Below are 144,179 nucleotides of genomic sequence, written 5' to 3' on the forward strand. Positions count from 1 at the left end.
GAGCTAAAATAGGAATCACTTTCTCACTATGAGTCATTGTTTTTAATCCTGCATGCATGCCCCAAGTAAAGTCATCCAAGGCATCAGAAGTGATCTGTGTTACTTTTTGGGAAACACTGCTGTGGAGGCTTAAATCATGTATTCTATAATCAAACAGACCGTATTCTCATAATAGCTCCTGCATTTATAGCTGTGTGCCTCTGGACAATCTATTTACCTCTCTGGCCTCTTATTTCCAATTTAAATATGGGAAAAGTAATAATATTTACTCATGAGTCACTGAATACATTAAATAGCCTAATAAAGGTAAAGCATATCATACCTACCATGTTGTAAGTACTAAATACATATTAGCTGATGTATTATATTATGTGTAAATAGAGATGATAATGATATGTATTATTGCCTTGTACATATAATTCTTATTGCCTCCAGAGATGAGAAGCATTCCCCAAAGCAATGAGTTGAAGATATGATGTAAAACAGTGGTCCTTAAAGAGTGATACAGACCAACAGCATCAGCATTACCTGGGAACTTTTAAAAATACAAATTCTCAGGTAGGTCCATCCTCAGACCTGAATTGGAAACTCTAACTGTGGAGTCCAGCAATCTGTAGCTTAGTGAGTCTTCCAGACGATTCTGATGTATGTAAAATTTGGTGACCACAGATATCATAGAAAGAGGACTGACTAGTCAAGGAGTGGGAGGGCCTGACTTTTAATTATAGTCTTAAAGTGACATCAGCCAAATGGAGGCATAAGGACCTCTGAAAATTCTTTTCTCCACAAAAGCAGTGAGAAAACTGGCAATTTTGTCAGAGTCAACTTTTTCCAAATTCTAGATATTAACCAAAGGCTTGCAGCAATCCAGGAAGCATTTATGCAGGAAAACAGCTGAATTTCTCAGTAAGAACAGTAAGCTTTGTGATGTTTTGACTTATTCTAACCCAATCCCTCTAGCTCCAGTTCTGCTTTTGCATTGAAAAACAATAGCCCACAATCATGGGGAAAACCAGCAGCCTGGCAGCCACCTGATGAGGCAGAGTGAGACTGGAGAGCCTTCAAAACCTAATTCTAAGAGAATAATTTCACCTACCTGTGCTTCCCTAGAAGATCTCACTTGCAAGGCTGTCTTCATTCAATTTGATTCAGAGCCAAACCAGTGCAAAAAGCCTTCTCCCCAGAAGCATTTGTCAAAAACAATGAGAGGGAATCGATTAACTTTCCTGTCACCTTAGGTAGTAGAAACAGCTGGGACAAAAAACAGATTAACCAAAAAGCTTAAAAGGAAAAGTTGGAGAAGGTCCTATAGGACTTTGAAAAACTCCAACATATTCATAGGAATCTAGAAACCCAAACACATTAGAAACCCACACACATGCCCCGGGGCTGCAGTAAACTGTGCATAAGATCAGGCAAGACCTGAGGGGGCCCAAAGCATTTACCATAGGCTGACTTTGAGGCTCTGTAAAAGTCAGAAACGAAGGCTAAGAGAAAATTGGCAATCCCTGGCTTAGTGTTGAAGCCATGACTCAGCACACACAGACTCTCAATAAACACTGGGAGATATATTGGTTCCAGACATTTAAGGAAATCTATCTAATTATTAGCTGAGCCCTAAGCTAACCAAGCAGAATCTTCCCTGGCCACACATGACAAAGAATACAGACTGTGCAGGTAGTTCAGCAATGTCACTGAACAAACAAAAAGCATCTATAACAAATAGCAACAACAAAAAACCCCAGGGGAGGAAGAAGAATCTGATTTCCAGAGTTTCCACATTATGTTTTTTAAATGTCTAGTTTTCAACAAAACCAAAAGTTGGTTCTTCAAAAAGATCAACAAGATTGACAAACCTTTAGCTATACTGAATAAGAATAAAAAGAGAGATGACTCAAATTACTAAAACCAGGAAAGAGGACATTACTACTAATGTTACAGAAATAAAAAAAAAATTATAAGGGCAAACCAAATATTTGTATGCTAACAGTTTAGAAAACCTAGGCAAAAATGGACAATTTTCTAGAAAGACACAAACCATAAAAACTGACTCAAGAAGAAACAGAAAATCTAATCTTAGCCTTGTCATTTATGAACTGAATGACCTTAGTTTAGGTTGGTCATTCAATTATCTTGAGTCTTAGTTTCTTCAACTAGAAAACAGATATAATAATCCCTATGCCATATATTTAAATGAGGTGATAGAGAGGCTTTATTAGGTATATATTAGGTATATTAAGACACTTTAGCCACTCTGTGCTGACAGCGTCGAGCCTGCTTGAGAGTCTCTGTCTCCCTCTCTCTCTTTGCCCCTCCCTTCTCCTGGTCTCTCTCTCTCTGTCTCAAAAATAAATAAGCATTAAAAAAAAAATAAGATACCCTAGCCACTGAAACAACTCTTAAAATCCTTAAGCCTCAGTAGCATCTACACAAGATTATTTATTATTAAAAGTTCATTCAGTAGGATTGGTGGGAAGCTCTGCTTCACATTTTGGGACCTGAGCTCTATCATCTTTAATACATGGATTTCATTAAAAGTCTGAGTACCAACAACCAGCCAATAGAATAAAGGAAGCATGGAAGGGAAAATGTGAAGGATATCAGAGATTTTTATTAGCCTACCGTAGATATAGTCTAGCCATTAGTGATCATGATCTTCCAGGAGATCACCTTAAACCTTTGGAGGCTTGGTTTTAGGCTCTGTTAGACTATATTTTGGTTTTGTCCTTACTATTAGTATGTAGTCCTTATGCCTAGGGTGTGGTTCTGACTCTTAGAATATCACCCTTCAGGGTCTCAACTGGAAGCCTGGGATATTTACTGAGATCTCTCACTCTTGACAGGACTTAAATTCTTGTTTTTGACTCCCAGACTGTACAACTACTGAAACCTCTGCTTAGTTCTTTAAAATCAAAGTCACTGTTTCCTGCTGGGTTTCTTGGAGTTTTGCTCTTTGCCTGAACCATTTACTAGTCAGCCAACAACTTAAAGGGAATTTATTGGGAGGTTTTGAGGTTCCTTATTTGCAGTTCCTTCCTCTTGGGAAAGTTTCCACTATAGTTCAGCCATTTTGGCAACTTTTTACTCTGACCCCTTTCTCCTCTGTGTACTAAGAATACCACATTCCGCTTGAACTCTAGTCCCTGGTTCCACAATTTGGTACATATTCTCAGGGGAAAAGCCACAATAATGTGAAACTCGCCTTGTGTTTAACTTCTCTCAAGAATAATAGGCTCTCAAGTCCTACCTGCACTGCTAACTATTCAATACCTTCAAATATTTGTTTTACATATTTCCCCAGTTTTTATAATTGCTTTCAGTGGGAAGGTTAGTCTGATGGATGTTAATTCATTGTGGTTATAACCAGAAGTCCACTAAACGGTTGTTTTAAAGTTTGACAGGGAAATGTATTTCTAGTCTAGACTCATAGTTCTTTATCAATATAATTTCTTTAAAATCTTAAAAGTTCTGATATTGTTTTCTTTCAATAAGTTTTATGATTTATTAGCCATATCCAAATCCCAAATTTAATTCTTAAGTCTGCTTTAATTCTTTGCATTTAACCTCCATGCCTCTCTTTCAATTTAATGGTGACTACCATCAAGCTTGGTGGAGAAATCTATAGTCTTTTTTTAAACATTTTTTTAAAGCTTATTTGTATTTATTTTGGGAGAAATAGCAAGCAGGGGAGGGGAAGAGAGTGACAGAATACCAAGCAGGATCCACGCCGTCAGCACAGAGCCCAATGTGGGGTTCGAACCCACGAACTGCAAGATCATGACCTGAGCCAAAGTCAAGAGTCAGATGCTTAACTGACTGAGCCACCCAGATGCCCCAAGAAAGCTATAATCTTAAACTGAATTTTTTTCATAAATATTAGTCATAATTGGCCTGTGTTGATCAAAATCTTTCTTAGTCTTTTATCTATAGTATTAGGTCTGGTGGAAGTCCACTGTTCCAGTCATTTGCAGCCCCGAAGTTTTTTAGAATTTCTCTATTTCATTTCTATTTGCATACAACCCTTTCTTGTCTGAGTTCATATCTTTAATCTTATATTTTGCTAAACAGTGAGTGGCAACAATATACACCTCCAACATTCTGTTTTCAAAACTTTTTCCCTGGAGTTACAGACTGCAGGCACTTTATCTGCTCCCTAATACCCTCAGTGATGGAGGTGTTTTAACCAAATGCTTTGGTATTGCATAGCATGGATCTCCATCTTTACAGAGTCTGAAATAAGTTTCTTCACCATTCATTGACCAACTGCTAAACCAGTGTCCTGTATTTACAATATTTTGCTACAAAAAAATCATGTATTAATTAGGCAACTCTAGATAATGTAACAGATAAAGACTAAACTGTTATGAAACAATCATTGGAAATCTATTTCCTGAAGACATAAGGTCCACCTAGTGGTGAGGGAGAGAGTTAATGGAGAGAGGTACTTCTTTATACTGTAATTCAATGACCCATGCTGATAAAGGAAGAGCCATCTTCAATCATGTGTTCCAAGTTTATGCTGAGAATCCCCACCAAAGAGTTAAAGAACTTTGACCAGCTGCATCCTGGTTAAAAGCAAAAGAACATGAAATGGGTAATTGAAAAAAGAAGGTATAAATACTCAACCAGTTACAGCCTGTGACATAATTTACTCTATTGGTTACACCTGTGGTTCTCATGCTGCTGAAACTTCACAAGTAACATCAACATCACCTAGGAACTAAATGCAAATTTTCATGCTGTATCCTAGCCTTACTGAGTCAGAAACATTGGGGATGGGCCCAGTACTGTGGTTAATGAACCCTCTGGGTGATTCTAATGCAGGCTAGGATTTGAGAACCACTAGGTTTCAGTACATCAATATTGGGCTGAGAAGCGGGTGTGGTGATTGATAAGATTTTGGTTTTCTCCTTTCCTAGACAAACTAAATGTAGTTTATAGTAGCTGGTTTTCTGTGAAAGTTTAATCGTGACAAGAGTGTGATGGCTGCACTACAATAGACAATACTGACTGGCTTCTTCAGCCGTCATTAAACCTTATAACATCCTACGTTGGAGAAACTGGAAAGTTGACTTCACTTCTTAGATGTTGCTGTTGCTAGGTTCCAGATGTGATTTAGGTTCTGCCAATTAGATACATCCATGTGAGATTTGCAAGGTGAAAATGAGTGTCTCAAGTCAATGTACTCTTTTACGGTTTTGGTTATTTCTGCTGCAATCTCAGGTTACAGGAAATGGAATTACCTCCATCAGCTGTGGCAGAGATACTAGTATCTGGTGTCCAGTTTTGTGGCAGTCCTGTTAGGGTTTGAAATATTCATTTTGTTGGTGTGGATTGTGGTGGAGGTGATGGGGCTCTGGAGCTGGGAACTATAGTGACCGTTTCCTTGAATTGCTGAACAGCTTTTGATTCTCTGTTTTTCTGGTCATGGCAAGGGCACAAGGTCTCTTGGTGACCCAGTTTTTCAGTGCGACTTGGGGGGTCATACTTGGATGACCAAAACAGAGCCTATTTCATCAACTCTACCAGCCATTTTGTATAATATATTTTTTTTTTTTTTTTTTTTTTTTTTTTTTGCTTAGACTTGAAAGCGTGTATTAAGTTTTCTAAAACTGATTCTGAATGATAACAGTAAGGTGATCTGTTTTTTCTCTCTGAAAGCTTTTGGCACATTTTCCTTATCTTTTTTGTTCTAAAATTTTACAACAATTTGTTTTAAATGTGGAGTCTGTTTTGATTCATGTGCTCGGGTATTAAGTAAATTTTTTTCTGTATAAAGAACTAAATCTTTGAGCCCAGGGAAATTTTTCTATATTATTAGATAGCTAATTTCCTCCTCTCTCTTTTCTTGGCTCTTTAGATATATTCCAGTTCTTTTCTTTCACTCTTTCATCCTATTTTTCTCCAGATTTCTTAGAGCTTTTAAACTCTATCTTTAATTCCTTCCATTGAATTATTGTTTTCAGCCATCATATTTTTAATTTCTAAGTTTTCTCCCTTCTGGTGTTATACTGCTCTTTTTTTTTTTTTTTTTTTGGATATAATCTTTTCTTGAATCTTTCCAAAGTTTCTCCCTCTCCCCAGCTTTCGTGAAATATGACTGAAAAAATTATATACATTTAAGGCATACCATGTGATGTTTTGCTATACATACACATTGTAAAATGACTACCACAGTGAAGCTTATTAAGATATCTATCAGTCATATAGCTATGTTTCCTTTTTTTTTTTTTTTTGAGATATACCCTCTCAGCAAATTTCAAGTATACCATAAATTGTTACTAACTAGAGTCACGATGCTGTACATTAGGTCTCTAGAATTTATTTATATTACAATTAAAAATTTGTACCCTACTACAATTTTACTCCTATTCTTCCGCCCCAATAACCACCATCCTGCTCTCTGTTTTACTGAGTTGAGTTTCTACATTTAAGTGAGATCATGCAGTATTTATCTTTCTGTGTCTAGTTCATTTCACTTAGAATAATGTCCTTCAGGATCATCCACATTGTACAAATGGCAGGGTTTCTATATCTTCGATGCAAATATATATATAATGGAATATTATTCACAGGTAATCATTCACTATGCTCTCACTTTCCCCAATGGGAGAAATTGTGGATAAAACAGATCTCTCTTGGCCCTAAGATGTGCTGCCTTGGGGGAGGGACATCATGGGTAAAGTGAAACTGTTCTTCTGACCTTCTTCAACACATGCATTCTTGGGTTTTTGCTCCAATGTTTCCATTGGACTCCTGGACTCCCACAAAGGTGCTCTGATCTGTGGGTGGTTGTCCAAAATCAGTGTTCTGTGGGGAATGATAATAGCATACTCCTATTCTGCCATCTTACTGATCCCAAAGATTCTAATTAGAGGTTTATTTTATTGATTTTGAAGTTCCCTTCTGTTCTTTGAAGTATTTCTGTTTCCTTCAGTGTTGAATTTCACAGTATTTTAAAATCAGAATTCCTCTTTCTTGGGGCACCTGGGCGGCTCTGTCAGTTAGCCGTCTGAGTTCGGCTCAGGTCATGATCTCCTGGTTGGTGGATTCAAGCCCCACATTGGGCTCTGCACTGACAATGCAGAGCCTGCTTAGGATTCTTTCTCTCCCTCTCTCTCTCTGCCCCTGTCCTGCTCTCTCTCTCTCTCTCAAAATAAATAAACTTAAAAAATCAGTATTCCTCTTTCTTAATACAAACTTTCTTCACATATATGATAACCCTTGATTTGAAAATAATAAATTATAAGTTCAGGGAATGTGAATGAAGCTTGTTGAGTGCAAGACCTCACCTTAAGAGGCACTAGCTCTTTTGCTGAGAGAATCATAAATACTAAGATGCCAAAAGTTTGCTCTACAGCCATCCAGTTTCTTCAGAGGAATGAAAACATATTTAACTTCTTTGTCTTCGAGAGACACTTGACTGTTTTATTTTTCTGCACAGAATTTCATATAGAACTACAATATATTAGCCATTAGCCACCTGTGGCTTAGCACCTGAATTGTAGCTCTTCTGAATTAAGATGCACAGAAGTGTAAGATACACAGCAGATTGTAAAGATTTAATTCAGTAAAAAAGAAAAGAAAACATGTCAAATAAAAATTATTAAATTTTTATATCGATTACATGTTTAAATAATATTTTAGGTATGTTGGGTTAATTAAAATATGTCAACATTAATTTCACTGTTTCTTTTTATTTTTTAATTTGACTTCGATAGTATTTAAAATATACATGTGGCTCGAAGTATATTTCTGTTGCTCAGCATTAATATAGTAGAGCTTCCAGTGATCTTTCTTCAGTTCTGTATCTTCTGCTTTTCATAGTACCAATACCTAGCTTTCTGAAATATCAAGTATCTCTGAGATTCTTTTTTTAAGTTTATTTATTTATTTGGGGTGGGAGGAGTGGAGCAGAGACAGAGAGGGAGAGAGAGAGAGAATCCCAAGAGAGAATCTGCACTGACAGTGCAAAACCAAATGTGAGGCTCAAACTCACCAACTATGAGACCATGGACTGAGCCAAAATTAAGAGTTAGATGCTTAACTGTCTGAGACACCGAGGCACCCCATCTCTGAGATTCTTTTAGTTTGCTAGTTTCCCAAGTCAGCTATATCTCCTTCCAAGTCTCCTTGAATTGTTAGCTTTTTTTTTCTGCCTGGCTCCAATCAGTCCATTCCTCCCTTTGATTTCTGTTATCTAAAATTTTTGAGATCTCATGTGCTGATGTCCTTATTCCCATTATCTTTCTAATTTAGGGTTTACACATTTAAATTTAACATTACTTTCATGTAGATTCAGGAAGAAGAGGAAAGAACATGCTGTTATGAACGTACTCTTTGACACAATAGATTATTCCAGTCTAGAGGACATTCTCTGGATATATACTGTATGTGTCTTCAGCATTGCCTGGCACAAGCACTAAAAACAGGAGAGATTCAGTTAATTTCTAATGAATGTCATATTTGTAAAAGAAAGAAACTATACAGTTAAATGGAAAGTGATGAATTCTGTTTCCTTCTGATGGGGACTGTATCAGATAAGGTTGTAATTGACCAAAACTGGTTAGTTGAAGAAAAAAAAAGAAAATTATGGAAAAGATACTCAGTAGCTGTAGAGAAGTGTAGAGAAGTGTAGAAAAGACTGGAGAAGCAAGCTTGGGGAATTGGTGGGAACAAACACAGGCTAGACATACAGAATTATAGCCTGAGCCATGCTACCCAACCAGGCTGGTGACAACTCTGCTGTGACCCCACTGAGCACTGGATGATACAGACTACATCAGTACAGGATGATGCTCCATGGCAAGTCTGCCACTCAGAATTGGCTGCTGTTGTCACCAAATTCTTCCCTGCCTGTGCTTCTTTACAATTGCTAGCTTCTAAGTCCAAGTCCCTGGAGGGGCCACCTGATTACTAGAGCCCAAGTCATACGCCAGTAAAGTGTAGGAAAGCAAGTATCTGGCATTTTCTGTGACTATAATGGGAATCTCTGCCTCCCCTTAAGATCTGTATCATAGGGAATTCCTCAAACAGGAAAGAGGTTGAGATTTGAGGCAGCCAGAAGAAATGATACAGATGATTCAAAAGAAATGACATGTCAGAGCAAATAGCCAATATTCAGAACCAACATTCAATATGACTTTTAGAAATGTAAATGCTTAGATGCCTCTAGAAAATATATTCTTCTAAGTATAGTAGTTGCAAAATGAACAAATACGCTTTGAGATCTACAAAGCTATCAGCCAATTACTGAAAATATAAAAGATCTGAAGATTTAGAAGGAAGAGTTGGTACCATTTGGTTCAGCTTCTTACTAAATGTGGAAGTCCTTCTTCCCCAAGATCCATTTCAACATTTATAAAGTACTGGGGGAGCTCATTGAAATAGGGTTTCATTTCAATTCTAAATTGTTAGAAGTGGAATGTTAGGAATTTCCACCTTATATAAGATGAAAATTTCCTTCTTATAACATCCACCCATGAGACCTAGATCTGATGCCTCTAGTTACTTTGAACAGAGCACAGTAGTTAAAAGTTTTATTTTAACTACTGGAGTCAGACCCATATTTGATCCTGGCTTTGTTTCTTGCTGGCTGAATGACCTCTTTAATTCTTGTTTTCTACATCTCACAAAATAGGATTATAACAGCATCTACCCTAAAGAGTTATTGTCAACTATACAGAGATAACTTGGTGCTTAAATGAGTAACCAGCACATAGTGAGCATTAAATAAATATTAGTAATGATAATGATTGATTGATTGACAACAACAGCACTTCTGAAGTTGAAAATCAGCTGCCATGGAAATTTAGAATGATACTGGAGAAAGAACAATGACGTGATGTGAGATTTCAATTGTAATCCTGATTCTACCACTAACCAATTCCATAACCTAAAAGAAATTACCATATTATTCTTTCTGCAAAATGAAATATTTGGCTTAAATATTTTCGTAAGATCCCTTTCTGCTCTAAATTCCTGAAACTCTATATGCACTTACGTCATTTTTATTACTGAACATTACCAGTTTCCTCAACTGTACCTCATATAACTTGATCAACCGATTCATCATAGCCTCTGTCACTTTTCCTCAGCAATGCTTGTTAGTGTTCAGGCTATTATTTTATTAGCATGTTTGTTCTACAGAATCCTTATCCATATTTAAAAAATTGAAAGCATAAAGCTATATATACAAAATACAGCAATATAAAGCTATGAACCATATGGCTTGCATTAACTCTTTATGAAAAGATAGGGCTCTAATCTTACAGATGCAAAATTTGATGATCTGCATTATGTTTTAAATAGGAGTCTCGGATTCATATATATATATGTATATATATATACATATATACATATATATATATACACACAGATATACATATATATATATATATATATATATATATATATATATATCATATAGTCTATATGTTTGATCCCACTTATTTATAAACTGTATGGGGGCAAGATATGTTCACCACGTACCCTGGTATTTAGAGAGTATATATGCATGTACACACACACACACACACACACGATGAATTGAAAATGTTCAGCATTTGAGCAACTTTAACTCTACCTCTAAGCAAAGACTGGCATTTTCCTCTTCAAATGTGACCTTGCTTTTGAGGAGTGGTGTTATTTAGAATTTTGAATGGCACTTCAAAAAAATATATGGTGCTACATATTTTGCTAAATTAATTTAAGCCAAACTTTTCAGCCATTACCAAATCTTTGAAAAATCATTGTTGCCTGGACTATCTATTACCAAAAGTTTGGAAATGTTGACTTAGAACTGGGAATAAGTAGTCAGAAATTGCTTTTGTAGAATACCCCCTAATTTTGTTTTGGAGAGAGACTAAGTGTGGATGAGGACACTGAGAAAGAGAGATATTTTGGACCACAGGGCCATCATTACGCAGATAATATTCAGCTTTATTCAGCCATACATCTCCCTTTCCTCTAGCCCAGATGGTGAAATGACTCATCTATTCCACTGGCCAGAAAAACAAGGGGGATAGAAGAGGAGCTGTTATAATCCAGATAAAAATGGATGATGCTTCAGAAGCAAGGGGAAAATATTTCTAGGCAATGATGATGGTACATTGATAGTACTTGTTAATACTTTACATTCCTTTTTAGATTCACAGCCTGAGTTTCACATTGCTTCTAGGATTCCTCAGTAGTTCTGACCAGGAATTATGTTATCCTCATCATGTGTGCAAGTTGTAGACATATTTGACTTCCACATAACTTACTTTACTGATCTCTCTTTTTAAAGCCTAAACGTCAACCTACAAATGTGTGGCTTTATTACTTTCCTTGAAAATCATCTTCAATTTTATGTGGAACATATTCCAGTTAAGGATATGATTAAGATGAATGTGTAATTCTTTTACTAATTAACTGGGGGAAATGGCTACTGGATAGGATGAAAAATAAGGTAAATAATTATGAGATCTGATAGACAAAAATGAAGAGAGAAAGATAAAGAATGCTTGTGTATGCTTGCCTTTGTGGTTGCTATTATAGGGGATTATGCTGAGTCTGTGTGCAGGGGTTTTTAGATATGTCATCACAGAAATTCTTGAATCTTGCATCCTTCTCCAAAGATCTGAAAAACATTTTGATTTCCAGGAAATCAGACTTGTCTTTCATGAGAAATTCAGCTTCTAATACATGAGAGACTAGAAATTACTAGGTAGCATTTGTTCTTAGCTATTAGGGGCATACCTGCATCTCTGAATGTGACTTTCTATTTCATTTGTTTGCAAAGGCATTAACATGAACTTCCTTAACTAGTTTCAGTTGTATTATTCCTCAATCCAAAAACATTTTATAGCTGCATATTCCCTGTGACACTAGGTAAAATCTTTCACTTGTGCATCCAGGAGAAGTGCTACACAGCTGAGCCTACCTTCCTGTTGTTGTTCTGTGAGTACTATTTTCATGCTGTATGCTAGACAAACTTTTTCATAAAATATATACATTTTTATGATTCTATAACAACATACCTGACACTATTATTACCTTTTCCTACCACAGTGAGCATCTCCTGTTTTGTTTGTCTAACATATGTTTCTCCTTCTTCTGGTAATAATATCTAGATTTTTTTTGGCAGGGGGCGTGGGGAAGAGCCTCCTCTCATGTAAAATCTTGGTGGGTCCTTCAGTCAAGATAGTCATCCCAACTCTGGCCAAGGAGTGGGCACACTACTTAAGGTAAACCAGTCAGATTCTATCTTTCCCTAGAATTAGAATCTTTTTTTTTAATGTTCATTTATTTATTTGACAGAGAGGGAGAGAGAGAGAGAGAGAGAGAGAGTGTGTGTGTGTGTGTGTGTGTGTGTGTGAGCAAGGGAGGGGCAAAGAGAAAGGGAGAGAACCTCGAGCAGGCTCAAGCTGTTAGCACAGAGCCCGATGCGGGGCTCAATCTCAGGAACTGTCAGATCATGACCTGAGCCAAAATCTAGAGTCAGACGCTTAACCGGTGGAGCCACCTAGATGCCCCTGGAATTTGAAACTTGAGCAGCATAAGAATAAAACATAGTTGGAGCTAATTCATTAAGAATTAGCTTAATAGTGTCTATTAAGAAGATTATCTGTTATCTCCTTCTTTCTAGATATCCAAAGCTGCTATTTCACATCTTTTCCAACATAAAATTATGTAGCTTCTCTGTAACTTGATTAGCTAAACCTTTATCCACCTAATAAATTCCCCATCTGCTTAGAGATATTTTCTATTGCTTGTAAACAAAGAATACACGATGGACTTTGTGGTAGGCAGAATAATGGCTCCTCAAAGTTGTCCATGTCCTAATCCCCAGAACCTGTCAATATACTATTCCACAAGGCAAGGGGGAATTAAGGTTGCAGATGAAATTAAGACTCAGTTTACTCTAAAATGAAGAGAATATCCCAGGTGAGATTACTGTAACAACATAGTTCTTAATTGAAGATGAGGGAAGCAGAAGAGTGCAAAAGAGAGAGAATACATCTTCAGAAAGATATGGCCCACTATTGCTGGCTTTAAAGATGGAGGGGGACTATGAGCCAGTGAATGTGGGCAGCCTCTAGAAAAGTTGGAAAATGTCATAAAATGGATTTTCCCCCAGAGCATCCAGGGAAACACAGCTTTGCTGACATTTTCCTTTTAGTCCAGACCTATTTTGGACTTCTGACCTTCAAAATTGTAGGATAATAAATCAGTGTGGTTTTAAGCCACTAATTTTGTGGTAATTTGTAACAGTAACAATAGGAAATTAATATATAGTGATAAAACATGACTCTGTAAATCCTATATATCTTTCAAGGCAAATAATACTTTCTCCATGAAGTCTTTTATTTTAAATTAATTTTTAGTTGTGAAATGTATCCAACGTTTGTATGAATTTAGAGAAATTTATCATGAATATACATGTTTAGGTCCCATGGTGTAATGGTCAGCATTCTGGACTCTGAATATACATGTTTACCACCCAGTTTTGCCAAATTCTAAAATTTCCAATATTTGCTTAGTGTTTCTAAATAAATAAAATACAACAAAGTCCCTTGAATGTAGTTTACCCATCTTCCATAAATGTATCTCTGAAACTGAATGTATCATTCCTGTGTATACTTCTCATAATTCTATATATATATACACACATATGTATATACACACGTATATATATGTATATACATATGTATATACATATGTGTGTATATATATATATGTGTGTATATATACACACACACACACACACACACACACACACACGTATATATATATCAACAATGTAACTTTCTCTTTCACATTTTCACTTACACAAACCTGTATCAATCATTCAGCAACTTACCTCTTTTCACTGAAAATTGTATTTTTGACTTTTATTCATGATGAAAAATAAATCTAATTGGCTTAAAGCTAGATAAAAGTATAATTCTCTCTCACATAATAATCCAGAGGAGGGTGGTGCAAGGCTAGTCTTCCATCTTCAACATGTGGTTTCCATCTGTGTGATGCAGACAGCTCAGTTCTAGCTCTTCCCTCTTCCCAGACAAGTAAGAGGGAATGGAGAAGAGGAAGGTAGTTCCATTGTTGTTTGGTATAACTAGGAAGTCAGATACATTACCTCAGCTTATATCCCATTGCTGGAACTTAATCACAAATTCACACTCAACTGCAAAGAAGCCAGAAAATGTGACCTCAAGCTAGGAAGAAAAATGCCCAACTATAATTTGGAAGTTTTGTTACTGAAAAAAGGAGAAATTTCAACATTCCTCTCTCACTAAGATATATCTAGTAGAAAGGAAATAATCAAGGAAGGACAGAAAGAACCTGAATCCTATCAACTGACAGAATCCAGTTGTCATTGATAAAGCATTTTACCCAACAATAGCAGAATACACGTTTTTTTTTTTATTTTTAAAAAATATTTATTTATTTTTGAGAGAGACAGAGCATGAGTGGGGCAGGTGCAGAGAGAGAGGGAGACACAGAATCTGAAGCAGGCTCCAGGCTCTGAGCTGTCAGCACAGAGCCCGACATGGGGCTCGAACTCACAGACCGCGAGATCATGACCCAAGCCAAAGTTGGACGCTTAACCTACTGAGACACTCAGGCGTCCCTGGAATACACATTCTTTTGAAGCACACAAACACTTACCAAGAAAATCATATCCTGGGTTATAAAACACTATTAACAACTGTAAAAGAGTGGAAGTCGTGCAAGATGTATCCTCTAGCCATAATGGAATTAAACTAGAAATTAGCAAAAGAAAAATGACAGGAAAATCCTTAATCATTTGGAATTTAAAATACACTTCTAAATCCATCTATTTAAAAATATTTCGTATTATCTTATTCTTATTCTCAAAGGAAATTAAAAAAAAAGTTGAACTAAATGAAAATACAACATAGCAAAATCTGTAAAATGCCACTAAAATAGTACTTAGAGGTAATTTACAGCATTAAATACTTATATAAGAAAAGAAGTTTCAAATAAATAATCAAAGTTTCCTCTTCAAGAAACTAGAAAAAAACAAAATAGCTCAAAGCAAGCATGAGAAATTAGTAACAAAGTTAAGACAAAAAGTTAGTGAGATTGAAAACATAAGACAATACAGAAAAATCAAAAAACATAAAAGCCATTTGTTCAAAAAGATTAATAAAACTGATAAATCTCTAGTGAGACTGACAAAGAAAAATAGAAGACATCAATTACCAACATTGGGAATTCAAGAGAAGAGACACTTAGAGTCCTTGCAGAAATTAAAAGGACAATAAAGGATCACTTCAAAAAAGCCTCTATACACATAAGCTCAATAACTTGATAAAATGGACAAATTCCTTAAACTACAAGATGAAATAGAGGCGCCTGGGTGGCTCAGTTGGTGAAGCGTCCAACTTGACCTCAGGTCATGATCTCACAGTTTGTGAGTTCGAGCCCCGTGTCGGGTTCTGTGCTGACAGCTCAAAGCCTGGAGCGTGCTTCAGATTCTGTGTCTCCTTCTCTCCTTGCCCCTCCCCTGCTCATACTCTGTCTCTGTCTCTCTCAAAAATAAACACTAATTTTTTTTAAAAAAAACTAAAAGATGAAGTATATAATGACTAGTCCTTTAACTACTAAAGAAATTGAATTCGTAGTTTAAATAATCTTCCAAAAACAAAAACAAAACAAACAAAAAAGCAAAAGTCCATGCCTAGATGATTTTATTGGTCAAAGACGGAATAATGTAAACAACAAAATAAAGTAGTAGTGGTATAGTTCAGAGTATGAAATAAATATCTGAGCCCATACAATGTAAGTAAATGATTAAAGTAATAAATAGGGGCTAATAGACAAATCTGTGCAGAAGAATTCCAAATAATTTATGTAGCTACTCCACTCTCAAGGATGGGTAGCGTAACTCCCCACTCTTTAGGTGTAGGCTATGCACAGTGACTTCCTCCTATAGAGTACTCTACAGAAAGTGGGGAATAAAGGGTAACTTCACAATGGAGAAACCTGACAAACACTAACTCAGCCAGATAATCAAGGTCGACATCAGTGTTCATAAATCATTTGCTGACAAGAGGCACCCTTGATAGGATGTGATAAAAATGACTCTTTACCTATGTGGTCTTCCTCCAAAAAGCCCAATCACCCCAGTCTTATGAGTAAAATAGAAGACAAATTATAATAGTGGGGCATCCTACAAAATACCTGATGAGTACTCTTCAAAATTATCAAGGTAATCCAAAACAAGCAAAGGCTGAGAAACTGCAGAGCTAAGAGGAGCCTAAAATGATATACAACTGTTACGTTGTAATCTGGATGTGATCCTAGAATAGAAAAAATGGACATTAGGTAAAAACTAAAGAAAAATGAATAAACAATGGGCTTTAGTTAATAATAATGGATCAATATTGGCTCCTTAATTGTAAGGAATGTACCCTACTAATGTAAGATGTTAATAATAGGGAAAACTGGGTGTGGGATGTATGGAACACTCTGTGCTATCTTCTCAAGTTTTCTGTAAATCTAAAATTGTACTAAAACATGATGTCTATTTAAAGAAAAAGATAAAAAATAGAGGGGAAGAAGATCAAAATCACTAGAAAATGTGGGCAAGATAGAGACAGGCAACTCTCAAAAAGGATATAAAAATTTCCCTTAATTACATGAAAAGCTGTTCAATTCCATTCACATTTAGAGAAATGCAAATTAAAACATTTCTTATTTTATCTTTCCGAACACTTTTTCTCTTCTGGAAGCTTTGCCCTCTTTTGTTAAAAAAGTGCTCTTCTACCCAGCTCCATCCCTGTGGTTCCAGTTAAAACTATCAAAACCACTTGAAACATACTAAGCACCCAGTCATTGTTAGCTAACAAATGGTTATGTGGCTTGTAGCAAAACTCACACTTGAGAAAACTTCTATTCATGGATGGCTTGAAATTGAAACACGGTCCTCCTCTAGGTCTGGGAGATTGGAAAGAGGTGAATAGTCACTCTAGTGGTCATAATAGAGGCAGCAATGTTGGCAGTGGAGTTATAGGAGTATCAGGACATATTTTAGTATACATATGTCAGGATGTTATGTTGGGTCAAGGTCAGGATATATGATATGCAGCTACATAGGGAGGCACCCAGATTCTGCTCTCCCTTTCCTACTTGGATGATGGATATCTATCACATTGGCCACCACAGTGAAAAGTTACACTGGTATTAGTTTGATTTATAGGCTAGCCATCAGGGAAATCTATTTTGGGATTTCCTCCTACCCTCCTTTCTCTCTATGTCTGTCTCTGTCTCTCTCTTTCTGTCTCTCTCTCTCATACACATACTCTTTGTTCATCATAAACTTAAGAGATATGTGGGCAGAATATTTCACTTCAAAGGCTGCTTAAGCCACATTGATCTCTGTTCCAGGCTCTGAGAAGATGCACTTTTGTAGGTTTCACATGATTGGGCCGTCTACCAGTAATGGATATTGAAATCCAACTTGAGGTATCAGCTATCCGCAGTTCTTTTTTTTCTTACTAAATTATAATTTCTCACTTTGTTTACAGACCCTTCTTTGATTCATAATATTGTAGCCATGGTGGCTTAGTTTTAGATTCCAGCATAGTAACCTCCAGATAGATCAGCATTTGCAAGTGGGCCCAAGGAGAGGCCACTAATAACAGTCAATTTCTAGAAGTCCTGTGACACTAATTAAATCTAAGCTACCCAGGAGGCTGAAGGAGATATCAGAATGTGAATTTATTAACTTCAAATGAAAAAACAACTGTCCTAGGAAATAGAAGACCCATAGTCAGGATGAAGAGCTTATTCTCTCCCTGTAATCAAGGTATAGGTATATGTGATTAAAAGACTGTCTGGTGAACACAGAGATTTTAATAAGAATCATTAGATCAGTCAAATGTTTGTTACTATCAGGACTGAAGTGTACATATCTCTATGGACATAGTTTTTCCATAGGGACTGGGGTCCTCAAAATAAGATGCCTAAAACTCCCCCTCATTAAGAACCTGTTGAGATGGATACTGCCAACATTATCTGCTATAATTCTCCTTTGCGTGTGCAGAGAAGGACCCCAGACCACCTTCCAAGACTCTCCTTGTCCAGGTTATCTGGACTGATATCAGTTCAGGCTGATCTGACATGTATGTATGTAAATATCACCTTTACATTATATCTCTGAAGGCCTAGAAAATTGTCTATTTCACAGGAGACTTTGCCCATTAAAGATATGGTAATTATGCTCATTTTACAGTTTGTCTCATGAAGCAATCTATTTCCTTTATTTCTAAGTTCTTGAGGGCCACTTCTATATATAGCTCTCAATACACGCCACATCCAGTTTCTGACAAGCACAGCACTTTCAATTTGTTGCCATATGGAGAAAAACTTGTAAGAAACTGATGGATAATAGCCTTAAAAATTTATCTTTATATCATGAAATGCATTAGACAGGTGCAAAAATGTTGAGTTGCCAAGTTAAATGAATTACAAAAGATATGTGTGTTAAATAATCAAAGCAGACATTTGTTCTTAGCCTAGATGGCATGCAATCCCTTTGGATCATTCCTCATGTTTTTCTGTGGCTTAACTGATTTTTAATATTAGATGCATTTTTGTCTTAATAAGTGTACAGAAGAGATCAGCATCAGATGAGATTAAATTTGTTTCTAGAATGAGTGAACAATGTCCTAAAACCCTTTTGTGAAGACCACAGCTCATATTTGAGTGGAAGATCCAAATGCATTAACAATACCTAAGGAATGATATAATCAACTAAAATCTATTCAGATGCTGTTGTCTGCATGTTATTTTTCTTTTCATAAATGTTCGTGTAAGAGATAGTGATAAATCTCAATTATTTTTCAATTAGTCAAAGCTTAGAATTATGAAATGTCATCAACTCATTTGCAATTTATATTTTGACTATTAGCCAAGTTAACTGCATTTCTCACATGGCTTTTATTTTAGAACATTTAAAAAAGCTCATAATATGTTAGTTGTATGAAATAGCTTGTCTGCTGAAAGGGTTCCTTCTGTCTTGTTTTTGGTTCATACAGACCAAAATTCTCACTCTGCAGGCTACAGCAAAACTATGCTTTTGTGTCCAAATAGGGCAATTCGTTCTGAATTTAAGCCAGTAACTCCTAGACGGTCACTCTGTGGGGCCCCGGGTAGGGAAGAAGGAGTGATTTCATTGATGCAACAAAATGTCTAAAACTTTTATGTAGAAATTAAGTCCAGTGAGGAAACAGACAGGTAACCTAGATGAGTTCACCAATCACTTGGTCATGTGAGACTCTGGGAAGTCAGCAGCTCAAGGAATGAAGGTCTGGGACCCTGTTTGGCTGGTGAGGAGAGTGACTGAGATGTATGGCTTTTGGGGTGGCAGTAGTTGCATTGTTGAGTTTCTGGACCTGGAGTGGCCCTGGTACCAGCAGCATTGAAGTCCTTGGCACCAGTGCAAACAAAGGCCCCCAGCGTTGCTGGTGGCAGTGGGAGAACTAGTGGTAGTTTCTTTATGCCATTCTTTTTTGGAAGTTTGGCTGTTGGTGTAGTTCACCAGCCTTTACAACAATTCTGTAGCCCACAAAGCAGTCTTTTAATAAACCCCCTTTCTGTTTAATCCTTGGAGTCAGAGTCTATAATTATAAGTAAGAACTCTTGGCTATATTGTAAAACTGGTAGATATAGACCTGGAATTTCAGGGGTTCTGACATGGAAATAGATGTTTGAAAATGAAGTCAGCATAGAAGAAAGGAAGGCTGAGAGAGTTAGAGACAGGCTGAGATTTGATGAGTGCCTGGATCCAGCCTTTCCTCATGCTAATATGAATAGATATGTAAGCCAATATATACAATCTTTTTTTTTACACAAATCATTTTGGTTTGGATTATCTGTCATTGTAATTGAAGGCATTCTGATTAATATAAGTTCTTGGTTAATAACTATGTCTTTATATTTATGGAGTGTCAAGGAATTTGTGGGTGTTTTTAAAACCATGAGAGTAGAATGGCTGGTCAGTGACAGAGCTGGGATTCAAACCCAGGAAGTGAATCTTCCCTACGAACCCAAAAGGGAACTATGGATCAGAATATGATACGTATATGTGTGCCAAAAATTACAGACATTAAAAATGATATAGAACAGGGGCGCCTGGGTGGCACAGTCGGTTAAGCGTCCGACTTCAGCCAGGTCACGATCTCGCGGTCCGTGAGTTCGAGCCCCGTGTCGGGCTCTGGGCTGATGGCTCAGAGCCTGGAGCCTGTTTCCGATTCTGCGTCTCCCTCTCTCTCTGACCCTCCCCCGTTCATGCTCTGTCTCTCTCTGTCCCAAAAATAAATAAACGTTGAAAAAAAAATTAAAAAAAAAATGATATAGACCAGTGATTTTCAAGTTTTCTATTTTATCACCAGAACCCTTTAAACAAGTGACTTTTTTTTTTTTAAGGAAAGCATATTTTTCAAAAAGCTGCCATTAATAAAGGTGGGATCCAGGCTGGAGAGGTAGGGATGGAACTCTGTCCACTCAACCACACTCTTAAACCTGAAAACCCCTCCTGCATCTCACAGGAAGCTCTCGGTCTTAGCGTGCCAATTTGAAACTATCTCTTTATACAATATAAAAATCCAGGGATAGGTAACAAATGTTCAACACATAGTGTTCGCAAGAAAGGCAAGTTAAAAAGCAGTAGGTGCCATGTAGTTCTATCTTTGTTAAAAAACAAGTATCCCCATTTGTACATGAAAAAGAAATTAAGAAGACTCATAAAAATATGAATGCACTAATGGGCTTGCAGGTGATTTTAATTTTGTAAATTTGTTATTTCTTGTTTATCTGAATTTACTATGATTACCTTTGTGTAGAGAAAATCAAGGCTTTTTTGTTGTTAAATTTAACCTTTGTGTGAGATGACTTCCCCTGTACTGAAACCCTGATCTCATTATCTTAAAGTAAATCTTTGATGCTAAGGTAAATTAGTTTTTCAAAGTTATGCGCAAACTGAGAGACAAGGTGATGTCTGGGAAGTCATGCATATAGCAATATTGGTAGCAGGCTGACATTCAGGGGTGTTCCAATTCTGAACCAAACTTAGAATTCTTGGTTCTTGCCCTTTATTCTATTGGATAGAAACCCCAAACTGCTTAATAGTTCTTGAACCAGCCAAGGAATATCTGCCCCTTTCAGAAACATGGCATTTGAATAGACACCATGACTTTTTGCTGCAAATAGATGATTTATTCCATACAGAGACCTCAGCCCCTGTCATCTCTCTTATCAATGCCTTTTGCAGTCTCACTGAGATAGACATTCAGACAGAGTCATTGGATCTGTTCTGGTTCAGTGGTGGACAAAATTAGCCTATATGCAGATTGCATCCTTCCACATTTGCATGAAGAAGAGAAAATCATTATCAGGCCTTTATTAGCACCACTAAAGATTTTGCCTCTCTGTAGTTTTTAAAACTCATTGACTCAAACTCCATTCTGTTTTTCCCTTCAACACGTGACATCAGGATTCATATATTTAAAGAAAGCTGTCATGAGAAAACTCATGGCATGTTGGAGTTGTAAGGGATCTGGGAAATCCTACAGACTTGCTTTGCTGGTGAAGAAACAGATGGTGAAGAAACAAATAGTCTGTGGTTTGTCAGGGTTATGCAGTACAAAGTGGGATTATCAGATTTCAGCTTTTCTCAATTTGGGGCCATTTTGTCCCATCATGCTACACTACTTGTTATGAGAGAGCTTCCTGAAAACTTCCAAATGGGCTCAAGACCTTTGGCATTTCTTTGTAATGATATTTTTTTTCTTATGGGAACAGAGAATTATTAGCTCATGACCATTGTTCTTTGGCAAAGTATGCCAGGGTCACTGGGCCCTTTCTGAAACACAGGCTACATGTCTGCAATGAGGGTGCACGAATAATATCAGTGCCTCTCCTGAAATGAAGCTGTAATTGAATATCTCATTGAGGTCACAGTTTTGCCTAGTGGAAAATAATAGAAAGACTCAGAATACACCCTTCTTTATGCGGAGGTGCCACAGAGACTTGGTTTTAGAACTATGGAAAAAATTTTATGTCATGTACTCCCCAGTTGCCAATAAACAGACTTCAGTCTGAGGGCTCAGACAGACAGATGAAGATTCTCACCTTCAGGCAGAGTAATGGAGATGATCTGGCTATTGATTGGAAATTCACAGGGAATGAAGTATGAAATGTTCTTCAGGTTCGTGCTAATTCCTTCTCATTGCAATGAAGAGAAATTTAACCCAAATGAGAGGTAACTTCAAGTTTAGGAGATCCCTACAACTGTACGATAGAATTCTATGATTGATTGAATGATTGATTTAGAGTGTGAGTGGGGAGACGGCAGAGGAAGAGAGAGAGAGAATCTTAAGCAGGCTTCACTGACATGGGGCTCAACCCCACGACCCTGGGATCATGACCTGAGCTGAAATCAAGAATGGGACACTCAACCAACTGAGCCACCCAGGTGCCCCAGAATTCCATTATTTAAAAAGAAATTTTATTTCATATGATCCTCTTATTGTTTCTGTGTGTTAATACAGATGAAGACAATGAGGTCCAGAGAAATGAAGTGAAGGGACTTAATCATAATTCTGGCTGTGCGTGAGGAACCACTCCATAGGCCCTTACTTCATTGTTGATGCAGCTGTAGGAATCTTATAGACAGAGAAACAATCAGTTCAGAAGAACATAAAGATTAAACCACAGAAAGTATTCTGTTAAGGGCAAAAATCCCATCACCTAGACAGTCAAAACTCTCTCCTCACAGGGGCAGGGATGGTCTTCAGTAAATTTACTCAGAGTGGCTTCTTTTCATTCTGCCTTTTAGGCATGACTTTGTAACTTTGGGAGACTATTAAATGTTTATTTTTTAAATTGGTTCCAAAAAGGGAACAAATGCTTTTCATACTGTTTAACGTGTCGTTTGGGGTGTTAGATTAGAAAGCAACTGGGCTTTGACATGCCCTCATTATGGCTGATAGACTTAAAAAGCAGTACAACTGGAAATGAAGGTCTTCTGCCCTGCGGAGAAGCGTACTTTCAAGTTCTGCTGCAAAATCTTTTATAGCATCTGGAGACAGGTTTACAGATTGTCAACCTGTAAAGCTGTCTGGTTGACCTTGCCACATCGTAGTGACTTAAAGCAGAGTGCTATGTTGATAATAATCAGCAGACTGAGACACTAGTGTGTGTAGTATGTACTAGAGCATGTGATAGGTTTCACTTCTATTCATACTTCACATTACTCATAGACCCAGTTCATTTAGGTTTAGTTTAATCTTACTCAGTTTCTATAGTTTCCATGGCTGATTTAGCAAAAATAATTACTTTTATTCTGATAAAAAAAAATTCCTTGGATATTATTCATTCTTTCATTCAGTCTTCACAACAAATATTTATCAACCTAGACTCTGGGCAGATCACTGCCAATCTTGCCCCCTCTTTTATCTATTTATGTCTTTCTATATATGCCTCCCTCCATCTAGATGTCTCCCCACCCTCTTTCTTTCCTACCTAACTCCTCCTTATCCTGCGCACTCTGGTATTCTGAAAAGACTTTCTTAGCCCACAAAGTACTTTGATGCCAATACTTTTATTTACTCCCCAATGGGAATAGATGAAATCACTTGCAAAGAACAAATCATGTGAAGACAGAAGAACTGGTTTTAGGGGAGGCATCAAAGAAGCAATACGTATGGCGGAGATGGAGCAGGAGTGGCTGGTAATGCAGGAGGAAAAAAAAAACGGGAGAAAAGCCAAGGAATGACTGTTTCCAGGTGCAGAACATAGTGAGCCCTGTTCACTGCTACAGAGAAGACAAGTAAGCTAAAAGTGAAAACCATCACTGGTCTGTATGTGTACCTCTACATGCTTGTATGCATGAGGAGCAACACTGGAATGAGTCATAAAAATCCAACAGTGGTTATCTGAAGAGCAGAGTAGGTCTGGGGCAGAGGAGAAATATGGATGGAAGGCTGACTTTTATATTTTGCATACCTTCTAAAATTTCTGAATTTGAATTATGTAAATGTAATATATGTTCAGTAAATTAAAATAACATTAATTAGACTCAATGTAACTCTCTTACTAACGCTCATATCAAATTAGCAAAATATGCAAACTTCCAAAATTTTCCTGTGAAATTAAAATTGTGTTTAATGGGTCAAATGATCTAATCAACACTTCTATGAAATTTGTGCAATGAATCCTTTGTAAAACTTTGTGAGGTGTACCAGAAATATCAGATTTACATATATCTAATGAGGGATCAAGTCTTTATGCTCTTCATGGAGTTTGTCTAAGAATTAAGAATGTTTAAAGAGACAACATCACATTTGGGGAGATGAGGTAAGGAAAATATTGAATTTTTTGCTTTCCAAAGAATATTTCTCAAAGTATTAGTATTCAAAAGAATTCCATCAGGTAGGCTAAGGATTTTTTCTTGTTTTCTATGTGGTATATACTATCATTATGGATTCTTAGTACTGCCTATTGAATAACTTCTTTTAATGTATTGGTTACAGGTGGTAATTACTGTGAATTAAAGGTTTCACAAATTCCATTCAATTTTTTGTAGTCGATATCACTTTCTGTATCAAAACACCCTTGTGGAGTCTTGGGATGTCACCCAACCCATCAGATCCTCCTTTCTGGGCTTATTTGTATCTAAAGAGAAGAATGTTTTTTACTGATTTTAGTTGAGCAGCCTGAAATAAATTCTAATTTTTAAAACATTTTTGGATAAAAATTCAGAATTCGGGAATTTCCTAAAGTTCAGTAAAAATGATAGTACCTATTCCTTTTAAGAAGTATATAAAATATTATGTTTTGTAAAAACTTTTCTAAAACTTCCAAAAGGATTTCTAAGGACCTAACACTTAGTTAACTTTCTAAAAGTAAGACTTTCTCCAGATGGTTAAATTTCATACCTTTACCTAAGAGGAATCCTTAGGATGTATAAATGGACATGTATTATATGTCAATTTAGTAATTCCAAATGGTGATAAAGGGACATACTCCATCTTCTAATAATTTTGTGAAGCCTAATAGGTACATATGAGTCCTTACGAAAAAACATGTCAAGGGGCGCCTGGGTAGTTCAGTTGGTTAAGCGATTGAATTCAGCTCAGATCATAATCTCACAGTTCATGGGTTCGAGCCCTGTGTCAGGCTCTGTACTGACAGCTCAGAGCCTGGAGCCTCCTTCGGATTCTGTATCTCCTGCCCTCTCTGCCCCTCCCCTGCTCACGCTCTCTCACAAAAACAAAAACAAAAACAAAAACAAAAACAAAAAAGAAACAAAAAAAAAATTAAAATTTTTTTTTTTAAGTAAAAACATGTCAAGGGGCACCTGGGTGGCTTAGTCAGTTAAGCGATCAATTTTGGCTCAGGTCATGATCTCACAGCTCATTAGTTCCAGCCCCACGTCAGGCTGTCTGCTGTTTGTGCAGCAGAGAAACATTTAAATAAGCATTTTAAAGAAGAAAAAACATGTCAAGAAATGCCTGGGCAGCTCTGTCAGTTAAGCATCAGACTCGATTTCAGGTCAGGTCATGAACTCACAGTTTTCGGCTTAGGTCATGAGCCCCACATTGAGCTCTGCACTGACAGAGCGGAGCCTGCTTGGGATTCTCTCTCTCCTTCTCTCTCTCTGCCCCTCCCCTGTGCAGTGTGGTTGCTCATATTCTCTCTCTCTCTCTCTCTCTCTCTCTCTCTCTCTCAAAATAAATAAACGCTTTAAAAAGTGTCAAAATCCCAATATTTGATTCCTTCACTATTTTAAGCATAATTATAATAACAGCATAATCTATATTTTATTAACTATAAAAGAAAATGAACTGATTTTCAACCTTTTTTTTTTTAAAGGTAAAGTTCCAGTCAAATCATTTTTTCTAGTACTTACATTGAAAATTTGTTATCCCAGTTGATTTAGGACAGTAACAAACTAATCCTAGAATCTCTATCACTTAACACAACAAAGGTTTGTTTCCTGTTGATAACAATTCTAATGTAAGAATGATACTGTCAGCTATGTAGTGACTCAGGGATTCAGGAAGCTTCCATTCTGTGGTTCTGCGGTCTCAACATGTGACCCTGATTTCTGTGCCAGAGGCACCTTTAACTCCACTTACAGATCACTGACTACAATCAGCCACAGGGCCACAATCTAACTACAAGGAAAGTTGTAAAATGCTATTTTGCTGGTGTTCAGGAAGAGAAAATGAAATAGGACTAGGTGAACACAAAGCATTGCCCCTTTGAAAGTACTTTTTCTAAAACCAAATATCCTCGGAAAAAGAGAACCTCCATGAATGACAACAAATTAGATCTGTTACTCATCTCTGACTCCTCTTCGTGATGGAAAGTGTTACCATAACCATGTATTTACATATAGTTGACCACAATTCATGGGATTTGTGAACATCCCTGGCTTATTATTGCCTCCAAGATTTACTGTTACCATTTGTTTCATTTGGAATGGCTATTGCAAATAAGGAAGAACCAGAGATGTAAGAATGTATCAGATTACAGTATTGCTAAGCAGAGAGAATCTCTCACCGTGACTTTAGTTTCGCTTTTGAAAATATTACCATCAAAACTGATGCATGCCTCTGATAATAAATATGGTCTTAAAACTTTTACTGCATTAAGCATTTGATGGAGCTGAGAGCCTACATTAACAAAAATGAAATTATATCTAATAAAAATACTCTATAAATGTCACAGAGATAAATGAGGTATTTTCATAACTTAAAATTCTCTCTCTTCTGGGAGCATTTTTAATGTAAAATGAGAATCAAAATTGTCCCCACATTTTATAGTTTCAGGTAATTTTGAACTCTACCAGAATGAATTTTTTTTTAAACAAAAGTTTCCTTTCCTTTCCAAACTTTAAAGTGCAGTCCAAGAAGGTTGAAATATTTGCTGTTGGTTTGCTTTATTAATGTGAAGATATCCTGGGTACAGAAAAGAATCAAAGGCTATATATCTAACATACCTAGACTTTTCCTTGGCACACAGGTTACTTGGAACACACCATATAGCTGTCATTTGAGGTCTGTGGGTTGACCTACTGGGTACAACATAAGGGTTATATATGGTAGCTGGCCTGGCAGGTCTGAGCATTGGTACAATATTTATGAGTTCCAGCTTTGCTCCTAGACTCTTTATGGTCTCAAATAAGTAACAGGTGAAATCTCCAAAAAGTAACTTTAGTGTTGGAAGTGATGCAAAGTTTTAGTTTAGCCATAATAATAAATAAATACACAGAGAAAGAAGCACAAAAATAAAGTTTTTAAAAAATTCCACAAGAGGTTTCTTCTCTCATTTTGCTATTAACAACACTGATGACAAAAGCTAACTAAGAAAGGAGGAGAAACATGGCTCCCATTGACTCAGAAACAGTGAGTCAAAAAGACAAAGATTTTCATTTAATTCCTGCAGCCTTTAGTTCCAAAGTCATAACTGTGGACCAGGGTGCTAGGGAAATTGTTGCATGAAAGAGGAAAAGAACTCAGAAAAAGGAACTCTCATCTGTAAGCTATTCTTCCTAGCCTCAGAACAAATAACAGAAAACACATATCTTTGCAATGTTCTAAAGCATAAGCCACAGCAATCATTAAACCCAATGGTCAGAGGAGCCAAGAGCCAGCCAGCCATGTGACCAAATCGGTTTAAGTATTCCAGTGGTCAGCATAGCCATTGGAGTCAAGTAGAGAAGAATGATAAGAGAGATTTGGGAGAAGTCTGGAAGTATTCTTAAACTTAAGGCTTGAAGAACTAAGCCAGGGATCTTATCACTGATGGTTCAAGGTTGTAACCCCTTTTAAGATCAGTAGCAGACACACCAGTCATTTATTGTTTGAAAAATGTATGTATGTATATGCATATTATAGTCATAGAGTTTTCAGGTAAAGTGAGATTAAAGTTAGTAAAACCGTACCTAGACTAGACATATTATTCTCATAAACCATCCTGTATGGTTTATATATACATAGCCCTATACCTCAGTTGGCAGTTTAGTATACATCTTACTATTTACTTAATCCATTTTCCAAAATGATGAATTAAATAACCCTTTGAGATATTATAAAAATCCTAAAGCCCACCCGACACAGATGCAGCCATTCGATAATCTAGGGTCCTGATAGCATTCCAGAGTCAGTGGTTGTTCCATAATTGACATACCTAGAGAGATACGTTCCTCGGTGTCTTCCGAGTAGATGTTGGGTCTGGCTTTGACATCTTCAGGGTGTTGCACCTGCGAAGAATGGCTTTGGCTGACTGATAATGCAGTAAGTAGGGTAACCATGGCTAGAGAAGGCCTTTTGGAAGGAATGTATTCACCCCTCCACCCATCATTTTACCGATTCAGGAAAACCTTCTGATTGCCCACGTTGTACAGGCATTCTCATGAGTAAGACTGACTCCTTGCTTTTTAGATGGTTACAACTTAGAAGGAAGAAAAGTGATCAATGTAAGGCAAATTCACAATTAATTTGAAGAAATGAGCAAAGTTAAGATTCAATTTTGGAGAAAATCACATGTTTTGAGAATTCAAGCAAGGATGGTGAGATGGGGAGGGATGTGACACCAAGGAGCCCCCGCATTATGGACCCTGATTCGTCAACTTTTCCACCCCAGCAGAACTGACCACTCTTGACCTTATCCCTTGTTGTACCATGAACAGCTTTCAGTACAAAATACCTTTAATTTTGTCTCTTAGTTTTATTTTTTCCCTCCAAATTCTGTCTTGTTCATTTTGTATTACCATAACCTAGTGTGGTATTTGTTCCTAATTGGGATTTAGATGATGGATAGTTTTATCTGCCACAGTGGTTGATAATTGACTAGTGGCTGTTTGCACTTTAAGAGTGTTGCTATGAAAGCAGCTGGAATAATTAGGTTGGCTCCACACAGATTAATCATTGTTAGCGTAGATTTTTCATCTACTTCATAGTACTTTGTGCAGTGCTCTGCAAGGTCTAGTTTTTGCTCAATAAATACACAATTACTTGCTATTTAGACAAGCAAGAGCTAGTGCCTTTTCTACTTGACAGCTCATGGTTACTCTTTAAAGCAGATGAAAAGGATGTGGAAAAAAAGAGTAACAGGAAATATACCATTGGTTCTTGGGAAAATGCTCAATCTCTTTCACAATAAAAGAAATGTTAGTTAAAAACATATTGAGATATCATTCACCTATCAATTGGCAAAGATCAGGAAACTTAACAGTATTTTTAAGAACATTCAAGTGAAAGCTTGTTGAAACTAGACTAGTAGATTCTGGAAAGCAATTTGACAATATGTATCAAACTTACAAATGTATCTACTCTTTGACTCAGGAATTCCATTTCTAAGGACCTTAGGATCAATATTCTTTTATGTGGGAGATGATGAGTCAACAGAGTTCTTCAATACAGCATTGTTTGTGAGATAAGAATATCAGAAATAACCTAAAGGTATAGTCAGCACGTGTCTGGTTCAACAATGGTACTTGGTACAGTGGAATACTATGCAGTCATAAACAGAGTGGAGTTTTCTGTATTGGTGCAAGAATCTATATGCTAAGGAGAGACAGGGAAGGTCCAGAATGGTGTTATGCTCCTTTGTGTAAAAGAAGGAAAACGAGAATGTGTGTGTCTATACTAGAATATGCAGGAGATATCTTTAGAAGACAACAGAAGAAACTAGTGACATTGATTTGCCCCTGAGCAGGGTAGCTGAGAGGCAGGAATGGGAAGCAGAGTTTTCACTGTGTGCCCTTTATATTTTTGAAATGTGAGACCTTACAACTATATGACCTATACACAAATTAAATAAAAACAAACACACTGCAGCAGATGCAGTGGTTCCCGGCAGGGAGCAGCTGTTGCTATGGTCACCTGCTGCAGCTGTCACACTAGTGTGGTCACCTACAGTGACATCTGCTGGTGCTTTCTGACAGCTATTTTAGGTCCTTTTTTTCAAATTGCTATTTTGAAAGTGGGCCACGCAATCAAGTTAGTGAATCCAACCGGCATTCAAGAAAGAGAGAAAATCACACAGAACAGAAAATTTCAGAGTACGTAACCAGTAGTAAAGGTAAGTCCTGTTGTGTGATCTTTTGTTTGATTTTTTTATATGCATATGTGTTCTAACATATCTCTCTTACTGCGCTCAAAAATGTTAGAAAGCCGTTATCCTCAGTGGTGACGTTTCTCAGCGGGTCTAGATTTCGATAGTTCGCCTTGAGCAACCAATATATAATAGGCACGTTTTCCATCATGGTGGGGCCAGGAGTTTCAGACTGTGGATGTGGGTTCCCACCTTTATAGGCTGGTCCCTCTGCTTATGTCTCTATTGCCAGTGTACACAGATTCTCTAGACTGTGTGTCTCCTCACATGAAAGCACCTTCATTCTTTTTAGAAGAGCAAATTCCACACCATGGAGTACTGTGCAGTTGACAGGGCTGTTTGGAGTCTAGATGGGGTAACTGGGACCAAGATGCAACCTGGGGTCATTCATGTATCCTGAGCTTCAGTGACCCTAGGGCACCTTCCCTTCTCAGATTGACCCCAATGCCTTGGGTCATGCAGCTGCACCATCAGTAATGCCCTTCTCTCCATCTCTGCTTACTCCATTCTAGTTTCCTTCAAGATCCTGCCCAGTGGTATTTCCTCCATGGAACCTTCCTTTATCTCCTCAGCCTAAAGTGACTTCTCATGTTGTTGTCATGCTCTCTTGATGGCAACTGAATGAAACTTGGTCCAAACTGGGCTTAAGCAATGAGGAGAATTAGCTCAACTAATTAAAAGTTCAAGAATAGATTGGATCCACAAGCTAAAGATAAGATCATTGTTCAATTTCTCTTTATCTCTCTTTCCCCTTGCTCTCCATTCCCTTGATTTTCACTATGTTGTCTTAATTTTTGAATATATACTTCTTTCATGGTGGCAAAATATCTTCCAGTAGCTCAATGATTAAATCCAACAAGTTGAATTTCAACAGGCAGAGAGGCCTTGTTTTTCTCATGACCATACCAAAAGCCCCAAGAATGCGTCTTTCTGCCTAAGTTAGGTCATGTGTTCAGTGCTGAATCAATCATTGTAGCCATGAGGTTAGAATTCACTCACTGGCCAATCTCAGATCACATACTCACCCCCCGAGACTTGGCAGGTCAGTTGTGGAAAATAGGTCCATGGAGTGTAGAAAAGGATGGTTCCTCAAATATACATTAAAAGTGCTGTCACCTGAAGGAGGAGAATGACAAAACAGGCAAAAACAACAAATGTCCTTGTCAAACTGTAATCTCTACAGAGAAAATGCCAATTACCTAAGTAGGTTTTCTTGTGTTAATACCTTACCAATGTGACAGTGAATTATTTAAGACAAAAATAAAGCAAATGAAATTAACATTTAAATTCTTATTCAGTTATCATATTCAATTGTTTTACATATTTTGGGCCTCTCCATGATGTGTTTTCTCTCAGGATTCTATTTTGATCTCCCAGTAACCAATTTTTATGGGGAACTGAGTTAATTCATCAGTTTCTAAAACCTAGAGCAACCATAGAAATATTGAATTCATTGTTTTGGCTTTTTGCCCCATCAATTTCGGTCAAATATTTTAATCAAAATAGAAACTTAAAGTCTATGAAAGAAGACTAACATATACTCTGAGGAGCACATCTCACACTCCTGCTTTAGCTCATTCTTTCTCAGGAAACAAAATGTTTTTAAAGACAAACATCTTAACACATCTGGTGTGGTTTTCTAGTTATCCCGTTTAAGCCAAAGGAAAAAAAAAAAGTGGTATCATCTGTTTTTCTTTTATACGTTTTGAAACATGAGTCTCCAAAAGCTATTTCCTAACATATGTCAATTTAACATCTGCCAGTTCCTAACTGATAGCCAGAAACAGCCGCACTGGCGGTACCTGCAATAGTGTCAAGGTATTTCCCATTACAACTGTCTTCGCTTTGGCATTGTCAGTAATATTTTTGCTCTAGGGGTAGCCTATTTCCCTAACTTGAAGGAGACACGTGAATTAGAAGCACAGAGCAGGAGGAATAAATAGGACGATGTCTTGACAGTTATACGAAAGTGTAGCAGAGGAAAGTTTTCCCAGAAAAGTACTAGATAAGAAAATCTATGGGGCGCCTGGGTGGCACAGTCGGTTAAGCGTCCGACTTCAGCCAGGTCACGATCTTGCGGTCCGGGAGTTCGAGCCCCGCGTCAGGCTCTGGGCTGATGGCCCAGAGCCTGGAGCCTGTTTCCGATTCTGTGTCTCCCTCTCTCTCTGCCCCTCCCCCGTTCATGCTCTGTCTCTCTCTGTCCCAAAAATAAATAAACGTTGAAAAAAAAAAAAAAAAAGAAAATCTACGTCACGGGTCACAGATTGAACTGCTTCTCCTGGCGGAAACATGCTTTACTATACCACATCCTAATTTCTCCTTGTTATCCACTATCAAGAATATTTGCAAACAGAATTAAGATGTAGTAAGTAGTAACCATATCTAAGAGTACCCAACCATGTCCAAAGCTTCTCTTAAATTTTTCTCTTTTCTATTCCTTTGATGGAACTGAAAGTGCATCAATGAGCTTCAGTTTCTGTCTGGAAATTCATAACAGAATGGTATTTTGACAGAATGATTATTTTGAAAGGGGTGGCCTAAGTGTCGGTCCTGAGAGAGATCAATATTGTTACCTGCCCTAAAATAATCTGGTGCTGAATTTTGTAGTTCAAAAATTTTAAGATCTCCAAAAAATTTTCAGACCCCCCCAAAATTTTCAGGGCCTCCAAATGATTAGTGTCATTTGCTCCCTTTGATAAATTCTCTCTACCCCAATAACATTATTGCATTTTGTTTCATTGGACTTTAAAGGAGAGGCATCACTGTGGGCCCATTAAGGTCAAGGCTACCTGTATGTCATTGTTATTATAAGCTCTGTGTCAAATCCTGTGCTTGACACATAGTAAGCGTGGAAGAAATGAACCAATCCTGTCCTGAAATTCTGAGATCCAACATTTGCTCTTCGAGTCCTCAAATTTAGGACATAAATTACATAAATTATAAAAAAAAAACACATCTAATTGACTTTGATAAAGAAAGAAGAAATGAGTTCTCATGATTGGACTTTCATAGGAAAACTTTAATGGTAGTTCTCTCTAAATAAATTTGGGAGCTCACAAGTACTCTATACAAAATACTCCTCATGGTAATGGTTACTTGACAATTTTTCAGTGAAGATAGTGTTTTTGAATATAAAGTAGGGGTTGTGGAAAGAGAAGGAATTTTGGAGACTAAAGGTCTAGAGTTGAAATCCTAGATCCATTCTTTACAAAGTTATTTAACCTCTACTTCCCTATCTTCAAAATAGGAGCTCAACAAAGTGCCTGGGACCCTGGTACTTATGGCCACTCACTAATTGGTAGTTATCATGATCCTTGTTATAACTACTCCTGGTATCAACTGATCTGATATTATATAGTACAGAGAATGGACTCAGTTTATGTATAAACCAAGCCCTTTAAAGCTTTATAAGTGAAAACCCAGCTCTGCTCAGTGCTATGTTAGTCACCTAGCAGAATGGAAAATGGTATTACTTTTTCTGTCATATCTGCAGCATCAATTTTTGGCATGGTTATGAGGACATAGCCCTAATAAAAGTCATGCCATCTAAGCGACAGACCCACACAGCATTAATGGTAATGAGGGAAGAGACATGCTTAGTATTTCAAACCAGATTTCCCCTGTTGAAATTATACCTTCCCAATCTATGACATATTATCCTACAGGTACAAGTGTCTATTTGCATTTTGTAAATCACAAAGACTTAGCACAAACGTCTCAGGTTAAACCTTAAGGTAATACAAAAGCAAGTTTCTAAGGGAGCCCTCTCTGCCTCCTTCCCCGTATTTCTCCTTTCTTTCCTAAGATGTTCCAGGCAATGTGCATATAAAAAATATTTACAGTTGATGAGATAGGAGATGAAAGGGATTCCAATATTTTTTCTTATTTCGACCTATTCTGGAAAAGGTGAAAGCCATTCCACATAAAGTTAAGTGCTGTAAAAATACATTGACTCTTAGTTCACTAGAATGATGCTGTGAGTTATGTCCTTAGAACTTCTTGACACGTGAAAAGATTAAATAGAAATAACTCCAATTTCAACTTTATAGTCTATTTACTGAAGTCTTTTTTTTAAATCGTTAACATAATCCTCTCTAACAAAGTAGATAGAGTGCAGAATGCAAATCTCTCACACTGAATGGGTTGATGAAGGTTATTTCTTGGAAATTATTTGACCTTATGAGCTATAAGCAAGGGTGAAAGTTGTAGTTCTACCCAACTGTTTAGTTTTGTATTATTCTAGCAATGGTTTATCTCTAAAGTTATTGATTAAAGTGATAAATTACTTAATGATTACCTACTTTTAGATAAAAAAGAAGCTTACAATTTTCATACAGTTACAGTGCATGACCAAGTAGAGCATTTAAATGCAACCACCTACAGGGATAATTTCAGCAAAAACTTTTTAGATATATTACTTATTTAAAGATAATATATCAATATATGATCTGCAGGACATTAATTAGGTGTACAAAATCTGAAAGCCCCCTTAAACCTGTCAGAGACAAAGAGAAAGTTAAAGAAGTTTGAATGTTGCCATTTCATGAATTTTATGCTAATTTGCTTCCTCGGAAGAATTCAAGACCAATATTGATCTGATTCATTATTTGCATAATTCATATCTTATAAAAGGTAATTATACACTCTCCAGTCAAATTACTTAATGGTCCAGTATTATTTTCTGAAAAGCTTCCCCTTCCTGTCATATATACTTTCAAATAAACTTGCAATTCACATTAGATTTAATTGGATGTTATAGAGGCTGATATGCTACTATGGATAATAAAGTAAACAATACTAAATCCTAACTATAATTCTCACTGATCCCCAGCAATATCCTTCATACACCCAAGTTTTCCATACTATTCCAATCAAATGTTCTACCTTCACTGTTTTCCATTGGCTTCTCTCCTGGAAACAGTATTATCCTTTTGTTCATCCAGGCATGAAACATTAAAGTTTTCTTCTCTTTCGCCCCCTTCCAGTTATCTATTGCTGCATAACAAACCGCCCTAAAATTGTGTTGTGGCTTCAACCCACAACAATCATTTACTTCTATTCTGTTAATTGCTCATAAATGTGCAATTTGGGTAAGACTCAGCAGGGCCTGCTCTTCTCTGCTCCACATGGTATCAGGTAGTATGGTGGAAGACAGTTCATTCTTGCAATATAGCACACTTTGGAGACTGGGAGCTTAGTTGTTGGTTAGGGGCCTCTGTTCTCTCCATGTGGACCTCTTCACAGGGTTTCTTGGGCTTCTTCACAGCACAGAAGCTGACTAACAAAAAAGAGTCCTCTAAGGGGCCTAGAAAAAAGATGCAAGACTTCTTATGACCTAGCCTCATGAGTGTCAGAATGCTACCTTTGCCGCATTGATCTAGTAAGTCACTAAGACCGCTGAGATTCAAGGCAAGGGAGAAGAGTCTATGGAAAGAGTAGCAAAGAATTTGAAGACATTTTTAATCTACCATGTCCTGTCTTTATCCAAGTCTGAAATCTGCATTGGCAGTGCCAGTGGATCAGGATGGAGATGGTATGAGACACCTGCAGCAATGTGGTGACCTCAGAACAGCCACAAAGGTAGCTTTGAAAATGCTGAGGCACTGGGAGACGTTAAAGGGAAAGGAGGTCCCTACCATTGCCATTATCATCTTTTTTCTTATAATCATCTTTAAAATCACTCACTAAATTCTCCCTTCTACTCTGTGGAGGGATTTTCAATAACTGTATATAGATATTTATAAAGAAAAAAAAAGTGGAGACACATTTGTAGATTCCTTGTTTATTTTTTAATTTTTTTAAGATTTAGGCCAGTCAAAACAAGTTTTCCTCCCTTTTGAATTTCTAGAAAGGAAGAGAAAATTAATGCTAATTGAATTTATTAAATTCATTTGTGATCAGTCTATGATAGCTGAATTTCATTTTTTTTTCAACGTTTATTTATTTTTGGGACAGAGAGAGACAGAGCATGAACGGGGGAGGGGCAGAGAGAGAGGGAGACACAGAATCTGAAACAGGCTCCAGGCTCTGAGCCATCAGCCCAGAGCCTGACTCGGGGCTCGAACTCACGGACCGCGAGATCGTGACCTGGCTGAAGTCGGACGCTTAACCGACTGCGCCACCCAGGCGCCCCTGAATTTCATTTTTTAATGTGCTATAGGTACATTGTCTACTGTATAATCAAAGTATATGGAAGCCCCATGTTCATTTTATAAGATATGAATTATGGTTTTCTCTGTTCAAATTATTATGGATGTATCTCATTGTTGAATCTTTGCTTTTACGGTTAGTTAGCTGAAAATAGCTACAGTTTGTTTTTGTGTCCCTTATTTAGGACTATGACCCTTATGACACTAGTCTTAAGGGGGAAATGATCTGTGTTACAAAAGATCCCTATATGTTGTGGTTTCCAGAAATGCACTGTGTACATAAACGAGGACTGCCTGTACTGTTCCAGGAATTGGAAATGAAACAAATAAGCATTTGCGCAAACACTGAAATGCACCTCACAACCAATCACTGGATTAGTGTGCAAGACAAATAATGATTCTAATGGAACTTGGGAAACAGCACCAAATGGAATTTAATATATTGCTCCCTAACTGATCTTTGTTTATGACTCTATAGAGGGCTAATTATTTTTCTCAGTCCTGTGACAAAAAGAACTAGAGGGGACAGGAAGAGTAAGAACAATTTGGCTCTCAGTGAATTCCCAATAAATGATTGCTGAACTGCACTGAGACTATTTAATACTTCCAAACATAATAGAATGTTATTTTTGAGAAGTATTTTCAAGTACATCCAACTATTCCAGTAAAACATGACTGGGGCATACTTATTCATTTTATTAAAATTTTATTTCCATTTGGGCCTAGTTTCAAATCTGAAAACTTTAAAACTTTTAAAGACTTATTCTTATTTAATATGTTGTGTTTACAATGCAAGGCTAAGTGAAAACATCATAACCTAACTATGTTTTCCAAAGATTATAAATAATCAATTCCATGGGCAACTCTTAGAATATATCCAACTGGCAAATTTGACCCAGAATTGACCCTTACTTAGCATACCATATAAACCAGAAGTTGTGACATCCATCTCCTGTTCTTGTAAACCTCAGCCACAGTTGAACGATTGACATCCATGTAATACTCCAGCAGGTGAATATTCCCTAAAAGCAATGTTTTTAAAGGAAAGGAAAATGTTACTTCTTCCACACAAGCACTTTCTCCCTTAGTGATTTTCATATTTCCTCCTTTTCTTGCAAACTTTTGAGATGAGGAACAAAGTTGGCATTTATATTTTGAAATTTCCCCAGATCAGATTTAAAAAAAGCATGTGAATTGTATGATGTTAAAGAACAATGACATAGCGGACAGTTGATTTAGGGTGAAGATATGTAGGGAGGGATAAAAACGTCAGTCTAGTTTCTCATAAAATATAAATGAATCACTAAAATTTCCCTCCCATTACTTCAGGTAACTTAACTGGGGTACAATTTATGGGAAACTGAAAGTAGAAAAGTGTCTTGCAAATTAATTTTGTTTGGTGGAGACTTATAACAGCACAGGAGAAGTAGCTCTTGCCATTCGATCCAGGTTCCTGGAGAGCTATGGCTCTTCCTGTTTACTCAGCGTATAATTTAATATGATTATTTGTAAGTTGGAGGCTGAAATTTATTACATAAAATGGCATGTAGTGGATATGAAAGAGAAAGAAGCGTGACATAGAGGAATCTGGTCAGCAGAACTGTATCTTTCTTCCACAAAGGGTATGAATATAATTTCTTTTTCTTGGCTGGCTTAGGGAAGCTGCAAGATGAGGGCTCTGATAGCCAAACAAAGAACAGAAAATACATTTTTTAAAACTCTACCAATGATATTATAGGGTTCTGGTAAAATGATTTTAATAGTCTACATGACTCTAGAAATAGAAAGTAATACCACTACTTCTCAAAAAGAAAAACTAAAATAAAAATTCTAATTTTTGTAAGAAAGCACTAGAAGTAATCACTTTAAAAGACAAAAAAAGGGCACCTGGTTGGTTCCAGGCAGTAGGGCACGTGACTCTTGATCTTGTTTTAGATTTATTGTTTTATAAAAGAAGTCAAGCAGTTGAAGTTTCCTGTGTCTTTCTTTCCATGAAATAACACGATCATGAACTTGATACTTATTTCCAAAAATTTCTTTATAATTTGATAAACAAATATCCATAAACAACTTGTAATGCTTTTTAAATTTTATATCAATTGTAAAATAACGCAACACTATAAAAACCAAACTTACTTACCCACTAAACTATTTTAGAACATTTAGGTTGTTTCCAAATCTTTGTTGTTACGAAAGATGTTGCCTCTATAATATACCTAGAAGTGGAATTGCTGTGTTGTAGAGTATGAGCATATTGAATCTTACTTAATATTGAGAAGCTGCCCTAGAGAATGATGACAAGTTACATTCTACCAGTAGTGTACAGGAGTTCCAGTTTCTACCCATTATCACAAAATTTAGAGTTAGCAGAGTTTTAAATTTTCATTAGTTTGACAGGTGACTTTCTGTAGTTTTAAGTTGCATTCCTTTAATAACAGTGAACTTAAAACATCTTTTCCAGGGCGCCTGGGTGGCGCAGTCGGTTGGGCGTCCGACTTCAGCCAGGTCATGATCTCGCGGTCCGTGAGTTCGAGCCCCGCGTCAGGCTCTGGGCTGATGGCTCAGAGCCTGGAGCCTGTTTCCGATTCTGTGTCTCCCTCTCTCTCTCCCCCTCCCCCGTTCATGCTCTGTCTCTCTCTGTCCTAAAAATAAATAAACGTTGAAAAAAAAAATTAAAAAAACAAAAAAAAAACAAAACATCTTTTCCTATCTTTATTGGCCATTTAGGTTTCTTGTACTGTAGACCATTTAAGTTTCCTGTACCGTAAAGGGATTGTCCATTTTTATATTAGATTATTTATTTAAAAAATTTACCTGTAAGAAGTACATATATATTTGCATATGTATTGCAAATAACTTGGTCCAAGTATTGTCTTTTCTCCTTGTGATATTTTGAAACACAAACGTTAATGTGGGAAAATTTATCAATTTTTGTTGTGTGTTTTGGTGTCTTATTTGAGAAATTCTTCCCTATCCTGAGATAACACACACACACACACACACACACACACACACACACACACTACATTTTCTTCTTACAGTTTTAAAGGTATGGTGGAAAATATGTAGGTCCTTAGTTGTCCTGAAATTTATTTTTGGCTCACGTGAGATAAATACTTAATTTTATTTAAATTTAGTGTTTTCTCACATGAATAACCAACTCTGTCTTTGATTTTGGGGATGCCACCATGGATTTTTTTCTTGGATTTCTACTTCATTTCATTGGTCATATAAGGTATGTATCCCCTACCTCCACACTGTTCTTCTTCTTCATAAAATTCTATTTTAAATCATGTGTTATATATATGAGTTATATATGGATTATTATATATGGGTTTAATACCCACTTATTAACTTACACAAGCAATTGGATTGATATTTTGGTTGGAATTATATTTAATATGTAGACTAATTTGGAGAAACTAACATTGGTATATTATTTAGTCTTTCCATCCATGAACATTGTATATCTCTTCAGTTTTTTTCAGGACTTTTTAATTCTGTTTAATAATGTTTGACAATTTTCTATAAAAAGGTTTTGTATATCTTTTGTTAGAGTTATTCCTGAGTACTTTATATCTTTTGTATTTATTGTGAATGGTATAATAGCTTATATTATGTTTTCCAAATGGTTATTATGAGTGTTTATATAGTAATATTATTAATTTTTGCATGCTCATCTTGAGAAGAAACTTTTAAGGCCAAGTTGTAATGCTTATTAGCACTAAGTTTTACTAAATAAATTTGACATTCATTACAATTCAGCTAAAGTCATGGTTGTCTAAAGATGAATTAATTACCTGTATAGGAAAAAAAAAATTACCTGCATAGGAGTGCTGACTAAAACATTGCAGATCTGTTGCCTTAAGATCATTACATTATATTAGATCCAATTTGGTAAAGACTTAATGACTCCATCTAGTGGTAGTTTGAAGTTCTAAGTGAATTGGCAAATGTACTTTCAGGTTTTATTGGATATTTGTGTTTAAAATATCATGATAGTAATCAATATCCTTGTTGGAAATGTCAAGAAACAGCAAGGATTAATTTGACACATCAAAATTAATTATGTGTGTTGTCGTAAGCGTTGTTGACCTCAAGATTAGAATGAGGCATGCTTATAGAGAAAATTATGTACAACCTCCCATGTTGGAAGCAGATTGTGTATGTAGAGATTTAATTTTCAGGATTGTTATTCAAGGAGTTATCATAGGTCATGTTCACAGAATGTTTTAAAAATAACATCAACAGCTGGCCAAAGTCAATCCATATGACCTTTATAGGATCCTCACAGTCTTTCCCACAAGAACTAACTTATAGATAAGGACCCTTTAAAATTAGGCTTAGTTTTATATTTTACTAATTAGAATTTTTTCTTTGGGCAGAAAATAACAAAATTTTAGGCATAAATGTGCTCAATTTCAAAAAATATTGGGACAACTTGCTAATCACTTGAAAAATGTATATTTAACTCTAAAATAAACTCAAGATGTATTTAAAATGTTATGCACACAAAAAGGTTTTAAAAGTGCAATATGAATGATTATTTAATTTTGAAGTGGGGAAGACCTTTCTAAGGATAGACGGAACCTCTAAGAGTAAGGTTGATTGAAAACTTCTATAGAATAATAACAACAATTAAAACAACAGTGGCATATCTTTGGTAAAAATTTAAAATTGATGATGTCCTGCATTAATGTAGGTTAATGATGAAGACATCAAGAATAGGCTTTATTATATTACTAGTTGAGAATATACACTTGGAACAAACTTTCTCAAGGGAAATTTGGCAATGGTATCAAAAGCATTAAAATATGCACAGCCTTTGCCCCAGAAATTCCACTACTCATAATTATAGGCATGTAGCAAAGAAATGATTACAAGAATATCTTTATAGCACTATTTAAAATATTTAAAAATTATAAAAAAATAAATGTCCATTAGTAGGCCGATTGGGAAACTAATTTTTAGAGTATATACTTACAGTAGAATTCTACGCTATTATTAACTCTAATGCTACAGAATAATATTTAAAGACACTTAAAGTATCTTTACATACTTAATTGTGTAATTACATAATTAAAAGGGAAGTTATTCTCAGAATATACTAAATGAAAAGTAGAGAGTGCATTACAAATCAGTGTATTTTCATTTATTTGTAATATTTGTTTTTGTTCTTATGCAAAAAACAGAATTACAATTCAACAATGTTTATATTTTGAGTTGTGATGTTATGGGCTAAATGTTTGTGTTCTCCCAAAATATATATGTTGAAGCCCTACCCGCCAATGTGATGGTATTTGGAGATGGGGTGTTTGGGAAGTAATTGCAGTCAGATGAGGTCATTATGGGATTAGTGCCCTTATAAGAAGAGACAACAGAAAGTCTGTTATCTCTCCATCATGTGAGGACATTGTGAGAAGAAGGCAGCCATCTAAACCAGGAAGAGAGGTCTGACCAGGAACCATGTTGGCCAGCACCTCGATATGGGACTTCTGGCTTCCAGAAGTCCCACAAAAATAAATTTCTGTTGTTTAAGCCACCCAGTCTGTGGTAGTTTGTTATGGCAGCTCAAGAAGACTAATAATACACAAGAGATGTTAAAATTTCTTGTCTTCCTTTCTTTGCTTATCTGTATTTCCAAATTTTTTTCCAATGAGCATACTATATTTATAATTTTAAAAGGTATTGTGAAAGACATTAAATAGTATTAGAGAAAATTTCCAACGCATACAGATTATTCAGTGAGAAATTCATCATTAGTAAAATCAGTTATTTAAACCTGGTTTGTGATTACCTTGCCACATTTTCACTAATTCTCTTCGTACATTAATTATTTGGCTTACAAGTATTTAACAAAACAGATTAAGTCCATTTTTAGCTATGAATGTCAAAGATTGATAAGGTTTCTAAATATACCACTGAAAAACAGTTTTGTTTTCTTCCCACCTAACTACTCTACAGTTATTATTTGGAAACATTGACCATTTTAATCATTATACTTCCAATTAGAGTCAGTAATTAGCATTTTGTCTTAGGACAGCATGCCTAATAATGGTGAAATTATGTATATATATTTTTGCATTACAAGGCATTTTCTAATTATCTTAATCATCCATCCTATTTCCCTTGTATGCAATCAAATTTCTAAGAAACAATGTACTCCTTTCACTTTTGTTATAAACCAGAGGTGAGGTCATGAATTCCTCCATGGTACCTAGTACACACACACACACACACACACACACACACACACACACACACACACTTTTATCAGTTTTATTTTTATCTTCTCAATACCCATGCTAACACTGGGTATGCTGGTAAGGGGAGAAACGGAGGAAGCAGGGATACATATTGCAAGAATGGCAAATTTTCTTTGAGGCAGCAAAGGGTTTGAAAACTTTTGGCATCTCAAGAATGTGGAGTCCATCTCCAGAGAGGTGAGAAATTGGCAGCAAGAAATTTCACCTCAGGGACAGAAATCCACTATCACTGTAGACAGAACACTCAAAACGATTAACCTTGAAATGTGCATTCATCACTTGAGCTACTTGACAGGTTTGAGCACTCTTCTTCCATTGTGATAATTCCCCACATTATGTCTCACTTTCCCAAAGAGGAAGGCAAAAACTTGCAGTCTCAGACTCCCTCAAGTAGGGGGCAGGCATTTGGCCTCGCTTCCTCTAACCAGACTATCCTTGGGAGACATCTCTGGAGAGAGCACAGAGGAAAGATACACCTAGGTTTGGGGGCAGTCCAGGTGGTAGAGGGATCCAGTTCTTGGTGACAGGGAGTGGCAGTGCTTCTGGAACCAGTTCTGAGCACCATAAATGCCAAGTGTCAGTGGTGTTTCTGCCAAAAAAGAAGTGCTTGACCATTGCTCATGGATGTTCAGGTTTACTGATGGATTCTGTGGCCCCACCAGATATTCTGTGAACAGTCTAATATCTTTGCATCAATTCCTTTTCTGCTCAAATTTGCAAACATGGATTCTGTAGATTGCAGTTAAGCACTTTGCCCAGTCATAATACTCTCTCCCTCCTCGAAGCAAAACAAAACAAAACAAAGCCCAACCCTAGTAAAATTTCACTGTTTGTTGTTTAATAACTACCAAGACCAACCACATTTATAGATACTAATAAAATTCTTTTAATGTTTATTTATTTTTGAGAGAGACAGACAGACAGAGACAGAGTACGAATGGGGGAGGGGCAGAGAAAGAGGGAGACACAGAATCTGAAGCAGGCTCCAGGCTCTGAACTGTCAGTGCAGAGCCAGACATGGGGCTCTAACTCAGGAACTGTGATATCATGATCTGAGCTGAAGTGGGATGCTCAACAGACTGAGCCATGCAGGTGCCCCTTAATAAGAAATTTTTAAATGTAAATCAGTGCTATTTATTTATTTACTTACAGAGCTTTGGTAACTAAAAAAAGAACTTTCTGGCCAAAGCCTCTTCTGTCTCTTTGCGGTGATCAGCAGAATTCATTCTTCCCGTTGCCTTGGTTCCAAGGATTCAAACAGAACCTGTGAAGTTGACAACTTCCTCATTAACACACATTTGATATCCTCAAAACCTCTATTCATTTACTGGGTGCTTAACCACTTATTTCCCTGTTATGCAAACATCCTGAAATTCTACTTCATATTGCATGCAGTGTTGACTATCACATGAAAAACCTGGGGATCAGCCCATGAAAATCTTCAGTGTAAACATAAACATCAGCAGGCGAATATTTTCATTAGGAGCAATGTGTATCCGGGATGAAGGAAGAAAAGGACACTGGGGGAATCAACCAAAGTACATTCTCACATGCCAGGGCTGTAATTAGAGAAACCACTGCACTCAACGGCAGATAAGCATCAGATTCAAGTGGCTGAAATTAGAATTTTCCCCCCAACTTTATTAAGATATATTTGGCATAGGAGTGCCTGGGTGGCTCAGTCAGTTAAGCGCCCGACTCCAACGCGGGTCATGATCTTGCGGTTCGTGTGTTCGAGCCCTGCATAGAGCTCTCTGTGCTGACAGCTCAGAGCCTGGAGCCTGCTTCGGATTCTGTGTCTCCCTCTCTCTCTGCCCCACTCCTGCTCATGCTCTGTCTCTGTCCCTCTCTCTCTCTCCCTCAGAAATAAAATAAAAAGTAAACATTAAAAAAATTTAAGATATATTTGGCATAAAACATTGTGTAAGTTTAAGGTGTACAACATAATGATGTGATATACATTTATACTGTAAAATGTAAAATTGGAATTTAAAGAGATTTGGGTCCATAGTAAGTATTTCATCATATGTTAGAGTGGTTCTGTCTCAAAAATAATTTCTGCTTTCCACTTTCCACTTGGAATACTATACCACATAAACATTATATTTTATGAAGGTTATTTTTAGCTAAAATTTATTGGACATTTAGGATAGGCCGGCACCAAGACTTTGCGTCCTGTAACTCATTTATTAATCCTGACAGCATGAGGCAGATATCGTTAACCCTATTTTAGAGACCAAGTGATTCCCAGAGAGGTTAATTAATTATCCAGGGTAATACAACTCCTAAATGACAGAGGTGGTACCTGTTTCCAGGTCTGTGAGACCAATACTCCCTATGCTGAATTATGAAGGCTATGCAGCAACATGGAGATATTGCTTTTGGTCTCATGCTAAATGCCAAAAGAAGAGCAGAAAATTGTATACACACTGTGATGCAACGTTGTGAAACATTATATAAACATGGACAATGGCTTGGAAGAAAGCGAATGTCACATGCCACTTGCTTTTGTGTCCAGGAAGCTAAGAGAGTCAGGGAACACACCTGAAAAGAAAAAAAGAAAAAAAAAAGATTGAGTGTGTATGTGTATGGGTGTGTATGCACAATGGTTTTAATGGGACAAGGTAAAGGGCTCAGGAAATTTGAACCCATTTACCAAACACGCAGAATACATAGGCTCAGACTCACAGACTCTTTTCTATGCAGTTGGGTACTGGGATTTTTGGAGTTTTGTTTTTCCCAGTAGTTTGTTTTTTCTTTTTCAAAAGTTCTTGAAAACTGCTACATTGTTTTTGTAGTAAAAAGACAGACAAGAATAAGCCATCCACAGAAGCAGAAAGGTTCAGGATTTCAGCCCCTGAGAAGCGCTGAGCTAGTAAAGGCTGAGCAAACGGGGGTCAGTCCCACTCCATTGCCTCTAGGGCAATTGCTAAACTGCCCTCAGTGAAGCCAAGTTTGGATTGAGAGTCCATAAGGTCACTGAGCAAACAGCTTTAAAAGGTCATGCTGTCTATTGATAATCAGGGACCTGCAGGAAGGTAAACACACCCTTGTTCCAAGAAGAGAAACATGTTATCCTAGGAGCCTAGGGATGAACCCTTCCATGACTGTTGAGAAACTGGCAGTATTTTTTTAAATTTGTGATTGACGGGGTGCCTGGGTGGCTCACTAGGTTAAGCGACCGACTCTTGATTTCAACTCAGGTTATGATCTTGTGGTTGCTGGGTTTGAGCCCTGCTTTAAGCTCTGCACTGTTAGTGCAGGGCTTGCTTGGGATCCTCTCTGTCTCTCCCTCTCTCTCTGCCCACCCCCCCCCCCCCCTGTTCTTTGTCTCAAAATAAATGAACTTAAAAAAAAAACAACTTTGATGATTTCTTCACCTCTGCCTCACCATGCCTCATATCTAACAGACTAGCTTCCAGGACTACCCCATTACAGAGTTCTGCTATATGAACCCTCTAATGGGTAAACAACAGAAAAAGAGATCTACAAATGAAATGAAAATGCAGCTCGGAGAAGTGAGAAATGAAGGATCAGAGGAGGGTCCCTGAAGGAGCTTTCACTGAAATGAGGCCATGAGAGAATATGAACACCTGGGGAATGGACCAGAGAAAGATATTCTGAATGAATAGAGAATGAATGGAGAGCAAAGATTCAGAGAAAAGATAGTTTAAGGCAAGCATTACCATCAAAGCATTATCATCTATTGATGATAATCATAATTATTTAGAGTCTCAAAAAAATGAGGATGTTAGGTGCCATATCGTCAGTTACAGATATCTGATCCTTGAGCTCTAGTAGCTAATGCTATTCAATAAATATATTCAGGTTTACTTGGAAGAACGACAGATAAAAGCCTTTAAGTACTTTAGCATATGTAATAGGGTAAATGTTTTGGCTTGTGCTTTGAGAAAGGAAAACTTGAGCATCATTCAGTAGTCCATGATAGTTTAGCTTGGAAGGAAGAGAAAATGACAGACAAACTGGATCATACTCATCAACAGGCTAATTATGCCCAGGAGTGGCCAGGGCTGAAGAAGAGCTACCAACAAGGGGATGTGGCATCCAGCCTCCCAGATGGGCCCAGGGCTCCCTTCCTCCTACTATTCACACCCTTGCCACATTGTACAAGGGTTGGTCTGGGTGACCAATAAAACAGGGCAGAAGTAACAACATGTCACTTTGAAGATTAGATTATAGAAGTCAATGTAGCTTCTACCTTGGTCTCTCCAGCTTTCTTGGATCCTTATTTTGGGAAAAACCAGCTCATGCATCATGAGCAGTCCTTTGAAAAGATACACATGGTGAGGAACTGAAATCTGCTGATAGGCACATGAGTGAGCTTGGAAATGATTCTGCATCCTTACTTAGCAGCTTGACTTTGTAAAGACCTCTTGAGAGACCTTGGGCAAGAACCACAAAGCTAAGCTACTCCTAGATTCTTAGCCCTCGGAAATTGTGGGATCATAAATGTTTGTTGTCTTAAAGTGCCAAATTTTGGGATAATTTGTTACACAACGATAGTTAACTAATACCCGAGGAATGATGGACACTGTAGGCTCCTACAGGGAGGACATGCATGGAAATCATCTGACAGGAACCCACAAGGCCACAGAGCAGAGCATAATTTAGGGAGTCCATAGAAGCATGGAGAAGCAGTGGTTCTACAGCAAGGCCTCCATACTTGCTTGTGATAATGGATGAACTTATGTACCCTAACTTCCCTTATGAACCTCTGTTTTAAAATTTTTTCTAACATTTATTTATTTTTGAGAGAGGCAAAGACAGAGTGCCAGCTGGGGAGGGACAGAGAGAGAGAGAGGGAGACACAGAATCAGAAGCAGGCTCCAGGCTCTGAGCTGTTAGCACAGGGCCGGACGCACTATCGAACTCATGAGCCGCGAGATCGTGACCTGAGCTGAAGTTGGCCGCTTAACCAACAGAGCCACCCAGGCACCCCTCCCTTATGAACCTCTTAACCAAAGGCCTACCCTGGATCTTCTGGCAGATTTTAAGGAGTGTCAGTTTTCTGTTGTTTTATCTTCTTGATTGCAAACCCAAAGTCACGTGACCTCAGAGATTCATACCCTTGAGTATCTATCCTTGACAGTAGCATCCCTGGAGGCAGGTGTGCAAGTGGCTCACCCTAGTGGGCAGTGCTCTGAAGTGAATCCTGACTATTTTATCTGAACGCCATTGGCCTTTGACAAATCTAGAGGTTCTCACTGGTGGTTCTGGAATGCCAATGAGGACTCAGACCTCCTTTTCATACCTAATATTTAGCATAGCTAACATTTTAAATGGCTGCACTACTGCCCCCCTGCTAAACATTTCATATAAATTTTGTTATTAATCCTTATGACATCTTGTTTCATATTATTGTAATTCCCATTTTAGACATGAGGAAACTGAGGCAAAGAAAGGTTCTACATTGTCCAGGACCATCCAGCTCTTAAGCGGATCTGATTGATCAGTCTGATGTCATTGCCTATGTTCTAAACTACCATACTGTAAATACTAGAAGAGGAAGTTTCCACCTGTAGAGGTGCCACTTCAAGATATGCAACATATTTTGGAAGACGTTTCATTCCTCACACAGAACCCCTCATTCTTTCTGATTGATTGCAATATTCAACAAAGCATTCTAGAATTCACCTTTATCAATACCACAGCTTAACACATTCTACTAAAAGAGAATGTAAGTGCTTCATTAAAAAAAAATAAGTGGGGGGAAAATGGTTTTCTTATCAATGTCCAAATTTCTTACACCTCATTTAAAATTACACACTTTGCTATACTTCTTCATGCTCTCTCCCACTGCTGTTGGCTTTATGATAGAATACTTTAATTTGCTCCACATATAATATCTTTGCACCACTGTTTTCTGTAATTTATACCACATGCTGTCCACTTCCTTGTACTATTTTATTCAGTAAAGCACTTTGGATATCAGTTTATATGAAAGATGTTATTTGAAATGAAGTTGTACTGCAAGCTACATTATTATAATTTCCTTCTTGCTTTGGTCCTGCTTCATCTTACACAGTTGCCTGATGTTTGATGCAGGGCTGAAATTTAAATGGAACCAGTGTTTGGAATTGATGCTCATGTATTACTTATTTAATCTGCTGCCAGAGTGATCCACTATTGAGTTCTTTGTTTTCAATATCTTCCCAGGCCTGCTCTGACATTCATCTTACTTGTTTCATGGAGAAGAATCTGTACAATGTGCACTGTTACAAATATAAGTGGATGTTATTTTGGCTTTGGGATAATGGCATAGGATACAACTAAATAACACTGAACAATTACAGGTAATAGAGAAGTTTGTCAGACGTCAATCATTCAGGGATAATTGCCTTAGTCCTCTGTTTCTGTTCTTTTTCCATTCTGTCCTTTTGTATTTCATTCATTCCAGTGTTTTACTTTAGTGTTTTGGGAAATTAGACACAGAGGAAGAAAAATTTGAACTGGTCACTTGAATGACTTTTTGGCAGCTCTTGATAAAGACACAACGACAACAAAAAAGAAAGATCACTTTGAAGACAAAAGTGAAGGTGGTGCCTAAAATTTGCACCCTTTCTTAGATTTGTAATTCTCTGGATTTGAGTATACATATTAATCATATTTCAGGTACTGAATAAATATTGCCTAACTATTTTACTAGGAGGGCTACAATGATAATGAATAACAATAAAGATAACAATACGGGGCGCCTGGGTGGCTCAGTAGGTTAAGCATCCAACTCTTGATTTCAGATTAGGTCATGGCTCAGTTTGTGAGTTTGGGGGCCGTGTCAGGCTCTGCGCTGACAGCACGAAGAGTGCTTGGGATTCTCTCTCTCTCTCTTTCTCTCTCTCTGCCCCTCCCCTGCTCATGCTCTTTCTCTCAAAATAAATAAAATTTTAAAAAAGATAACAATAATGTTATTACTTACAAGAAAAAAGACATTGTCTTTTTTGGTAGAAAAGAGACATGCTAATAAGGTAGATAGCAGACAAGATTTTTCTGGGTTATCATTCTTCTGTTTCCTTGCTCCAGTCTCTAGGTGTTTAAACCGATCCTGCGGTTTAAAGCTTAAAGCCCCCTCTCTACTACTCTGACTCTCAGAACACTTTGTCTGTGGTGCTTTTCTGGCAGCGGATGTTTATAGATTATGCCCAAACCAGAGGATGCACTTTTTGAGGATGGAGAGAGGTTTTCGTTATTTTTTGTTCTTTACACCCCACTTGTAGAAAGGAAATGACAGAAAGTACTTTCATAACTAGATTTTAATTTTATTTTTTATTCCAAATATTATACAATTTATTAGTAAAATACTATAGATGCAAATAACTCTAGAGTCTCCCAGTCTTTAAAGTCAGGCCAGATAGAACTGGAGGAAATCTTAGATAGTATGTAACCCAAACTGAGATTTTGACATTTCGTGATAAGGTGGTGGCTTAGAGGTCTTGAATGGAGACCTGCATCCAACATTTACTGTCAGCGTGATCTTGGGCCATTTATCAACACGAAATTTAAATGTACTCTATTAAAAAAATAGACATGTTTTCCTTACACAATTGCTATGAATAGGAAATGAGGTGATGGATGCAAAGTGCTTTGTAAAACTGTAAGTGCTCTATCAATGTTAGTTCAGGAAACTACTGCTTCAAGAAGGTAGGGACTACTCCCAGGCGTATATGCCAGTCGGTGGCAGAGCCAGATTTCTGTTGGTGGTACTGCGTAATTAAATAAGAACTAAATTTGGACTGAGGAGGAAGATGCATTTCAAGCAAATTGTAGTTTTGCTTGGAACATGCCCAGAAATTCCTTGTCAACAATTCGAGAGTTTTGAAAAATAAGACTGAACTCAAGGTACTGTTACTCTTTAGCCTAGCTTGTTAGCGATATGGAGAAGGGAGATGATAGCGTACACAGAGCATTGTAACTATGAAAGCAGGTAATGTGTATAAAGGTATTTTGGTAAACAGTAAGGAGCTATGTAAATGTCATTATCACTGTCTCCTGCTTCCTCCACGTAACTTTATATTGCCTTTCTCACATCAGGAAGAAGAAAAACAATTCTCATGCATATTGCACATTAAGTCACTGGAATAGCCTAGTATAAAAGTTTTGGGGAAATAACATGATTTTTTTTTCCATCATGATAAGCCCATTCAATCTTCCTTTCATGATACCCATTTCATGTTTCAAAAATTCTTTATTTTAGTCTTTTATTTTTCTCTCAAAGACCATTGCTATATATTTGTTATTACGTTTTGGTCCTGCCCTGTCTCCTACTGTTAATCATTTTGTCTGTTTCCTATCATCAATCTGTAGCATATACTCTTTTTTCTCCTACCACCTGAGGAACTGTTTCCCTCCCTCCACACCCACTGATCTTGTGGTATCTTATAAGTAAGTGCTATGAATTAAAACAAATTATTTCAGGACTTCTGCAGTTGTTCCTTTGGGAAAATGGCTGAGATTCTGAAACTTGTGTTTCTCTTTAAGAGAATGACTATAAAAGAAAACCATCCTGGATCGTAACTCTTACTCCTCCCCAATTTATGGAGCTCCCTCTGCAGAAGGAAAGAATCCATAAAGAATCTCAAATAAACACCTAATAAAAGAAATTTAGCTCACATTAAAATACTAGAATACCAGATGGTGGAGTTTAAGTATTATTCAACTACTGTTTATCCTACCCAGTGCTCATTTTAAATTCAACATTTTTGAGAATTATTCATGGAGTCACGGTTGTATTTCATGTAGATAACAAGCTCAGTTTGGAGTGAATTACCAGAATGCACCCATAATTTCCATACTTCCTTGGTTATTGTTAATTTGGATTGCAACTATTAGTTAAAGTTGAGAGGCTTTCGAAAGCAAATTGACATCAAGCTATCGTGGACAATAATTTGTTCAGCAATCTGCGGGGAGGGCAAATCATTAAATTTTACAGGGTGGAGGAACTCACCAAAGAATGTGATGTTCCATCTGCCAAAGCTGAAAAACACAACTGTTTGATGAGTGTGCTTCTTCCTCTGTAGCAGCCTGCCCACTGAGCAGGCAATTATTCTTGCTTTTATCTAATGGCTGTGGCGTAACTTTTAAGTGAATGCAAAATGCAATTTCATCTTCCAACACCTCCCCATGTGAATGGATAAAAGATCAACAGAGCTGTCTCTAACATAGCACACTTCCTTATGAAAAGTCAAAGGTCCCTTTGAATTGATCACTAGGACACGCATGGCAGGTGTAGATTACTGGGCTCCTCCCATCTCTGATTCCCACCATACATTTGTATTTTATTCACACTGTGTTAGGGAAAATGACAAGCTTTTCTGCTCCAAGTCATTAAAAAAATATAGTAGGAGACCTTTTAATAGAAAAACATCCATTCCAGTGCTGAAAGGTAATGCTTTGACAGCTTAAAGAGTTTTCACCCCATATTTAAAATTAATCTTTGAACAACAACAAAAAAAAGTTAAATTCAATATGACACATCTCCAATGCCTACAAAAGCTTTTACATGGAAAAACAGGGCTTGAAAATCTCTTTCTGATTTTATTGTTGAGTTTTCCAAATTTTGAGAGCAACAGAAATTGAAAGGACTTTGCTAACAATCACCCTACAAGTCACCATTATTGCCTCCTACTGCTGAGCACGTACTGTTTGCCGGTGTATGATGCTGGGAGTTTTGCACCCGTGATCTCATTTAACTCCTCCCATGACCCTGCAAGGGATTCCCCCTTCACGAATCAGGAAACACATTACAGAGGTTCCAACTTGACATTGTCTGACTTCAGGGATCATGCTTTTTTTCTACAGCAGCATACTTTCTCCTTGAGCATAGTAGATGTGAAAATATATATGAATGTTGATACTTTAATTTATTAAAAGTGACATCACAGACGAAAGCACACTTTGTTTTTCAAAACACCTAATGAAAAGTTTACCTATGGTGCACCTTTATGCCCAATCCCTCTCCTGTACCATTTGCAAACTGATGCAGGTGCGATTTGCAACACTTTATGGGGAGCATGTAAATACTAACACACTCCCATGGAAAATCATATACCTTATGTCCTCGTTGAATGGCTCCTGAAGTTCTAAGCTTAAAGTTCCTCATTTGTAAGACAAATAATGACAGTACCTACATCATGGTGGGATGTAATTCTCCACGAGTGTCCTGCATTTCTGTGTGTCTTGCCAGCAGAGGCACTGCCTGCCTTTGTTCTGGCCTGTTTGTTCAAGGATGTTTGTATAGTAAATAGCCTCAGAAGACAGTGGTAGTGTCGCCCTCTGGAGCAAAGAGTGGCATGGTTACTGCTTATTTATTTTTATTTATTTATTTGATTACTGTTTATTTTTAAATATTCTGTTTCCCTGGAGTGCAAGGGTGACTCAGTTGCTTAGGCTTCAGACTCTTGATTTTGGCTCAGGTCATGATATCATGGAGTTCATAATCGTGAGATGGAGCGCTTTGTCGGGTTCCATGCTGATAGCGTGGAGCCTGCTTGGGATTCTCTCTCTCTCCTTCTCTCTCTAACATCCCCTGCTCGCACTCCCTCTCTCTCTCTCTCTCTCTCTCTCTCTCTTTCAAAATAAATAAATAAACATTTTAAAAAATATTCACTTTCCCTAAATTCAGGCTCCTCTCCTGTAATGCAACCCACTGTGTGCACATGTAATCTGACCTTCTTTCTGCTGTCCCGTGGGAATTAGGGCTTAGAGAATTGGCCCAAGAAAATGCTGATATTCTCTGGTTACTACTACTTCTATGGGTAATGAAGCCCTTTGTCTCTGACCCAAGAGTCTTATGTCTTCTGTCAGCATCCATAAAACTGGCAGGCCATCTTGTTAGCTTACAAGTAGGGTGACATTTCAAACCCTTCACAATTCTTGATACCTTATAAAGCTGTAATTAACGAACAATTAAATGAGATAATATGTGTAAAAAACGTAGTGACTGGCACATAGAAAGTACTAAATATGTATTAGATATTGATGCTACTACTGACTCAGAAAAAAGCAGTACATAATTGGTTCATTAATAACATAGATATTTTGATATTTTATATACATTTCAAATTGCTTTTTCATGTGATAAACTGATAGTAACATTCCTTTTTATATGCTGTAGTTAATTCATTTGGGACTCGTGGAGGGTCAAGTCAATTCTGCCAAGACAGGATTCATGAATTTTTCACCTCTTATGGCTGGGGCAGTTGGTACAGAATTAATTCTGAAGAAATATTTTACAGTGTGAATGGAACCTAGGTCTTGCAATGTTAATAACTGAATGTTGGGAGAAAATCAACAAACCAATTATACAAGAGGCATTCAGCAGTCTGCCAAAGTTTAGTGATAAAAAAACCCCAAAGCTCATGGTTCTTTATGTACATGACCTGAGGAACCCTGGAAATATGATTTTTAAACCATCAGTGAACCATATAACTTACTGGTACAAAAATGAGTTAAGAAATACAAGTGATAATGTAGCTCCGATAACTATGGAATCTGTCTGGAATTCCTTCTGTTTCTCTTCACAATTTATTTCTTAATTTTAGCACTGCCCTTGAAAAGAGGAAGGTGGTGGTTGTTGTTGTCGTCGCGCGCGCGCACGCGTGTGTGTGTGTTTTAGTACGAATGGCAAATTGTTTGACTCCTTATTCCCTTTTTATGGTGCCTCTGGTTTTACATGTTATGTCTTTAGCAATTTGAAGATTCTCTACTTTAGGATTATCATAAGAGCCACCAATTACTTACAGCTTTTAGATTCACTGGTAGAGTTCTCCTATCTGTGGGGTATGTTTTCTTCAAAAGTGAGCTGTTTAGGGGGTGAAATTTAAGGAGAAAGAGGACATTTGAATAATTTCAAAGTATCTCTTACTAAAAGTAAATGAAGACTTAATTACAAGGGGAAAAATAGGTGATTTGTGGTGTGGACATCTGGCAGACACAGGCTTAACCAAGATTACCATCACCAATATGACATATCCACATCATGTACCTTCTATCATGGTAAAGTGAGTATGGGCACGTCACTTTTCTGGTATTCTTTCTAATAATGCATAATCTCAGTCTAACAATGAGAAAACATTAAACAGGGGCGCCTTGGTGGCTCAGTTGGTTAAGCGTCTGATTTTGGCTCAGGTCATAATCTCACAGTTAGTGAGTTTGAGCGCTGCGTTGGACTCTCTGCTGTCAGCATAGAGCCTGGAGCCTGCTTCGGATCCTCTGTCCCCCTCGCCCTCTACCCCTCCCTTCCTCATGCATTTTCTCTCTCAAAAATAAATAAAATATTAAAAAAAGAAAACATTAAACAAACCTAACCTGAGAAACATTCTACAAGATAATTGATCCATACTCTTCAAAAGCCTCAAGGTAATGAAAGACAACAAAAGATAGAGGAAATGTTAAAGATTAGAGCAGACTAAGGATACATGACAAACAGTACAGTGTGGAATCTGAATTAGATCCTGGGACATAAAAAAGACATTAGTAGAAAAACTGCTGTAATGTGAATAAAGTCTGTAGTTCATTGCATTGTATCAATGGTAATTTCTTAGTTTAGAGATAAGCACTCTTATCTCTTTGGTTATGTAAGGTGTTAACATTAAGGGAAGCTAAGTGAAGTTACATGGGAACTCTATGCGTTATTTTTCAACCCTTTTAGAAGCCTAAAAATTATCTTAAAATGAAACGAGTTTTTAAAAAAAGAAAAAAGTGAGTTATTTATTAGCTCTTGTGATAAAACCCTGGTTTTATTTCCCATGCTAGGAAATAAGGTGAAAAGGTGAAAAATATAACAGATTATTCTTCATAAGCAAAAACAATTATGTAATGCAGACACAGGATAAAGTGAGGTCATTTATGGAAGACATTCAGCAAAATGGAATCCACTTTGTTTTGTTCTCTTTTAATGTGTAGGTGGGTGTACAGACATACTCTGTCTCCCCAAATAGATTTTAGGACCTCCTACTCTATTTTCTCACTGTCTGGTTCAGATTTTGATACATACTAGATGTTCAAAAAATGTTTGTTTTGGTTGTTGAGAATGATAACCAAGTGTCCTCTGCAAGCTCAGATTGTGTGCATTTTTTTTCTGAGTGCTAAATATCTGATCTATAGACTTTTCAGTTGCATATTCAATTTAAGGTCTGAGCTAACAATTTTTCTACGTAAGCTCGGAAAAATTTTTTTTCTTTTACTTTCAATTCGTAATTTCTTTCGGCATCACCAGTACATACAGTTAAAGAGAATTGCATAACACATTTTTTTTTACCTACTGACAAGAAAAATGTTTCATTTACACTACTCAATTATTTTGAATGTGCATGCTAATGAATTAGGGGTTGAAAGGGATAGGTGGGGTTTTTATGTTTATAGTGATATTTTTGAAAGACTGGGAAAAATACTATATTGATGTTCATACAAAGGAATTCTCATTCTGCTACCATCTCCTCCTTCAGATGTATTTTTCTCTTGAAACTTCAATACAGTTTTTCATCATTTCTCATCAGAAGATATATTTTAAGGATGTTCTGTCCATGTCACTACAACAGAGATGGACAAAGACATGTGGCCCCTGACTTCAGGATTTCCAATTTTTTTAAACTTTTTAATTTTAATTTTTATCTTAAATGTTTGTTTATTTATTTTGAGAGAGAAAGAGAGAGAGAGAGAGAGAGAGAGAATGAGAGGGGAAGAGGGGCAGAGGGAGAGAGAGAGAGAATCCCAAGTAGGCTATGTGCTGTCAGTGCAGAGCCCGATGCGGGGCTCAATTCCACGAACTGTGAGAACATGACCTGAGCCAAAATCAAGAGTCTGACTCTTAACCAACTGAGCCACCCAGGTACCCCAACTTCAGGTTATTTTATAATTGAAACTCTTCAGTGTCCCACCAGACACCTCAGCCTCTTCTTCTGAGACTGTAAGTGTGTAACATCTCCTGCATCAATCTGTCACTGATATCTAAAATTTCACCACTCAAATTTCATTTGGTGGTTGCCTCCTATTCAAATCCAACCAAATCTTTAAAAGGTAATATACTGTAATTATATTATTAAATTCCTTCCAACATGGTAGCAGGTAGAAAGTCAATTTGAATAGGAGGAACTCAGAGAAGAGGGGGCAAAAAGATGCAAATAGTATGTTAAAAAGGATATGTTAAAAGGGGTTTCAGAATTAATAAGACCCAAGATTACATTTTGGCTTTTCCATTTACTAACTGGTTAACTTTAGATACATTGCTTCCTTTCTTTTAGCTCAGTTCCTTCATTTGTGAAAGTGGCAGTTAGCTCACCTCCCTGGAATGCTGTTGGATTTAAATGAGCTAAGAAATGTGAAAACACCTAGAACGGTACTCAAATTGGAGTAGGTGACGAAGGATCTCTATTTTTTTTTTTCAACGTTTATTCATTTTTGGGACAGAGAGAGACAGAGCATGAACGGGGGAGGGGCAGAGAGAGAGGGAGACACAGAATTGGAAACAGGCTCCAGGCTCTGAGCCATCAGCCCAGAGCCTGATGTGGGGCTCGAACTCCCGGACCGCGAGATCGTGACCTGGCTGAAGTCGGACGCTTAACCGACTGCGCCACCCAGGCACCCCTCTATTTTTTTTAACTGAAGACACACTTCGTCCTCTCCATAATTTTGACTACAGAACCAAAATTTTACTAACTCTCAACACTATCGACGGAAGCTTAAATACAGGACCAGAGGCATCCTTCAAGCCCATCTCTTCACAAGTTTGTCTTAGAGACCGAGTTCTGAATGTGCAGCCTGCCATTGCTCTGTCTATGCAGAAAACAAGTAAAACAGTTGCTCTCTCCTTCCCACAAGGTGTGAGCTCATTTTCTTACATCAGCCCTCTAGGCTGGCTTGACGTGGAAGGCTGTCAAGTTGGCTGATGGAAAGAATTTACCAATGACAGAAGAAAGTCTGTGTCACCCAGCACTGAGGGAGGAGTCCCAGGTGAATCACGAAGGATGCCCACAGTTGGAGAGGCCAGGCAAGCACTTCCCAAAGGCTAAACAGATTTATGGGAAGTAGAGTCCTATTTCCAGTGTCTTTTTTTAAAGTTTATTTATTTATTTTGAGAGACAGAGGGAGAAGGTGTGCTCCCATTAGTGGGAGAGAGGAATACAGGGAAAGAGAGAGAGAGAGAGAGAGAGAGAGTCTTAAGCAGGCTCCATGCTCAGCGCAGAGTCTGACACGGGGCTCAGCCTCACTAATTGTGAGATCATGACCTGTCAAAATCAAGAGTCGAAAGCTTAACCAACTGAGCCACCCAGGCACCCCTTCCGGTGTCTTTGACGGAGATAATTGGCCATTAACATAGTCTATGTATAGGTCATCTAACTTCATCTCTTTCATGACCTGGAAAGGTAGAAGTCAAGCTTCTGTTTGTCCTGCCTTGGTGCAAACACCATGAATAGTTTTAAAACCGATTTCTGAACAGCACTCTTTTAGCTGAAGGAAGTTTTTCTTGAGAGCCACTTTTAGAATCCTATTTTGCTATTTTTTCAAAAGACAATTAAAAACAACAAAAAGGAATGCTTGTTTTTCTCAGAGGCTTTTTCATCGAGGTTTACTTTATTCATCTACTTTTACATATTTGCTTCAATTTTGTCTCATTATGTAAAACAACACTAACCAGCATGCACTTCTGTCATCATGTGAGTGTTCTCTTCTTTTGGGATTCCACTTAATGGGTATCACCTTTGGATAATCTGAAAAAACAACCACCAACTTCAAGAAGCCACCAGAGGAAATCCCACATTATCTTCCATTTGACTTCTATAATAGTTGTTCTCTATGCTCACAAGTGAGTATATATCTGTATTCCAAAGCCTATTGGCAATGTACACAATCAGTGTTATTACTTTATAGTCATATTATTTTAGCTTAAACAGCATCACCCAGTTTGATCACTGACCTTATTTACCAAGAACTAATACAAAATTACTTTTTCTTGATGTTTTGGGGAATACAAAAGGTGAATTTTTAAAAAGTGATCTCCAAGTTCAAAGTTTATAATCTATGAGTCAAAGTAGGATATCTACTAAGGAATTTAAGTGTTTCCAAAAATCAAGTTTTGTCAATTTTGAGTGTATTCAAAAGTATGAAATGTGGGATGCTGATGAATGAGTCAGTTGGAGAGTAATTGGTAGTAATAAGAGTTTTAAAAAATATACATTCTCCCTTTTCCAGAAATTCTACCTCTAGAAATTAAAATAACTTCTAGAAATTGAAATTCTACTTCCATTGAAATAAATAGATGTGTACAAAATTTATATAAGTTATTCATTACAATGTTATTTTTAAAAACAAATCATGGAAAACATTAAGCTACACCTGGTAATGAATTATTATACATCTGTTGAACACTATGAACCTATTAAAAATGATAGTGACAATTACATTTAATGATAAGGGGAGATATTTATAACATATTAACTGAAAAAAATCAGGTCACAAAATGTACAGTATATTTTCCAAATTTATACATACATGCATATGTAGGTAAATAAGAAAAATAACTGTAATATATACCCACACTCTTTTATGATTATTTCTGAGTGGTAAGATTAACATTGATTCTGTAAATGTTTCATATTTTTCAAAGTTTTCAATAAAAAGCATGTATTATTTTGTATTTAAAAAACAGGCATACATTTTTAAGTGATGTGAATTTTGAGGGTGATTACAATGGAGGAATTTCAAAAACATTTTGTTCACGTGTGGGTTATTATGTAAAAGCTTCATGCGCTGATCACTCAGGACTACCTCTACGTCTTGTCAGTTTCCAAACACATTCTACAAAAATATATTTTACGTATTTGTTTAAATATGGGGAACATTTTCCGAAAGAAAATAGCAATCCAGATAATTGATAAAGAAGCCTCTGGGTGCTTACTCTCTACAAAGCTCTCTGCTACACACTGTGAAGCATACAAAATGAGAAACAGCTAGGCTAACGGGGCATGCAGATTAGCTGACTTGTCCAAGGTCACCCGTCTATGTTCAGGCAAAGCCAGAAATTAACAAACAAGACACAGCTGGAGGCCAAGGATCCTTAAGTACCATCAATGACACCTGCACTAAGCCATGTGCCTCTGCTCTGCTCACCACGTGGGCAGTGACTTCTCTCTTCCCACATGTTATCGATACTGGAGACACTTGGAGATCTAACGTTAAACCATCACCAGCCCAGATCTCTTTCCCTTGTATTCACTGATCCTGAGGCAGGTCACTGCCTCCACCACGTCTTCACCCTCCTTTTCCTTTCAGTTTTTATTCATAGTTAAGGTCGGTCATATACAGTATCTGACGACTCTCCTAGTTTATAAGGTTTGCTATGGAACACTGCATAACTGCACCCCTTCTTCAACTTTTGTCCTCCCCAGAATTAATCACTTTCATCACTTTCACCTGATTATGTTGCCATTTGGCTTCCTGACTCTAGTAGCATTCTTTGTTGCTCCTTTTCAACTTTTCCATTTCTGGCATTGTTAACTGACTTCCTATTATAGAAGATGAGACCATGTATCTGTCTTGCCTCTTCTTCCTCCCTTCTCTCTCCACATACGCATGGTCTTCTCATTTCCTTCTCCTCCAGTACAGTTATATTGTAGTTTTGGTTAAATTAATATTTACATGTTAATACATTGTTATGACTACAAAAATTCTGTTTCTAGATGAGACATAGTTTACACTATGAGCACTATTCTTTTTCTGCACAGCATTTTGTTTTCCCTAGGGTTACAGTTGTTTTCATTTGCTTCGTTTTCTATGTGTGTAATCACTACTCAACCTCTTTCCTACCATAATCTAAATCTCTCAGGAGTCTTCCTGAAAGCTCCTCTCTTTTCATTTTTAACTATAATATTTTTCATTTGTAAAAGCTCTTTTTTGTAATCTGACTGAACTGAATCTGTATTATAGCATCCTGTTCTTGCTTTTGGCTTCACGATCTCTCATTTCTGTAATATTAATGCTGTTTTGTTTTTATTTTTAGGTTTCCTTTTTCCTGCACAGTCTCTATTATCTCCAAGTTGCTTTAAATCTGTTTGTTTTGGTTTCTAGCTTTCAAATTATATGCTAGTTTCCACTGTCTGGTAACCCCTGGTTGTCTTCTCATATTTTATAATATTTTTATATAATTATATATGCAGATGTATTATTCTCTTCTCACATGGGCATACGTTGTCTTTTCATAGTTTCTAGTACTGAGTGCATTAATGTGTCTTATAGATTCTGAATGTCATTGGAGGGTAATCAGGTTGGGTTATCTACTTGACTGATTTCTGATGGCAGCATCTTTAACTTCCTCTTGAGTTGATATTGTTTACAAGACCTTTAATCTCTTCTCTGGATGATGAAGGCCTGGCTACCAGCATATGGGAAGCAGAGTGGTGGAAAATGGCTAAATTTAGTTAATTCTCCAATTTTCGATATAGTACTCATACCCTCAACTTTTTATTTTTGTTCCCAGACCAAAGATCCTCTGCCTTACACAATTCAGAAAATAAACCTCCAGTCCTCAATAAACATAACTGACGTCCATTCAGAAATCTTATATAAGAACAGAATTTGCCCAAGCATGTCTGACTATAGTCTTGCCACATTTTGGGCAAAAGGATGCTTAAAAATTTCTAAGGGAAAATAATAGATTAATAAAAATGACAAAAATATGAAGCATCAAACATACATATCTATCATAATGGTTTGTATTCCAAATATATATTGTGTTAGTAGCAAACTTCAAATTAGATGGAAATGATGATGGGTATTGAAGCCCTTGTTTTCTTAGTATTCAATCCTGAGCATTCTATCCTTTTACGAGAAGGTGGCCCAGAGTAACTTGTCTCCCATGAGCAGAATGACTCCATATAAATCACATTCAATCATCTATATTTCAATGTGCTCCTGCCCCAATCACTTAGGGTAAGTTGGAATGCCTTTTCAAACTACCTCTCTGAGATCAAGGTGAATATTAAGGTAAAAATAAATATTTGCTGTCAAAACTAAAGTAAAATTCAATCCCTGGCATTTATCTATAGTAGTAGTGCCCCTAAAGCTCTTGGCTCAACAGAATATTTTTTTCCCTAGGGTCCTATTTATAAAGACATCAAAGGGTTGAGGGAAAAAAATATTTCTCTTCAACCATCAACCATAGTGATGAGACTTCTTTCCTGTTTTGAAAGATCTTAACTTTTATTTGGGTTTGAGTATTGCTTTCTTTCTGATGACATCTGACATTTGAATAGGTCTTGTTAATAAAATATTCCATTTGACTAAGTGGGAATGATTAATTTCATCAATCAGGCTTTCTAACATTTTTCCCTGTAAATTAAGTTTGGAACTTTGAAAAATATGAAACAATCAAGTTACTGTTATTTGAAATAGATACCGTGTGTCATGCTGTAATTTAGTTTATAATTGGAACATATAACCATACTCATTACTGTGAATTATAGGAGTTTCCTGGCTGGCCTTCATTAACCATCTGGTTTTAAACATTGATTTGTGGTTACGTATGTTATTTTTAGGGAAGAGCACCTGAACATCTACTGCAAACATTTGTTTCATCTTGTTCTACATATTTTTAAAGGGCATGGTTCTCACTGTTGTTAAAATCTCATAGATTCTATTGTATCTTCATCTTTGACTTATAATCATGCATTATTTATCCAAAGAAAATGCCAGTCATGTCACCAAGGCTTGGCCCTTTAAGATTCTTTTCCTCAAGAAATTTGGTAGAAAGTGTGATAGGAAAGGAGAGTAGATGGAAGACAAACCTAATCCTATAGGTTTCCATTCCAATGTAGTGAAAAGCTTTACACAGTTTTAGGACTTGGATATTGGAGTGCTTTAAATTAGAGGATACCAAAATCATTTATTCAATAATTTAGTCAGCAAATAGTCACTGAGAACCTTTCAGGAAATAGGTGCTGAGAATGCTGGAGATACAACAGTATCAACAAACACAGGAAAGGACAAATAATCTATAGATAAAAGTATGAAGGAGATAAATTAGATTCTGTCCTAGAAAAGAAGCAGGGGAGGAAGGCTATTTTCGATTTGGTAAGGAAAAGCCTCCTTGAAAATATGAGAGCACAGACCATGTGAACAACCAAAAGAATAAACTTCCTGGTATAAGAGGCAGTGAATGGCAAGGACCTCAGTCTGTAAAAAGCTTGATGTGGTGTGAGACAGGAAAGGGGCCTTTGTGCTGAGAGCACAGTTAGTGCCAGCAGGTAGCGGTAAGAGATGAGGCTGGAAGTGCTGGCAGGAATCGGATCCTATAGGACCATGGTTAGGAGTCTGGATTTAATTTTCATTGCGACTTACATTTAAAAAATATTATTATGACCCTGATGTAGAAAAACAACTCTAGGGAGGAGAGCGTTAAAAGATAGAAACCACTTAGAAGGCAACTTATAAGAGGCAGAGTGACAGATAATGATAACCTAGACTAGGGTAATGACATGGAGATGGAAAGGGATAGACAGGTGTGTGGTTTGGGAGGTGGGTCAAGATGGCATACTGATGGATGTCACTGGATGTGAACAGCCAGGCAAGGATGGGAAGCAAGGGTAGCTGCTAGGATTTAGGATTGAACAAATGAACGGATTAAACAAATGCCGTTTACCAAGATGGCAAATTTTGGTAGAGGAAAAGATGGGTGCACCAGGAATTCATCTTTTGACAAGATAAATTTTGAGGTATATATTAGACACAAAGATGTAAGCAGCAGACAGGAAGTGGCATATGCATTTTGAGGGGTATAGATGGGTCAAGATTAATGAAGTTTGCCCAGGGCAAGAGCACAGACCAAGAGAAGGCCCAGAATAAGTATTGCACTGGTGACTTTCCAGGAAGGAAAAAGAAATCACAATAATTAGAATTAAATTGAACAATGCAGGGGTTAGGGGTGCCAATCCCTGTGTAGTCAAAAATCCACATAAAACTTTTGACTCCCCGTAAGCTTAACTACAAATAGCCTACTGTTGAATGAAGCCTTATCGATAGCAATCAATTAATACATATTTTATATGTTATCTGTATTATATGCTATATTCTCACAGTGAAGTAAGCTAGAGAACAGAAAATATTTATTTTTTTATTAAAAAAGGGTTTTTTTTTTTTAATTTTTTTTTCAACGTTTATTTATTTTTGGGACAGAGAGAGACAGAACATGAACGGGGGAGGGTCAGAGAGAGAGGGAGACACAGAATCAGAAACAGGCTCCAGGCTCTGAGCCATCAGCCCAGAGCCCGACGCGGGGCTCGAACTCACGGACCGCGAGATCGTGACCTGGCTGAAGTCGGATGCTTAACCGACTGCGCCACCCAGGCGCCCCAAAAAAGGGTTTTTTTTTAACAGTTTACTCATTTTTGAGAGACAGAGACAGAGTGTAAGTGGGGGAGGGGCAGAGAGAGAAGGAGACACAGAATCAGAAGCAGGCTCCAGGCTCTGAGCGGTCAGCCCAGAGCCTGACACAGGGGCTTGAATTCACAGACTGCAAGATCATGACCTAAGCTGAAGTTGGATGCTTAACCGACTGATCCACCCAGGCACCCCCAAAACAGAAAATATTATTAAGAAAATGATAAGGAACAATACATTTACAGTAATGTACTGTACTTAACGAAAAAAATCTGCTTGTAAGTGTATTTTGTGCAGTTCAAACCCATGGTATTTGAAGTTCAACTGTATAGGGAACTGGTTATGTGGAAGTTGGAAGGCTGAAGGAGCAAAAGGAAGATGCTGAGGTGCCTAGAAACTAATGTCAGTAGGAAGCAGCTACTACTCTCAAACTTGGAGAACTTAAGGAAGAGGCCATTAACCAGAGCTAGGAGGAGGGGCTCTACAGATCTAGTGGCTAGGCCTCTGGAATAAATCTCCATGCAGCTGGTGTTTGAACTCTAGAGGAGGGGCACACACAGCCCATTGGGTTCTCCCAGGGCACAGGAGGAGTAGCACAGTTGGTAAGGAAATGCTATGTGCCCCCTACGAGGATTGCCAAGGGTCTCAACTTGGCTGTTACCAGGCAGCTTGGTGAGAAAGGAACTCTGAATGCTGGAGGAAGGTAGCTAAGTATTATTGTGGGTTATTACTGAAGATTGCTTACAGAAAGTAGAAAGAGAAAATAAACCCCTCCTCATCTCCTTGTTGCCTCCGATATTCCTCTGGTGATTCCCATTGGTAGAACCTGACAGGAAGCCAGTTGGCAAGGAAGTCTTGGAGATTCAGATTGAGCAAGTCCAATTCACCAGGAGAGAAGGTAAGCTTGGAGCTGAGAAATGGCTTCTGAATATTCCTTGATTTTCAATGTGAGGTGACAACTCTGCTTTCACAGCAGGTATGCAGTTCTTGAATGAATATAAAGTGAAGACTATTAAGGAGGCATTATTACGATGGTCCTACGAGGGCAAAGTAACTTCTCCTAGCCTATTAGCAGACTTAGGTCAGGCATGCTGTCTCACCTGGTTTTTCTCTCATGCTGAAACCAGAACATGAGTTTCCTTCCTGATCCTCCCCTGGAAGAAGCAGACTAACATTTTCTTGGTACTTCCCAGAAATATTTTTTGCATATATGGAATCCCCTTTATTCACCCATTTATTCAACATTTATTAATAACCTACTCTCTTCGGCTGGGTGGCTCAGTCAGTTAAGTGACTGTTGATTTCAGCTGAAGTCACGATCTCAGGTTCGTAAGATTGAGCCCCATGTCTGGCTCCGCGCTGACACTGCAGAGCCTGCTTGGGATTCTCTGTCTCCCTCTCTCTCTCTGCCCCTTCCCCACTTGTGCTTTTTTTCTCTCTCTCTCCCAAAATAAATAAATAAACATAAAAAAAAATTATCTCTCTCCCCCTCTCTCTGCCCTTCCCCTGCTTGCTTGTGCCTGTGCACGTGTGTGCTGTCTCTCACAAAACAAAAAACAAAAAACAAAAAACAAAAAACAAAAACAAAAAACAAAAAACCCTACTCTCTGTATTGGGCACAGTTCTGAATATTGGAGTCATAGAGATGAACATGACAAAACTCCTGTCCTTTTGGACCTTAAATCCTAATAAGTTGCAGTGTGTGCAAGAGGTTGGTAATAACCCTATAAAACAATTTTTAAAATGAGATGTTTTTAAGTAGTGCTATGTTCTATGAAGAAAATCAAACCGGGTGACTCAATACAAGTGATGGCGTTGGGGCACTGTAGCTATTTATAGACTCTATTTCACAAACATATTAGTAATATCACATAGTTTCTAGCAAAATAGGCTAACTCCTTCAATAAGATATGGTTACTAGTAGGTAGAAGTTCTCTCTATAGAGGAGGAATTTGCACTAAAACCTAAAAGATGAGCAGATGCCAACTATGTGAAAATCTTGACAGTCCAGATAGAAGAGCTAGCAAGTACAAAGGCCCTGAGGCTGAACTGAGTTTGTCTTATCTGAAAGAAAGGCCTGTCTCTCTTATCTGGGGGAAAGGGTGGAGGACAGTGAATGAAGAAGAGGAGCAGAATATCTGCCCTTTCCTGTATCTACCTTATTTCACTTGGCAAAATATCCTGAAAATCAGTCCAGATCAGAACCTCCCTCTCCTTAAAGATTGCATGATATCCTATTGTACAGGCATAAATTTATTTTAGCATTTTGTTGTCAGATGTTTAGACTGTCCACATTCTTTTGTTTTTACAAATAGTATTTGTGCTATAATAAATATCATTGTACATATGGTTTTGTACATTAGGGTGACTGTATCTGTAAGAGTCCTAGAGATGTGTGTGTATCATAAGTTTTGCTCTGTTCATTTCACATTTTGGTAGATATATCCAAACAGACTTCCAAAAATTTTATCAGTTTCCATTTCCACCAACATGGCCTTCACCCCCATCTATCCACTGAAGCATAAAATTTTTGGGTCTTACTAAATCTGTCATGTGAAAATGGTATCTCACCGTAGTCTCACTTTGCCTTATTTTTCTTTATTAGAGAGATTTAGTTTATTTTCATGTGTTTAAAAGCCATTTGCTTTTTGTGTATATGTGAATTCTCAGCTCATGTTTTTATCCCATTTCCTTTGGATTACTAAGTTTATTTCTGTAATGACTTCATTACTGGTTGTCCCCTCCAGCCAACCCATAGGGTTAGTGATTATGCCCATGAATGGGAAGGAGCAATGAAGATCCTGATCTTTCCCCAAACCCCACCCCCAGTACACTGTTGCCTTTGCTACCAGTCTAGAAATTATTGTGGTAACTTTGGATTCTTCCCTGTACTCTGGGCTAGGAAGTGTAAACAGAATATTCCCAGTGGAGGGGTGGGGGTGAGAACCAAGATTCTTCTATCTCTTCACCAACCACCTTCAGTTTCTAAAATTTTGGCACAGAGCTGAGAAACATCCCTCATCTACAAGGTATTCTGAGAAAATCAAAATGTGATCACAGAGACTTCTTCCCACTTCCATATATTTCTCTTCCCTGACACAAATTGCAGAGGTTCTTGGTGGTAATTTGCCTCATGCTTGTACTTGTGGCTGAATGAACATGTGAAAGTGTTTCTATCATGCATTCTGTGTAGTTATAGCCATGAGGAATAGAATACAAATATGTTAATCAGAAAAACCGAGAAGAGTATAATATAGTACCTGTCTCAAAATCCTTTGGCATCAGTACCCTCTCTCCATAATATTTACTCCCCTATTCAAACACCCATATGCAGTTTTGTATAGACATTGGAATTTTTCTATGGTCACCAAGATTTAGCAATAGTAATCAGAGAGATATTTTTCTCACCAGAAATGGTTAAACAAACCATAATTCTGGAGATCAGATAATCACACATATGGAATATTTTTCCATGGTGGAGACCATCCCCGCCCTCCCAATTGATGTCATTGTAAATAAGCAGGTAGTCTCAGGTTTACCTAAATCCATTCCCATTTTCCTGAACTACAGATCACATGAACTCGTGCAGAGAATCTGAATGGGGTGAAAATAACCTTTATAAAAAGGTAAAAAGTCATCTCCAGGGATTTCAAAGGCTTCCTTCAGAAAGACTTTAATTTGAGAGCCTCTGGAACAAGATAATCATGCTCCAAAATTTAGAAAAATTACTAAGTGTTAATTATAATATAATTTACTTTTGTAAGTTCTCCATTTTACTTCTTGTCTGTGTCTTACCTTTAATTAATGTTTCTCTTTAAGAGAGCAGTAATTTTCTTGACTGTTTCTTCACTAAGAGATTTGCTATTCTTTCCACATCTTGATCTTCAGCTTCTTTTCTACTAAGAGCAATCTAAGAAAAGGTATGCAGAGTCAAATACAGGGATTCTACATTCTGAAATATTGTTAGAATATTGTCAATCTCAGAACTTCCCTGAGCCAGTGCTGAACAGTATTTTCTATTTCCCTCTACAGCTATCATTAATTCATTCATCTGTTTGATCATTGGTTCATTTATATATCTATTCATCCAATAAAGTAGTTGGGCACACTTTGACTTTCTATTAAGGCATTTCATTTATAGGAGAGACATGGGAATGAATGAGTATAATATAAGTACTTTATTCTATTCCAACATCAAACCAGCCCTGTAAGTTAGTGCTACAGTCTGAATGTATGTGTCTCTCCTCCCCCACCACAAATTCATATATTGAAATCCTATCCCCCCAAGGATGATAGAGTTAGGATGTCAGGCCTTTGGGAAGTAGTTAGTTCATAAGGGTGAAGCTTCATGAATGGAGTTCATGCCTTTTAAAAGAGGCTCCAGAGATCTTATCTCTTTATTCCATGGGAAGACACAATGAGAAGTCTGTGACATGGAAGGGGGACCTCATCTGACCATATTGGCACTATGATCTTGACTTTCAGCCTCCAGAAATGTGGTAAGTTTCAGTTGTTCAAAGGTCAACTGTATATTGATTTATCTGAGTTTATCTGTTTGCTTATAGGCCTATTAGCTTATAGGCCACCTGGTCTGTGGTATTTTGCTGTCGCTCAGTACTGAATGGACTAAGACAAGTAGGACATATGTTGTTATTGTCATGATAGGTAAAGACATGGAGGGTTACATGAGGATTAAGTAAATTGTCCAGGGCGCTACAAATAGTAAGTGTAGGACCAAAACATTAATCTAATTTTATAATTTCAAATTTACATTTTTCTCATTGCCTTGTTACATAGTGCAAATGTCCTACCTACAGAAACTTCTGGAGTCAGCATTGCTGATATGACCACCTTACTGACCCTTGCCATTTATGTCATGAATCATAAAATATGTTTACAAATTCATTAAATAGGCTAATATTATATTCCCTCTATCTGTTAATAACAGAAAAACAAACTTATAATATACCCCAAGTTTTCTATAGCTATGCTTCAGCAATAGCAACTTTAAAATCCAATTAAGTCCCATGCACAGAGAAATCAGACTCATCCCTCAAAGCAAACTAACACACATCTTCTCAATGATGTTATCTCCAGCACATATTTTCCTTTCTTGCAACAACCCAAATTATCATGGTGTTCCCTGCAGAGCCAAATTTTAATATACAGCAAGCCAAGTTTGATAAGCTTAAGAAAGAGATAAAGCTAGGTGTGTATTGCTAGCATAACAATATAAGCTGACTGACTACTCAGAAATGACTTACCCAAAGGCAGAATTCAAACATGGTAGAGAGGCCAGGCCTGCACTAGAGGAAACACACATAGGTACAGTAATTGTAAACAAATAACATTAGGATTGGGTAGGACTTCACCCTTGACCTTGTGACCTCTGGAGTGGTATATGATCTAATATAGAACTGAACAGAAAGAAGCTTCACATCCTGGATGCCATTGGTCACACTACCCCAGCTAAATCACTGAGACTCAAATTTGGGACTTTTGTTGGGACCATGGTGGTGGGGGGGACTCTTTTTATTCCTTTCATCTCTCCCTCCCTTCCTTCCTTCCTTCCTTCCTTCCTTCCTTCCTTCCTTCCTTCCTTCCTTCCTTCCTTGATTTGAGGATGGAAGTATTTACGTCTCTATAGAGCTTGTAAGGTCCACAGCACTGAAAGGGTCTGAGAGTTAAGCCAATATAGAGAAAATCTGAGTAAAGAAACAGAAGAAAACTGAATCCTAGTATTATGTCGAACCCTGGACCTGGCCATGCCTGAAGTGAGAGTTACATACAACTTAGATAATTAGGCCAATAAATTCCTTTTTGTTGTTCTTTTCTCTTGTTCTATTTCTTTTTACACCACTTTGATGTGTGTTTCTGTCACTCGCTATTAAGAGTTCTAATTCAGGAAAAAAACAATCAACTTTTTTCCCCCAGTGACTTTGTATCTCTTTGTCTGAAAAATAATAATTAGGGACAATGACCATTTAGCCCCATAAATCCTTAGGTGTGCAGTCCACAAGATTCAGCCTTGCCCCTTTTCTTGATGTTTAGTGAACAACTGAAATATGTTTTGGGGAACACATAGCCTACAATGATATAAAATTTTATTTCTTAATGAAAAGTAAATTCTATTATGAAATCCTGAGACCAGAAACAGTTATATGCTTGCAAAGTTAATGGCATTTTCAGTTGCTGTAATAAAGTGCAATCTTTTATTTTAAAGATCACAGACATTTAAAATGATCCAATAAACATGGTACACTGATTTCATCACAACACTCTAGTCTCTTACTCATAACCTCTTTATAATCCTGCTAGTTTCCCTTGAAAACCCACTTTAGGTTTTAGGGAGATTCCATGAGAAGGTAGTTCTACATGGTTTACTTACTATTCAGAACTGAAAAGGGAAGAATGGTCCCTAAAAGTAAAGGTCTGAAATCCCCAGGATGGAAGCATTTTTTTAATGGTATTTCTTTCTTTTTCTTTTTTTTTTAAACAGAGACACTGTTTTATTGTTTTATCTATTTATTTATTTATTTATTTATTTATTTATTTTTTATTATTTATTTTTAAATATATGAAATTTATCGTCAAATTGGTTTCCATACAACACTCAGTGCTCATCCCAACAGGTGTCCTCCTCAGTACCCATCACCCACCCTCCCCTCCCTCTCACCCCCCATCAGCCCTCAGTTTGTTCTCAGTTTTTAAGAGTCTCTTATGGGGGCACCTGGGTGGCTCAGTCGGTTGAGCGGCCGACTTCGGCTCAGGTCATGATCTCGCGGTCCGTGAGTTCAAGCCCCGCATCGGGCTCTGTGCTGACAGCTCAGAGCCTGGAGCCTGTTTCAGATTCTGTGTCTCCCTCTCTCTGACCCTCCCCCGTTCATGCTCTGTCTCTCTCTGTCTCAAAAATAAATAAACGTTAAAAAAAAATTAAAAAAAAAAAAGAGTCTCTTATGCTTTGGCTCTCTCCCACTCTAACCTCTTTTTTTTTTTTCCTTCCCCTCCCCCATGGGTTCCTGTTAAGTTTCTCAGGATCCACATAAGAGTGAAAACATATGGTATCTGTCTTTCTCTGTATGGCTTATTTCACTTAGCATCACACTCTCCAGTTCCATCCACGTTGCTACAAAAGGCCATATTTCATTCTTTCTCATTGCCACGTAGTACTCCATTGTGTATATAAACCCCAATTTCTTTACCCATTCATCAGTTGATGGACATTTAGGCTCTTTCCATAATTTGGCTATTGTTGAGAGTGCTGCTATAAACATTGGGGTACAAGTGCCCCTATGCATCAGTACTCCTGTGTCCTTTGGGTAAATTCCTAGCAGTGCTATTGCTGGGTCATAGGGTAGGTCTATTTTTAATTTTTTGAAGAACCTCCACACTGTTTTCCAGAGTGGCTGCACCAATTTGCATTCCCACCAACAGTGCAAGAGGGTTCCCGTTTCTCCAAATCCTCTCCAGCATCTATAGTCTCCTGATTTGTTCATTTTGGCCACTCTGACTGGCGTCAGGTGATATTTGAGTGTGGTTTTGATTTGTATTTCCCTGATGAGGAGCTACGTTGAGCATCTTTTCATGTGCCTGTTGGCCATCCAGATGTCTTCTTTTTTTTTTTTTTTTTTTTTTTATTTTTAAAATTTTTTTTTTCAACGTTTATTTATTTTTGGGACAGAGAGAGACAGAGCATGAACGGGGGAGGGGCAGAGAGAGAGGGAGACACAGAATCGGAAACAGGCTCCAGGCTCTGAGCCATCAGCCCAGAGCCCGACGCGGGGCTCGAACTCACGGACCGCGAGATCGTGACCTGGCTGAAGTCGGATGCTTAACCGACTGCGCCACCCAGGCGCCCCCAGATGTCTTCTTTAGAGAAGTGTCTATTCATGTTTTCTGCCCATTTCTTCACTAGATTATTTGTTTTTTGTGGAGTTTGATAAGCTCTTTATAGATTTTGGATACTAGCCTTTTGTCCGACATGTCATTTGCAAATATCTTTTCCCATTCCGTTGGTTGCCTTTTAGTTTTGTTGATTGTTTCCTTTGCTGTGCAGAAGCTTTTTATCTTCATAAGGTCCCAGTAATTCACTTTTGCTTTTAATTCCCTTGCCTTTGGGGATGTGTCGAGTAAGAGATTGCTACGGCTGAGGTCAGAGAGGTCTTTTCCTGCTTTCTCCTCTAAGGTTTTGATGGTTTCCTGTCTCACATTCAGGTCCTTTATCCATTTTGAGTTTATTTTTGTGAATGGTGTGAGAAAGTGGTCTAGTTTCATCCTTCTGCATGTTGCTGTCCAGTTTTAAATGGTGTTTCTTTTTTCCCTCCTTCCCTCGCCACTTCCTTCCTTGCTTCCTCCCTCCCTCCTTTGTTCCTTCTTTACTTCGTTCATTTGTTCCTTCCTTCCTTCGTTCCTTCCTTTTTTTCTAATAACAAAAATTTTCAAGAACTGCAGACTTGGTATACACAGCCTAGTAAGACATGTTCTCACTGTCTAGTGGCAGAGAGGGGTGAGCAAGTCAATTTTTAGAGTGCTTTTTGTTTTCCTTACTCTAAAAATCTCAGTTATGTTTTTAATGTTTTCATTTGAAAACTCCTAAGCCCCCAAATAATAGAGTGAATTTTGGGCAAGCAACTTAAGCCAGAGACTAGTTTGTAAGTCACAAACAATTGATCCTTGAACAGTGAGGGAGTTAAGGAGACTAATCCCCCAGTGCATTTGAAAATCCTCATATAATTTTTGACTCTCTGAAAACCTGACTACTAATAACCTACTTGTTGCCTGGAAGCGTTACCAATAATATAAATAGTTGATTGTCACATATTTTGTATGTTATATGTATTATATACTGTCTTCTTACAATAAAGTAAGCTACAGAAAAGAAAATGTTATTAGGAAAATCATAAGGAAAAGAAAACACAGTACTGTACTGTATTTATCAAAAAAATCCCATCTAAGTGGACCTACAACGGTTCAAACCCATGTTGTTCAAAGGTCAACTGTATATCGATTTATCTGAGTTTATCTACAAACACATATATCTAATATTGCCCTGATGGGTAGGTTAAGGTTTAAAATAAGACATAAAAACACTTTAAAATATTTTTTAAAAGTAAATGTGTAACCTATGGTAAATGCTAAAAGAGATAGTAAGAAAACCACCACTTATTATGTACTAATGTGCTAAGTACATTTTTTAATTTATTTTTTATTTATTTTGACAGAGAGAGTGAGAGGAAGAGAGTGGGGGAGGAGGGGCAGAGACAGAAGGAGAGAGAAAATCCCAAGCAGGCCCCATGCTGTCAGCATAGAGCCCAACTTGAGGGTTGATCTCACGATAATGAGATCATGACCTGAGCCGACATCAAGAGTCTGACACTTAACTGACTTGAGCCACCCAGGTACCCTGCACTAAGTACTTTCCTAAGTTTTTTCAATTAATTCTCAGAACATCAGAGATTGGCACATTTATCCCAAGGGACCATTCTGCTCTCTTGTTCCTCCCCAGGCAGACCCCATCCTCCAAGGTAGTTGTAAGAACCAGGAGAGCCCTCTGGGAGGCCAGCATGTTCCAAACCTCTATGAGCAAGTGCCAGGAGGGGGGGCACCTGCCACTTTCCAGTCCTGGAACCCTGATTTCTGGAGTTTCCTTCCAAGCAGCAGTCTGACTAGACTAGGTGACAAAATGTAGATGTGCAACTACTCGATCTATTATTTACCTCTGTCTGTCACCAAACTCAGCCCTTCAAAAGAAGCAGCAGGTCATCAGCAGAGCATGACAACCATTCCCGCCTAATATTCTCCATCTTGATATACATCTTTGTGTGTAACCTAATCCCTTTCCAAACTCTCTCCCACATAATTCTTAAGGCAAAACAAATACAATTAGAAGGAACTGTTTTCCTTGTAATGTCATCATGTCAAAGTATAGATCCTATTGTCAGGGAAATCTGATGTAAAGTGTAATTATGTACCTTTGATCAAGACCTTTATTTCTATCTGGGCAGAGTCCTACTTTGCTCCTGAGATTTCTACTCTATGGTTAAAAGAATGAATATCGTATCATAGTTCTGCCTCTTTCTTTCCTTGTTTTGTCTTTGTCTCTCCCTGTGCTCTGGTTGATCTATGCAGTTCCTCTCCTTTATTAGATAAATGCTTGCTTTTTCTACTAGGTAGCCCTAGTTATCCTCCTATATGACAGATGGCTCCTCTGAGCTCTCTCAATAATTCTCAGTTTACAAATGAAAACAATGATGTTCAGAGAAGTTAGTTACATCACTAGTAACACTAGGGCAAAGATTTGAATTCAGAACTGTTTTATTCCAAAGCCCATATCCTTTGCTTCTTAATATGGCTTCTCTCATAATTGCATCATTTGTGATTGACTTAGAAAATTACATTGTAAGGGTATGGACTTTTGGATTATTTATCATGAATCATCCCCTATGGCCAATTATCCTGCTGTTGAACATTTTCAACAACATATAAAGAAAATGTATATGTTCACACATTATAATGTTTTCATTATTATTATTTCACTTACAGACATCTAAAATTGATTTGTTTTCTCCCCAGATTTTTAGCAAGAATCAATCATTTCATATAGCCTTGCAATTTTTAAGAAAATTATACTGCTTTTACAAAAATCTGACGGAAGAAGTCTCCAGAGGAGAAGAAGGAAGTGATAAATAATATACAAGGTTAACTCTGGTTTCCTCAGAATAACTTCAGTTTGTATGATCTTATTTGGTGGTGATATGTATAATACAACTATTGATGAAAGTGCTTTGCCAGGTTCCAAGCGGCCAACAATTACAGTTAGCACTGGAAGTTGAGAATATTTCCAAGGTTATCTACGTTTTGCAGTTTTGCTTGTGGTTTATTTTCTCCAAAGTTCTTCTTACTCTAATGGATAGGATGTTATTTTATTTGAGGGATTTTAGGACAATTTAACCTCATAAATGACCATGTGATAGAATGTATCCTTGAACTTCTGTTTCTTTTATTTTTATTTATTTCTTTATTTTTTAATGGTTATTTATTTTTGAGAGAGAGAGAGAGAGCACAAGGGGGAAGAGACAGAGTGAGATACAGAATCCAAAGCAGACTCCAGACTCTGAGCTGTCAGCACAGAGCCCAACGTGGAGCTGGAACTCATGAACCATGAGATCATGACCTGAGCTGAAGTTGGTTGCTTAATCGACTGAGCCACCCAGGTGCCCCTTACTTCTGTTTCTTTTAGATCACAGTTTATTGTTAAAGTAGTTCTCAAGTTTCTCAAAGTCAATGCATAATACGTGTATCAATGTTAGTAACTGTCATTATTTCCATCAAGTTTTATTTCTAATTTATGCATTCAATCAGATTGATCTGCTAGCAATCCAGACTGTGAAAAAGTTTAGTTATATTCATTCATCTATTCATTCATCCAAATGATTTGAGCACCTACTATAGGTTGGACATGCTGCTGGATCCTGAAGATAAAATAGCATTCAAGACGTCTCTGCCCTCCTGGAGTCTAGTTAGGAAGACAGATCACAAGCTAGTAAGCAACTATTGCACCCACTACTTCCCACCTTATGGTGGTAGTGGAGAACTTGAAAAGCAAAACCTAGTGAAAATAAAAACTGAAAGTCCAAGAGCCTAAACTTACAGGGTCCGATTGGTTCCTGCTTCACAAACATGGCCTTTGACACATATTTCTGATTCTTGACCACAGCACTTTCGCTGTTTCACCAAAATAGTGTTGTCTCCTTTCCCTTGCCCAACAGAGTAGAAAATTTAACTCAGTTAAGATCAAGAAGCAGGCAAAATCAGCATTATTTATTTATTTGCTCATTCCAACAAGCACACGGTTCAGTTCTGTTAAACCCTTTAGGAAGTCAAGAGTTGTTGTAAATATTAGAAATGGTGTAAAGAAGGACTTCTGCTTCTGAGAAGTATAGTGCTAATAGCAATAGGCTAATACTCTTACTCTTAAACAAACAGAAAATATTACAAAAGTCATTTTCAGGAACATCAGAGAGCTGTGAAAGCAATGAAGTCTAAATGAATCAAATCTCGAGAGAGAGAGAGAGAGAATGATCTGAGGGGATCTGATGATAGCCAATTCCTTTTCTCCTGGGGCACTGGTCAGTCTGGGGGATGCACAGATCCTTGGGCTCCACCAAGGTAGAGGGGCTCTGCTGGAAGAAGAGCAACCAGTAGAGCTTCTGGCAATCTGGAGGAGTGCTGGATACTTGAGAAGCCTCAAATGCATGCCTGGTTCTCCCCACAGTATTGGAATTTCCCACAGTCTCCCAAAACTTAGAAAACAAATTCTCAGCAGGGAAGAGGTTTATCTCAAACCCATGGCCAGTCTCCTGCTAAAGACATTTGTCAAATATTAAAGTTGCATGTGACAGGTAGAGAAAAAGCTGAAAACTTCTGAAGGGCAGAAATGTATCTCCTGAAGCCTTTCAGCACTAAAGAGGCCAAGAGCCACCATGCTTGCAGTGAAAAGCCCCAGGTAGCCATGCACCAGGACCATGAGTAAACCAGAAGCAGACTGAATCTTACTAAAATGTTACCCCAGTCTAGTGCCTGATTGGATTAGGCCCCATTCTCTGCCTAAAAGAGGCATTTTGTCTGCTTGGGCTTCCATAATGAAATACTGTAGACTGGGTAGTTTACATAAACAGGAATTTATTTCTCATTGATCTAGAGGCTGGGAGTGCAAGATCAAGGTTCTGGGCAATTCAATTTCTAATGAGAGTTTTCTTCCTGTCTTGCTGGTGGTCTCCTCACTGTGGTCTTTCCTCAGTACATGAGAACAGGAGCTGGAGGGGGGGAGTTCTCTTTCTTATAAGGGCACTAATCCTTTCAGATTAGGCCCCCACTTTTATGACCTCATTTAATCTTAATTACTTCCTTAGAGACCCCATCTCTAAATACAATCACATTGTGTGTTAGAGTACCAATATATGAATTTTGGAAAGACACAGTTCATCCACAAGCAGGAGCAAAAGGTGAAACTTTTTCTTGTGGAATAGAATAATATCTGGAACCTCTATGGGTCTTTTATACACAGTATCATACCTACAATCAAGAATTCCTACACATGTGAAGAGGCAAGGTCATATGACCAACAATCAAGAGGAAAAAACAACAAAAGCAAACAGACAGATGATCTGCATAATTGCAGTTAGCAGACAAGAACTTTAAAAACACAATAACTGGGGACTTCTGGGTAGCTGAAAATACTGACAGCTGCCTAACTACTTCCCTCCTGATATTTTCTCCTTGAATGATTCAAAACAACAAGAGAGGATATGTAAATCTACGCAAAACCGTACTCTTCGGCATTAACTTAAAGACAGAAAATGCCAAACCTTAAAAATTACTGTGACTAAATAGGGAAATGTCAACACATCCCAGTGCATGATCTCTCATTCTCTGGCTCAACCCCTGGACTGCTACAAGCCTATGTAGTGAGAAAAAGCACACTAAGAAACATCCCAGAAAAGCCAAAAAAGGAAAACTAGCAAGAGGGCTTAAGGTTCATCAGAAACTGCCATCAAAGAGACTCGGTTTGCCCTCTTTATGAAAACATGATAACAGTGTCCAGGCAGAGCGTAATAGGGCTCAGGGAAAGGACTTCAGAGTATGTGTGATTAAAATGATCAAGAGTTACTTAAAGGGCATCGTTCAAAACATTGTTTAAGGGGAGAAAAAAGAGACAAAAAAGAAAGGAGAAGCACTCTGTAATTGGGTTGTGAATGGAAAAAGAAGCAAAAGGTGAAAAATTTAGGGCCCTGTAAAATCAACGAGAAAAGCCACATTGAAGGACTTAAAGCTCTTCCTCTGGTGACTAAAACAAATAATCAAAATAACCTCTAATGCATATGGATCTTGCTATATTGCTAAAAGATATAACCATTAAGTGAGGAATCTTATAAGTCACCACAATATCATAAAAATGAACAGAGGGATGTGTGGGTGGCTCAGTTGGGTGAGGGTCCGACTCTTTTTTTTTTTTAGATTTTTTTATTTATTTATTTTGAGAGGGACAGAGACAGTGAGAGTGGGGGAGGGACAAAGAGAGAGGGAGAGAGAGAATCCCAAGCAGGGTCCACACTGCCAGCGCAGAGCCTGACGTGGGGCTCAAACTCACAAAACCGTGAGATCATGACCTGAGCTGAAACCAAGAGTTGGGTGCTTAACCAACTGAGTCACCCAGGTGCCCCTTAGGGTCCAACTCTTGATTTGGTTCAGGTAATGATCCCAGGGTTGAAAGATTGAGCCCCACATTGCACTCTGCACTGAACATGGATTCTGCTTATGATTCTCTCTCTCTCTCTCTCTCTGCCCCTTCACCCCCCAAATGTCTTTTAAAAGGAAATATCAACAAATTCATACAGAGCCATTGCAAAAAATCATGTTATAAATTTTTACATATACCAACTGAGTAACAACCCATCTCCCACAAGAAGCAGAAGTTTTTAAGTCAACACTCCAAACTGAATCATATATACTCATTCACTCATTCAAAGATATAAGAAAACCCCTTAAACTAAGAACAGAAAAGGATGAAAACTGGAAGAAATAAAGAGAGAACTGATTGAATTCAGGAAGGAAATGGATTAAAAAGACAAAAATATCTGCAATTTAAAAATGATACATTATAAGGTGGCCAAGGGAGAAAGACTCACATAAAAATTTAATAGGTGCAGAACAAAGGCAGGAAAATACTACGAGGATTAAGTAAAAAGAAAGTAAAAAAAAAAAAAAATCAGAGAGAAAGTAATGGGAATGGAAGAAAGGCAAAGGGCAGTGCAAAAAAAACCCCACAAACCAATATCCTTTTGGTAATGATCCAAAATACTAAATAAATATTAGCGAGCAGAATCTAATAACACATGAAGAAATATACCATGAGCATGTAGGATTTCTTCTAGGAATGCAAAGGTTTTTCAATAATAGGAAATCTGTTAGTATATGATATAAAAAAAATTATCAATCACATGATCATCTCCATTGATACTGAAAAAACCTACCTCAAAATTAAACATCCATTCACAATAAAAACACTCAAAAACAGAAATTGAGGAATATTCTCTCAAGAGGATCAAATGTACATGTATGTATGCATACATCACTTTCTTACCTTTCATGTAAGAAAATAGAGAATACATGCATGTATCCCTTTAAAATAGTATTTTTGTGTTCTTTGGGTAAATACCCAGTAGTGTGATTCCTGGATTGTAGGGTAGTTCTATTTTAAACTTTTTGAGGAACCTCCATACTATTTTCCAGAGTGGCTGCACCAGTCTGCATTCCCACCAACAGCGCAAGAGGGTTCCCCTTTCTCCACATCCTCACCAATATCTGTTGCTTCCTGAGTTAATTGTAGCCATTCTGACAGGTGTGACATGGTATCTCATTGTGGTTGTGATTTGTATTTCTCTGGTGATGAGTGATGTTGAGCATCTTTTCATGTGTCTGTTAGCCAGCTGTATTTCTTCATTGGAAAAGTGTCTATTCATGTCTTTTGTTCATTTCTTCACTGGATTATTTGGTTTTTGGGTGTTGAGTTTGATAAGTTCTTTGTAGATTTTGGATACTAACCCTTTATCTGATTATGTCATATGTCATTGTCTTCTCCCATTCTGTCAGCTGCCTTATAGTTTTGTTGATTATTTCCTTCACTGTGCAGAAGGTTTTATTTTGATGAAGTCTCAATAGTTCATTTTTGCTTTTGTTTCCCTTGACTTCTGAGACATGTCTAGTAAGAAGTTGCTGCCTGTTTTCTCCTGTAGGATTTTGATGGTTTTCCTGTCTTACATTTACATCTTTCATCCATTTTGAATTTATTTTTGTGTATGGTGTAAGAAAGTGGTCTGGTTTCATTCTCATGCATGTCGCCGTCCAGTCTTCCCAACATCATTTACTAAAGAGACTTTTTTCCATTGGATATTCTTTCCTCCTTTGTCTAAGATTAGTTGGCCATACATGTATGTGTCCAATTCTGGGTTCTTTATTCTGTTCCATTGATGTATGTGTCTATTTTTGTGCCAATACCGTACTGTTTTAATGATTACAGCTTTGTAATACAGCTTGAAGTACAGAATTGTGATGCCTCCAGGTTTGGTTTTCTTTTTCAGGATTGCTTTGGCTATTTGTTTTTTCTTCTGGTTCCATACAAATTTTCAGATTGTTTGTTCTAGCTCTGTGAAGAATTCTGATGTTCTTTTGATTGGGACTGCATTAAATGTGTAGATTGCTTTGGGTGGTATAGACATTTTAACAATATTTGTTCTTCCAATCCATGAGCATGGGATATTTTTCCATTTCTTTGTGTCATCTTCAATTTCCTTCAAAAGTTTTCAACAGTTTTCAGAGTGCAGATCTTCTACCTCATTGGTTAACTTTATTCCTAGGTCTCATGATTTTGGCACAATTGTAGATGGGACTGATTCCTTGATTTCTCTTTCTGCTATTTCATTATCGGTGTATAGAAAAGCAACTGATTTCTGTACATTTATTTTATATCCTGTGACTTTTCTGAATTCATGTATCAGTTATACCGGTTTTTTTGGTGGAGTCTTTTGGGTTTTCCACAGAGTATCATGTCATCTGAAAAGAGTGAAAGTTTGACTTCTTCCATGCTGATTTGGATGCCTTTTACTTTGTTGTTGTTGTCTGCTTGCTGTAGCTAGGACTTCCAGTATTATGTTAATAATAGTCATGTGAGTGGACATTCCTGTCTTGTTCCTGACCAGAGAGGAAAAGCTCTCAGTTTTTCCCCATTGAGGATGATATTAGCTATAGGCCTTTCATATATGGCTTTATGATGTTGAAGTATGTTCCCTCTATCCCTACTTTGTTGCTGGGTTTTATTATGAATGGATAGTGTACTTTGTTAAATACTTTTTCTGCATCAGTTGAAAGGATCATAACGTTCTTATCTTTCTTTTATTAATGTGATGTATCATATTTATTGATTTGCAAATACTGAACCACCCTTGCAGCCTGGGAATAAAACCCACTTGATTATGGTGAATGATTCTTGTAATGTACTGTTGGATTTGTTTGCTAGTATTTTATTGAGAATTTTTGTATTCATACTCATCAGCAATATTGGCCTGTAGACCTCTTTTTAAATGTAGTCTTTATCTGGTTTTGGTATCAAGGTAATACTAGCCTCATAGAATGAATTTGGAAGTTTTCCTTCCATTTATATATATTTTTGGAATAGTTTGGAAGGAATAGGTATTAACTCTTCTTTAAAGGTCTGGTAGAATTCTTCTGGAAGTCATCAGGTCCTGGACTTTTGTATTTTGGGAAACTTTTGATTACTGATTCCATTTCTTTGCTGGTTACTGGTCTGTTCAAGTTTTCTACTTCTTCCTGTTTCAGTTCTGGTAGTTTACATGTTTCTAGGAATTCATCATTTCTTCCAGTCCATTTCTTCTAGGTTGTCCAATTTGTTGGTATATAGAGGTTTTCATAATATTGTCTTCTAATTGCTTGTATTTCTGTGGTGTTGGTTGTTATTTCTCCTCTCTCTTTTGTGATTTCATCTATTTGGGTCCTTTCTCTTTTCTTTTTGATAAGTTTGGGTAAGGGTTTATCAATTTTATTAATTTTTTCAAAGAACCACCTCCTGGTTTAATTAATTTGTTCTATTTTTTTTAGTTTCTATATCATTTACTTCTGCTCTACTCTTTATTATTTCCATTCTTTTGCTGGCTTTTGACTCCACTTGTTGTTCTTTTTAGCTCCTTTAGGTGTAGGGTTAGGTTGTTTATTTAAGATTTTTCATGCTTCTTAATTTAGGCCTGTATTGCTATATACTTCCCTTTTAGGACTCCTTTTGCTGCATCCCAGAGGTTTTGGACTTTGTGTTTTCATTTTCATTTGTTTCCATGAATTTCTTTTCTTTTTTTTTTTTTTTTTTTTGATTTCCTGGTTTTCCCATTCATTGTTCAGTAGCATGTTGTTTAACTTCAAGTATTTGTAGCTTTTCCAAATCTTTTCTTGTGGTTGACATCAAGTTTCATAGCATTGTGGTCAGAAAATATGCATGGTATGATCTTGGTAGTTTTGTACTTGTTGAGGCCTGACTTGTGACCTACTATGTAATCTAATCTGGAGAACGTCCCATGTGCACTTGAAAAGAATACGTATTTTGTTGCTTTAGGATGGAATGTTCTGAATATATCTGTTAAGTCCATCTGGTCCAAGTGTGTCATTCAAAACCATTGTTTCCTCATTGATTTTCTGCTTAGATAATCTGTCCATTGTTGTAAGTGGGATGTTAAAGTCCCCTACTATTATTGTATTATTATCAATGAGTTCCTTTATGTTTGTTATTAATTGTTTTATATATTTGGGTGTTCCCATTTTGAGGGCATAAATATTTACAGTTGTTAGAACTTCTTGTTGGATGTCCCCTTTATCATGATATAGCTCTTCTTCATCTCTTGTTACAGTCTTTGTTTTAAAGTCTAGTTTGTCTGATAATAGGTATTGCTACTCTGGTTTTCTTTTGATGTCCATTAGCATGATAAATGGTTCTCCATCCTCTCACTTTCAATCTGCAGGTGTTTTTAGTTCTAACAGGTGTTTTAGTCTCTTATAGGCAGCATATAGATGGAATAGATGGGTCTTTTTTTGTTTTTTTTTTTTTTAATCAATTCTGACACCATGTCTTTGGATTGGAGTGTTTAATCCATTTATATTCAGAGTAATTACTGCTAGATATGTATTTAGTGCCATTTTATTACTTGTTTTTGTCATTGTTTTTGGAGATTTTCTCTGTTCCATTCTTGTTTTTGTCACTTTTGGTCTTTTTTTTTTTTTTTTTTTTTTTCACTCAGAATCCCCTTTAACATTTCTTGCAGGGCTGGTTTAGTGGTCATGAACTCCTTCAGTTTTTGTTTGTCTGGAAAATCTTAATCTCTCCTTCTATTCTGAATGATAGCCTTGCTGAAGAGAGTATTCTTGGCCACAGATTTTTCTCATTCAGCACATTGAATAGCCACTCCCTTCTGACTTGCCATACTTCTCTGGAGAGATCTGCAGCTAGCCTTAGGGGTCTTCCCTTGTAAGTTAGGAACTTCTTTAGTCTTTCTGCTTTTAAGACTTTTTCTTTACTGCTATATTTTGCAAATTTAATTATAATGTGTCCTTGCAGTTCCTGATTCTACTTGTTACCATCTTGTGATTCAGTGTCTGGAAGAGGCTCATCAGCTTAGCCATGCTTATGTCTTGCGTCTGTACACTGGCTCCAGGGTCAACTAGAAAAATGTGTCTCAGGTGTTTTCATCTTCTCCAAGGGGAGCTGAACCATGGCTTATTAGGTGGAGGTCTCCCAAATCACCAAGGGGCTCAGGTAATGCTCAGTCAAAAAATGACAAAAGCACACCATAGAATTTTAGGACATGAAGTAATCATTGCATGAGAAAATGAGGGTATGTTCTATGACCAGACAAATTGGGTTAATGCTCTTTTCCAGTCTTTCTTCCACCTGTGTCACACTGTTCTTTACCTTCACCTCACTTAAACTTTCTCAGTCTTTAGGCAGCTTCTCACTCTTCTCACTCAAGGGTGTAAAGACAGTCCTTGATTTGCAACGGTTCAACTTATGATATTTGACTTTACATGGTGCCAAAGTCATACACATTTAGTAGAAACTGTAGTTTGATTTTTTGGATTTTGATCTTTTCTCAGGCTAGGGATATTCAGTAAGATTCTCTCTTATGCTGTGCAGTGGCAGCAAGCTGCAGCTCCCAGTCAACCATGCTGATCACTAGGATAAACAACCCATACATTTACAACCACTCTATACCTGTGCAACCATTCTATTTTTCACTTTCAGTAGAGTATCCAATAAATTACATGACAACATGTCACTATAAAGGCTTTGTTGTGTTAAGATGATTTTTCCCAACTACAGGCTTATTTATATCTAAGAGTTTCTGAGCATGTCTCAAGTAAGCTAGGCTAAGTTATGATGTTTGGTAAGTTAGGTATATTAAATGCATTTTGGACTTATAATATATTCCACTTATGATGGGTCTATTGGGAAGTAACCCCATCTTAAGTTGAGGAAGATCTGTATAATTTTGTTAGTAAGAGTAATGGCATTAGGCCAAGGATAATCTTGAATCTCCTCTGATTTATTTTAAAAGGCAAATCAATTTTGAAGTTTGGTATGCATTACTTTTAGCAAATATACAGTTGATTCTGATACATTATGAGTCATGATACCATAATGAAAGCATGTTTTGGGACAATAGTATCAGAAAAACATTCTGCTCAAAATGTGCAGGCTGGAGTTTCCTCTATGAACAACATTAACACTGAACCAAGGCCTCACTGGGTTTTGTTGTGTCCTCCTTCCCTTCTTTACTTTCTATTGAGTACTGAAGGCTATGCTATTACTAATATCACTTTGTTGTAGTGTCCACCTAAATTTCCAGTATCTTTCCACATAATCTTTAATCAGTTCTAAATAATTACAAATTTAAATACAACTTTGTAACCAGCCAACATTAATTGCTGCTTTCCTCAATTACAAACCTGCCCAAACGATTAAGTCCATAGGCTCGTTAATGGACAGTGCTTTCAATTTTAGCCTATTATGTCAATTACAAATCATTTTGTGGCATCTGGTAGAGGTGATTTGTGAGTTGTGCTATCACCTTATTGAGCTTTTATCCTGTTAATGACCCTGCTGCCACAATTCTCACATCATGCAATCTAAATGAGCTGTGCTTCCATGCCTTACTTCCATGGAATAATGTGTGTGTGTGTGTGTGTGTGTGTGTGTGTGTGTGTGTCTTCAGGAAAACAAAAAAAATTTAAAAAACACCTATTGTTTTGTTAACATTTTAGATGTCTCTTACTCAACGGTTATATCCAATGTATTGCCAGAGACCAACTGGTGCTTTTAACACCCTCGGGGGAATTCTACAGTATTTGCCATTGGCTCTCACCTCCAGAAAGATAAAGACATTTGTGTAAATTTAGCACAGAGGTCTCATGAGTACTCCTATCACCAATCTTGGATAGTTTTCTCCATTTTTTACTTATATTCTCTGATATAGTTTGAATTTCTCCTTTTCACTGGAATGGTCTGGATACATCATTCTGAGTCCCCATTACCAGTCCCCTTCTTCTCATGACTCTGCTATGGGTGGTGAATAAAATTGACATCAAGTAGAGCATCCCCACTACTGTCCTAGGATGTCCCAGACTCTGCCTATCCCTTGTTTTCATTACACCTAGGGGGAGAGATGCCAAGCCATCTTTCACTATATCAATAGTGCTAATCTAGAGGAATCTGAAGTGCATCACCTCTACCTTTCCTCATCTTCTTTTCGATAGTGTTTCCAAAGTAAACAAAATGAAGAAAAGGGAATCAACAGAAGAAAATGCAAGTTGCTTGCATAATCCTTAGGCTACGTAATTCAAGCCCCAAATAAACAAAGGATGACCTAGATGCATATTTACGAACCTGAAATTGTTCCTGTTTGCTTTAAAAAATTTATATTTATTACATTTCAAGAGGTCAGTTATAATATAATATAATCAATATATAGATATAGTGCTATATTATACCTGAATATACAATATGACATAATGTAATATATTGCAATGTAACATAAATCACTAAATATATAATATATATACTAAATATGTGTAACATATATATACTAAATATATAATATACTAAACACACATATATATAACACATCTAAGTACATCCACCTATATATAATTTACTTCTTAAAACAACTCTATGGTATAAGGATTATGGGAAATAGAAATTATCTGCTTTGAAGAAATCGATTTGACCATCTAAAAAATTGGTCCCTAATTTGTATTTGATATTTATGTCTAAATTACTACTATAGGTTTTATTCTTCGAGATCCCCTAAAGGAATTGAATAATGTTAGGTGACCTACTAGAACGGCAGTTCTGCTTCTGGTAGCAGAAAATTAGGCTAGAATCCTCCAGAGATTTGCCAGCAAAATTAGCAGCAGAGGGTGTAAATGCAGCAACTAATTCTGCTAGAAAATGAACAGAAGGGAAGGCACTAATCTTATTAGCTGCTATGTCATCAGTCAAAACAGCAAGAATGTAGGAATGAAGCTTTGAAGGCTATTTTCTCTTTAAGAGTCCCTGTTTCTCCTCTTCTTTTAAGACCAATGGCAGGATAAAGAATAATGGTAGCAAATAAAATTTAAAAGAGGTAAAAAGGCAGAGTTGTATGATTGTTCTGTCATATAATTCTGCGAGAACTATACATGGCTCAAGAGTGACTTTGAGCATGCATAGCACTGACTGCCCAGATGTCACAAGCAGTTGTCACTGTGTTCAAATTATACTGAAAGCTTTGAAGAATACTTCCTCTGTGTAGGGTTAGCCTGAGCGAGTAGGCTAATAGATTCAAATATGAAGGACATGTACCAAGCCCTGGTATTCATAGAAGGCAGTCTGCCTTGGGCTGGCCCAGCCCACATAGTACCAAAGCATGAAGATGGACCACAGACCATGAGAATGAGTTCTGTTCATTGGCCTCTATTCATAAAGACTATATTATTGGGTATGTGGCCCAGCAGGTGGGGCTATGGGGGCACTCATCTCTCCTTTAATTCAGTGTAAGGTTATGAGTCAACAAAAACCCAGAGTTTGGTAAGAAACCCATGTTTCTTAAAAGAAAAAGACCCAAAAACTATACATAAAAAAAGATGATCCCACACTTCACTAGTATGGTAGACCTAATCCTAGATCATGGCTAAATGCTCAAACTTAGTTTTTTACATTTAACTTTTCCCCTGCTATGAAGTAACCTGAATTTTATTCTTATGTTTTAGGGCCTCTGGTCTCTCATCTATAAATTCCCCAAGTCTCCTTCCACTGTTGACACTTGGATTTTGTGAATAAACAAGTCAGACTCATAATAACTGGAACAGTTACAACATGTAGATACAGGTGTTTACATGGAGTCTTGTAAGGACATTTAGAAAATGGGACTTCTGAGTCACCAAATCCCATGACATTATCTTAATTTCCAACTAGATATAATCTCTGGTGAATTGACAACAAGGGCAATATGAAATTCAAATTACATTTCCTTTACCATTTTCACATTTATTATTGAACTGATAAAATATTCATTTGCTTAAAACCCATATGGCTGTTTAGTTTTCCTGAACACAATTAAGGAACTCTAAGTATCAATACAGTAATTCAGGCTGAATGACAGAACAGCCTCATGTGATACTTTTCAAAGAAAATTATGGTAAAGTCAGAAGTAGTTGTGAGGAGGTGAGCAAATACCCATCTAGTACTGTGTTTGGCACTAGCAAGCTCAAAAATGTACTTCTCTTCCCTCCTTTCCCTGTATTGTCTAGTTTACTCAGAGAAAACCATGGGCTAAATCTAAATTTTCCATAATGCTACCCTGCTAAAGAAATTTGCCCCAATTTTTCAAGCTGAGGTGTAAAAATTGGGCTCTCATATTAGCCTGCTGTTGGTTTGTATCTGTCCCCCTTCCACTCCTATTTTATTTGATTTTTAAATTACACCTTGATTTTCTTTTGGGGAGCCACTCTTTGCTGACTCTTTACCTAGTAAAATTTAGGTGGCCTGTGCCAAGATGGACCCATGCCCAACTAACCAGTAAATTCAAGCACAATGATTCTTACCTCAGGTTACCTGGAACTCATCCACACATGGACTTAGTGGTAATGTAATTTTATAACCTCCATTTCTTAATAGCCAAAAGAATTCTAGCCCTCTTATTTTAGAGCAAAGTCCTTTGCTTTCCACACAGGCAAATTCCATTTTGTGTGGTCAAAGTACCACCGCTGTCATGACATTTTTCATAGACAATGATAGTCCCATACTTGTCTAGCACTTTGATTTCTAAGCTCCCCGCAGATTAAAATACTATTGATTTTGAAGGTCAAAAAGGCTAATGCTTGGAAAAGAACACCAAGAAATGTGCAGTTGGGGCAGAGCTAGTAGAAAGTGAATGGAATATAGGAGCAACCTTTTATTCCCTCAAGATAAGGAACAAGAACTTTTCTAGAAGAAAGAAGAGAAGAAAACATAATCATCTATAAAAGCCCCAGTACGCATGGAAATAGAAAGCAATGGCTGCTGTCATTGTGTATGCCATAGTCACTGAAAAAGAAAAAACATTGAATGGCAGACAAATATCCTTCTAGAACTCTGACTTTTTTTAAGAGAGGTACTGAAGCATAATGATCAAGGTCATAGCCTCTGGGGTCAAATTGCCTAGTTCCAAATTCCACCATGGTCATTTACTACTTGGGTTATCTTGAGCAAGTTACTTAACTTCTCTATGCCTTAGTGTCTCTTCATCTGTAAAGTGGAGATGAAAGCTATCACATAGGTTTTGTTTGTTTGTTTTGTTTTTAAGCAATTAGTGTATGCCAAATCCTAACAACCAGTGCCAGGCATTTAATAAATGCTAATTTTATTCTCGTGAGGTAGCACTGGGTCCTTTTACAGGCTCTTTATATTCTCAAATTTCAGGACCACTTCATAGCTCTTAAATCTTATCTCCATCTCACCTGACCTCAGGTCATCCTCTCAGCTACCATGTTTCTGACCGTGGTCTCTCCATTTTCAAGTCTAAACTCAAAACTTTCTGCTCATCCCAAGCATTCCTCCCTGTGCGATGAATCAAAGAGGGGTAACTTTACCAGATTCCAGCTGAGCCAGAAGCCAGGGGACAGAGACATGTCCCATAAAAACTAACAGTTGTGTGACTGTGGTAATGTTTTTGTGCTTCTCTTGTCTGGCAACTGGGTACAATTCCTCCTGTTGAACTTATGCAGGCCTGATGTCAGAGTCTGGTTCCTTACCAGCAGTTCCTCCTGGTATACGGCTGCAGAAGTCCATGTGAGTTAGTGGATTCTCAAACTGTGAATTCCCTGAGGTGAGGGCCAGCCTTTCCTGTTCACCATAGAATCTCTTGGCCCCACCAAAGGGTTGATACTGAAATACCTATTTGTTGAATAAATTAATAAGTGGTTTAAAGATAAGAACAACTTCAACTCTAGAGATGGCAATTGTTTAACTGCCTCAAGGTTAGTCACTCACAGGGATTGCCCCCAATAACCACTTGTCAGTGGGCAAAAAATTAGGCCAGATCAATTTCTGGGTCTCTAATGTTGCTAATCCCAATTACTAAGTTGTCCCAAGTGAAAGACACACTTTATATGTTTATAGTAATGCTTTCTTTTTAATTTTAGACTGGCCAGCTTTTTTATATCATGGATTAGTTCTGCATGAAGGCATAGGCTTTTTATTTATTCCTTTTCATGGAAGTTCATTTTAAAATAAAGGTAACTGAAATTGCTTGCATAGGGTTTAGTAACAAACCATGAAATCTTTTGGGGGAGGGACATCCTCTGAGTGCGTTTATAAAAGTTCTTTTCTTAGGCAATTGCATCGAGAAAAACATTGTCTTTATGTGTGACATTTTTCTCTGTTTTTAATTTATTGGTAAATTTTGAACAACTTTTGGAATGGTGACCACAGGTTATGTTTGTAAAGCAAGACTGATGTTTCATTAATCACTATATCATGGATTTACATTAGGTTTAGAGACCCTTATACACATTTATAACATTTAGTTTTTCAATAACTTGCTAGAAGGAAAATCTTGACTAATGTGTTACTTGAGACATCAGTGAAAACAGATTCAGTTTATTTACTAAGGAAACAGTTGCTGTACTCTCTCGGAGCAAGCCCCTCTTCTCTGTTGTCTTTATTGTGATCGACTTGCAGCCTGTGAAACTGAGAACTAGGCTGCTTAAGACTGTGACTGAGAAGATGGGACAATAGGCTGAGCATTCGGAGGTACTTCCTTTTTTTTTAGTGTGAAGTTGTAATGGCAAATATTTGTTACTCAATTTGTGTAACTCTTAGAAGTAAATCCAAATCCAGCTTTATTCAGGGCAGCAAGTGATACAACTTAGTAGCCAGTTGTAAATTAACTGGACTCTGGGACAATTTTTTTTTTTTTTTGAGAACTTTAAAAACAAGGTCTCTGGCTTTAGATAACAAAAGTAAGTCCTTTTGTAAGTCTCAGAGCACCTCAAATCCATATTGGTTTTATGAAATTCAGAGAAGGGCTCCATTTTCTGTACAGTTGTACCTATGCACAATGCCACACACCAGGCAAGGAACAGCAGAATACTCTCAGGGGGTTCCCTGTGAAGAATGAATACCATACATACAACTAATTCGGGCACCCATTCCTCCACTGAACAAATATTAAATGCAAACTCAGTACTTGCAGTCCCTGTAAAAAACATAGAAGAAAAGGCAGGAACCAGAATACGGATGTTATGCAGTCCCAGTTTGATTTGCTACTGAATGTATAACTAAGTCCAATGTATGCAATACATAATAGGAATATGCATTCATTCAACTCACAGTTATTAAACTCCTACCGTATGTTATATAGATTTATATATATATATATATATTTATTTACATTATATAGAAATAATGTAAAAACAAACCAACAGTGTTAGTCTAAAAACCTGAATTACCATATTGGTGAACCCTCCCTTCACCCCTTCTGTGCACATACAGTCCCAGCTGTGAAAGCTGCTGCCTGTCTGAGCAGCGCTTCCAATTATGTACCGGGGGCTCTTCAAGTTCACTCCTGTTTACCAGGCTTCCCTCCACGGTATGCCTGTTCTGCTGACATCCGCCAAGGGCCTGCCCAAAAGGAGCTCGACTGCCTTTTAAAAAAATAGTCTTCAGTTTCCAAGAAGCCTAGGCTGTCCGGGTCTCTTTGGCAGAAATCCTCACTGCGGCCTCCAGCTCTGGCCACGTGCCTCCTCACAGGTTTCTTGACTTCTCTGCACTCAGACGCAGCTTATGAACCACATCATCTTGCTTCTTTCTTCCTTTCTGGCCCTGCCTGGCCCTGGCAACGAACCTGTGCTGTGTTCCGTATCATTGTACTGCTGTCCACAGCATATTTGCCTTTCGCTCAGCTCCTTTGGCTGTCCTGATGCAGTGTTTAGTGTGGTGGGGTACGAAGGGCATGGTTTGGGACTCAGGCAAGAGGTCTGACCCATCTTTGCTGTTTACAGAAGCTGTGTGATCTTGAACACAATAGTTAACCTTCCCAAACTTTAAAACCGCTGCTTTAACATAGATGATAGTTTTTAACTTCATCTGATTATTATGAGAATTAAATGAACTAATGTAGGTAAAATGCTCAGCACATAATTATGCTACATGCACATGAGTTAGCATTTTCTTCTCTTCCAGACCTTCACTTTAATTAGCCAATCTCCACACATGTGCACCTGAAAAATTTATCAGCTTAGTTCCTGAATACTTATTTACCACATTTGTCAGCCAGGCTTCCTCAAGCCCCCCATGAAGACAGCCAGGTCCCGTCCCTACTGCCAGTCGAGGAAGAGGTCAATTTCCATTACCAGTGTCCATGAAATCAAGTCATTCTCATGCATCACTTTCTAAGCACAATTAGTGATGGTTCTAATGAAGGGATGATGCATATAGGAATGAAAGGTTTAGCTTAGTCCAAGCCCTGATATACCTCAAGAATCTGCTGGAAGAGGTCAGGTAATGACAAAAGGTTGACTTTATTTCCTTTGGGTCCTCATCCCATTCCTCACAGCTAGGAGTAAGCATGACATTGTGCTTGGAGGCTGCCAGAAATTTTAGAGCCAGACTGCCTGGGTTCAAATCCTGGTTTTGCCACTTACAAGAAGATGACTTTGAGTGAGTTATTTAACTTCACACTTCAGTGTCCTCATCTGTAGTACAAGGATAGTATCTACCTCGTAGGGTTATTCTGACAGTCATTGAGTTCACATCTACAAGCTGCTTACAACAATGCCTGGGATATAGTAAAGGGTATGTGTTTTAAAAAATAGGGACACCTGGATGGCTCACTAGGTTAAATGTCCAACTTCAGCTTGGGTCATGATCTGATGGTTCGTGGGTTTGAGCTCCGCATTGGGGCTGAGCTGACAGCTCAGAGCCTGGAGCCTGCTTCGGATTCTGTCTCCCTCTCTCTCTGGCCCTTCCCTGCTCACACTCTGTCTCCCTCTCACTCTCAAAAATAAACATTAAAAAAATTAAAAAATAGAACATAAGAGCATCTAGGTGTCTCAGTCAGTTAAGTGTCTGACTCTTGATCTCAGTTCAGGTTTTGATCTCAAGGTTGAGAGTTCAAGCCCTCAAGGCTGCAAGTTGCAAGCTCTCAAGTTGCAAGGCTTTTGGTCTTGCAACTGGACATGAAGCCTACTTAAAAACAAAACAAAACAACAACAACAACAACAAAAACAAAACAAAAAACAAAAACAAAGAAATCCCACAAAAAACAAACACATTTAAAAATGCAAGGTACTAAAACTGTGTCCCCAAAATGTGAAAAGCACATGCATACAGTAGCTCTCCTTTTGCCTTAACTGAACCCCAGAAGGCTCTATCGGAGGGCAAAAATTCGGCAGGTTCCTGTTCTTGTGTGTTTGCTCAAAACTGCGCTGATCTGTGAATCCAGCCTCAAGATGAGCTTCCAGTACTTCTATCAGTACAAGAAGGATGAGGTCTTTATCAGGCTAGACCAAGTGATCTTTGACTGGATTATCGAAGACAACTACCCAACTAAAGAAACAGTGCTAGCTCTTTGTATATAAAACTTTTAAAAAATCTTTAAAATAAAAATACTACTTACTCCTGGGGAAATACTTGGACCTGTGACTATTTTTCCCATCTCCTCCTACAGAATACATTGTGTCAGTAATAACTATTCCTCAAAGTCTTTTGCTCAGGAGCCTTCTGACATGCGGCGTTCCTTGATCTTTACAACAGGTGAGCCTTCTCCCACTTCGTTTATTTTGTCTCCTAAGTTCCTTTCACTTAATATTCTGAGGGAGCACTTGCTATGTACCAGGCACTAAGCCAGACACTGAGCTACACCAATGAATAAGACTCACATGAACTTGGAAGTCCTGAAGCTTTTAATTTTGAGGACAAGAACTATGTTTTCTTTGCTTTGTAACTCTGTCTATACATCTGGTAAAATGGTTTTCACTTAAATAGACACTTGATAAACCTGTTAGACTCAAAGAACAGCTAACAGGGAGCCAGGAGAACAGGACTCTGCTGGTAACAAGACTGTCCTCTTGGGTAAGTGACTTACATGTGGGGTGAAATCTGATCCCTTTCCTGTGTGATAGCAGCATCGACCTATGTTGCCTTCAAAGACCCCTGCCTCCTCCAACTGTCACTAAATAGTGTTTGTGAGAGTTGAAGATAATTTCAGGCAAGTACCTAATGTTAGCTGTCTTTTAAGTAAGGCAGTAGGACTTTAAAAATAAAAATAACTACCATAATATCTCTGAAAGGAATATAAATTTCCAGGATCAGTTTCATAGGTTGCTTTTGAGTTGTCATAACTTCAGTGTTTAGATTTTTGTTTCAAAACCAGACATAGAACAATGAAAAATGAGTGACACCAGGTAAAGGACAGAGTTAACACTGTGTTTTTTTTTTAAACTGCTGATGTGAAATTTTAGTTTCTCCATAAATATTTGGTGACAAAGTCTCTTTTCTTCTTGAGCGAGGTAAATACACCACTCGTCCAAAAAGGACTACACAGGGGGTAAAATTATTCACAAAACTTAGCTCAGTATGAGTCTGAAGTAATGACTTCCAAGGGCAATCAGACTTGTGAATCCAGGTTCTCTGCAAATTGTATATATTTGTATTTACAGTTTGATTTGTGTATATTAAAGGATTGATGAGAGAAAGAAAGAATTGTTGTACAATTCATGTTCCTATGAGAAAAAAAGCAGCCTAAATCCCATCAGAGTAAATTTTACTGAATGCAAAATGTCAAGGAAAATATATTATAGGTCCAATACTTCCTTATATCAATATTTAAAGTTGAGTTACAGCCATACAAACCTTTAAGATCCTAAAAGATGATTTCATTAAAAACCTGCCATTTTGCAGAAGCCTAGAGAAAATAAGTGAACTTTCCAAGGCTACTCCATGAATTAGCTGGAATTCTAACACTCTCCTTTGGTCACTTAATCCCACAGACTGTCTCTGTATATGGAGCAAATGGCCACTGATGTATTTGTTCCTCATCTTTTAAAGATAATCAGTTTAGAAAGCTCATACTTTGTGAACTGGTTGTAGTCATTTCTCTTAGTCAAGCTGTTCCTTATTAAGCTAAATCCTTCATTTCTTCTTATAACCTAAACATTTCTTTACCTTTAAGAGCTCCCCTTTTCTACCTTCTTCTCTTTTCCTATTTTTGTATCTTCTGTAAAACTTCCCTTCACTCACTTTACTTATCATCTCACTGGAGTTGGTCCAACCGTCAGTGCAGCCCTGACAACATCTCCATTCAGGATTCTTAGAAGGATTTTACTTTCGATTTTGAAAGCTGGTGCATGTGCATTCATATCTGGTGTTTCTTATTTCAATTATTTTTGAGCTGCTATCAAAGATTTAATGTTGACTGTGGAAACTTTCTCTCTCTTGTCTGATACTTTGAAGACAAATTCCTTCATCCTGGATCATCCTAGGGAACCACACTATTAAGTCCTGGATGGAATGCTAGATATTACTTGACACATTTGTTTGCTAGTGGTACCCTTTTGAGGGCATAAGTGGGGGTGAGGGGGAGATAAACACATAAAATGACGGAAGGAGAAAATAATTAAATTTTTGATGCTACTTAGGCAAAGAAAGTTGTTACATGAAAGTGGTGCAGGTGGTTAAGTATCAGCTTCTCTCATTCCAAGTTGGTAAAACACATTCTCCCAGAAATATCAGAGAGAGAATCACTCTTCTTCACCTCAGCTTCTGCAGGGAAATGCAGTCATTTCCTGCGCCTAAGTGAACCTATAGGTTTATAATGTCTGAGCTCCCAATATAGCCTAATTGTTCAAAAAAAAATCTTTGGGACTCTGACTTAATAATATGGTTCTAGAACAGTCAATGTCAAAAACTGATAGGCTGGCTATGTCAGACTATCTCATATCACAACAACCCTCCCATTGATTAAAATTATGAAAGCTGAATAAAGAAAATGTTTTAAGGCATCCAAGAACTTCCAAAAACTTTCTCTCTGTGCTTGAGGGGGCTACAGTGCATAAGAGGAGAGAAGCACAGAAAGAGCCTGACATTTAGCTGAACATTTCTACAGAGCCATTTGTTGATTTACAAGCAATGGCTAAAATCAAGAGAAGCTAAGTATAGCTTCTGGAAGGCTCACAAGGCTGATGAGACAAAAATTTGGACTTAAGACCCACCAATGAGGACAGCTGATAAAAACTTTAGACTTTTAATGCCCCCCCCCCCATGAAGCCTTCAACTTTGGGGGCAAACAAGAAATATACCTGCTCTCACAAAAACTAAAACCAAGATTTGAATCATCTAAATCCCTAATTACATTATGATCTGCCTCTAACCTAATTGCCTGACAGAAGCTGAAGTATATTCTCTCCAGGCAGAAGCTGACATCATCCAGAGCCTCAACTTATCTCTACAATCTTTCAAAAACAATGTCTGGAATTTAATTTTAAAATTATCAAGAAAGAAAATAGAAGAAAGTCTTTGTGAGCTTAAGTTAGGCAAATATTACTTAACTATGATATCAAAAGCACAATCCATCAAAGAATAAGTTGATATATTAGACTTGCTCAAAATTGAGACTTCCTGTTCTTTGAAAGATGCAAGTAAGAGAATGAAAAGAGAAGCTACACTATGAGGGAAAATATTTGTAAGTCAAATGGTAAAAAAAACAAAAAACAAAAAACAAAACAAAACCTTTTAGCTAGAATATGTAAAAAACTTCCAAAACTCAGTAATAAGAAAACAAACTTTCCAATGAAAAAAATGGGCATAAGGCGCATCTGGATGGCTCAGGCAGTTGAGTATCCAACTCTTGATTTCTCAGGTCATGATCCCAGGGTCATGGGATTGAGCCCTGCATCAGGCTCTGTGGTGAGCATGGAGCCTGCCTGGGATTCTCTCTTTTCCTCTGCCCCTCTCCCCTGCTCATGCTTTCTCTCTAATAAAAAAAAGGGGGGCATTAGATTTTAAAGGAGACTTAACCAATGGCTATATATATATATATATATATATATATATATATATATATATGACAACTAAACACACAGAAAATACTTAACATCATTAGTCATTAGGGAAATAAAATCACAAGGAGAACCCACTCACTCTAGTTATAATGACAAAAAAAAAGACAAAACCAAATACTTCCAAGGATGTGTGAAGCTACTAATATTCATATATTGCTGGTGGGGACAAAAAGTGGTACAGCCACTTGAAGAAATAAAGGTTTGCAATGTCTTGTAAAATTATATATACACTTAAAATAAGACTTAGCAACCCTACCCCTATTTATTTTCTCAAGACAAATGAAAGTTTATAGTGGCTTTATTTGTAACCACCAAAAACTAAAAACAACCAAATATCCTTCAACTGCAGAATGGCTATATAAACTATAGTGCAATAGGATACTAACCAGCAACAGGAAAGAACCATCTACTCATACGTACAACATGGCTGACTCTCAATGCATCATGCTAAGGTAAAGAAGCCAGTGTCAAAAGGCTACATGCTGTGTGATTCTATTTATATGACATTCTGAAAAAGGTAAAACTATAGGGACAGAAATAAGGCCAGCTGTCATAAAGAAAAGGAAAGACAAAAAGGGGCTTTGGGGAACATGGAGAGATGGTGGGACTGAGCTAAATGTAGACACAGTGGTGGTTACATGATTGTACATGTTTGTGAAAACTCTCAGAACTGGACTCTCACTTCTGGGAGTATAAACATATTTTTCACTAAGTACAATTAAAAACTCTGGGCTTTATACATGAAATAAACATAAGAAGACTCTAAAAGGTGAAAAAGAGCGGGCAGATCACCTAGGGTCCTTGGGCTCCAAGGAACAACACCAGAGGACTGGGATAAGTTATGTATATGTAATTTAATACTTAGACAACCACTAAAAGAGCTATAGAGATACACTAAAAATACTTAAGAGAAATCCAAATGAAGCTCTAAAAAATCCTCAAGTAACCCACAAGGAGACAGAAAAAAGAAAAACAAAAAACAGAGTGAACATATAGAAAACAAAAAACAAAATTGTAAACCTCACCTCTCATGTATCAAAGATTACATTAAATATAAATGGTGTGGATACACCCAGTAAAGACAGATTGTGAGAGTGGATCACAAAACATGACTTACTATATATTATCTACCAGAAACTCACTTCAAATATAGTAATATAGGCAGGTTAAAAATAAAAGGATAAAAGATATATCATGCAAACATTAATCAAAAGAAAACAGGAATAGCTGAGTTAATATCAGGTAAAATGGACTTCAGAGTAAAGAACAATAATAAAGACAGAGAGGGATAATGTATAATGATTACAAAGGTCAATCTACCAAGAAGACATAGATATCATAAATGATATGAAGACATATTTCACCAAAAAAGATACAGAATGGAGAATAAACACGTAAAATTTGTCAACATTAGCCATTATGGAAATGCAAATTATAATCACAGGATATCATTGTACACTTATTGAAATGACTAAAACAAAAATATACTGACAACACATAAATATTGGTAAGGATACAGAGATTGGATCATTCATACATTGCTGGTGCGAACACTAAATGGCATCATCACTCTGTTAAACAGTTTGGCAGGAGAGAATGAAGCAAAAGAATAAATGAAAAGTGAATGACCATGAATTTTTTAAAAAATGGTGAAAGTATGAAGCAACAGATTCAGCAGGTGCTACAAAAATAAAACAAAAGACAAACAAACACACAATAAAAAATACAGGATAAATGCAAAGCAAAACACACCTAGGCACATAATTGTATGACTGTTGAAAACCAATGACAAAGAGAATTTAAAATAGCTATGGAAAAAAGACACCTAGAAAGGGGAAACAAAGATTTCAGCCTGATTCTACGATAGACATACAGGAAATCAAAAGACAATGGAATGACTTAATCAAATAGTAGATACAAGAGAACCACACAAAAGTAACCAGAAGAAAGCTGAAGTAACAATATTAACATCAGACAAAGTAGAGTTTAAAACAGGAAAAATACTGGAGACAAAGGAGACATTATACAGACAAGAGATCAGTATTTCAGGAAGATTTAAAAACTATATGTGTATATACACCTAATAATGGGGGCCCATAATACATGAAGGATATATTCTGAAAGAAAAAAATAGATGATTCAAAAATTATAGTTGATGATTTCAGTATCTCACATACAAGTATTAATTTGTAAGCACTCATTAGCACAGCTTTGAAACTTAAAAAACAAAAATTAACATATATAAAAGGAGAAATGACAAACTCACAACCACAGAGGGAGATTTTATCACACATCTCTCAGTAACAGCTTGAAGAAGCATACAAAAGTTAGCAAGAATATAGACAATTTAACAACATGATTTACAAAATAGAACTTATGGATATATCTAGGAAACTCTACTCCAAAACCGCGGAATATAAATTATGTTCTAGTGATTTTGAATTATTTACAAAATGAGCTACACTGGACCATAAAGTATGCCTCTACAAATTTCAAAGGAGATAATAGTGAGCGTATTCTCTCACTACAGTGATATTAAGCTAAACAATTTATCCAAAAAGAGAAAGTCACCAAATACCCAGAAATACATATAATCCATTGGTTAAGGATGAGATGACAATAAAAATTTAAAAATATATTGGACTGAAATATAATAAGAATAGAAATTAACAAATCTTGTAGAATGCAGCTAAAACTTATGTTTAAAGGTAAATTTATAGTTTTTTGTGCATATATTGCAATGACGGAAAAACTGAAAATCAATGATGTAAATTTTTCAAAAGGTAAAGAAAAAGAAAACACCTAGTAGAACCCCAAAAAGTAGAAGGAAGAAATAATATATAAAAATATAAAAAAAAAGAATAGCAACAAATGCAATAATGAGAATAAACAAATGTAAAAGTTGGTCTTGTAGAAAGATTTAATGAGAAAGATAAACTCCTAGCAAGAATTATGAGAGAGAACGATGCAGAGAGAAGAATTTCCAATACCACTTGTGGAAAAGGTGAAATCACTACAGATTATTCATTTGTTACAAACACATTAGAGGATAGTATTAATAACTTTTTGCCAAAAAAACCACTTTTTGCCAGTAAATTGAAAAACAATAAAATGGGAAAATTGATAGAAAAGCCCAACTTTTCCAAAAATAATGTCAGAAAAATTTGAATTTGAGTATTCTTATATCTGATTTAAGTAGCCAAATTTTTATTGAAAAACCATCCCCTAGAAAACTCCAGTCACAGATAGCTCCACTAATGAATTCTTATAAACATTAAAGGACAAAATAATATTAATCTTACATAAATCCTTACAGAGAACAGCAAAAAAGTCAGCTTATTTTTGAGGCCAGCAACATCTTGAGAGCAAATTCCTATATGACTATCACAAAAAAGAAAAATTACTTCAATCTCTTTTATGAACACAGATACCAAATAATCCTACACAAATGCTAACATACCAAATCCAGTGATACATAAAAGGAGCCAAACAGTATGACTAAGAATGTAAGTTTGGTTTACTTATTCAAGAACCCATCAGTATAATTCATTACATTAAGAGAACAAAGGAAAAAAAAATATGATTAATTCAGTAAATGAATTAAACACATTTGATGAAATTCAATACCCAATAAAAACTCACCAAAATAGGATTAGAAAGAAACTTCCTTAATCAGACAAAGTCTATCTACCAAAAAAGCCTACAGATAGCATCATACTAAATAGTGAAAGACTAAAATCATTTCCCTGAGGTTAGGAATGAGACAAGAACATCTACTACCAATACTTCTATTCATCATTATCTTAAAGGTCCTAACTTGGGCAACAAGTCAAGAAAAATAAGCAAAGGATAGTGTAATTCTACACTATTAGAATTAATAAGTGAAAATAGCAGTTTATTAATACAAAAGCAGTATACAAAAACCATTTTATATTTCTAGATATAAGTGGCAAGGATTTAGAAAATAAAATTTTAAATAATATTTCAAGTGGCATAAAATTCTAATACCTTAAACTAAATCTAATGACAGATGTACTCCTACACACACACACAATAAAACAGTATTTAGGAAAAATAAATTATGATGTAAATAAAAGTAGGGATTTATCAAATTCAAGCATTAGAAGTCACAATATTTATATTTATATAAATATAAGATATATAAATATATATTATATATTATATTATATATATAAATATATAGTTATTATACATATAAATATATATTTATATATCATATATTATAAATATATATTTATATAAACTGAGAGCTTTCCTCCTAAGGTCAGGAACATGATAGGAATGTCCACTCTCACCACTGTTATTCAACATAGTACTAGAAATCCTAGCCTCAGCAATCAGACAATAAAATGGAATAAAACGCAAACATATTAGCAAGGAAGAAGGCAAACTTTCACTTTTTGCAGATGACATGTTACTCTATGTGGAAAACCCCAAAACTGCTAGCAATGATACATGAATTCAGCAAAGTCTCAGGATATAAAAATCAATGTACAGAAATCAGTTGCATTTCTATATACCAAGAATGAAGCAGCAGGAAAAGAAATCAAGGAATTGATCCCATTTACAATTGTGCCAAAAACCATAAGATACCTAGGAATAAATGTAACAAAAAGGTAAAAGATCTGTATGCTAAAAACTACAGAAAGCTTATGAAAGAAATTAAAGACACACAGAGAAATGGAAAAACATCCCATACTCATGGATTGGAAGAACAAATATTGCTAAAATGTCACTACTGCCCAAATCAATCTACATATTTAATTCAGTCCCTATCCAAACAACACCAGCATTCTTCACAGAGCTAGAACAAACAATTCAGAAAAGATCCTGAATAGCCAAAGTAATGTTGAAAAAGAAAACCAAAGCTGGAGGCATCACCATTCTGGACTTCAAGGTGTATTAAAAAGCTGTAATCATCAAGACAGTATGGTACCAGCACAAAAACAGACACATAGATCAATGGGACAGAATAAGAGAGCCCAGAAAGGACCCACAAATGTATGACCAACTAATCTTCAACAAAGCAGGAAAAAGTATCCAAAGGAACAAAGACCTTAGCAAATGGTGCTGGGAGAACTGGACAGCAACATGCAAAAAATGAAACTAGACCACTTTCTTACACCATGCACAAAAATAAATTCAAAATGGATGAAAGACTTAAATGTGAGACAGGAAACCATCAAACTCTTAGAGAGAACATGGGCAGCAACCTATTTGACCTCGGCCACAGCAACTTCTTACTTGACATGTCTTGGAAGGCAAGGGAAAAAAAGCAAAATTGAATTATTGGGACCTGATGAAGATAAAAAGCTTCTGCACAGCAAAGGAAATAATCAGCAAAACTAAGAGTCAACTGACGGAATGGGAGAAAATATATGCAAGCAACATATCAGATAAAGGGTTAGTATCCAAAATCTATAAAGAACTTACCAAACTCAACACCCAAAAAACAAGTAATCCTGTGAAGAAATGGGCGAAGACATGAATAGATATTTTTCCAAAGAAGACATCCAGATGGCTAACAGATACATGAAAAGATGTTCAACATCACTCATCATCAGGGAAATACAAATCAAAACCACAATGAGATACCACCTCACACCAGTCAGGGTAGCTAAAATTAACAACTCAGGAAACATCAGATGTTGGCAAGGATGCAGAGAAAGGGGAACCCTTTTGTCCTGTTGGTGGGGATGCAAACTGGTGCAACCACGCTGGAGAAAAGTATGGATGTTCTTCAAAAAGCTAAAAATAGAACTACCCTACAACCCAGGAAGGAATTGCACTACTAGGTATTTATCCAAAGGACACAGGAAGGCTGTTTCTAAGGGGCACATGCACCCCAATGTTTGTAGCAGCACTATGAACAATGGAACAATAGGCAAACCATGCAAAGAGTCCAAATGTCTATCAACACTCTCTCTCTCTCTCTCCCTACACACACACACACACACACACACACACACACACACACACACACACACACAATGGAATATTACTTGGCAATCAAAAATGAATTCTTGCCGTTTGCAATAACATGGATGGAACAAGAGTATATTATGCTAAGCTATATAAGTCAGTCAGAAAAAGACAAATACATGATTTTACTCATATGCAGAATTTAAGAAACAAAACAGATAAATATAGGGAAAAGGAAGCAAAAATAAAATAAGACAAAAACAGGGAAGCAAACCATAAGAGATTCTTAAATACAAGAACAAACTGAGGGTTGCTTGAGGAGAGATGGTTGGGAGGATGGGCCAAATGGGTGATGGGCATTATGGAGGGCAGTTATTGGGATGAGCACTGGGTGTTATATGTAAGTGATGAATCACTAAATTCTACTCCTAAAACCAATACTACACTATATGTTAACTAACTTGAATTTAAATAATAATAATAATAATGATAAAAGCAACAATATTGTAAATATTCCCCATCTTGTCTTCAGATTCAATGTAATCCCAACCCCAGTCTTTTTTTTTGGTGATGTTTTTGGGGGGTGAAAATTAGCAAACATATTAAAAAATATAGGTGGAAACATAGAGGGCCTACAGTAGCCATGACAATGTTGAGGAAGGCCAAAATTGGAGAACTTATGTGAGCAAATGTCAGGATAGTAATTAGGACAGTGTGATACTGATGCAAAGATACACAAATAGGTAAATATGTGGACATTTAATTTATTACAAAGTTGTCAACATGCAGCAATGGGGGGATATAATCTTTTCAATAAATAGTGGTGAGTCAATGGATAGGCCTGAGGAAAGGAGTCTTTACCTCCGCCTCACATCTTACAGATAACAAACTCGAGATGGGTTATTGGTCTAAATGACAAAGGTAAAAAAAAAAAGAAGTTTTAGGATAATAATATTAAAAAATACTTTTATGGGGCACCTGGGTGGCTTGGCGGTTAAGCGTCCGACTTCGGCTCAGGTCATGATCTCATGGTCCGTGAGTTTGAGCCCCGCGTCAGGCTCTGTGCTGACCGCTCAGAGCCTGGAGCCTGTTTCAGATTCTGTGTCTCCCTCTCTCTCTGCCCCTCCCCTGTTCATGCTCTGTCTCTCTCTGTCTCAAAAATAAATAAATGTTAAAAAAAATTAAAAAATACTTTTATGACTTTGAGGGAGGCAAAGACTTCTTAAAAAGGACAGAAAAAAGTACAGTCTATAAAAGAAAAGATTGGTAAACTTGACTACATTAACATAAAATTATGTTCATCAAAGGAAACCATTAATAGAATAAATAAGCTCACAGAGTGGGACAATATATTTGCAGTACATAAAAACAAAGAATGATTTGTAAGAGGACACACACACACACACACACACAAAGTCCTACATTTCAAAATACAGACAAACCAATTTTAAAAACTGGACAAAAGCTGAAACAGGTAATTCACAAAAGTGGTTATGTAAATATGGAAAACTGTTTTGCAGCATATACTAAAGCTGAACAATTTCATATCCTGACTCAGATTCAATTCCTAGATAGGTGCCTAACAGAAATGCATAAATATGTATGATAAAAACATAGTCAAAAACATTACTAGCAGCATTATTCATAATCGTCCAAACCTGAGATAACTCAAATGTCCATCAACAGTAGAATGGATAAATACATTGTAGTATATGTACATAGAGAAGTACTATGTCGCAATAAAAAAGAACACTTGATGTTATATTTAACAACATAGATTAATCCCACAAGCATAATGCTAAGGGGAAAACACACAAGAAAGTAACCACTATCTAGTACTATTTATATAAAATTGGAAAACAAGACTAATCTGTGGTATCACAATTCTGAATAGTGGGTATCTTTGGGGTGCGAAAGGGTTAGTATCTGGCAGGGAGCACAAAGGTTGTTTCTGTTGTGCAGAGAAGGTTTTGTTTCTTAATTACAAGAGTGTGTTCATACTATGGAAGTTAATCAAGCCAAACATTTATAATTTTTACATGTTATTTCTGTGCGTATTCCATAAAAGTTTATTTAAATGAGACTAATAGGGAGACCTAAGTAGAAGCACTTTCCAATTAAAGGAATAACAAAAACAGGTTATTTTCCTTTGTATAAAATCCAAAATGATAAACAGCATTATCTAGATAAAATTAATTATTTCTTTCATAGGAAAGGCAGGTTGTAAGGTAATAGCACGTTATAGGAAAATACTTTTTAACATTTACAGTGATTACATTTCCTTTGTTTTTTATTGTGTCTCTTAAATTGTATTTAAGGAAGTGGCAGTTATTTCCCTGGGAAACACGATGTTCTTAAAAAAACTGAAGTATTTCTTCTTCAATCACATTTGTGCTACTACTGAAGAGGGCACAGCAGATAAAACTTTACAGTGTCCCCTGTAGGTCAAAGTGTTTGCTTTGGTACAAAACAAATATATTGTTAAATTTGGGAATTAGGCTTTAAACACCACTAAAATTAGTGGGAGTTTTTAACAACTAGTTAAAAGTAAATAATAAAAACTGAATATAAAGGTAGGAATAAGGCCAGTGAAAAGAGGTCTTGAGGAAGCATAAAAGACAAAATGAGCTAGGAAGACATGCATTCTATTGTTTACTAAAAATTAAAATAAATACATTTTTATTCTAGAAATCTTAGAAAGTACATGGAGTAAAAAAGAAAAGTAATTCATGATCCTACTACCCAGAGATAAAAACCCATGAGTTTGGCCCTATTCTTACCATTTATTTTCTGAGTCTGTATTTCAATAGGTTTTAATGTATTATAACCAGCATTCTGCGTCTACCGTGTTCCCATCTTGTTATACATTGTCCTGCATTTAATGGTTTTAAATTCTCCATATAATCACCTGTGTGCATTTTTTAAAAAAAATACAGAAACCTGGATATTACTCCTGGCTACTGATTTGACTCTCGTTGGAGAGACCCAGGCATAAGTATTTTGAAAAAGTTTTAACAGCTGATCTCAATGCAGAGCCAGGGTTAAGACTATCCTTTTGACTATTCTTTTCCCTTTAATTGATGCATAGGAGTCATCATATGTATGTACCATAATCTATTTAACTTGTTCCCAGTATTACCAGACATTTATGTTCTCTTTTTTTTTTTGCGGGGGAGTGGGGTTGGGGGCAAAGTATCAGATTATTTCCTACTATTAGATTCCTAGTAGTAAAGTTTTGGGTTCAGTTTAACTGAAGGCTTTTTTTTTTAAGTTTATTTGTTTTGAGATAGAGAATCCTAAGCAGGCTCTGTGCTGACAGCATGAAGCCCAATGTGGTGCTTGAACTTGCGAACAGTGAGATCATGCCCTGAGCCGAAGTCACTTAACCAAGTGAGCCACCCAGGCTCCCCTGACTTAACTGAAGGCTTTTGACTGTCACATCATCCTCTAGAAATGTTTTGTCAAAGTATTCCAGCACCAGCATAGTATGAGTTTTCTTGTTTCCCTGTACCATCACCAAATAATAATAAAAATTATAATTTTAAAACATTTTGACCAATTTTATTATTTTGATGTATGCCTTTCTTTGCCTATTGGTTAATAAAATTAAGCAACTTTTCTAATGTAAAGAAACAATTCTTACATGGAATGAGACTTGAGGAAAAGCCTAAAATTTTAAAGTAGAAATGAAAATGACTAGGTATTCAATGTTTCAAATCAGGAACTAAAGCAAAATTTAAATAGTTTTTATTGTGAAATCTAAGGTTATCTTAAGTATGTTTTTCTAAATTAAAGTTAATAGAATAAACTAAAACACCCAAGGCAAAATGGGTTGGCATTTATTTCTTGTAAGTGTATTCAACTTTGAATCAATGTCTATAAACTCACTTTGTAGATTATCCATAAAAAATTAAAGTCCAGGGGAGCCTGGCTGGCTCAGTCGGTTGAGCATCCGACTCCAGCTCAGGTCATGATCTCACGGCTCATGGGTTTGAGCCCCATATCAGGCTCTGTGCTGACAGCTCAGAGTCTGGAGCCTGCTTCAGATTCTGTGTCTCTTTCTCTCTCTGCCCCTCCCCCACTCATGCTCTGTCTCTCTCTCTCTCAAAAATAAATAAACATTAAAAAAAATAAAAAAAAATTAAAGTCCAAGTGTATATCTGCACCATCATTGCATCTCATTCCCGGTCTAAACATTTACTGAACACTGTTATCAGTTGGAGTTCTAACAGGAAACAGAATACACATATTAGCATATTTTGAGGAGGGTTTACTTATAGAGGACTAATTACAAAGATATAGGTGGAGAGATGGGACTGGTAAGGGACAGAACAAGAAGGGCTGCTCCATTCCCAATCCTGGACAAAGATAGAGTTTGTTATAGGGTACACCAGCCTGAGAGACGGGTGATCTTTGGTGGAATAACGTAGCCAGTCCACAACCACTTCATAGCGAAGAAGCTAGAACACAAATTCCCTGACATCCGGGTCCTGTACAACCTCACCTACATTCTTCAACATCATCTCCCACCATCCTCTCTCCAGCTTTTTGCATGCCTCATTCCCTCACAGGTGTCAGATCTCTGGCCAAGCATTACCTCCTCAAGAGAGGCCTTCCCTGCTGTGCAGAGTAGCCAGAACAGCACTGTTCTCCCTCTCCCCAATCTTTCTCCTTTCCTTAACTATTACCACCTAACACAGTGCCTTTGTGTGCTTACTTCTCCACTGATTGCCTCCACCACCAGAAGGCAAGCTTTATGAGGGCGTGGACTTTATCTATATCATGTGTAACTGTATCTTCAGTGCTCAGAATGGTGTCTGGCTTGCAGTCGGTTCTCAGTGTTTTTCGTCTTGAAGGAAATGGCTAGTAAATGCCCACATACCATAAAAACGTGAAATGTCATCATACAACTGTGTAAATACACACATCTTTTTGGATTATCCATTTTCACTCAACTGCCTCTTCTAGCACAAATAACTCATTTTCTATCTAATTATATTTATGGTAGATTTTACCTCCAATATATATTTCTAACCTGACCATGGTTTTCTGTCCTTACTGACATTATTCAAGACTAAACTACTATCTCCCACTTCAACAAATACAATAGCCAATTGGTCTCTCTGTTCTTTCCTTTCCTCTTTCAATCTTTGCATGCAAAGCAGCCAGAGCAGGCTTTTTAAAAAACTGGTATTTCTCCACTGCTTAAAAAGCTTCAAAGGCTTCTGCTTTTGTGAAAGAAACAAACACGTGTAGCCTAACCTAGAAGGACCTGCATAATCTCACTGCTCTCCTCTAATCAATCCTTCTTTTCTTACAAAGCTGTGGCCACTCACTCCTGTTTCTCAAACACCCCAAACTCTTTCCTGTCTGAGGGCATCTCCACTACCTGCAACTCTCACTCCCCTTGCCCATTCTATTTAATTTCTACTCAGTCCTCACATCTCAACTTACAGGTGCCAGCTTACAGAAGCCCTTCAGGAAGGCCTTCCCTAGTCTTGACTGAGACGGGCTATCATAAGCTCTTAGAGCACTTAGTAATTTTACTTCTTTTTGTTTCTTTATTCTGAGAGAGAGAGAGAGAGAGAGAGAGAGAGAGAACAAGTGGAGGAGGGGCAGAGAGAGAGGGAGAGACAGAATCCCAAGCAGGCTCCGTGCTGTTGGTGCAAGCCTGATGAAGGGCTCCATTCCAGGTATCCAACAGAGAGATCATGACCTGAGCCAAATTCGAGTCAGAGGCTTAACTGGCTGAGCCAGCCAGGTGCCCTGGCAATTTTACTTCTTAGGGTTTTTACAATTGTAGCCCTATAATTATTTGTGCAACAATTTGTGTAGTGTGTCTTTTCCACTAGACTATAAACTCCCTGGAGGTGGAGCTGCGCCTATTTTGTTCCTGCCGTCTCCAAAAACTAAAATAATGTCTGGAATGCATGGACTTAATTTTAGAGTTTCTCTTTTGAATGCATAATATGGTTTATCTCTTTAAAATTCTTTCCTTTAACGTTTCAAAATGTAGTTTCCTTATATGTGAAACTGGCATTTAAAATTCAAGCCCGTGTATCAACTGCTTCTATTTCCTAGCACAGCGATTCTTATTAATAGACCTAGAAATAAACATTTTGGAAGAATTCATGAATGTCCCATAATGGGAAACTTATTCTTCACGTCTGGTTAAATTCTTGGCTCCTCAGGATAAGGGGTGGGGAGGATAAGCCCCAGGTCTCCATGCAAAGTAAAAATACACTGGATAAAGCAACATTATTTTTCTTATGGAAATCTTTTGTCATCCCAATGTCAGATGGTGACATTACACAACTTTCCTGATTGAAATGGGGTTCTGAGCCTTATAGCTGGTGGGAGAGGGTCCCAGGGCTGCCGCTAGCTCTTGGAACTCCTGAGTGGTTTGGAAAATGGTACCTCTGCTCAGGAAACTTCATTTCTATCTGTTGGCGCATGTTGTAACATGCTACTGATTTTGTTGAAATTTTACTGCCCGAATTGTTCTAATCAGTGCACAAATCTGTAACACCCACAGTGTGAATGGTATGGTGCCACTGTACCTGCCCAAATGTTCATGGTAGCCCTAGGAGGTGCACCAGATGTAGAATATAACACCAAAATGCATCACCCATGGCATACTTGTGCAGTGGTTTTTCTTCAGCAGTGATTCAAAAGCATTGTAAGTGTCAAAAATTTTTCTTCATGCTCGTTGGGATTTTTCTGAAGAAAGACTATAGCCATATACATAGGCCTTAAATATTTGATTTCTCATTTCCTCTCAAACCCCATCAGTTTTTCTCAATTCCATTTTGCCCCTTGTCACTGGCTGATCTTTTACTTCATTTCTGGGACAGACCTTTAAATTCACTTCTTAAATTCATCCCAGAGGGCATCATCTTTTCTGCCTTGAGGCAATGACAACAAACAACTCAGGTAGTCTCCTGGATAACTTACAGGAAAAGGCAATTAAATTTTAAAGTAGCTTCTTTGTTGGTATGAATTTTCTCAGTTGTAATGAATTTTACCCTTTCATCTAGTATATCCTAAAGTGGTATTCTGTAGGATGGTGGAAAAAAAATATTCTATGCTCTAAAAAATTATGAAACTGCCTGTTTGGCACATTTAACATGTTTTTGGAAGTTGTTTTTTGTTTGTTTGTTTTGTTTTGTTTTTTTATCCCCCAAAGCTTTTACAAAGCTGTGGTCACTCACTCCTGTTTCTCAAATACCCCAAAGGGGTGTTTTCCCCCCAAAGGTTTCACCTAGATCTTTAATTAAGTTAATGTGTTTGTGGATTTGAAGAGTTTTAAAACTTAGTTAATGATGTACCTTTTGCATCACTTGCTAACAAAACCTTGAAAACAGTTCTAAAGAACACATGTTATGGAAATGTTGCTTTAGTGATAAGTCCATTTGTGTGTGCTCTTGGGAAGCAGCCTACTGAAGCAGAAAGGCATTGACAACTAGGTGATGTGGTTTCCAGGCTTCTTTCTATTAAGTAGTTAGATACCTTGGGCAATAAACTAAATCTTTCTTATAAATTAAAAACAATGTTTTAATGTTTATTTTTGAGAGACAGGGAGAGAGAGACAGAGCATGAGCAGGGGAGGGGCAGAGAAAGAGACAGGGAGACACAGAATCTGAAGCAGGTTCCAGGCTCTGAGCTGTCAGCACAGAGCCCAACACGGGGCTCGAACCCACGAATCATGAGATCATGACCTGAGTTGAAGTCAGACGCTTAACCAACTGAGCCACCCAGGTGCCCTTAAACTAACTCTCTCTAGGTCTAGCTTTCCTCTGTTCAAAATTATACAAAAATTATACAAAATAATATACAAAAACAGTATATTAGTTTCCTAGGGCTGACATAACAAAGTACCAAAGACTGGGTGGTTTAAAGTAACAGAAATGTATGGCCTCTGTTCCAAAGGCTAGAAATCAGAAATCAAGGTATTGGCAGGGCCATGCTCCCTGATGGCTCTAGGGAAGAATCCTGCCTTGCCTTTTGTAGCTTCTGGTGTTTGCTTGCAATTCTTGGTGTTCCTTGGCTTACAGATGCACCACTCCAGTCACATCGCCATCTTTTGTGTGCCTTCACATCATCTTTCTTCTGTGGGTGGCTATCTTTGTGACCAAATTTTCCCTTTTTTTTAAAAAAAAACATGCTTATGTATTTTTGAGAGAGAAAGATGGGGGTGAGGGAGTGGAACAGAGCGAGAAGAGAGAGAGAGAGAGAGAGAGAATCCCAAGCAGGCTCTGTGCTGTCAGCAACGAGCCCAATGTGGGGCTCAAACTCACAAACTGTGAGATCATGACCTCAGCCAAAATCAAGAGTCAGATGCTTAACCGACTGAACCTCCTAGATGGCCCCAAAGTTTCCCTTTTTCTAAGGACACCAGTCATATTGGATTATGACCTCATTTTAACTTGATTACTTCTGTAGAGACTCTATTTCCAAATATTACATTTTGAGGCACTGGGAGTTAGGGACTTCAATGATATCTTTTGGGGGGACAATTCAACCCATAAGAGGCAGCCATCAATAAAATTTGCTTTTTCATCTGAAACACATTAAGTTTGCAGATTGTCTTCATTAGAAACTACACTTGCTCCCCAGTCCTATACTCCTCACCAGAGCCAGCTTTCCATTTGTCTGCTTTGCCTATTTATGGGCTGGCTTAACACTCAGCTGTACAATATGTGGCTCCCAGAGCAGCAGCAGCAGCTAGACCCTTGTTAGAAATGGAGGCTGGAGGGCTTCATCTCAGACCTCTTGAATCAGAATCTGCATTTTAAAAGATCTCTAGGGGATTCTATATGCACATTAAGTTTTAGAAGCGCTGAAGAATTAACTCCCAGAGATCAATGGACTCAATTTCCTGAGGTAGGAAATTGCTTATTTGACCCTGAAACAGAGGGACCTGGCTCTCCAGGTATTCTCTTGCTGCCTTACTGCTTTGTTGTCATTTGCTCCCCCGATTTGTCCTGACTGTGTGGACCCCTGTTCACATCAGCCGGTTTCACCCCTGTCTTGGTATTTAGCTTCCTCATTAGTCCTTTCTAAGTCTGCCCCTTTCCTGGCTACCTACCTTGCACTGTATTCTGCTGCCTAAGCGCCTACATGCTGTAAATAATTGTAAGTGCCAACGCACCTGGGGCACAAAGCATTCTAACAAAGCATGTCAAAGACCATCAAACAGACATATTATCATACCCTCAAATGACACCAGACTGTTGGTCTCATTAGTTTCACAATGTGTATGGCATCTCTTTCCCCCATTACTAATATAATCCACAAAACTAAAACAGAAGTTGCCCACCAGCTGGGAAAGTGTGTGATGTAAAGCAAAATCAAAATATTATGATATTGAAGTTATAAAAGTATGTATGTAATTATGCTGGCTCTGTTTTGCATTGGATTCTCTCCGAGGTAGAAAATGAAATCGCTTTCCTTTGATTAAAAAAGTAAAGTTCCATTTACGACAGGATAGCATTTGTTACAGAAGTTTCAGTTAATGAAAATCAGAGTGGCACAAAAGCCATCAATAAGCCGTAGGAGGGAGACTTGCCATTTTTATTTAATGTGCTGATTCTAATTCACTAATAAAAGGGAAAAAAAGGAACACTAAATTTATTATGCTTCATCATTATTTAAGTGAAGTGTTATTTTAAATAAAATTTTAAGATAAATTTCCAGCTTCTCTTTTTTTTAGAAATTAATTTGTATCATTAAGATTTTACTACCTGCTTCTGAAAAGGCATTTTTTTTTCCTATTGTCATTAACATGTGAATCTTTACATCTCAGAGCTGGATTTTTTTTTTAACTAGCAATACTTATTATCCTTTTTTCCCTATTTTTTATACAAAATGAAATAATGTCTTATTTTTAAAGGTATGTTGCCACTATCTATATGCAATGACATGAAATTGTTTAGCTTTCCTTTAAAATTCTATATATGGTTCTTTTCCCCAAAATCATTTTTTTTTAATGTGGGCAATGTTTAAAATGGAGCTGTTTGCCTGAAACTTGATCATTAACAGTCCTTATCAATGGCATAGCGTTAGACTGAGATGTTGAGATCCAAATGGGAAACATTCAACAACAAATCACTATCTTTTTTTATATAGCTCATATCATTTTCTTCCATTAAATGTGTTTTGGCTAGGCATACTAGAAAGAAAACATTTATGACCAGGGAAGTGCAGGCATTGAAACACAGAGCGGGCTGGAAGGAGACTGACATTTTACACTGAGAAGGCAAAGATTGACTCAGAGGAAATAGAATTGGGGCTCAGTGTGACTTGTTCTGCTAGTAAATCACTTATATGGCTCTCGGCACTTAATTAACCTCTCTGGACCTCATTTTCTGTCTATACAGGTAGGCTTCTACTTATGACAGGAAGGTGCTTTTGATATGAAATATGGAAATGAGCTGAATAAAAACAATTTAAGTAAAAATACTTTCCTATTCACTTATTTAGTCATTAAACAAGCAGTTTGAACACCAATCTATTTCCAGGCAACCTCGCTGACTTGAGGAGTTAAGTCCTAATCTAAGGTATATATCATATACTTGGAACTATGGGCAGTGCAGGGCAGGAGACAAATCTGATGATGTGTAGCTGGAAGGACCAGCCTTAACTCTTACTAGCTGGGTGAGCCTGGGTACATTACTGAACTCCTCCCCCTTAGTTTTCTCATCTGAAGAAATGAAATAATATTCTCGTCTGTCTGGCAAAGACAACTGTGAATTGCAAGTGCTGTCTAATCATTAGTTGTTATTATTTTCATTAATTTGTGGAAACTTAAAAAGTGCAAAACTATGTTGCCAAACTGTCAACTATAAGAATGACTATAGCACTTTAAACTTTATCTTATAGTTCAAAAGGTACAGGATGGAAATTGGAATTATTGTAAATACACTGCACATAAAATACGATATGGAAATCCATAACTGTAATTTCTCAACTCCAACACAGAATTTGATATAAATCTGGGCAATCACTCATCTCTTAACTACAAAGCCCTTTCAGATGAAAGGTTCCCTGTGAATTGAAAGTAATATTATTGACAAGGTTTTATCATCAAGTCTCAATCCACAGACTGGGTGATCAGCCCCTGAATAATATCAGTTCTCTTCAGTACATGCAATTATTTTGCATAAATATTGCTTCAACAGGAATCAGGATCTATCTGCTTATCGTGCAGGCAGAGATAAACTTCTACATCCAGAGAGGTCTGCTGTATGCTCTAAAATCCCCCTTACTGACTCTGGTTGGATAAGGAAGGGTATACATAGGTTGGAGATTTATAAGTGAGGTGGAAAGAAGGGATGGAGAAGCTTTGACACAGAAGTGTCCCAAGTGAGAGAGGTTAGAGGAATTACCAAACCACAGGTCACAATCCAATAGCGATCTTGTATAAGTCTGTTCACCTTGGTTTTCTCAATAGTAAAACATTTGTAACAACAGTCTCCAAGAATCATCCAGAGGAGTGAATGAAATGACAGATAAGCACTGAGCAGGGTACCTGCTACATACTAGCTGCCCTATAAGGTAACTATTTTCCTCCTCCTCTTTCTCTTCCTTCTTTATCATCATCATCTTATTCTCTTCCTTCCTCTAGGATCAAATGCCCTGGAGCTGTCCTCCTTCCAGAATTCTGTGGTTAAAGCTGGCCCTATAGCCGGTTTTTCTTCCTGCCAGGATGATGGCTTTAATTAATGTTCTAAATTTCTCAAAGACAATAATCTCATGTTAATTGTTACCTACTGAGCCTCTCAGGCTCTCTCAGCCTGTCCCTATCTTTCATAGGGAAACATGTGGCCATTTTTTCCTCTTTCCCTTCAATAAATAAAATTATTTGCAACATTTATGAGTCTGTTTCCCCTGTCACGAACTATTATTTATGTATCTTTGCATGATTTTAATGTTATTCTACCTTCTCAGTCTTGCCATTTATTCTGAGTGGAATTTCTACCTTTTGTAACCAGCCTGTATCTTCCTAATTTGAATTTCTTTTGGAGTCATTCTTCAATCAGCCCCTGATTTTTCTTTATGACATTTAAACACAACAGAGCACAGCTCTTATTTTTCCTTTTCACATTTAGAAAAAGATGTTTCTTGTAGAAGCTAATGATTTAATAAAACATTTGCCTTTTATTTAAGTAGTGTTTGTCTACGCCATCCTTCTGTACTCGCATAATGAAGAGATGATTATGAATTTGCCACTATTTACATTTTTATTAATTATAGAAATTATGGAAAATAATCTACGTTCTTGTCATTGTTGTTTGTGCCCCTGCTAGAATAAGCAGTGAAATTTTGAAAGAATAAATAAAGGGTTTTTATGCAGGAAAAGGATTTCAGTAATTACAGGCTTATTTATGGTTGAGAACTTGTTAAAAAAAATAAAGTGAAGCTGTATAAAAGAAAATATCTCAGCAAGCAAGTTAGACATTAATCTTCACATCATAATTATGACTTAAACACCAATATATCCAGTGGCCTTATCTGAGAGCATGAGTACTGTTTTCTGTAGATAAGGTGGCTGTAACAAACAAGAGTATTTCTTCTGCTGTAGAATTCTGCAGTTAAAATGCTAAGAAAGAAAACCTAGGTACCATAATGTTCCTTCCAGAATCTTTTCTTGCAGGATATTTAGAGATAATTCTCTTAAAAGAGCAAAACCAAATTATATGCAAAGAAGAATGGAATGTTAGACTCTTGAGAGAAGACATCCCATCGAGAAAGCATTTGTGAGGGTCTTGGCTGCACTTTGAAGGGAAATTTTTAAATTATCATATACAGGTGGATGATAGCTATTGCAAGAATAGTGAGTCACTGAGAAACGAGAGCCAAAGAGGTGGAATTTCTTGGAGTCATTTACTTAAATCAATACCACTTAACCTTCAAAATTAAGATAAGCCAGGAAAGGGGCCCCCGGGTGGCTCAGTCGGTTGAGCGTTCGACTTCAGCTCAGGTCATGATCTCACGGTTTGTGAGTTCGAGCTCCGCGTGGGGCTCTATCCTGAAAGCTTGGAGCACGGAGCCTGTGCTCGGATTCTGTGTCTCCTTCTCTCTGCCCCTCCCCTGCTCGTGCTCTGTCCCTCTCTCTCTGTCAAAACTAAATAAACATTAAAAAATAAAAATAAAAAAAGATAAGCCAGGATGTGTTCACCAGGTTATGAGTGGTAGGGATTGTATGATTTTGAAAGCATGTTTAGTAGGAACTCTTAACTATAAAAAAGGAAATAACAAAATTAGTTTTCAAGATATTATTTTCTCCAGTCATGAAGTAGATAAATACAAGGCAATCATACTATAGACAAAAATTTCCAGATAATCATGGAAACCCCCCCAAATTCAATCAAAAGGATAAGGAAGAAAGACAGGATACTTGCAATTGAGACAACAAATAATAAAAAGAGCTAACAGTTACTTAACAGCTTATTAACAAGATGTAAAATGATAGCCCATCACAAAAATCCTATGAAGTCAGTGCTTTGATTGTGCTCATTTTACAGATGAGAAAACTGAGGTGTAGAGAAGTACCGTAACTTGCTCAATGCCACACATCTGGTTAATGACATATATGGGATTTGAATTCTGGCAGCTTACACTCAGAAACCAGACTCTTAAATTCTACAGCATACTGTTTGCCAGAGAGCAAAACTCCAAAGAACTGTTCATTCTGAAAAAGATAAATGTTTAGAGGATTGGTTCACAACATGAGGCACTTTCTATAACATACTCACTTCAGTTAACAGCATTAACAATTCTATTTTGAGAAATCCCAGTTCGCATTAATTAGATTTGGCTTTTCAATAGTCTTTGCTGAATGCCTCCAGCCTGGGGTCACACCATGATTATTGTGTAGAGCAGTAATGAATGTTCAGACCACCAGCAAGAACCAGTATGCAGGGAAATTTTCAGAACTTGCCTAGAAAACGTCTCCCCATGTTGTCTGGGACTAGGTGGTCCCAGGTGTCAGCTACCTTGCAGTGCTTCTACATGGGGCCGAATCTCCACAGAGATCCGATCAGGAAGATTTACAATCAGTCACTATGCCTTCAATTTTGCTTAAGTAATAATAATAATAATGATAATAATAAATACTACTACTACTAATAAATACTATCTGGGACACAACAAAAATCCAAAGGTAGGGATGCTCCAGGATTAATTTCTGTGACTCAACACTATCATTATGGATCCAGGTTCTTTCTCTTTTGTCACTCTGCGATCCATAGTGAACTAGCTTTGTCTTGTTATGAGAAAGGAGTTGCAGCCAAGCTGATAATGTCCAGAGGAAGAGGAAGCCATATTTCTTAGAAGGCCTTTTCTCATGTTTTATTACTAGGTCACATGTTTACCCTGGGCTAATCACTAGTAAGGGGAAAGGAGCTACTATGATTGGCTGACAGAAACCCTCTAACTGGGGAAAGGACTTTAGTCACTTGGAAAAAGGATGGACACTCAAACACCATGATCCGCCAGCAAAGAAAAAGGAAAATGATCGTGGACGAGCCACCAATAGTGTGCACTATAGAAAGTTTGATTGCTCATTTTGAGACTGTTCCCCTGTAAGTTAAAAAGAAAGAAAAAAACAACCCTACGCTCAGTTCCAAAAGGTATATTCATAATACTGTCCATCTTTCTGGTTATGAGAAAGTTTCACAGGTGTTTCCTGCATTCGGAGATAGTTTTCATATTCCCAGTTCTAACTTTGCAGGAAAAATATTATGCAAACATGATACTTAAATAGAGAAAGCAGAAGCTTGATGCACTGACGAATACTTTGGTCACTGAGGAGGGAGAGAAGAATCTGAAGTCACTCAGTACATGGGTGAAATAAATCTTAATGGCTCATCTTCCTTTCCCATATAAGTTCCAGACAGGGACATGAGAATGGTGGAAAAAGCACAGAGTGTTTGGGATTTCCAGGACTCAAGTCCTGGCCCACCTTTTTCTAGGTGTGTGCTCTTAAGTGACACTCCATTATCAGTCTCTTTCTGCATCAGTAAAATAGGAATAATGACAATCTATGACAGGTTTGCCATGAAGCTCAAATGAGATATTGTTTATAAAAGCACTTTATCAGTTAGGAATAACATATTTTCAGTTACAAGTAACAGAAAAATAAAAATAGGAGTTCATTTCTTTTTCTCATCACAAGACATATCTGCAGGTAGGCAGGCAGGTGTAGCAGCTCCGTGCCATCAATGTCTCAAGATCATTTTATCTTTCTGTTCTAGCTTCCTTAGCAGGTCAACTAATTGCTTCATTATCATAACATGGCAGCTGGATCTCTAGATATCATTCCAGAGTTCCAGGCAGAAAGAAGTATTCATGAACTTTGTCCATTCCCTTTTTCTCAGAACTCTTTCAACAGACTTTCACTTGTATCTTATAGTCTCTAGAACTGGGTGACAGGGCTTCATCTATCTGCAAGGGAGGCTAGACAAGCAGTTGGCTTTTCAGCCTCTATAGTGGGAGAGAGCCAGGGAGAGAAGGAGGTTAGATAATTTAATAAGTGTCTGCCACCAGCATTTTGTAAAGTGAAAACTCTGGGTAAATGTTGAAAGTTTCCCAAAAGTAAATCAGTTGAAAGTTTCCCTAGTTGAAAGTTTCCCAAAAGTAAATCAGTCACTAAATACATGATGGATGAGAATGAGTAGAATATATAACAAGAAGAGAAGGTTAAAATGTTAGCTTAGAAAGATGCCTACTTTCCATCACATCACTATGGTAAACACCACTAGGTCAGAACTGTTATCTTCCTCACAGGAAGACATGTTCAAAACAAGCCTCCAAATGAAATGTTACAGAAAGCATGGATTAACTGTGCACTGTTACCTATTCTTATCATCATGTTTTACAAGCAGATGAAATCACTTGTGCCCTTTCCCACCCCCTGTTTAGAATTTGTCAGTAGAATGGAGTGTCAGAAAGGACTTACAATGCCTAAAACATTTAGAAATTAAAATAGTGTGCTAAGGTAGCATGACCTTTTCAATATGCTAGATTTTCAATTGTTCAACCATTCCTCTTGTTCTTTTCCCTGAATTTTCTTTATGGAAGAAAAAGGTGAATTGGCACCTAAAGTATGGAGTACTCACAGGAACAAAACTGCACATCACTGAAACAATTCAGAGGTGATTCTGTACTGCTTTAGAGTGGCAGGGCAACAAAAGAGGGGAACTTTATTAATTGTGACGGGGCCAGGGGAATGGATTTAGAAACCCGCCTTGCCAATTTTCCTCTAGTGTGCTTTAGAGGTACGTAGGTCTGCATGCAAACATCTGTTCATGTTCAAAATGTGACCCTGTCTATTCCAAAGAATAAAAACTAATAAATCCCCAATGGTATTGCCATTCTGCTTTTCTAAAGGAAAATGGGTGCTTCATCGTCATTTCAGTTCATGACGTTTCTTGGAAGAACTCTTCTGGGGACTCCCAAGTGCCTCCTCTGGGTTTCCCTAGCACCCTACATGGTGTTCCCATGCAGAAATGATCACATGGTATTCCAGGCTTCTATTCATTCACTTCATCTCCCAGATGATGATTTCCTGAAGGACACCTAGTACATGCCTGGTGCACAGGAGGAAGTCACAAAATGTTTGCTGAATAAATGCCATCCTGTGCCAAGAAGCAGGCCAAGTCTGCAACCACAGGCCTCTCCTGCTCATCAGATGTTCTGCATCTCCGAAGAGCCTGTAGGAAACAGCAGGCACATTGTACATGTTCCTGGTTTTATCCCAGAGCTGACTTTGGTACAGTTCTCTCTATACTACAGAAGATTGGGACGACTACCTAAGAATTCTACAGATGTAAGTCAGCTCTAAAGCCATTCTGTTATCTTCTTACAATGAAAGAAGAGACAGGTGTCATTCTCGGATAATATTGGTTGTTTTAGAAATCAAAATAAAATTTAGAAACCCAGTTTCTTAAACATGTGTTTTTATACTTCTCCTTTCTTGATTCATTCCACAGGTGGCTAGTTCCAGAAACTGATAGCCAAGGATAGTTAGAAAGAGCCAGTCTGTAAACAGATGTTTGCACATCCACAACAGACAGATGTCTGAGCAGAGCAGGTTCTGGCATCTGAGACTGTATGTTTATATTTAGGAGGGGGGGAAACACTATTTTTGTACATGATTCTGTTAAATAAAAAAGGGGAATGGGTAAGCCATAATATATGTGACAGTGAATGATAAACCATATTATATCGGCTAAGAGTGAGGCCTCTGGAGTGGAAGGGTCCCAGCTCAAATCCCAGATCTGCCACATTGTGGTTTTGTGATCATGGATCATTAACTTCTCTAATCCTTAGTTTTATATATACATATATAGTTTATATATATAAATATATATATTATACATAATTATATTATATATATAGTTTATATATAGTTTATAGTTTATATATAGTTTATAAATATTGTTTACATTATATATATAAACTATATATACTTTATATATAGTTTATATTATATATATTTTTATAGTTTATATAGTTATATTTTTATATAGTTTATATAGTTATATATATAGTTTATATAGTATATATATGTTTATATAGTTCATATATATATATATATATATATATATATATATATATATATATAATGAAGATAACAATAGTACCTACATCACATTCATTTGTTAGGAGAATGAGATATGATATACAGGGCTTGGTGACTGATGCGTTCTCAGCTATGTGACAATGACCTGCCATTGCTCTTCTAGGAGACTAGATATTTAGAGTAAAGGAGCTGCAAGGGTCAGCTGACCTGAGTTATAGACTGAGATCTGTGACAAACCAAACACACAGTGCTGGGAAGTTCTTAGGGCCTTAGTTTTCTCATCTAATAAATGAGAAGGGTTTGGATGAATTATCTTTTACCTGATCATTCCGGAGTCTGTGGCTTCTAGAAACCAGTGAAAAACAATCTCAACACTTCTTAAAGTATTTTCCATTGTATTGGCTATAGCAAAGACCTGTTTGCTGGGAGCATCTCTCAACAGGTACAGGCTTCAAGCCTGTATGTATGAGGTCCATGCCCACAAAAAAAGGAGTATGTATTTCCAAAGCACAGCTACTAGTCTTGTCTGTCAGCCCACAAATGAGCACAAGACACTGAGAACAACTGTCCTAGCTGGCTCCTACCTCTCCACATCCTTGAGAGCCACTATTTTGGGGCTCCTGGATCCAGTTCCAACATGGTATGTGGGGTGGGGGGTTGGGGGGTGCTGCCCACACAACACCAAGCAATCTTCAGACACCAGAAGGGTGTCTGAGTATTCAACTCAATTCTGACATTATCAATCCTGAAATAGCATCAGGTTCCATAGGTTAAATGTTCAGTCCTACAAGACTCCCTATCCCCTACCTTCAGACACCAGTCCTAAGCCCAAGGTAGTTACCTATACTTCTGATGGTCTGACTATAAATCAGAGATTTCCTGGACGCCCTCCTCAGGTTTAATTAATTTCCTAAAGCAGCTTATGGAGCTGAGAGAAACACATTTACCAGTCTATTAAAGGATATGATAAAGGATACAGATGAGCATGGAGATGGAAGAGATGCATAGGGCAAGGTATGTGGGAGGGGGTACTCCTAATTCTCCCAGCACCTCCACATGCTCACCAACCTGGAATCTCTCCAAACTCAGGCCTTTAGGGGTTTTATGGAGTGTTCATTACATAGGCATTACTGACTAAGTCACTGGCCATTGGCACTTGATTCAACCTCCAGCCCCTCTCCCCTCCAGTCCTTCTTCCCTCCTCCTGAGGTTGAGACAGGACTGAAAGTTCCAACCTTCTAATCACGTGGTTGGTTCTCCTGGCAACTAGCCCCACCTTTGGGTGCTTTTAAAAAGTCACCTCATTACCATAAGAAAATATGCCTTTATCACTCTTATCACCTCAAAAATTCCAAGAGTTTTAGGAGCTCTGCCAGAAATAAGGACAAAAACCAAATACATACACATATCTCTTATTATTAATCACACTATCACAGCCACTTAATTCCTCCCAGTCTCAAATGCCTCTTCTTAGTCACTACTGAGGGACATCTTTAAGAACATCTTTGCTCTTATGCTTTCTTCTTCTTCCTGATCCAATCTCACATTCTCCCATTCTTCCAAACTCCTTTAGCCTTTGACAACTCCTTTTCCATGGTCTTGAATTTTCCCACATCCTCAACTTCTTCAGGCAAGCTTTCCTCAATCTTTTTACCTCCACAGACTTTTGGCTTATAATCACCTTATCCACTTGTCCTGCAAACTTTTGAGTGGAGGTTGCTTTTTCTCTCCCACACTTTGTGTAGCTCAGGATTGGGAAGGAGAGTCCTCAGCCCATTACTTCTGCCTGTAGTCTCTTACAAATTAAAACTCTTGCCTCCATGAAGCTCCTGACAACTAGACGCAATCCCTGTCTATAGCTTCCCCTCACTCATTAATGGGTGACTTTAGCAACTAGCTAACCTGGCTCCCCTTCTACCCCAATTCCTGTCACCATTCTGCAGAATTTAAATGTGCATGTGGCCTACCCTGCCCAGCACACAGCCTCTCAGGTCCAGGACTTCTGTTTGCCCAAACATTTCCTTCTCTCCAGCTGAGTCACTAAGTTCCATTTTCACATCTTGTACCTTGTTATGACCTGAAATTTTGCCACTTCAGAAATTTCTAATTAAACCATCCTGTGCTTCAATGACAACTCCTTATTTTTTGAGATTCACTATTTATTTACTTTCTTTATAATTGATCATCCAATTTATCAAAACAGCCAGTCCCTTGACCTATCTACTTTCTCTTTACTCACAGGCCTTTCCCTGCTTGACCTCCCTCCCAATCAAGCTTTAGATTTCATGGTCCACAGTTTCAATCACTCTCTTGAGAAAATTCTAAGTATTTTTGTTGCAACCACCTGGGAAAATCCTAACCTCAGATAAATTCACTATCTGCAGTCTGTATCTATTCTTGAGCTGCTCAACACAGCTGTAGAGAAAGAAATGATACAACCAGAAAACTGATAGCAGCATAAACCCATGCTTTCAATCAGGAGAGACTAGGTTATGCTGCGGTAACAAACAAAATGAAACAAGAAGCAAAGCAAAACATTAATGACAATCTCAAACATCAAGGGCTTGACGCAGTTTATTTCTTGCCTATGCTGCAAGTCCAGAATGGGTTGGGAGGGGGTTCTGCTTCTCTTAGTCATTCAGGGACTCAGGGGGATGGAGGCGCCTTCTGAGCTTGTGCTTCCACTGTCACTACAACAGGGGCGTGGGGACACGGTGATAAGTGGACTGGCTTTGAAAGGCTTCTGTTCATCTTATATTGGCCAAAGGAATTCAGGTAGCCGTGCCCGAGTTTAAGGGGCTGGAGAGGTGCCTCTTACTATGTGCCAGGAAGGAGAAGAAGCAAATTCAAGTATTTATGAATAGCCAGTGACTGTCACAGTCAATCTCAGCTACTCCTGGTATTCTTAATGTTTCTCCAATTAGCTTGCTCTCTCCATGGCAAACGATTTTTTTAAAAAAGTTTTTATTTAAATTCCAGTTAGTTAACATACAGTGTAATATTAATTTCAGGTACACAATACAGTGATTCAACACTTCCATACAATACTCTTGTGCTTATCACAACTTCCTTTACTCTATTCAGTCTCTGACCCCTGCCTTGTTCTTATCCTCCCGAAACTGTATATGAAGAGAAATAAGACTGATCCTAGGACAGTGTCTGTGAAAATCTATCATCTCTAGTTTCCTCATCATTACCACTGAAATAGTAACAACTATCAAGCTTACTTTAAGGCCAAGCAAGTGTAAAATTTAACTGAGAATGTATTTGAAAGTACTTTGAAAAGTTAAGCACTACATTTTATTTGTACTGTAAGATATTATTATTATTAGTTCAGAATACGTAATATGCAAAAAATGCAAAATGGGGATATTAGCATTACAGTGATTTAGAATTTAAGCTCCACATGGGCTGACTTTTTTTGTTTGTTCACTGATATATTTCCAGTGCCAACAGTGTCCAACACATAGTTGGCACTAATAAATATTATTATTTTTTAATTTATTTATTGTTTAATTTACATCCAGTTTAGTTAGCATATGGTGCAACAATGATTTCAGGAGTAGATTCCTTAATGCCTCTTACCCATTTAGACCATCCCCCCTCTCTTTGTTCTCTATATTTTAGAGTCTTTTATGTTTTGTCCCCCTCACTGTTTTTATATTATTTTTGCTTCCCTTCCTTTATGTTCATCTGTTTTGTATCTTAAAGTCCCCATATGAGTGAAGTCATATGATATTTGTCTTTCTCTGACTAATTTTGCCTAGCATAATGCCCTCCAGTTCCATCCACGTAGTTGCAAATGGCAAGATTTCATTCTTTTTGATTGCAGAGTAATACCCCATTGTACACATATACCACTTCTTCTTTATCCGTTCATCCGCTGATAGACATTTGGGCTCTTTCCATACATGGCTATTGTTGACAGTGCTACTATAAACATTGGGGTGCACTAATAAATATTGAATGAATGAATTTTTATAAAATATGTGATCTGATTTATAAGATAGCATTACCATTGTAGGATGTTATATTAAAAAATGTTTTTTCCAGATATATTGAGAATTGATACATACCACTGTATAAATTTAAGGCGTATAACATGATGGTTTGATTTACATATTTTTTGAAATGATTATGGATGTAAATATTTTTATCTAAGTTCATGTACTAGGGACTGTTACCTACTTCTGTGTACAATTGAATATTTTTTTTTTATCCACTATAATATTAGAACTGTGGGTTGGGAAGTAAGGGGGCTTATTATCTCAAATAAATTAAATCTAAAGCCCTATCTAAAGGCATTTTGGAAGTAAAGATTTGCTTGTTCACTTATCCATATTCTAAATGCTGTTCAAATTCATATGAGCTTTATATGTGCATAATAAAATATTGTCATTATTGTAAATTTAAAATGCATTATTTAACATATGGCAAATGTTTGCCAAAAATGTTTTCATTATATTTTAAACAATGAAATATATCAAGCAAATACATCACTTGATGTATGGCATGATAGTTTACCAGGAAATATTTATAATTGATCTTTTTTTAATTAATTAGGTGCAACTCTATTCAGCAAATTAGTCATTTTTTAGCTTACATAAAATAGTTGTCTTCATTTTTTAAAGTTATGTTATATACAGTAGTATACATGAATAGATGCGCAATTATTATTTATTTGGTTTTCCTTACAAATGCACTGCTTGCTACTATTTGTAAAAAATAACTATTTTTGAGTGATTAATCTTTGAAAGCATTTATAACTCTGGGCAATTTTTTTCAACTTGCAAAATTCAAAAAGCCCATTTTCCCTTTTATTGAAAACTTTTTTCATACATTATGGTTCTGCTCAGCGAGGACATTTAGAGCAATGTTTAAAGTGACCACCATAAATGAGCAGCCTTCCTAAGAAGTCACATCCAGGAGTGACAGCCACAGAGCTGCTTGGTTATTACAGAAGCAAAGCCTTGTGTCTCACTGTCACTCAGGCCACAGATATCAAGTCAGTTGGATTTATTGTGTCACCAAATCCCCCAAAGTCTCAGGGTTCTCCCAATTACCCACTCTTGTGCAGAGATCACTGAGATGCTATATTACACCTGCTGAGGGCAGCATTGATTATATCTCTTGACCTAATTCTCCTTATCAGATCATCTGTCTTATGTTCTTTGCCCTTATGCCTTAGGAGGTATTTTGATACTCATCTAATAAGCAAAATCAAACTAAGCTGTTAATAAACACTTGATGCATTTCTCTTTAGCAACTCAAACACGTTTGAGCATCTAAGTGGGGTATACATAGAAGGAGTAAGAAAAAGATCTTCAAGAGTCTCTATCTGTAGAATTAGGCAGTATACACTTGTATTAGATTTCTTAAATCTAACTAAAGGTAACCAACATGTAATGAGAAAGTGTTATGGGTCAATCATTGTCCTGGCATCTGTATATACACAAGTGAATAAGACTCATTCTGTGCCCTCCAGGAACTCAAGGGAACTGTGAAGCATAAATTGCAAATTGGTGCCTGCAGGTCCATTCCTGCCTGTAGGTTCCTTCTGTTTTTGATTGACACAGTGCTTTAGCAAATTTGAGACTAAATCTGACATTGAGATTTCACATAAAATCTGACTTTCCAGTTTCTACTGAAAAATCATAAAGTCTGTTACCATTAGTCCCACAATTCCTGCGCACTCACCAACGGCCCCCTCATTTCACAGAGTGTCAGTTTTCCAGTTGTTGCTGCAGTCCTCACCAGTCCCTCTTTCTTCCTCAGGCAGAGGTTGAATCTTGGTGGGCCTTATCAATGAGTTTGAAAAATACTTGAGAAATATTTTTATACCTATGTCTGTATCAAATGTGGAAAATGAAAGGCCTCAGGGACCACGTTTCAAGAAAAATGGAAGGGAGCATATTTCTAATTTTTTTTAATGTTTATTTTTTTTGAGAGAGAGAGAGAGTGTGTGTGAGCCTGGGGAGGGAAAGAGAGAGAGGGAGACACAGAATCCGAAGCAGGCTCCAGGCTCTGAGTTGTCAGCACAGAGTATGACGTGGGACTCACAGACTGGGAGATCATGACCTGAGCCGAAGTCGGAGGTTTAACTGACTGAGCCACCCAGGTGCCATAGGGAACATATTTCTTTAAAGAAGTAAATATAACCCAATGTATTTAATGTGCAACTAGTAGGCCTTTGTCATTCATTTAAGCCACATGCTTTGCTTTAAGTATTTGGATTTGGGAACCCTGGTTTAGGGGATACCAGTATAAAGTACAAGATGGGAGAAAGAGATAGAAGAAATTATATGGGGTTATGGAAGAGAGGAAGAGTGATAAGGAGTGAGAAGTCCAAAAAGGCTTCAGTCAGATGGTGGCATTGTGGGTAGGGTAGGAATGGTCACTCAGAAAGGAACATCATCTTGAACAAAGTCTTAAAGGTGGGACAGCATTTAGTGAATATTGATGAAATAAATGGTAGCCAGACTGAGCAGCCAGGGAGGGGGATGGTGAATGGGTGATAACCCTGCAATTGTAAGCTCTGATACATAAATTATGTTTTATGTGGGTTTCAGGGAGACTAACATGGGAATCTCTTTCTTATCCTTCTGGTAGCTCCATCCTATAACCATCATAGACCCTTTTCATTGTATTTTTTAGGCCATCCCCTGAATAAAGCTGAAATACCACTCCATTTTTGGGTGGTGCCAGTATACAATGCAGAATCATCTTAAAATCAGGCTCAAGGTGTGTCTTTATCCGCCAACTGGTCATCAAGAATTCAGATGACAAAGCAGAGGACTAGGTGCTGTGGAAATCAGAGCCAACTGCTCATGTAGCTCATCTGTTTTCAAGGCTTGCTTGAACATGATCTTGTTTATAAAACTTCCATTTGATTATGGAATGCTGCTGCCCATGCCCAAGTCTGTAACTCGGTGAATTTTAAAATTTCCAGTTCATGCTGGGCAGCTCAGGCTATATGGTTGGTTGATGGACCATGTCCAGTCATTCTGTTTCTATGTGGGTCCAGTTTTATTCCAAGAGTTATTTCTCAAAAGGAGAAGAATTATCTGTGGAAGAGAATATGGTTTTGCCTTAAAATCCCAAGGGTTGCATTGTTATTCTCTTATCTGGATTTGTTAGAGGCTTAATATAGCATTTCCATTTGCAACAAGTGCTCTTTATGAATTGATATAAAGAAGAAAGAATTTGCCAGATCAATAGTGGCATACCTGACGCCAGAGGATGAATTAATTTGCTCCAGAAAAAAAAAAAAAAATCACATTTGAGGCAGTAGTTGTAACTGGTGTCACAAGCTGATTAAGTTTATGATAATCCACTGTTTTTCTCCAAAATTCATCTTTCTTCTGAACAAGACAAAGAGAGGAGGTTTATATAAATGTGATAGGAATAGCCACCCCTGTATCTGTTGAGCTTTTGGTGATGATATTAATCTCTGAAAGTCTCCCAGGATTATAAAATTATTACTAGTTTACTACTTTGATAGAAAGTTCCAGGGGCTTCCTTTTGGCCCTTCCTATCATAAAAAGCCCTCACTTCAAGGATCAGGAAGTGAAGTCTGATCAGTCGCCAAATATGCTTTTGAAAACTGGAGGAAAAAACCACAAAGCTATGTTTACAGACCCTCTGGACCCTGTGCAAGATGGATTCAAGCCAAAACTCCATCTAGTATTTGACATCCCTAAGTCCCCACTCTCATTGGTGAATCCTAAAATTTGGGGATTAATTTCAGAGCCAAAAATCTCAAACTGTCTGGGTATTTTCCCTTCCCCAGAGTATACAATCATCCTGATGAATGGATGCATTTCCTTCTGGAAAAAAATTAGAAGGAAATTTTATAGTACATTCTTGTTGTAGTCTCATTGGGTCCTTCCTCAAAGGGTGCCAGTCTCCCCTTCTTGTAGGGCACCCTGTTAACTAGCTCAGGCCTGAGAATTGGTGAGTCCATGACTCTCTACGTGGCTAGTTCAGATATCTGTCCTGTAATTTTTTTTTATTTTATAAATTAAGACTTTCTTAGGGTGACAATCCATTTCAGTCCCAGAGACACTATGAAAAGTCACTGCGAAAGATCTCTGTAGATAAAACTACTCAGATTAGGTCTCTGGCCTGTTGTCTAGTATAATAATCTTGTCTGCATGGTGGCTAAATGCTATCTGCTGGACTCTGCAACTCCTGATAGCCCTTCTGAATAGTGTTATATTATACTTCCATCCTTAATATGAAAAGGGACAAATATCACTGAGACTTTCAAGGATGCTGGTGCTCCGCTCACTATTACATTCCTCAATGCCTTCATGATGGGAGTGTCTTCTGGGCTCTCCTTAGGGACATGGTAAATGGTGGATGAGCCAGTCACATATGATGGATCCATGCCAACAATTTTATCTTTCCAATCCTTTGAATTTACTCTTACTATCTCAGTTTCACTTAATGAAGGCTACTGTTGAGTCCTGGTTTTAGTCACCCAAACAAGCAAACTCAATAGGTTGTTCAAACCACTCAAACTAAACATTGAATCTATAATCTATGGTAACTGTACCCATATTAACAAATTTGTCTGTTACCCAAATTATGTTTCTTCCTCTCTTGTCTAAAACCATGAGATTCCTTTCCAATAATGTTTTCCAGGTTTCTGATATCCTCCCAGGGTTTGTTGAGCTCTGACTCTAGTTACAGGTCTGGTGGCAAATAAGTGGTGGAGGTGGACCATAGAGAGAGTCTGCATCCTCATGAAAAGAAATTGTATTGGGGTCTTCAAGCTAGGGAAAGCTAATGTCCTCAAACAGGGAAGAGGAGCAGGTCAGTGGGATTTAGAAGCTCATGATTCTCAGAGTCATTGGAATCCACCCAAATGTCTTCATTCCAACTTTTGCTCTTTCCTAATCAATGCCCTAACTTTTATATAAGAGGCCTGGCAAGTTTGTGAATTCCATTTGGGTTATAATTATGCAACCTACAGGATAAAAAAAAATTTATACATTAGCCATATGGCTATAAGAGATATTTTTAGGGCAGTCTTAGAAGCTGTCTGGCTCTCTAACTATGCCTTGAGCTAAGAATTTGAAATCTTAACCTTTTATTTAGAAGCAGCCAGCCCATAACACCGTCCTAACAATTCTTTTTTTTTTTCCTCTTAAAATCCTACTGTAATAATTAGTAGTCTCTCAAAAGCTTTTCTACAGTAAGCACTTTACTCCAGAAAACTATAGATAATTATTTTGTTACTGCTTTCTATGGACTGCTAGTATCACGTTTTTCATTGTCTATGAAGTCTTAACTGCTTTCCAATCTAAGGAAGTTAGATAACTGATCCCAGATTCCTGTCTTTGAGTTTCTGTATCCTGGAACCACTTCTGGAGCCAAACACTGTTATCAGTCAGGGTTTTGCCAGGAAAGCACTTACCTCTCCAGTTTATAGAGGAAGGGATGATTAAATACAAAGGGAATTACAAACTTACAAAGCTGTTGGGAGGACTGGGGTAATTAAAGTTCATGGAAACATACTGCTGGCTTTGAGGAAATTTGGAAACCCAGGGATCAGAGTTAATGACTGGTGATTACAGCTCTTGAAGTTTCAAGGCAGGTAATTCATAACAGCTCACCCACAAGCATCATGTAAACTTCATGCTTGCTGTCAAATCAGCCACTGCTACGGAAGAATAATGGCTGTCCTCTCTTCTGCCTTCCAAATTTTGTGCAAGATGCCTCTTACTGGCAGAATCTAAATTAGGCAGTGAGGGAGCTGAAGCAATGTATTTTTCAGTCTTCCAGACCCTACTATATAGGGAAAAGTTTGGAAGGGTGATGCTGAGTGCAACAATCAATATTTGGCAGAGTATATGATCATCAGCTTCTCAAAAATATTTAAAATGTGGCAACAACAAGTAATATATAAACATTCAAGTTTTCTTCTATTGCCTTTCCAATAAGTAGAAGATTATGGTTTTCCCATGATCTGTTTCTGTTTTTCCATCACATTTTAGAAGCAGTTATTTTGAGTCTTTAAAATGAGACTAAGTAGGTAAAAAACCTTGGACAATGATTAGGGAAGGAGTTTTAAGAAGGTTGGAGAGAAAAGCTTGAGTAGCTACAATATTGAAGCTTTGGATGGAAGGGGAAAATGACTTTCAAAAGCACTGCTGTGAACTATATGACTATTTCCTGGTGCTCAAGAAACACAAATAGGGGATTTTAGTCATTTTGAAATTCCTTTCGTTGCTGCACTTTGTATGTTTGTTTACAGCAGACATTCCACAGATCCTTGAGGGTCACTGAGAGTCTTTCAGGGGCTTCTGAGAGGTATGGTTATTTTTGTAATAATATAAAGACATGATATGACTTTTTCGCCATGATCAAATTTCTACTATTGTGCAAAAGCAATAATGGGTAAAACTTCTGGCAACTTAACAAGAATCAAAGCAGTGGTACCAAGCTGCACTAGTCTAGGTCTGCTATTCTTCACAACCATGCACTTGCATCATCAAAATAAATTAAAATGGGGCGCCTGGGCAACTCAGTCCGTTAAGTGTCCGACTTTGGCTCAGGTAATGATCTCGCAGTTCCTGGGTTCGAGCCCCACATCGGGCTCTGTGCTGACAGCTCAGAGCCTGGAGCCTGCTTCGGATTCTGTGTCTCCCTCTCTCTCTGCCCCTCCCCTGCTCACACTCTGTCTGTCTCTCAAAAATAAGTAAACATTAAAAATTAAAAAAAAATGAAAATGCCACTTACTCAGTCACTGAGAACACTCAGACCACTGAGTGTTCACTTACTAACATTCTTGATAAAGTAGTGAAAATTATTTTATTAAGTCTTAATCCTTGGGTATACATCATTTTAATATCCTTTTTGACAATATAAGAAGTACATATATAAAGCGCTCCTGCCGCATACCAAAGTACAATGCTGTCTTAAGGAAAGGCACTTCTGTCATTAACTTGTAAGCCGAACTAGGCAGTGTTTTACACAGAACAATATTTTTGCTTGAAAGAACGACTGACAGACAAACTATCATTATTCAGACTTGGATATCTGGCAGACATGATCTTTAAAATGAACAAAATGAGCCTGTCACTTCAAGGAAAATAATTTACACTCTATGTTGCCAATGCTAAAATCCAAGCTTTCAAATAAAAATTAACATTTTGGAAAACTTGTACCTACACTATGAGCTTGACAGCTACCCAATATTCAAATATTTTTGTAATGAGACTGTTCGTGTTATTATGTGTGTCATGTTTTTGTTTTTGATAATGAGATGTGTCAACATTTGAAAGATCTGCATAACTCAGTGAACCAGTATTTTCCAAATGATCAATACATGATGCTGTAAAATCACGCATGGGCCAAAGATCCCACCAAAATGCAAGACAGATCAGTGGGTTTTAATATTACAGAGTACCAAGAGTTTATTGATATAGTGTCCAATGCTACCTTGCAACTCACCTTAAGTAGCTACCACTTGTTGAGTTTTGGTGTGGTATCAAAGAAGAATATCCACAACCATCTGGAAAGGTTATTAAAATGTTTCTTTTTTAAGCATATATCTGTGTGGGGTTGGATTTCCTTTGTATATTTTAACCAAAGCAACACACTGCAACACTGAATGCAGAATCCAGATGTCTTATTAAGCCAGATGTTAAAGAGATTTGCAAAATGTAAAACAATACCATTGCTCTAATTTTAATTGTACTTTAATACAGCTATTTTTAATTAAAATGTGTATTTATGGTAACATGCAATGGGTTTATCATTGTTAAATAAATTAATAACTTTTGATAGTTATTATTTATATTATTTGATATACATTTGCTTCAAAAAGGAAGGCAAGGACAACCATAAGTATAAGTGGTTGACATTTGTCTTAAATGCCACAGGAGTGCTCTCTTCTCTCTCAGTTACTTGATAATTGACACTGAGCTGTGAGATGACAGGTTATCTTCCTCAGGGGTATTTTACAAGCTGAGAGGAGATTCTTAATGATAAAAAAGTTAATTTTTAAATAATTTTTAAAAATTCAAGTATAGTTGACACAATATTTTTTTCAGGTGTCCAACATAGTGATTTAAGTGCTCTATACATTATGCTACGTTCATCTCAAGTGTAGCTATCCTCTGTCACCATGCAATGCTATTTCAAGATTATTGACCATACATTCCCTATGCCTTTTATTCCTGTGACTTATCCATTCCATAACTGGCAGCCTGTATCTCTCACTCCCTTTCACCCATTTTGCCCAGCCCCTACCCCTTAAAAATGTCTCTGTTTCATTTTTGAACAGAATAAGCAAGATTATACATAACTCACATAAAATATTCCTGGGGTCCTCAGTACGTTTTTACTGTAAACCTTGAGACTAAAAAGTTTGTGAATCATGGTCTCACAAGGACAACACTCTTAGACTGAGAGCCCAATGGACTATGGAATTTCATATATTACGTAGAACATTGAAGTACCTTTTTATAGAAGTTCTTTCCTTATGTTAGTGTGTGTTTCACAAACTTATTGGTATAAAAAGCCTAGGATACTTCAAAACTTTTTTTGATTTCTTTTTTAAAAAATACATTGGGTCCTGTCACATATACAAATTAATTTAGGAATTTAAAACAATAAGGCAGAGTAGGAAAGTATATGACTTTAAAAAGCCAAATATAAACCTAAATCCTAGTTCAGTCACTACTTTACTTGCATTATCTTATGCTTTTATACTTATGTTTAAATATACTTTTATTTAATCTCTTGGTTTTAATTTCTTTATTATCAACTAAAGTTAATGATACAGACATATCCTTACTTTATTTTTTTTTTTATTTTTTTTAACGTTTATTTATTTTTGAGACAGACAGAGACAGAGCATGAACGGGGGAGGGTCAGAGAGAGGGAGACACAGAATCTGAAACAGGCTCCAGGCTCTGAGCTGTCAGCACAGAGCCCGACGCGGGGCTTGAACTCATGGACCGCGAGATCATGACCTGAGCTGAAGTCGGCCGCTTAACTGACTGAGCCACCCAGGTGCCCCAACATATCCTTACTTTAAAAAAGGATAACAACACAGACCTCTGTGACTTGGAAGCAGAATTACGTTTAGATATTACTTAGAATATAGGCTGAAGTTCTGTAAGAATGAGACCAAAACTTACAGCAGTCCAAACAAGACATTTTTTTTTTTCTTTTTCTCTATCTTTGCTAAAAGTTTAGTTGGTCAAGAATAACCAGATATTTCTGCACACAGAGAGTGAGGAGCCCAGGTACTTTTCATTGTGTTGCTTTTCCATTACCTGGGTTCTTGTTCTACATGCATGGCCAAGCTAGTTTATGGGCACATCTGCATTCCATCCAGTAGAAAAAGGGCAAGATAGAGAGATAACCTAGGATAAGAAATTTTTATTCAAGTGATGCAGAAGTTGCATGTTATTCTGCCCACATTCTTTTGAAAAACGATCAGCCACATGACTACTCACCTACAGGGTGCGCTGAGAAATAGTCTCCAACTATGGAAAACCATGTGCTTGTCTGAAAATCCATTACCATTGAAGAAGGAGAGAATACATTGAAAAGTCAACTATCAGTCTGCCATAGTTAATGTGTGTTAAATACCTTGTATGGTACCTGCTAATTCGTAGGTGCTCATCAACTGATATTTAGTTTAGTTTAATTTTTTAAATGTTTTATTTATTTTTGAGAGAGAGAGAGAGAGAGATAGAGACAGGGTACAAGTGAGGGAGGGGCAGAGAGAGAGGGAGACACAGAATCCAGAGCAGGCTCCAGGCTCTGAGCTGTCAGCACAGAGTCTGATGCGGGGCTCGAACTCGTGAACCGGAAGATCATGACCTGAGTCAGACCCTTAACTGACTGAGCCACCCAGGCACCCCAGATATTTAATATTATTTTAAGAGTAATACTATAGGGGCACCTCGGTGGCTCAGTCGGTTAAGGGTCCGACTTTGACTCAGGTCATGATCTTCCAGTTCACGAGTTTGAGCCCCGCATCGGACTCTGTGCTGACAGCTCAGAGCCTGGAGCCTGCTCCGGATTCTGTGTCTCCCTCTCTCTCTGCCCCTCCATCGCTTGTACCCTGTCTCCATCCCTCTCTCTCTCTCAAAAATAAATAAAACATTTAAAAAATTAAAAAAAAAAGAGTAATACTATACACAAGTTATGCTTTGTCAAATAAATTAAAAGGTTTACAGAAAGGTCTTCCGAGAGCTTTACAACAAAGTCAGATTTTTAAATGGAAGAATAAGTTTGGTACAAATATATTTTCCTTGGTTTAATATAAAGATTCATGGCCTCAGGTTGCACTTCTTCCACTCTGCTGCAATGTCTGAAATTTTTACTCTGCTGCAATGTCTGAAATTTACAAAGAAATTATGGTCTAATTTCTTCGAATACACTGGGAATGAACAACCATTATTATTATGAGATATTACTATCTCAGAATAAATTTATTAATTTCTTATCTCCTGTCCCACTCCTCTTTCTCTTTTCTTGTATTATAAAAGTTCAGAAGAATTGATATGGAGAAGCAAGGATTTCCTACTTGAGTAGAAGAAGAGAGAAAACTAAGCAAGAAAAGCCAAAACCTTCATTATAAACTCAGGGAAGATACTTGTCAGGATAAATGAGGGGAAAAGGTGAGTTTTAGTAGGAAAGGGAGAGACTGTGGTTCTGAGCCAGGGCCCAGCCCTGAGAGGTTATGTCTTTGTGAAACTGTAAGAGGATTAGGTACTCCTGAGGGGTAGAAGGCAGCCCAAGGGGGCACTAGCAGTGCTAATATCAAAGCAGCTATTTCACAATTTTTTCCCAAGGCTGACCATACTTCAGAGACTTGGTTGCAGCTACATTTAGCTAGAAACAAGTAAGGTATATGAAAACTCTCAGTGCTTCAAACTTTTAAAAAGCACAGTGCAATTTCTGGGCTTTGCAGTTATTTAATCAAGGCAAGCAAGAGGGTTATAAATTCAACAACTTTGTGATTGAGATTAATGTGCTCGGAAGTTAACTCTTGCTTTCACTCAGGCAGCTGAGGAGTCAACATTAGACATGAAACAGTCTCTAAATTAAATCTGCCTGTTTGGTGGCCTAGAACAAAACATGGCTCCTGGAATTTAACCTCTTCATGGTTGGCACCAGAACTGGATTAAATAATGGCCAGTTAGCACACATTACCAAGAGTTGCAATCTATAAAGAGTGATAGAGTGTCACTAATAATGTAACACACTGGGTAAACACGATGTGGTTTTTAACCAGAACTTCTTTTAGAATTTACTGGAGGGAATAATTTGAATCTGTTATATAAGGTTGATACTAAACCAGACAAAGAGTTTTCTTATAATTCTTTCTGTCTTCATTTAAGCCTGGGCTTCAAAAGCTGAGAATAACATAATAGGCTATAGGTGTTGAGTTGTGCTTACATTCCAAAACGAAGCGCTAAACCAGGCAAAGAAAGTTGATCAATTTTTCAGGCTCACGCAAATATTTGAGGATATAAACAGGTTTGGGTTGAAGATGTTGGGCAAGGGAGGGTGTTTTGGGAGGGAGGTGTTGGAGTACCGTGGCTAGCTCATCACGGGCAATGTTGACATGGTAGGGTGTGTTTACATCTATCTCAAGGAAAAAAAGCTTCAGAAAAACTACTTAAAAAATGTGATTACGTCCCTGAAGTTTGTAGCGAACAGAGCCTGGAAAAGTACAAAGATGAGAGACTGTGGCTGGTTTGCTGCTGTCAAGTGTGTAAACACTCTCTAAGCAGCAACAGGTGGGTAAGAGTCACAAGGGTCACTGTAGAAACTGCTAGGTAGGCTTGCCACACTCCCAGAGATTTGGCTGGCGATGTGACATAAGCCCAAGTGGATTCAGGTAGATTCTGACTACATAGCAAAAGCAGGGTCACCATGGTGTCAGCTCCCCACGTGTCTCTCCCACAGGACAGGTGTGGAGGTGACACCAAATATGAGGGGTGGTATGGGTAGCAGCCAGTCTACTGCTGAGAAGCCAACTCTAAACTATAGCCAAGAAGTTTTATGGACTTACACAGGAGACTACATCTGTATCAGAAGGAGGAAGGGGAGAGGAAGGAAAGCCCTGTGCTCAGCAGAAATTAGGAAGGTAGATGAGAAATGGTCTGTGGCAGTCTCTCACAAGATAGAAAGGCATATGAAAAACTCATTGGGCAGGTCTTCCCTAGGCTGCTTATCTCTCCTTGTTCTGGGAGGAATTGCAGGGTCTTTAGCCAAGGCTTGAATCAGACTGGTCAAGCCTTGCCTATGTGGCCTACATGGAGAACAAGGCTGTAAGTGTGCTGTAATAAAGCTGTCGCCCATGTCTGCCTTGATATGATAGATAAAAGAAGGCTGCTTTAGGAAGTGGCTGCTTTGGATTATACCTTAACAGACAGGATGGAGGATAGATGGAATTTCCAACAGTGGGGATCAACGAGTTGCAAGTGACCAGAGGCTGGGGCAGGAATTATGAAATGCAAATGTAAAGAGATACATCTCCAAATCATATGAAATATAGTTGGATATTCCCAGTTGGTAAATCTCAGAAAAACATTCAGAAACACACAAGACAGAGAGAGGCTTGGGACATACATTGAGCGCAGAGAGCACTCATGCCTTATCATAACAGCATCACCAAGTAAGGCCTCTCCTGTTGCCTAGCTTTTCTGTGTAACCCCAACTAGGGCAGAAGTCTGAGCCAGTCTAATAAAAATGGAGTGCTCTAGAATAAGTACAAGGCAGAGAATAAAGAAGAGGCTGAGAGGAGCCTGACTGTACATCCATTTCACCATTGAGCAGTCCCCCCCACCCCCACTTAGCTATGGTTTCACTACGCATGGTTTTGCTTTCCATGGTTTCAGCTGCCCATGGTCAACTGCAGTTCAGAAGCAGATGATCCTCCTTCTGAAGTATGGTCAGAAGGTCAATAGTAGCCTAACACTATGTCACAATGCCTACGTCATTCACCTCACTTCATCTCATCACATAGGAATTTTATCATCTCCATCATCACAAGAACAAAGATGAGTACAAGGCATAAGATATTTTGATAGAGACCACATTACATAACTTTGATTGCAGTATTTTGTCATAATTATTCTATTTTATTATTAGTTACTGTTGTTAATCTCTCACCATGCCTAATTTATAAATGAAATTTTATAATAGGTATGTATGCATAGGGAAAAAAAAACATAGTATATATAGGGTTTTGTACTATCTACAGTTTCAGACATCCACTGGATGTCTTGGACTGCATCAGTTGTAGATAAGGGGAGATAAGTTTTGGCTGAAAGTAGCCCAATATACAGGAAAAAAGAAGCTTTCAATTTGATTGCAGTTTGCAATTTTGAGTACTATATTGGAAGGACGTTTTAATTACTGACATTGTGCTTTGCCTAGAAGCTCCTGGAGGACTTTTAAAACATTATCTACAAGTGCACATAAAAGCTAAGATTTCATCCATTGGCAAGGAAGGAATTAATCTACAGGAGGGATTTAAGGAACAATGAAGAAAAGAATTAGAGTTTTCTCTTTGCATCATATTGAGTTCTACTTTTCTAACATCAAGGCTATACCAAAAAGTATGCTTGAGTAATAGCATATGGTAAGAAAATGACTTTAAAACCTAGATGGGTGTCTTTATGCTTAGTGGGGGTTGGGGGCACAAATTTAGGCTGGAGTTGAGTTGTCTAAAGAAACAGAGGAAGGACCCAGGCTGCCCCTAGCCCCTCCTTTTCTATCTCCCAGCTTTAAATAAATATTAAAATAATATTTAAGAAATATAGATTTGAAGGCATGTCAAATTATTAGTCTGTTTGTGACAGCACATAGATTGGTCCAACCCTGGACAACATCCTAGTTAGACTATGAATCAGTCTAGTTTCAATGGAGATAACTCTAAGTGGAATAGATTTGCAGTCTGAAGAGATGAACAATTCCTTGCTACCTTTATGAACAATTCACATGGGCTTTCAAAAACTCATCAGAGAAAAGTATTGTCTTCCTGGGAAGGCCACAGTTTCAATACAGAGATGGTTTATGTTTTATTATTAGTACAGATCTAGCAAGATTAGTATCCAGCAAATTTCAGTGCTTTTGAAAATATGAAACAACTTTTATATATAACTAAAGGTTTCACATGAAGATATGGTTAGCATGCTTTCAAAAGATAATTTTTTTTAAACAAAGAGAAGAATTTGTTATAATCAGACACCATTCAGTGGTTCTTAGCTCTGAAAAAACTTGTCCCTAGGTAAATACTGGCAGATGATTCATGACTGAATGGGAACTACAGCATTAGGCCACTAAAAGTAGTGCTTAAGGTAAGTTTCAAAAGATCTTATCATTGTCCTAGTGACCAATTAGAATGTTTTCTCTTCATTCCATATAGCCAAAATAAGTATTCAACCTTTGTTTTCTAAATGCCAAGATTAGTATACCTCTAATCAAATAGAAGCTACATGGTGGTGCTCAGATTTCATAGTATGAGGGAACTAAAAAGAACCTGGAGTAATTTTTTGGTTCATTCAAATGAATGCCCCTAAATCAGGAATTTTCATGTATTTTTGGGACTTAATTCAGGGAAGCACAAAGGGGCTTTTAAAATACCCAAACTTGGGGCACCTGGCTGGCTCAGTCAGTAGAGCATGTGACTCTTTTCTTTCTTTCTTTCTTTCTTTCTTTCTTTCTTTCTTTCTTTCTTTCTTTCTTTCTTTCTCTCTCTCTCTCTCTCTCTTTCTTTCTTTCTTTCTTTCTTTCTTTCTTTTTTTTAAGGTTTATTTATTTCTGAGAGAGAGTAAGCATGAGCAGGGGAGGGGCAGAGAGAGAGAGAGGGAGACAAAGGATCCAAAGCAGGCTCTGCACTGACTCATGAACCAGTCAGATGCTCAACTGACTGAGTTATCAAGGTGCCCCCAAGCTTGTGACCCTTGATCTCAGGGTCATGAGTTCAAGCCCCACGTTGGGTGTGGAGCCTACTTAAAAACAACAACAACAACAACAACAACAACAACAAAATACCCAAATTTAGTTTAATTAACTTTAAAGCAATGTGCCTTAACATACACTTAGCAGGATGATTAGGTATAATAAAATAAAATTAATAGTGAAGGTATCTTCAGTCCAAAAGGTTGGGTCTTAGCATCCGAAACCTGTCAGAGTGGAAAGTTGTCTACCTATGGTTTCCAGAAATCGAGAGCCAATAGGTTCCCTTAGCAACCCATCTCAGTAATGTATTCCATGTATGTTGCATAAGCAGATAATCTCTATGACTGACACTTCATCCAGTGTCCCAAGTACTGAATAAAAGAGAATTCATATATGCCATGTGAATATGATGGAGATGAATTGAATTTTGTGTAGAGTAGAATGACTCAGGGCAATTATCATGTTCTCATAACTGGGGATGAGTGGGTCATGATGGTGATGGCTGGACAGAGGGCAGGTAGAAGGATCCCCCTCAATTTGTGCTCACAAAGATAGAGTTTTATACACATAAGATCCATTCAAAACATTTAGACTCCTATCAAAGCAAAACTCAAGAGAATCCCTTTCTTTCCTTATCTCTAAAGTCAAATTGCCCACATGTTTCTTTCAAGGGTGTCCTTGGTGTTAATTTAAACATTACTGTTCCAGGGGCGCCTGGGTGGCGCAGTCGGTTAAGCGTCCGACTTCACCCAGGTCACGATCTCGCGGTCCGTGAGTTTGAGCCCCGCGTCAGGCTCTGGGCTGATAGCTCAGAGCCTGGAGCCTGTTTCCGATTCTGTGTCTCCCACTCTCTCTCTGTCCCTCCCCCGTTCATGCTCTGTCTCTCTCTGTCCCAAAAATAAATAAACGTTAAAAAAAAAAAATTTTAAACATTACTGTTCCAGTGTGAACATTGTTTTCAGGCTCTGAGTACCTGGACAGTTAGTTCCAGATCTGCACCCACTTGGATGGCCCTGGACCTCTTCCCACCTAGAAACAGTGACAAAAATAAGAACAAAGAGCCATAAAACCTCTCTTCAAATAAAGGCTTATTGTCACTGCAAGACATTTGTAACCTATCTTATTACCTATCATCATACTCACAGTCTGGGTACATCCCAGCTGTGTTTCTCCAGGGATCCTTTGCGTTTCCCCGATGAATCTTCCTTGGATGTTTACAATCTGCTCTCTGAACCAAATCCTCACAGAACTGTTCCCTCTGACTTGCATGAGAAATGCAAACGCAATAGTTTTATCACGATTTTTGGAGTTTCCCTGAAGATTTGTGTCATTGCATGAAAGGATAACTTTAGACACCACACAGCATTTTGGCGCCATCTGCCTAGACCCCCTGTTTGCTTCCACTTTCTCAGACTTCCCTTTAGCTGTTATTTGCTGCCTTTTCAAAACCTGTGTTATTGCCATGTGACACTCTGTATCCTGTATGGAGCCCGCAGGTTACTTGTAGAGTCCTTCAAACCTGTTTTGGCTTATTCTCAACCCCTTTCTTTTATTAATAGGGCCTAGATTTTCCTTCTCACACCCATGGCATGCCGTTTTGGGCAAAGTGTCAATCAAGGTGCCCTGGAGTCCCTGGTAGAAGGGCCTTCAGACCTAGACTGGACCAATCAGCTGTTCTATCCCAGTCTTTGAATCAGCTGAAGTTGATTCATCCACAAGGTTGCACCCCCAAGAAACTGCCTATTTTCTTTCTAAAGCTTTTCCTTCAATTCTCTCGCCTACACCATTTATTTCTTTTCTACTTAGTGCTAAAGCTCCAACCAAAGGGCCCCAAGTGATACCAAAATATTGACTACTTTCTTGCCTCAATTGCCTTGGAAAAAGCATTTTTTTCTGGAATTCTAGCAAGTATTTTTTTCATCTAATTATATAAATATCATGAAAATTCTCACAGTTCTCAAATATTGTGGGTCTTTAAAAAGGGGTCAGAAGAAGAGAAAAAAAGATCCTTCAACTCTTTCCAATGGATTTTCCAGGGGGGAAGGAGTCTTAAGTTGATACACAAACTACAAGCCAATACACTTGAAGCTTCCCACAAAGGCTTTAGTATTTGTCCAATGTGGGCTGAGATGTGCAACTGAGATGTGTTCTAAAGGCATAATTCACTGAATGATGGAAAGATTTTCCTGGAAGTTAAATAGTGGTTTGAAAGTAATTGTTCCTTTTTATTTGAGGACTCAGACTGCCGGCACTCATTGTGGTGTAGAGTCTTCCTATTTGTCATGTGATTAATCAGAACAACTTAATTGAACCTTCTTCTCAGCTAGGAAAGTGCATTGTTAATATGTTAAATATTTTATTGTCCTAGAATTTCTCTCTATATAACTAGATCTCTGAGTTGAAATTATCAATCAGGTTCACTGAATATCGAGTTCAAAGAAAATATTATGCAGTTCTCATCAAATGATCATCCAGCATTTCTTGCAAATGTTAGAATATTAAGCCAGATTTTCATTTGGTCTTGCATCAAAAATACAGTGAAATTTAACAGTATTCTAAAATGTTGATCCAATAGGTATCTTCAAGAAAATATTTCAGAGAAAAGAGATGTTTAAGAGATAAATATTTACATATGAGATATGCTTAGGTGTAAATGGTAAGATAATTATGAGGTGGAGCTGGTGATTTGTGTTTTCACATAAGTTGAAAAGCATACTATGAGAAAAGATTATTATATAAAGTATGATGTTCTCAATAAAAATGAAAATTGGTTTGAACTAAACTTCAAGTTGGCCTAATATTGTGATGGATTATCATGACTGCAACAGAACTGAGTCTTGAGGACTTAAGGCAGTCTAAAGTGGTCTATGGGTTGCCATGGAAACTCCCCAAAATGTATTCTTACACCATTTGGGGGCATTTCCACTGGACTGGATTGACAAATGCCTGATAGAGATAGACTGTTCAGTTGGTGCCTTACCAGAGTAGTCTTGGATTGGACCTCAGAGGAAAAGATAATTATGAGTTAGAATGTATATGTTACATTGCATTTTCCAAACTATTTTAAACACTCGAGTTTGGCAATGCTTATGACATCTATAAAGTAGGTCAGTATTATGACTGCCCTTTTTATTTAGCTGAGAAAACAAAGAATTGTGGAACTAGAAAGCATTTTTGGTAGGGCTATAATTAAGCTATCAGGAATAAACTGTCCTGCATTTTATTCTGAGAAATCTTTAACTTATTCACAACATCCTTGCTGAAAATAATTTTCCTTCATTCTTCAACCTATATCTTTCCAAGTAAAATTTAAGCATATTTATTAACAACAATCACAACAATAAATAATAAGATTTCCATGTATTGAACAGTAGGTGTGTGCTAAGTACTCTAATAAACTCTTTTTGTACATTATATTACTTTTCTTGCACGCAGTTCTGCAAAGTAGGTGTTATTGTCATTTACAGAAGAGGAATCTGACGCTGAGAGGTTAACTTGCCCAAGTTCATTAAGTGACAGAAGCAGAATTTGAAACCAGATCTGTTTGACTCCTAAGCTTGAGTGCTTAATCATTTTGCCACACTTCCTGTTGCCATTTTACATTTGCATCTACCATGGATTTGTTTTGCCTAGCACTGTATATAATATATGTAACATGCATCTGAAGTAGTAGTGACTACAAAAACAGAAGTGCTGGGGTCAGAGAGCCTTGGGTTCAAACTCAGACAGGAAGTGGTTTGTAGCTACTGCTCTCTTTGATCATTGGAAGGATTTCATGACATTAAATGACAGCGTCAGCCTCAGGGCTTGGTACAGAGGACCAGAACAGGCAGTCAACCCACTCTCACTAACTCTCACAAAGAAGAGTTGTTCTCGCTTAATCCATTCCCCTCACTTCAAGTAGTTAGCCTATCCAAAATACAAATAAACATTCATTCATTCACTCCTTCATTCCTTCATTCCATAAATGCTTACTGAATTCTTACTATCAGACACTGCCCTAGGTGCTGCTGATGTAATAGTTAATACAGACTCCAGCTCTTTGAGTGCCATCTTCCTGCTGAAACCCTTCAAGAATGCCACATTACTTATTGGGATAATAGTCACATCCCTTACCAGGAAACAATTAATCATTGTTGACTAGGCCTCTATAATGGAGGAGTTTACCATAGAGTCTGCAGGGAATAGGAGACCTGGAATGATAGGAGAAGATAGGGAGGATGTGAGAGAGCAAGAGACTGAAAAGCTCTGCAGGACCATGGACTGGAATTCAGGAAGCATGGATTCTGGCTCCAGCTGTGAGCTCTGTGTAAGTCCTCCTCTTCTCTGCCCTGGCTCACCATCACCTTTTAAGCACCATGGGGGCAGGAAGGTGGCACCCTTATCTGCGTATCCCTACTGCCTGCTCCAGGCCAGGAACATAGTAGGAGTTTAATAAATATTCCAACACAACCATCCTAAATGTCTGTAGAAATTTAAGTTTCTAAATCTTCAACTTTGCGAAAGATTTTTTTCTTCCGTAAATGAGGCCATATAGATCCCTGCAACACAAAATATGGCCCCCAGAGTCACATCATTGGCGATACCTGGGAACCTGTTCAAACAAAGAACCCCAGGCTTTGCCCAAAATAACTGACTCTGAGTCTGCTTTTTAACAAGATCCTCAGGTAATCTGCATGCATATTAATGCCTGAGATGGGATGGGCCACATAATTTTTATAAATGATTAATAATTTTAAGGTAAAATATAAGCAAGTCTGTAATACTACACTCCAGCAGCGTCTGCTGTTTTCATGAAAATATCATGGGGCAAATACAAGGCCAGGGCCTCAGTAAGATGCAACAGGATAGATTCAGAAATCCTGTAAACCTCCTTGGAAATTTTGGCACCCAAGAGAGAAGGACTTTATAGCTCCTGACAAAGTTAGGAGGGTGTAGACAGAACATATTGCATTTGTCAACCTGGAAACATTAAAGAAAGTTTGTTCTTTTGTGCAATCATTTAGCAATAAGGTAAGGCTTGCCAGCTAGATTTATTAGGATATTGGATTTTATGTTTCTTGTATCGAATAATATTTTTTACATTGTTTATGTCTAAATAAATCTGTCTTCTATTTTACATCACCCTGTCGTATTGCTGCTTACAGATAAAGGGTTCAGGTAGCATAATTTGCTCTGCCCTTGGGATATGCTGCCATACATTAAAACCCAATCACATGGCGACTACAGCAGAGAATTCCAATGTGTTCTGAAAAGTTACACAGAAACAGTGAATGGAAAAAGCTCAATGAAGAGATGTGATTTCTGATCCTGCTTTATCTAGTCTGTGCCTGGCAGAAACTGATTATCAGCAGATTCAAGCTCAAAGATGGTAATTTCAATGTAAAATCTATGCCCTAAATGTCCTACGTATGATCTAGTCCTTGCAATAGCTGTTTGGTAACACCCTGACTTTGTGCAATCAATATCTATATGATTTTGATTATTTTTATGGTGTGTGTGTCAGATATACATAGACAGATATACATACACAAACAAGAATTGAACCAGTAAGCAACAGTAAAGAGAAAA

At 37.4% G+C, this 144,179-nt stretch overlaps 1 long non-coding RNA gene across 1 annotated transcript; it reads right to left on the minus strand.

Annotated features, from left to right (window-relative positions):
- Positions 1 to 11,281: 11,281 nt before the first annotated feature.
- LOC123609494 lies at positions 11,282 to 69,426 on the minus strand. The gene is made up of 10 exons (XR_006717783.1): positions 69,205 to 69,426; positions 67,736 to 67,850; positions 58,203 to 58,278; positions 54,311 to 54,371; positions 44,984 to 45,097; positions 43,704 to 43,817; positions 37,209 to 37,309; positions 31,164 to 31,254; positions 28,131 to 28,282; positions 11,282 to 11,620 (listed from the first exon to the last, which is right to left on the minus strand). It is a non-coding gene; the product is annotated as an uncharacterized LOC123609494 (long non-coding RNA).
- Positions 69,427 to 144,179: the final 74,753 nt, after the last annotated feature.

Source organism: Leopardus geoffroyi, chromosome A1 (genome assembly GCF_018350155.1).
Source record: "Leopardus geoffroyi isolate Oge1 chromosome A1, O.geoffroyi_Oge1_pat1.0, whole genome shotgun sequence".
NCBI classification, from domain to species: domain Eukaryota; kingdom Metazoa; phylum Chordata; class Mammalia; order Carnivora; family Felidae; genus Leopardus; species Leopardus geoffroyi.